At 37.3% G+C, this 144,179-nt stretch overlaps 5 protein-coding genes across 8 annotated transcripts; 3 read left to right on the top strand and 2 right to left on the bottom strand.

Moving 5' to 3' along the window:
- Positions 1 to 359: 359 nt before the first annotated feature.
- On the bottom strand, positions 360 to 4,339 carry arpc3 (actin related protein 2/3 complex, subunit 3). The gene is made up of 7 exons (XM_014987933.2): positions 4,213 to 4,339; positions 3,758 to 3,857; positions 3,348 to 3,424; positions 2,297 to 2,365; positions 1,937 to 2,063; positions 1,624 to 1,718; positions 360 to 582 (listed from the first exon to the last, which is right to left on the bottom strand). The coding sequence occupies exons 1-7, from the start codon at positions 4,216 to 4,218 to the stop codon at positions 520 to 522; spliced, it is 537 nt and encodes a 178-aa protein (XP_014843419.1). The 5' UTR covers positions 4,219 to 4,339; the 3' UTR covers positions 360 to 519.
- On the top strand, positions 3,757 to 12,150 carry rnf170 (ring finger protein 170). 2 transcript variants are annotated; one of them, XM_088011020.1, is made up of 7 exons: positions 3,757 to 3,894; positions 8,775 to 8,930; positions 9,242 to 9,317; positions 9,465 to 9,579; positions 9,751 to 9,824; positions 10,176 to 10,307; positions 11,123 to 12,150. In XM_088011020.1, the coding sequence occupies exons 2-7, from the start codon at positions 8,791 to 8,793 to the stop codon at positions 11,390 to 11,392; spliced, it is 807 nt and encodes a 268-aa protein (XP_087867146.1). In that variant the 5' UTR covers positions 3,757 to 3,894; positions 8,775 to 8,790; the 3' UTR covers positions 11,393 to 12,150. The 2 variants fall into 2 exon arrangements, with proteins under 2 accessions (XP_087867146.1, XP_014843418.1); XM_014987932.2 differs by lacking the exon at positions 3,757 to 3,894 and adding an exon at positions 7,804 to 7,979.
- Positions 4,444 to 7,521, bottom strand: gpn3 (GPN-loop GTPase 3). The gene is made up of 8 exons (XM_014987931.2): positions 7,380 to 7,521; positions 7,129 to 7,237; positions 6,820 to 6,987; positions 6,051 to 6,175; positions 5,798 to 5,913; positions 5,564 to 5,660; positions 5,355 to 5,483; positions 4,444 to 4,793 (listed from the first exon to the last, which is right to left on the bottom strand). Exons 1-8 carry the CDS (start codon positions 7,425 to 7,427, stop codon positions 4,728 to 4,730), a joined length of 858 nt encoding a protein of 285 aa, XP_014843417.2. The 5' UTR covers positions 7,428 to 7,521; the 3' UTR covers positions 4,444 to 4,727.
- Positions 12,151 to 14,528: 2,378 nt separating the features above from the next.
- Positions 14,529 to 35,151, top strand: hook3 (hook microtubule-tethering protein 3). Of its 3 annotated transcripts, none has more exons than XM_088011021.1 (24): positions 14,529 to 14,976; positions 19,373 to 19,458; positions 19,574 to 19,646; positions 19,732 to 19,782; positions 19,889 to 20,021; positions 20,127 to 20,194; positions 20,312 to 20,377; positions 21,218 to 21,301; positions 23,243 to 23,406; positions 23,496 to 23,636; positions 24,485 to 24,572; positions 24,681 to 24,794; positions 24,940 to 25,050; positions 25,148 to 25,232; positions 25,328 to 25,397; positions 27,523 to 27,663; positions 27,902 to 27,989; positions 28,208 to 28,242; positions 28,379 to 28,461; positions 28,808 to 28,908; positions 29,028 to 29,132; positions 29,227 to 29,298; positions 30,029 to 30,165; positions 30,342 to 35,151. In XM_088011021.1, the coding sequence occupies exons 1-24, from the start codon at positions 14,920 to 14,922 to the stop codon at positions 30,352 to 30,354; spliced, it is 2,166 nt and encodes a 721-aa protein (XP_087867147.1). In that variant the 5' UTR covers positions 14,529 to 14,919; the 3' UTR covers positions 30,355 to 35,151. The 3 variants fall into 3 exon arrangements, with proteins under 3 accessions (XP_087867147.1, XP_014843415.2, XP_014843416.2); XM_014987929.2 differs by having other exon boundaries at positions 31,987 to 35,151; XM_014987930.2 differs by having other exon boundaries at positions 30,029 to 35,151.
- Positions 35,152 to 49,658: 14,507 nt separating this feature from the next.
- Positions 49,659 to 100,022, top strand: trabd2a (TraB domain containing 2A). Its single transcript, XM_014987925.2, has 7 exons — positions 49,659 to 50,798; positions 52,345 to 52,905; positions 77,284 to 77,430; positions 77,650 to 77,824; positions 94,615 to 94,705; positions 96,977 to 97,249; positions 98,748 to 100,022. Exons 1-7 carry the CDS (start codon positions 50,694 to 50,696, stop codon positions 98,950 to 98,952), a joined length of 1,557 nt encoding a protein of 518 aa, XP_014843411.1. The 5' UTR covers positions 49,659 to 50,693; the 3' UTR covers positions 98,953 to 100,022.
- Positions 100,023 to 144,179: the final 44,157 nt, after the last annotated feature.

The raw sequence follows: 144,179 nt of genomic DNA on the forward strand, positions 1-144,179 counted from the left end.
GGTATGTATTTCTTTAACCTATGTCTGGTATGTATTAGTTATATCATAAGTTGAGAATTTGCAGGAATCAGGACACCTCTGATAAGAAGAGCATACATATTGGATATACAGTCTAATATACAGGTATGAGCGATTGTGAGTAGATTGATGTATTTTAACAACTACACTTATTTTCAGTTACAGTAATATTAAAATTAGATGGGAAATATATGCAACGTACAAAGAATTTTTTTTTTCTCCCCAATGTGTCTTCAAGTGTTTCAACCTGACAGCAGTGAGACATGGTATGATAGCAGGATTCCTGTAAAGCTTATTTTTGTAATGTATAAAAATGTGTAAGAACAAAACAAAAAACAACATTACCAATCTCTCAAACTTATTTATTGTATTACACACCAGCCCAATATGATCAACATCCAGACAAGTGAACATATAATTTTATTTTTTTAAGTCAAACAGTATAAAATTTTAACAGAAAATCAAAACTTGCTTTATTGCAGTCTCTGTGTCCCTTCTGGTTCACTGTCCAGGAGCAGAGAGACTTTTGTTCATGAACTGCTTCTTCACAAAGCACAGCCACCACTGAAAAAAACATAAACACAGATTAGGACAAACACTGGCATTTTTAAATTGTAGTATTTTATTGATGGACTAAAAGTCTACACGGTCTTTCAACAGAAATAGGAAACAAAGAGCTGTTTAACATGACTACGTAAAGGTCTCAATGTATGGACAAAGCTGGCAAAATTATTTTATCGTACTAATTTTAATTAACAATGGCATTAAAATTTTGCTTTCAAAACTGCATTACAGATTTCAAACAGAGCTGTTTAACATAAAAAGACATCTATAAAAATATGGCATCCTCTCAAGTAATCCAGTAACACAAAATTTGAGTTCTCATGATATAAAGCTCTTTACTTTTATTACAGAAAGAAAACAGCAGTATATATAAAAACTCAAAAGGGGAAGTATATTGGTTCGTAAGCAGGAAAGCGGCACCATTTAAAATATCTGCTTTAGTCATTTCATCTTATGACATCATGAATTTAGAGCCAGAATAACCAGCCTCTCTTCTCCACTTTGTCTATTTTCAGGCTGACCTACAGAAAGCGACCACATTCTAACCTGTGCTGAAAGCTCAATCACACAAGAAACTGCAGGGCACCAAAACACAGAGAGCCTGCCTAGCTTTGCAACAAAATGGATATTTGCTTAGCAGCATGCCTCATGTCCACAGAACATAAAGTCTTATGGAAGCATTCCCATTTTTTTCCCCCTGTATTCCAAATTGCAGCACCGCTGGAAAAAATTAATACATGTCTACTCTTTTTTTTTTTTGGTCTTTGGCCCATCTCATTTAGGGTATTTTTTCCTACCTGAGTCTATCTCTGCTAATAATGTAATACATGAGCTGAACAACTAGCCGCTCATCTTGTAAAAAAATCAGAAAAAGATGTTAATGAGAGGTCAATAGAAGCACTAAAACACCTTTTTTTGGCATCTGGAGAATTTAACTATTTTCACAGCCACTGCAGCAGCAGCAGATTGAATCACACATTTAATAAGGTAATCTTTGACATCAGAAAGAAAATTCTAATAAATCAAAAGTATGAGACTTACCTTGCTGGGTTTGTCTGTTTGCGGGTCAAACACACGATCACATAGCCTTAAACCGGTCTCCTGGCGAAGCTGCTGCAGGTACGCCCTCATCGTCTCTGAGATGGAAGAATACATTCATTTAGAGTTCAAAACTATCATTTGCAGTGCTAACTTAGATTTTTGTGCTATTGTTTAGACTCTTAACACAGAAACTTTTAAACTAATCGAGGTGTATGCTCCCTGCCTTCAAACAGCAGCAGAACATCTCCACCACTGTTAAAACCTCAACACAGACAAGCTAACCGCTTGTCACAATATTAAAGCTCTCTCTCACCGTCCTCCTGCTTGTTTCCGGGCTTGGCATACATAGCATTAAGAGGGAAGCCAGGTTCTCCAGGAATGGGAAAGTTTGTGATGCCCAGAGTGTACATCTCCTTTTCTCCTTGGCTCCTAGAGCTGCACTGCAAGATTTATACATAATCCCAAATCATCAATTTTAAGGTGTCCAAATTCATTTAAATCAGCTACTTCCTCCTTAAAGTGTGCAAGAATATAAAATAAAAATAAAATAAAAAAAACAAAGGCTTGTCATGTTCTGTTCAAGGCACAACTACTTTAATGGAAATATTAAGTGCTACTATACATTTTGAAATCAAGCTCCAAGAACTGGTCATGCTGCACAGTAAAAAATTACCTTCTGTAGCTTCTTAAGGCATTCAGAGATGTAGAGTGTGACATAGATCAGTGTCCTGTCAGCCTCATTCTGGAAAACAAATTCACATAACTTATTAAAAACTAACGATGTAGACCTGCACAATATATTGTATCGCAATAGCAGTGTGTGTGCAATACTACAACTGCAATGAAGAGCTTGGAGGCAGGTTTTAATATCACCTCAAACTCTTCTTGCTAATAATATATTTGGTCAGTAGGAAGGATTTTCATTTCCTTTTATACAAGCATTCAACATAGATCCTGCCAACCAAGATGCTCAAGCTTAAGAGCATCTCGGTTGGCAGGTGGTGATGGACAATAAAAAGTGAAGAATCATGTATAAACACCACAATATTTAAGGGCTGCACGAGATTTATTTTCTATCTCATGCAGCCCAACAATTTTCCATGCCAAATGCATCCCACAGAAAAATTTCTTTGTAAAAGAGTTAAACCCTCAGAGGCAAAAGTCAGACAGATGCACACCAAGTTGCAAGACAACAGCTTCTTAAGTTTGGTTTTGTAAAAGAGTTAAACCCTCAGAAATAAAACATTTTCTTATATGTAGAATAATAAAACTTGCAGAACAAGTGCATAAATCGGTAATATAAAGTAGGCTATATTTGGGCTTCAGGATTCCGTTTTTGTACTCAAGGGTGACAAGAACGACAGAAAAGGTTCAATGATGATACATGCCCTTAAAAATCCAAAGCAACTCCTACAGGACTGTGCTGTTAAAAAGGTACGAGATGAAACAAGCCAGGGCATGTGGAGAAACATGAAATCCTCAGCTGCTTCAAGACACAGATTACTGAGGCACAAGCTGTATGCGTCACTATTGAGCTCCATGGTTACAATTTCCAAAATTATCTCAAGCGTTTTTGGGATATAGAGCTTTTTGTCTGTGTGTCTTTTAAAGTCCCCAACTTGATTGCATAGTTTTAAGGAAACAGAGTTAATCAGCAATATTACAGTGTCAGGAGTACATAAAGGTTCATAATTCAACTTTGTTGTGATTTCTTGATCTCTTACCTTGATTTCATAATTCTTAAAGAAAACATTGGCCTTGAAGTAATAGATTGCTTCATCTATGATGTCAGAATCTACGCCTGGAATAATAAAAAACAAATGTTTTCATTAGACATTATCCCATTTCTTACACAAATCTTTATTGTTTTAGTACTGACCACCATTGAATCGTTAGAAAATGTCTCAATTACGTATACAGATGTCACAACTGCACAAGTAAGAGACGTATAAATCAAAAAGCAGAAGTTAGAGGAAAGGTGCCACTTTAGTTTGCATTGCTCAGACCATATAAGGAAGTGAAGCTCAGTCATGAATCAGGAACTCAATGCATGCAACAACAACGCACATCTCTGCAGAACGCCCAAGATTATGTAGATACGTTTTTTGAAAAACAAAGATGAAGGAACCCTCACCGTCCCCTCTGGCTGGTCCCTTGAACTGTGTTTTGACGGGAAGCAGGGCCATGTTTCCCACCAGCCTGGTTTCAGGGACCATCAAGCTCGAGTGATAAGCCTGAAGAAAAAAAGACAAGTCCTGTCATTTTTGTCGAGTAAGTTTGTTAATTTATAGTCACCGGAATGAAAGCGGCCTTTCATCGGTGGTACTAAGCGTTTTATATAGGTGTATATAACATGCTAAACTCATTAAAAACAGTACAATGACAGAAATGAATTTGTGTACTGTCGCGAGTCAGCCACTAGCAGCTATGGAGCGAATGCTAAAGTAGCTAGCCTACTGTGCTAGATTTGTCTCGAGAGCTAATGTTAAAAGCAGATTCAACATCTAGTTGCGTATTTCTAGAGATTCTTGGCTCCTAACAGTGAGCTGAAAGCTTATATTTGTCGTTTATCGCACAGGATATACTCACCGGCATATTGAATGAAATATAAATCCAACTGCTCAGCAGGAAAAACGTACAGGCACCCCCGAAGCCTCTGCTTCCGCTTGTTCCACCCTTCAGCTTTACAGGAAGTGGCCACGTGTCGTGTTGCGTTGCAGCCACGTGGTGGCGCGCACAAGCTCTTTTTTTTCCCCCCACCCCACATGAACTATTCATGTTTATGTTTTTTCCCCCCCACATTTAAAAAACACGGGCAAGTTGTCTGGTGTATGCAATATTTTATTTTAAAAATATATATTTTGTTTTTAAATCTATAATAAATCAACCAAAAGTCAAAGATTTACACGTGTACATCACTCTAAAATAACAAAATATGAAACTGAGGTTCCTTTAAATTTTATAAGTTATTTAAAAGAAGAAACAAAATAATTTTATGCAAGTCCAGTCCGTTTTTCAGAAATATTCATGCAATGAATATCAAACATTAAAGTTGAACTTCATTTATGGCAAGTCATTTTTCCACTTCAGGGTTCAATTAGTCCTCAGCTGCTGACTTTATCTTGAAAGATCTCGTCATAATTTAGGTTGGACTGCTCTTCGTCAACTTCCTGTCAATAGGGAAAGCATAAAAGTCATGATTATATAGAAATATAAACCCACACACACAATGCCTTGCATGATTATTCATACGCCCTTTCACATTTTATTGCATTACAACCATAAACTTGAATGTAATTTACTCAACTTTTTGTTTTTAAGTATGGTAACTGCAAACCTGCGTGTCCACATGAGCTGACAGTTAACCAAGCACCACTTCTTTCAGAGAACCAGCTAAAATGTATTCGGGAACACCAAGACCCCCAATTTGAACTGTCTCGCCTAAATGCAAAATACCATGTTTGAAGGGAAACATGGAAATACAGGGCAAACCTTTAAGAAAACACAACACTTGAAAGTTTCAGAAGCATGCATTCTTTTTTTTGTTCCAAATTAATATACTACTTTGCCTTGGTCTACTGCCTTTGGAAACAAATGTGAAAAGCTCAAAGGCTGTGAATTTTACATTGTTCTGCACAGTGACATCGGTTCCAAAGCTCTACTGCAAGGAACTGTGTAACAATAATTATTCATTTTCAGTACGTGCCCAATGTTTTGTTTTGTCGTTTTACCTTGGGCTCTTTAACCTCCAGGTCCTCTCCATACTGTATGGAGAAGTCAATGTGCTGCAGAACTATGTTTATCCCCTCCTCATCTGTACGGTCAAAAGGCAGGAATCTTACCATGCTGTAGTCATCTATCTGGAGACATAAACAATCTTAGTTTTCTCAATATAAACTACAAGAATATCATTAAACACCAAAACTAGGACTCTACTTACCAAACCACAAATTGCTTTAGTAAGCTTTTTGAACTTTTTGCTTCTGAAAGTGTCAGAGTTATCTTCCATCATGGAGTACATGTCTGGATCCAAGTACCTTTTAAATATACATCAAAATATTTTAAAACTCAGTATGAAGAGAAGGATCAGCAAGGTTTATAACAAAATCTGACAAATAAAATGCAGCCTCATCGAAGTTGGCAAGCATTCAGTGTTTTATTCTTACTAACTTACTTTTCAATTTCCTTCTTAGCCTTTGGAGCAAGCAGGTCCATTTTTGTCATGACATTTACTTGAGGAATTTCTAACGACACCATTGCACTGAGGGCAGCCATAACTCCAGAGATGAACTTTAGTGCAAGACAACAGAAACATCAGTGAATATTAAAAGTAAAGTAGGTTCATTTGAATAATGCTTCAACAAAAAAAAAAAGAACAAGAAAAAAAACAAAAACAAAAACAAAAAAAAAAACAAAGAGAAAGTTACCTTAAAAGACTCGACCATAAACTGTGAGTCTACCAAAAAGACCCCGCAAACCCGAAACTCCCACTGCTGGAGCTGCTCCACCAGCTGCCTCATCACAGGGAGGTGTGTGTAAAGCTCAATCTGACCTGGAAAAGTGTGAGAAGAGCTGCATCAGTCATGCACAGCTGACACTTTTCCATAAATAACATCTAGGGTGGATCTAAGAGCTGCACAGACTCTTATTAAGATGACATGTTTTCAGTATATACACCAAGATATATACTGGTAAACTTTTTCCAACTTTAATGTTACACATATCCTGTAAAAATTCAAATGAAATATAAATAAATTTAAAATTTCAGTTTTAAAAAAAACTACCACCACCATGTTTTATTGTACTTTTATTCTAAACATACTTTTTAAATGGCTAAATGGTTCAAGCAAGGTCTGATTACAACATAACATATTCTCCTACAGGTTTTGGGCAGATTTAAGAGAGACTTGGATAGTTTCTTTGGAAGAAAAGGATTGAGTCTCGCAGCTGTATTGCTGATATACAGGGAATATAAAACATTGCTGTTACTCCTACATTGCTGTTACTTGCAAGAAATTCCAGCAGCTAGCTCAGTGTTGCTGCTTTCCTTGTCAGTTTCCATCTTTTCTTCCCATTTCACATGAACACTGACTTTAAAAACACTGTGCTTTGAAATTAAATCAGTTATTTAAATAAACTCTAACCTAATAAAGTTTACACCTTCATTAAAACTTGGATCCAACGCAGAACATTTACCTGGGCAATCAAACAATATGTAGTCATCTTCTACGTGGCCCAGGCTTTCTTCCAGCCAATCAAAGTTGTTGGCAAAGTACTCCATACAGAAGACCAGGCCTCCATTAGGGCCAAATCTCAGAGAGTTATCCTCCATTACGTCATCTACCTGAATGAGTTCACGGATGTCTGAGAAAACAGAAACAGAATATAGCATACAAAGAGGTGTGTTAAATGTATTATGGCTCTAACATTTTCCTATTTTAATTTAATTCGTATTTCCTTGGTAATGTGTATTCCTATTACACATCCATCCAAAGTAAAACTTACCTGCCATAACAGGGTAATTAAAATACTCTGCAGCAGGATCCAGGTTCACCACCTGGACTGAGCGGTTTAACGACTCTGCGTGCTGAACCATGGTGGAGCAGTAGGTACTCTGAAATAATAATAATAAAAAATGTATTTAACAGACTAACACGTTTTACTTTTGCGTAGAAGACAAGGCAGCCTCACGCCGCATCACAACATGTTAGCCGAACAACATAGCACAACCTCTCACCACAGACCAGGAAAGTTACCTTGCCGCTTCCAGCTGGGCCCATAACTAACTGTGCATAACGAGGCATTTTCTACCTCTGGAGAAGTCCGCTCAAAAGAAGTTCAACCTTTTCTAATAATCCACGATAGCTTAGTACAGTTAGGTACTACTGTATTAGTGTGACTACTTCTTCGTTAGAGGACACCACGCTGTAGGCACCGCTATTGCCACCTAGTGCTTAGACTGTGAATAATCACTCTCTGAAAAAGCAAGTATTTCAAGGTTCACTTTTAATGTTACGTTTAACTGGGTAACAATAACTTGATAAAAAAATGTGCATGTTATTAAGTATATATTTATAAGGCAGAATTAAGACTGCACTCACATTCCATCGGTGATCTGTCGTCAAAAACCACAGATCACTCCAACACACTAGGCGGCGGTAATAAATTCTAACAATAAGAATGTAACAAAGAGAAAGGGAATCGAGTGAGCTGCTATCAGCTGTCCATGCAATGATATGCGATATGGTCACTTGGCTAACTTACAAAAACACATAACAAAATGCCTGAACGGGGTGAATGGACTTGACAGGTTACGGTTGCAGAGGGATATTTGGGTAAAAGTAGGCTTCTTATTGGTAAGTACCCTTCTCGTTGTAAGTTCAGCTTGTAATTTATATTTTAACGTTTTGAGTTATGTTGCTTAAGTAAAACTTTGTAGTTATTTGACTCTTTCACAGCTACTGTGTAGAAATGCTTAGATAGTTAAAATAATAATAATAATAACAACCTAGTTTCCTCCTTCCTTGGTGTTTAAACTCCTCAGCTTATGAAAACGAAACGTTCAAGGCTAAACAAGCATCTCCCCTATTCTCAAGCGTTACATGGCTTTTTGCTAACGAGCCAACCCCGGTCCACTTATTTTAGTTTCGAAAAATATAAGCTCGGCCTTGGTGTTCATTGAGCCTGCCCATGACGCAACCACCAAAATACTACTTAACAATCTAGCCCCCATTTTGTTTTGACGTGAAACTCAGTATGCGATTAAAGTGTTATTCCTGAAATTACACTAAAAAGTATTGTCGTTATATTACGACAATACCATTTGGGTTAACTCTGCTTACAATGTAAGCAACCCTTCCAGTTCGTCCTCTGAAAAAAAAAGTAAATAAAATGTATGCATTCCAACAAGAATTCATTAAAATGTCTACCTTGAGTTTGATACAGAGGTGGCTAAATGTTTTATGAAGCCATGATAATTTGGAGCCCCGCCTTTTTTGCTTTCTGCATTTTACATTCTAGCAATCGTTGTTGCGAAAATGTAATTTTTCTGCTTGTTTCAAATGTGATATGATTCCTCGATCTTAATAAAAGTGTCAAAGAAAAGCGTGAAGACGGCAACCTACACTTTCCTCTTGTGTTCATTGTTGCAGGCTATGAGTGTGGATAATGGAGGATGGTCAAGGTGGGGACTTGGACTACCTGATCCAAGATGAGGACACCATCATAGAGGGTGTTAGCAACCAGGTTTTGTTTGTAGTGGTTGTCAGTTTCACCTTCCTTGCAGGCATCTTCACTTTGCTCTGCAGGTAAACCACTAAGTCAGGCTGGTTAATTTAAATTGTTTTGAGAATTTTGTTAATAAAATAACAAGTGTACAATAAGTGGTCACAGAAGTATCATTTTTAATATCAAAATCCAGCTATGTATTTCTTTCTTACTGATTTAAATTTCACAGAGTTCTTTGAAACCAACACATGCATATGTGTTACAAACCAGTTGCCAACAAAACAATCCCAGCTGCAGTCTCCTCATGCAGTCGGAGAAATCACCTTCAATCTTCCTGTGATCTTGTTTGAAACCTGTGTAGCTAAAAAAAACTTCCTTTTGTCCTTTACAGACAGGAAGAGCAAAATATCCATCCTGAAAATCAGGAGCATGTTCGAGCTGTCCGACAGCAGCTCCAAACTGAGCAGGTAAAACTAATAACTTTTAGGCATGGCTTTGTTGAAATGCCATGATTACTGTCATTTGAATTACATCTATATAATTTGTATAAAGTGCAAATGACTGAGTCATTGCAGATATTTTGCGTGTGTCATTTCTACTTTTCTTCTCCTTAGGATGAAAATCCGCAGGCAGAGGCTAGACAGCAGTATTACACAGACATGTCTTGCCCTGTGTGTTTACAACAGGCTGTGCTGCCTGTGGAGACCAACTGTGGACACCTTTTTTGTGGTAATTACATGGACAGTTTTACAAATTCACGTGTTTCTGGCGTGGTTAGTATAGTAAGAAACAGAGGAAACGACGACTTGGTACAATCATTAATGTAAAAAAAATTTTTTCTTCAAATTTTTACAACATTGGTGTTCTCAATATTGCTGTTTTATGTGTTTTTTTGCATAGGCTCCTGCCTTATAGCTTATTGGAGGTACGGCACCTGGCTGGGTGCGATCAACTGCCCAATCTGCAGACAAATGGTGAGTGATACAATGCCACATCATTACCATATTGCAATCATGCCATTGTTATGGTTTAATGCCTCTAAAGTTTGTGAGGAAAAACAAATCTTGTGGGTTTTATAGTTAAAACCAGAGGTGCAGTGGCTGCTTCTTATGAAGACTAAGCTTTCCTTTTCCTGCACAATTCTTCTGAGTTTGCCTGAAAAGCTTGTATACCATTGTGAAATTAAACTACTAATTATAAAAGATCTGTTACACTTGATCAAAACAGTTTGTTTAATTTCAGTGATTCTTAGAAATGTTTTGTGAGATTGTGTTTGTGGATTATGTCGTTTGTCTCAGACATGTATTTTGTTTGTGTTTTTCTAGGTAACACTTCTGTTCCCGTTATTTCACGAGCACGCCGCTCCTCAGAGGGTTCAGGATGGCGAGGCCGAACCTCAGCTTATATTACGAGACATCAGCGATTACAATCGAAGATTTTCTGGTCAGCCAAGATCTGTGAGTCTTTTTTTTTTTTTTTTCTTATACAGGTTGCATTTACATAAGTCGTCTTGTAAATATCTTTGGAGATCTTTAAAGATTTTTTTTATTATATAAAAAGAATATACTATTATATTCTTTTAGAATAGCATACAGTGTCTGTCATGTTCACTTGTGCAACCGTAAGGAAATCTATACTTTTTTGGAGGAGCATAATCTCAATTGAAATTTTTATTTTTTAAAAATTCACCTTTTTCTTTGACTGTATGTGTTTCTTTTTATTCTTCATTATGAAGATAAACTCAACACTGTAATGGACAACTTTAAGATACAACTTTAATAACTTTATAGAGCCTAAGTTAATGTTAGTTGGCATGTTGGTGTAAGCTAACATAATAATTGCATTTATGCTAACGTCATCTTTTTAGCTAATGTTAGCTATGATCTTACACTTTAGGTCAGTGAGCAGCATGTTCCACAACATTTTTTTAAAACTGATTACCTGAGTTTTAGCATCGACTTAAAGTTGTTATCCATTTTAGTCAGACAGTTTTGCTGTGCAAGATTCGCAGACTGTTTTACTTTTTGTCTGCTGCTTCTGCTTATTTTTGTCAACTGTTCTGGGTTTGACTTCAAGTAGTTTTGCTGTTTTCAGCAGTGGCATTCAGTTTACATCATTCACACTTCATTTTTGCAGGAAATGCACATTTTCTAGTTTCAGAGCCGTTTTTCTTTTGCTCATATGTGCAGTGGACGCCGGTGAACGTGGCCCGCCCTGAGTTTAGAAGACGCCTTTTCATAACTCTACATCTTGTCTGTTTTCCTTCTGTCAGCTTATGGACAGGCTGCGGGATGTCCCCACCCTGCTCCGTCATGCCTTCAGGGAGATGTTTTCTGTGGGCGGACTCTTCTGGATGTTCCGGATTCGAATTCTTCTCTGTCTCGTCGGTGCCGTCACCTACCTGGTCTCGCCACTCGACATTCTCCCGGAAGCTCTTTTCGGCCTTCTGGGCTTTATGGACGACTTCTTTGTGATCCTCCTCCTGTTTGTGTACATCTCCATCATGTACAGAGAAGTGGTTACGCAGAGGCTTAACGGCTAGGCCCACACACAGAAACGGGGACAAAAGAGAGATGAATATCTGAGAAGAGTTTGTTAGAAAATATTGGGTTTTCTCAGAGGGGCTTCACTTTAATTGAATGGACCCTGAGCGTCTGGCTGGACAGAGGTTAGCAAAACATTGTGAACATCAGATTTTGTTACAAAGGTTCTCATTGAAATTTACAAGGCAAAGGATTGCAGGCAAACAAGTCACAATCAAATGAACATGTATGAACAATGTACTGCTTCAAGATTTACCCATTTAAATAAAAAATCTATTAAGTAATGTGATTATCAACATAATATGGACAACTGTGCAATACAATGACGTCTTGAAAGTCTTGTATTTATGGGTTTATATGTAATGATTCCATCTTAATTTTCACTTCAAAGAACAAGTGTCGAATGGTAAAAGAGTTCCTGTTTGAGCTTGTTGTCATTACAATAACGTGTAACTATGCATATTTTATGATAACTTGGGAAAGCAGAGCTTGTTGAACCGGTTGGAAACATTTTCTGAATAATCTTTTTAAGCAACAATTTAAATTCAATAATCAAAACCTGCTTCCCTGCATGCATACACGGAACGCTTAACACCTTCTTACACAAACGTTTTCTTAACAAGCCATTCTGAAAATATAAACGGATAATCCTGGACAATTTTGAATGTAAATCGTCTAAAAATGAATGTGAAGTCATTTCTGTTCAGTTTACTTTGACATTCTGTTGTGAAAAGTAAATTTGGTTTGAGCTATGGAATCAGATGGTCAATTCTTCAACAGTTTGCGTCCTTTTGTATTCAGTACACTGTTGGCATTAGCATGTACAATGCAGATCTTTTATTATTATTATTTGTAAATAGTTTTATCACTGGTATTATCTTCAGACGATGAAATGAAAGGTGCCACGTCTGTGTGCTACTGAAGAGCACTGGCTTGCACCGTCTCAGTTTAAATCCACACAGTTTTGCTTTCAAAAGTCACATGAATTGGCACCGTTTGCAGAAGATCTTAAAATCATATTTTATTACCATATGATGAATATTAGAACAATTCTGAACTTTCAATTCAAGTACATTTACTGAGTAGGGAAAAAAAATATGTATTTCAAGAATGAATTGCTTTTAACAATGTAATAATACTTTGCACAGCCTTCCCTTACCTGTTAATACATTTACTCCAATTAAACTTATAATATTTCACACTGTTGGAAAATCTCCAAATAGTAACTAGAATCTGGGGTCCTGTTTTATGCCCTCATCAGCTTTTCCATATGATTAAGGTCTGTGGAACGACATGGCTGGTGTTATCTGCTTACTGAATACTGGATGGATTTTTGCATCACCTCGTTGAAAAAAGCTCACGGAATCGCAGATCCTTCACCGTATTTATTTGTGTTGGCATCATTTTCAAACAACGAATGTGCATGTAGACAATATTATACAGTTTTAGTCTTGACTTAAATGTTGCCTTTTGCAGGTGTTGACTAGCATTAAGCCTTCATCATTTTTTCCCTCCTTTTTAGTCACTGTTCATGCCGTCAAAATGAATATGTGTCCTCATCCTGCATACAGGCCAGAGGTGTAGAGGGTACACATAATTGAGGGGCTGGGTAATTCAGAAAAAAAATCTTAATTTTTATCCAGACAGAAAATACCCTCCCATTATCAAAGGGTATGTTTGTTTTTTTTACTTTGTGTGTGTGAGATTATGCTACTACAATAAAATATTTAGTCTATTCACACACTCCTTCCACATGCCAGTACTTGCATCTGATTCTATTATTTACACAAAATCGGTTTTTCTAACATTGCTTAATGTAACTCCTTTTAACCGGTGTTTCCACTTGGAAGAAAAATCCTTCCATAACATTTTACGAGAAAGTCAGCTGCTGTGTAAATGTCGAGTTCTGTTTACAATTTTGGCATTAACTTTAAATCTCTTTCAATCCAATAAATATGTTGCACATGCCAAAATGTGGCAAACCCTTTTTTTTTTTTTTTTTTAATTGACTGGCAGCTCATCTACTGTGTCTCAGTGGTGTTTCGGCAACTTCCACCTCCGTTTCAACACCAAGAACAAAGATGCTTAAGGTATTATCACACCTAATTTTCTAGACCTCAGAACTGGTTTGGAGAGAAATTTATACCTTCACACCTCTGAGGAATCAGTTCTCGCCCTGGAATTTCATGTAGGTGATTAAAAAATGCTGGATGTTAGTTTTTCTACCAAAGGTGTAGTCAGTCTTAACTGAAAAATACACACATCTGTATTTTTCAGTGTATTTTGATAGACTTTATAAACTTTTACCTTTATAACACAGCAGGTCATGTAACACAGTAACTACTTGTACACTTTGTCAAAAATAAGATTTTCCCACAATAGCAAAGTCTGTAAATTATTTTTAAATTAATCCAGTGGCTCTCTGCCACGTATTTCACAATTACTTTATAGCCATGGTGCTTGTCATAGCAATGGAATGATTATATTGGTGTGTCGATGACAAATCAGTGCGGGTTTCATTATGGGCCTGGATGGGAGAAGCAGGGAGTCAGAGGTTGTTTATGAGGTTTGTTGTCCGTCAGAGATCAGATGAAATGGTTTGATCAAAACATTAATTGGCTTGATGGCAATTTCAAAAAACAGAAGCAACTCTTCTACATTTTATCACATTGAAACAACAAACCTAAAATACGATTTTGAAGGAAAATGAAAAATAAAATTGTTGGTGTACTGCTACTGAAAACTGCTTTCCTTAGTGATTAATACATTTTTATTTAATCTAAACCTGTGGAATCGCATAGACCATTTTCTAGAGTTAGAACATTTACAGTTGAAGTCAAGAACTAAATCCTTAGTAAGACTTGAAAATGGATCTTAATTCTCTTTATCTGAGCTGATTAAGCTTGAAGTAAAAGGAGGTGCTGCAAAGTACTGACTCATAAGAGCTGGATACAAATGCAGCCTTTCCACGCCTTTGTATCGTTTAAATAAAGTAGTTTTAATTTTAAAACCACTTTTGAAAAACTAAGCTTTTTTTCCCATTTGACGATTATTCATAACTTCGAGTTGTTTTAAACTCCAATAACAAACTGTAAGTTGAAACAAAAAGCTCAATGAATATGAAGTGTTTTAGAAAGTACTGTGTTGACCTAACTATCTATGTCTAGGGTATAATTCCAGGTGTAATATTTTACAGTTGAAAAGTAAAAATAAGCGAAACATGAATTTCATTTAACAAATGCTCCTATAATTGGTAATGATTTTGTTTGCTAAACAATCCGTCTGAGACACATATTACATACTCTATAATAAGAAAAAATAAGAAAAAAAACTAAGTTCCGCTGACTCTGCCCGCCCACAGCGCCTCCGAAAGGCGCCGGCTTGGGCAAAGCAGCGAACCCTATCACTGGCCGACGTATCGGTGAGACACCGAAAAAGCAGCAGAGACCTCTGGAGTGTATGAAGCTCGCTGTTAAGTTCGGGCTCCCTTCGCCACGCAGACTCAGCCAGCCTACGTGAACTAACCATGAGCACATCAGAGTCCTTGGATCGAATGGAACTCTGCGAAAGTCTCTTGACATGGGTAAATACTTAAATCAGAGTGTTTTTATAGTGACAGACAGCTCTCCGGCGCCGGGGCGATGCTAGCTAGCATAGAAGAGCTAGCGATAGCTCCTGGAGCTAACAGAGGAAACGTTAGCTGGCTAAAGGAAAATGACACTTTGGTTACGTATGCAGGCCAGCTGTTTGCTGTGTTCAGCCACCATCTACCATCGTGTGACCAGAATGTCGATTACAGCACAAATCAGATTTGCTGTTACTTAATGTTAGCTCAACTTTCTGGTTCTTGAATCTCAGCTGTATGTAAAAACAGTAGATCCAGACAACATCGGTGTTAGATAGGCTTTAGTTTAGCATTTCTTTGGCGAAGCTCCCTCCCACCCCATAGATCGTTTAACGTGTCAGCTCTGAGGCTGAATTCCTGTCATTCTTGTCAATGTAGCATGATGGTCACTCGTCCTTCTTCATTCTTTCTACTGAGCCAGCTGTCAGATACACGACGCTTCCCTCATCATTTATTTGCACCCTCTCAAAATCCAGCCAAACTCGGAATTACAGGGCTGAAAAGCTGTCAGACCCCAAAGTCACGTGGTTTCCTGTCGTTCATGTTTACACTGTTGGAGAAAATCTCCCAGCTCTCTTTAGTCAGAGATGTAATACTTCCGATGATGCTCACCCTGTTTGGTAAATTAGAAATGTAATGTTTGTTGTTGTACATTTGATCAGTGTTGTCAGAAAACATATCAAAATTGCTCTGGTCACATGTTTACATCTCAGGAAAGTGTATATCTTTACATGACAGATCCATTTATCTGAATTGGCTGATTGTCCCTCTATCACCCAGGTTTAATTTTTTTTTTCTTTTGAAATTTTCACCACTGAAACTGCCTTTTACTGATTATGAACCAATGAAAGGAAAACAATCAGATTCTGAACTTTTTACTGATTGACTGGCACATGTCTGCTGTAAAACTAACATTTATTAAAGAACCTGCAGCATTTTGTCTCCTGTTTATATGTTAGGGTACTTGGAAAAAAACCAACATAAATCGGTATCAACCTGGAAGTGGTTGATTGGTGCATCTATTCTTTACAAATATATTTATTTTCACTGCAAAGGTATATCTGTTTATGCAACTTAGAACTTTGCATTGTTAAATGTTTTTGATTTATTTAGACGACACTGATTATGGATTGTCAGATATGTCTTGTTATGGAAACTTGCCATAAGGAACATGTTGTCCCACAAACCGCCTGCATAGGTTAGGAGCCTGTTTAACAAAGACAGGTACTGATTGAAGAGCTTGATACATTCTTGCTGTGTTGTATCTGTATTCCTCAGCATTGTCTAGTGCGTCATGCTGTCTGGATGCAAACTGAAGAACACATCTGATTACTGTCTGTTACTTAACCTGCAGCGTTTTGTTTTAATTCCCTTTCCGATGGCCGAACGTTTCATTTTCCCAGCCGTTTCCGCCAACCTATAGGTGTGGATTTCCTCTATGACCTCACTCGACCCTTCAGTTTTGTGTTTACTTCAGTTTGAACATTTGTGGGCCCGGTTTCAGTTTCAGCAGTCCATCGTAAACCTGCTGGATTTGGTATCCTTGCTTTGACTTGGCCTGTGCTGGCTGTGGTCGATAATTTCCACTGTGAATTAGTTGATATAATTAAAGCCTCTTCTAGCTTTCCATTTGAGCCCGTTTACCCTGCAGTGCTGGGCAGCGAGCGCGACGCAAACTGGATGTAATCTGAAACAAGTGCGAATGTTGAGCCTTTTGAATGTCTCACATTGCATGATGGTTAGGTTCCAGATTAATTAAACCGATTCAGCATGTCAGTTTACGCTATTATATCACCAAGAGGCAATTTAATGAGCTGTAAATTATAAACAGTAAACATTTACATGTTGTCTTTTATGAGACTGACATCTGTTGCTTAGTAACACGTTAGCTGTCAGTAACAGATTGGGGTTATAGTGGATCCAGTACCAGAGAAATGTCCAGACAGACCATTTGAAAGTGTGTGTGCACCGGCTCTAACTGCACAGAAAGCTTTATAAAGCAACATGAGGCCCAATTCACAGATACACAATGTGTAAAGCAAGCCGCCTGAATCGCTCTCTCTCTCTCTGCTACTTCTGTACGGTTGGTTCCACATGAGCATCAAATCGCTTAAATCCGTTATCTGGTTGTTATGATCACTGTTTTTTAGTGTGTTAAACGTAGGAAAACTGGTAATTTTGTATGTATTTTTTCTTTAAAAAAAAAAAAAAAAAAAAAAGTAAGCGTCTGGTTTCAAATTGTCTGAATATGTTTAAATCTGCAACAACAGATGTTGCTGAAAGTTTCCAAGACTGTCAAACAGGTTATTCCCTGTGTGAAAATGTTTTCATCCTTTTCGTTTCCCCGCATCCCATTTGTGTTTTAAGTGGGTAGTTCACCCCGTGTTTTTCTTTCCTTCCTCGTCTGACCTGCAAAAAAAAAAAATAAAAAAAAGGAAATGATGCAGAGCAAATGTTGTGGCTCAAAACATTTAGAACAATGTTTCTTCCCGCTGCCTGCTTTATGGCCGTGCTTCAGTTCTCTCCCCAGAATGAATATGGAACTGAACGTCGTTTTGAGATGCGCCGTTTCGCACTATTTACCATCTGTGATCTCAGTCTGCAATATCTGTTTCTCCTCATCGTACCTCAAACTGGAGAAAAGTGAGTAGCGTAGACATTAGAGAAGGTAATGCGTACGCTTAAATCAGCAGAGGTTCTTACCTTCAGTAGTTAGACGGATCGATGAGGGAAGTGTAACTGTGTCTTTTAAAGTAAATGATAAGAAACTAAGAATATATATATATATGTTTTTTTTACATAAACATAAAATTATGGAACATAAGCTCCCTGTAAGCATGATGGTAGTTTTCAAGTGTTTTTCACCAAGTTTGCTGTCTATTTCCTTATGTTGCTTCTTAAATGATACATTTAAAGAGAATATTTTAACATTAGAAGTTTAGTTAGTTACTACAGAGAGTGTTATAATACATCAAGCTCGAGATGATGCACAAAACTGCATTTACAAGCTGAGCTGAGGATTTACATTTATTATGAGGAAGAAAGGGGTTTCAGAGTTTCAGCTCTGTTATAAGCAAAGGTTCTTTCAGCCAGCTGAGCAGCAGTGTGCAGCATCAAGTGAAAGGTGTCGGGGGTTCAGAAGTGGGCGACTCTGACATTTCATTTCATTTCATTGACAGAGCTTTAACTATAGGGAAATATGATGGACTTTATATATATATATATATATATATATATATATATATATATATATATATATATATATATATATATATATATATATATATATATATATATATAGAAGTGTTAGTTCTGTGCCTCATTTGAAATTTGGAAATCTAGCTCTTCAAGTACTCTAATGCCAGTTAGAGCTAGAAAATGAAAAGTTCTGCCAAAAGCTGAAAAGACCCATTCATAAAAATGGATCCTGAAGCTGAAAAGTGAAATAAAACAGAGGCAAATGGACGCCAGGTTGTATGTTCTTAGAGCTCTCAGAGCTGCTTTTTAAATTTCCTCCCAGTATGGAAAAATGAGGCTACCTAACACTCACACTTCAAAAACCTCGTCTGTTTTCTTGCGTTTTGAATTCCAGCATTCCTGCAACAAGTTTCCCTCCTCCTTTGGCGCATGTTTCACTGGCATCTACACTGAAGAATATAATATCCGTTACAGCTGCATACTTTCTGCCTGTGCTAGCAGGAGAAAACTGCAACTACGGGGAAAAGACAGTGGTGACATGGCATGTGAGGTAGTGTGGAAAGAAGAATAGGATCCGAAAATTACTGAGGCGATGGAACAGGAAGTAAGTGGTGAGGAGAAGCAAAGTGGACTTGGACAGTGCGTGTAAATACTCAGGTTGTACTTTCAGTAAATTCTTTCTGAAATATCTACTTCTACTGGCAAATAAACATCCGGTTTAGCTTGTGTTTCCTGGCACAAAAACATGTCTTTAAATTCTCTGACGACAGATATGTTCCGCCTGTTTCCCTGCTGCTGTTAGGAGCTTAGCACTCGGTGTCATGCTGCAGATATTTCGGACACAGTTCTGAAAATGCATGAAGACGATTTCCACCCAAATTCACAGTGATTTTATCAGACCTGTTAATGGCGACGGTGTTTTATGAACCACTAGGGGGCACGATAAACTTTAAAAACAAGTTTAAATTCACAACCTTATTCTAAAACAAGAACTGTGTTTCATTCTCTTTTTAGTTTGCATACTACAAAGTAATCAAAATGTTGACATTCCACTGTGTTAAACAGTAACACTGGTTAAACTGATCGCAGCTTACCCTAAAAATGTGTGTGTATGCGTGTGTGTGCGTGCGTGTGTGTTTGCCTACCGCTTCCACAGATCCAAACATTTGGAGTGGAAGCACCATGTAAGACAGTTGAAGATTTGACCAGTGGGGTCGTAATGGCCCAAGTCCTGCAGAAAATGTGAGTTTTTATTTATTTATTTTTTCCATTTATTTGTTTATTTCACTCACTGTTTTTGTCTTGACACATTTATGCTACTAATATTTTCTTTGATTTTTTTATTATTTTTTTTTAGAGACATATCATATTTTAATGATGCTTGGATTACCAGAATCAAGCCAGAGGCCGGGGACAACTGGAGGTTAAAGGTCAGCGCTGTCTTTTCTCAGGAGTAAATGTATGGAGTTGCATGGTAGTAATGAATGAAATTCAACCAAGTTTGTGTTTCGACAGGTCAGCAATCTAAAGAAAATCTTGAAAGGCATTCTGGACTATTACCAGGAGGTAAGAACATGAAGCTGTGCAAGTTTTGATTTAGTCTGTCTCAGGTTTAGATGATTTTTGTTTTGTTATTATAAATATAATAAGTATTTAACATTTTCCTTTTCAGGTCTTAGGTCAACAGATCAATGATTTCACACTACCAGATGTAAATTTGATAGGAGAGCACGCTGATGCTGCAGAACTCGGGAGAATGTTACAACTCATCCTGGGCTGCGCCGTTAACTGCGAACAGAAACAAGGTGCTTATTTCACCCTCTGATAATAAAGCTGGTATAAATGATCAGCAGATGAACTGTGTCTATGATGGTCTGATTGATTTTTGTTTGCTGTTTTGCGTTGCATAGAATACATCCAGACCATAATGGTGATGGAGGAATCAGTACAGCATGTTGTCATGACCGCCATCCAGGAGGTGGGCATTTTGTTCTCACATTGATATTATTTTGACTCATCCTTTGTGTTTTTAATTTGTTATAAACAATCACTGTTTTTCTTTTTTTTTTTTTTTTTTTTTTTTGTCCCTCTGCAGCTGATGAGTAAAGAGACTGCTGTCACCCCTGGAGGAAATGACTCGTATGCAGATCTGGACAGAGAGGTGTGGAAAGTTTTATTATTCACAAGATCAATTCTGTTTTGCTGGATGCCAGAAGAATGACGGCTTCTTTTATGAGGGACTGAGATCAGCAGTGTACTAAGGGATGTTGTCAGTTTGGAAGTCCAATCTGTTCTTTTCACATGATACGATCTATATTGTGAAGCGGATCTGTCCCTTCTGGAGTAAACCTTCCTTACAACATGACGGGACATGTTCTAATTGAGCCGTGGTCTTTAAAAGCAAAGATCTTTATCACATAGTGCATTTGCAGTCTGTTATTTGACTTTTTTAGTTTGCTTGTTTGACCTGATTAAAAGCACAATAATTTAAGACTGCATAAACATCTACATTTGCAATTAATAGAAAACTTAAATCAAGAAAATCTAATTATTCTTCCAAATAGAAATAATGTTTATCCTATCAGAGAGTATCTGATCTAAAGAAGAAGTTTTTGTCTGTTTTTATGCCAGTGCGCAACAAATGGTCATGTCTTTAACACTATATATATATATATATATATATATATATATATATATATATATATATATATATATATATATATATATATATATATATGTACAGTTACGTTATCAGGTCTTCCATTGATTATTTAGGTTCCTTTTCATGTATGACCTGCAGATCTCCCAAAGAAAACATTGGTGACTCATTTTGGATTTTCTGCTTCTAAACCCAAAAGAGTGCAGATTATTGACAGTTCATTTGAAAGCCGTGTACATATGAGAGGATTTTGATTGTGACCCAGCCATCTGTCATCAGTTTAATCAGACAAATTGGTGCAATTTTAATGTGTTGTTCCCCCCCGCCCCCCCTTGTTTTTAGCTTAAGAAGACAATTGAGGAGCTGAATGATGCTTTGGCAACCAAGGAAGAGATTGCTCAGCGGTGTCGTGAGCTTGACTTGCAGGTCAGTTTATAATGATAATAATGATAAAAAAAAAATTATAACAATGCATTTTTTTAACTACTAGAAGTCCAAATTGTTATTGTGCAATTCTTTTGAATAAAAATAAAATATAAAAAAAAAACCTGATGAATTAACCACGTATAAACAACAACTTTTATAAAATATTCAACACCGGGAGAACATGTCTCATGTTTTCTTATATATTTTGTAAATTATTTAATATGCACTGATTGTGTTATGCTTCCTAATTTAACAAATGTTATTCAGCATATTTAGGAAAAAAAAAATCAGCTCTCTCTTTTTTTGTTTCTTCGCTACTTTTTATTTCATGTCATTAAAACTGATGAATTTTCCTCGCGAGGAGCAAACCTATGGTGATTTTTTTTTTCTTTTTTTAGCCTCATTGTTGAAGTCTGATCTGGAAAACTTAAAAAAACAGCTGTGGATCTAAAATTGTTGTTGTTGTTCTTTGTCTTTTAAGTCGTTTCCCATTTCTTTCCCGTCTGTTTCAACACTGTGGCTTGTTTTAAAGGCCCTCCATGCCCAAGAGGAGCGTGATAGACTGAGGTTAGACTTTAATGAGCTAGAAGAGAGGGTAAATCCAAACTTCATTTTCTCTCTTGTCTGCCTTCCATCCACACTGAGTGCCGTGTTAAGTAGTCCTGCCGTTGTTTTCAGCCTGCTTGCACCAGATTTTCCTTCTCCAAACTGTGTGAGCATGTGCGAACGTGTACACGTTTGTGCACAAACGCTTGTGCACACATCTACACGTGGTGCTTTTGGAGCACACACACCGTCTAGAGCTGCAGTTTTGTCTTGAGTGTGTCAGGTGGTGTCCTGCACTAATGATCCTGAGCGTTTCTCACCTCAGTTGTGTTTCATCCTTTTTAGTAGCAGCAGTAAGACGGCAAGAGGAAGAGGTTGAAATGAAAGTGGGGGGAAAAAACCCAACATTTACAGCAAAACCTTTTTTTTTTTCCCCCTTAAGACTTTATTTTTTGTATCTTGGGACTTTTGGTCTTTTGCATTTTGGGACTTTTGGTCTTTCATAGGGATTGCGCTCTTCAAAAACATTTTTCTTATTTTGAATATAGACATTTGTGTTATTTCTGGCTTTTTTTCTATCCATCCACACCTTAGTTGGAGTATTTTCTTGTTGCAATCTTGGAATTTTCACAGCAATGCAACTTGTCCTAGAGCTCGTTATCATAAGCCATTTATGGACACATCTCAGTATATTAAAATATCACCAAGAAATTAACTTATTTTGAAAACCTCATTAAAATAAGTTCACTTTGAGGTCTAATGAACTTACAGTGAAACTATAAGTTAGGGTTAAATCGTCAACGCTGGACGGTTTAAAGACGATCAGTGACCGTTTTCCTGTCGTTTCTGATGATCGTTGCGTGTAGCTCTGAGTTTTTTAAGGATTACGTTGATCTTTGTCAAATATGGGAACTGAAAAATGATTTTAAAAAATGGCACGATGGGTAATTTTGCCTTTGAACATATCAAAATATTTTCCTTCCTTAAAAAAACGTATGGTGAGTTCTTGCTTTTGCTGTTTGAAAAGGACGACAACCAGCAGCTTCTGCTTTGCTTCGTGTGGAGTTTGATTCCTTGGTTATCAAACTGAAAAGAAAACATGTCCCCATACGCAACCCTCCCGCTGTGTTGGAATTTGTTTATTTGCCTCATTGATGTGTGTTTGGTGTGTACTTACCAGAGTAATACGTTGATGCAGTGATTGAGAAACTAATTGACAAAATTCTGTGAAAACTAAAGTGTAATCTATGTATTTTAAGTAATCTCAAGTTGCAAAACTTTAACTGCTTTTTATGTCATTGCCTTGTTCACCTCTCTGGATTCCCCTGCGTTTTCCTCCTTTCGTCCCACACTTCCTGTTCTCTGCCTGCATCGGCAACACCTCCACCGTCTCAGGTGGCGGCTCTGCAAGAGGAGAAGAGCAGCCTGCTGGCCGAAAACCAGGTCCTGATGGAGAGACTTAACCAGTCTGACTCTATCGAGGACATAAACAGCCCTGCTGGACGTAGACATCTCCAGCTGCAGACACAGCTGGAGCAGCTGCAAGAAGAAACCTTCCGGTGGGAACTAGCTTCACAAACTAGTAGCTGAATAGACCGAAGTTGACGTTTTCTTTACAAGACGTGTTGATTTTCATGCTTTCTGTTAGGCTGGAGGCGGCAAAAGACGACTACCGGATCCGTTGCGAGGAGCTCGAGAAAGAGCTCCTAGATGTGAAGTCCCAGAATGAAGAGCTCACGTCTTTGGCAGATGAAGCCCAATCTCTGAAGGACGAGATGGATGTGCTTAGGTAGGACTGGGAGGTGCATGGACGTTATCTTAGTAAAACAAGCAAAGCTTGTAAGAATTAAAGAAAGTCATCACAGTACAACCAAAAACTTCATTGTAACTTATTAGGATATTATGTGATTGACCAGCTAAGGAAGATTATAAGAGAAAGGGTTTATTGTTTTCGGTTTCTTTTTTCTTTCTTTTCACAAATAAATATGTAAAAAGAGTGACATAGGTTTTGTATTTACCCCCTTTTCTCACACACCATTCATTTTCACAAATGCGCCTTTATTGCAGAACAATGAATGCGTGGAACTATCTGTCTTTAGCTCTCATAAAAGCTGAACAGAAGCCGGCTTTCAAAGCTTTTGACGAGCAACGTTAATCTGAAATGGTTAATTATCCTGTATTTTATCAGTTTCTCAACACTTTGAATGAAATGTGATTCATTTTATTGCTAGGTATATCAAATCTTTCATCGGCTCTATGTACGTATGATGTGTGTTTTTAAAGATTGACCCCAGGAAGAGTGAGCTGTATGTAAAGCCTAGCTAACGTGGATCCTAAAAGATAAACGATAAACTACTAAATACAATTCACGACAACCAAATGCTCTCAAAGGTCAACTAGGCATAGCATACGAGTCCACCTTCCTGTAATTTAATGCTGTCACTTAATGGGGAGGGAAAAGTTAGCCAAAAAACTGATATATGGATTAGGTTTATAAGTTACACTTTCAAGAATATTTAGTTTGGTTTGCCTTGCACTGTCTCATAAAATCTCAATAAAAACCACATTTACATGGAAGGAGTACAAATACTTTGAGAAACTAAGTCGAAAATTTAGGACTTCCTGTTTTCTTCTTAGACATTCATCTGACAAGGTTTCCAAACTGGAGGGTACCGTGGAGCACTACAAGAAAAAACTGGAGGATATGGGGCTACTCAGGAGACAGGTACAGAAACACACTGACAAATGTCTTTTATTGCCTGCTTGTCAGCCTAAAAAGTTACCTGCAAAGCAGAAGTGATAGATATGGCTAATATTGCTCTCTGTGCTCCAGATTAAGCTTCTGGAGGAGAAGAACACAGTGTTAATGCAGACTAACGTCAGCTTGGAGGAGGAGCTTCGAAAGGCCAATGCTGCCAAGGGCCAACTGGAGACCTACAAGAGACAGGTAGGTCCCTGACCAGCTGGGGTTTTACTGACGGGGGAGCGTAGCCAAGCTCTCTTGCATTTGCAGTCGTGGTGCTCCTGCAAGTTTTTAAGAAATTATGACGGGTGTTTTCTTTTTTCTGGGGAACTCCCTCGTCTCTCCTCAGGTGGTCGAACTTCAGAACAGACTTTCGGAAGAGTCTAAAAAGGCCGACAAGATGGAGTTTGAGTACAAACGCCTCAAAGAGAAAGTGGACTCTCTACAGAAAGAAAAAGACGTATGTAATGTCTTTTGAATTTAGAGGGAAATGAAGCTCCCCAAAGTACACTTTCTGTTTGATGTAGTATTGTATCCCCTGTTCTGTCCCTAAACAGCGCATGAGGACAGAGAGAGACTCTCTTAAGGAAACTATTGAGGAACTCCACTGCGTTCAGGCTCAAGAGGGACAGCTTACATCAAGTACCGGAAAGCCTTTGTGATCAAGTATTAACAAACGGAATCCATTATTCTACGTTTGTTTTACAAAATGAACTGCTGTTGTCCGTTTTTATCAGGTTTGTTCCCACTAGGGGGCAGCGAAGGCTCAGATTCCCTGGCTGCTGAGATCACCACTCCAGAAATCCGGTAAGTAAATTAGACTTTTTAGTCCTGTGTCTTATTGTTTTGTCAGCAGTCTCTGGTCACTTTGTAGCAGTCGAGTGTTTTCTGATCCAACTTTAACTCTCCTGCTTTGGCCCACCATCCACTGTGCAGTCACGTCAGTCATTTACTTATATGTCAAACTATATTCAGTGCATTTTATTAAATTTAGCAAACCTGTTTGGTTCACCTGAGCGATAACCATGTGCCCCTAGATAACAAAAGCCTTTTCGCCTGTTTTTTGAAAATATTTCTTTTACCTCACCTGTTCTAAGCTGGAAATCCATAAACTACGGTCTTCTTCATAGGAACAAATTGGCGTTGTTAAAATGGGACTTGATTACCTCTCTGAGATTGAAAATGTGACAGCTCAACAGTATGTAGCTAAATGTGACCCCCTTTTTTAAAAATGTTAGTACCTGCCCCTTTAAAGTTCTTTACATGTCCCTGGTGATGCGCACTAAAACGTCTTAGCCGTACTACTCGGACCATTGTTTAATCATCCGAGTAATACTAAAAGGCTTTCTTTACGACTATTGCTAAGTATTTATTTATTTTTTTTTTTTAATTAAGGTTTTAAATTGAATCTTTTCAATTTTAGTTCTATAATAGGGGATGAGTAGGTCAATATTTCCCACGCAGAATCTTAACCTCTTACCTGACATGATGACATCTATTTTCCTCATGGGCCCATTGACTTACACGGACAGCTAAGGGGTTTTAAATGACCTTTCAGTTAGCTCTTAAAGTTTTACATTTATTTGTTGCTTTATTTCACACTTCATTCATTCTGTCTGCTGCTGTTCTGGTTGAGGCATTATTAGACTTCTGTGTGAATCTTCCAGAGGCCCTCAGCTGTTCAGTCGGTGTTCTGACTTGTCAGAGCTGTTTTGGCAGCAAAGCTATCTAATTATTATCAGGCAGCAGGTAGTTAATCACAATGTTATGGTTGCTCAACAGAATCATCCACGGTACTGTATGTGTTTCGCCTCGTCCTCAACGAGCCTTTTCTTCTGTTACAGTTTCTCGTTTTGGGTTAATGAGATGTTTCGCTTTAAAGCTTTGTGCAACACCTTTGTACGAGTTGCATCAGCTCGCTAACAGCTTTCCCAGGGAGGTTCTTGCTGTGCCTGGGTTTATGTTCTGTATTTTTTTTTTTTTTTTTTTTTTTTTTTTACAGCACTTATGAACCTAAAACAATTGGCCGTTATGCAGAAAATCCAGAAATTATAATCGTTGAAAAGCTGCTTAACCCAAATTCAGACAACTCTAGCAATTAGACAGAATCTACTGAAAGGAGAATTCTCTGAGGATGTCTCGTCTTGGAGGCTTTTGAAATGGAAAAAGATTCCCAAGTCAAAATTTTTCATCATCTGTTGAGAATCTTTTAAAACGTCTGGAGTTTTAGGTGTTTATAAATGCATTTCTTTGAATGTGAGTTCATTAAAACCATATACCAGAGATGGACTGATCAGCTTTGACCTGCTGACTCTGATTTGTGAAGTAGGAAATTATTAGAAGAGCATTGCAGATGTGTTTTCAGCAGCCCTGCTGTGAGCTGTTAACACTTTAGGAGCAGAGTTGACGTCACGTTGTGTGCATGAAAAAGCAGTTTATGTTTTAAACTCTTAAGCATCTTAAGAGTTTAAAAGTCTGTGTATTCCCTGGTGAATGCAGACCCTCACCATCCAGTATGTTCCAGAGATTAAAAGCTCAGAAGTGATAAAATAGAATAACTTTGTTGAACTGTGTTCTTCTGTCCTCTTATCGGCTGTAAGTCTCTTCCTTACGCTGCATGAATTATGTATAAACGGGCCCTGAAATGTTGTAGAAAATGTGTTTTCCTTTTACCTGGGTTTTAAAACCTTCTGTGTTTTTTTTTTTCTTCTTTTTTTTCTGACTACATTGCTAAACATCTCGCTGATGCTGAAAAGGTGTTCTTATTTTCTTGACCCTTGCAAACTTTGCCGTATTAATACACGCCATCGCTTTTGAGTTTGGTTGTTTTTGTTTCTACATGTATCCCCAATTCAGTGCCCTAAGTTAATTAGAGATTATTGCCAGCAATTCTGATTCTGACCTAACTGGTCCTCGCGGCGCGTTTCCACAGGGAACATCTGATTCGCCTTCAGCACGAAAACAAAATGCTGAAGCTGGCCCAGGAGGGATCGGACAACGAGAAGATCGCTTTGCTGCAGAGCCTGCTGGAAGATGCCAACAGAAGAAAAAGTGAACTGGAGACAGAAAACAGGTTTGCGCAGAAAACTGTCCAGAAAACAAAAACTTTGTTTCCCACAGTTTAAAGTTTATCTAAATTCAAGATGGACTAGGCATCAGTTGGCTCTCATTTTGATCTGTTGATCTCAGGAGACCTGCATATTTTGTAAGACCTGTAATATTTTATGTACTCCTGTTGTAGTTTTCAGTATTCTCATTCCAGTGTTAAAAAACCTTGTTGTCATATTAGTTTTCCATTTCTTTTCATCTAGATTAATCAATCAGCGGTTGATGGAGGAGCAGAGTCAGGTGGAAGAGCTCCAAAAGACGGTGCAGGAACAGGGCTCAAAAGCAGACGATGTAAGTGAACCGAATGCTCTTTTATGTTTTCATTTCGACTTTTACTGACGATAAATAACCACATACCTCTAACTTCTGAGTCCTAATAAAAATAAAAGTTTTAAAACATTCACTCTTGACTCGTTTATTGTGCACGTCGGTTTAAATGAGTGACTGTGTATTAATGATTGATTTAATTCCGTTTGTTGTAAAGCATTTTTCATTTGTTTCTGTTTCAGTCATCAGTTCTGAAGAAGAAATATGACGAACATGTGTAAGTTACATTAAAATAAAGCAGTCATGTATAACTCAGATTGTTTTAAGGGCTTCCTACAAAACCGTCTGACCTAATTTGGCCAAAATCTCACTTTTTATGAATCTTTTTTTTTTTTTTCCTGTTGTCGTTTTAGGGAGAAGTTACAAGAAGTGAACAACGAGTTACTGAAGAAAAACGCTATCATCGATGAAATGGAGCCTAAATACAATGCCAGCTGTGAGTTTGGACTAACTGCTGACATGTTTGAAGCCTTCTTTTCACTTTCATTTCCCTGCCAAGGCAAGAGCTGTGGAGGAGGAATGCGATCGCTGCCGTTTGTCAGCAGAAATTCAAAAAAAAAAAAAAAATCGCCGCAAAGCAAAATTTCATGAAACGTTGGAAAACTGTAGCATTAGCAGAAACAAAAGATCTGCAGCTCAGATTGGGATCTTTGTCATTAAAGATGATCCAAAACACGGCACTGGCCTTGGCAGACGTGTCTTCCACCCTGGTGTGTTTATGTAAAGAACTGTATTACTTTATGTGGGATATGTGGAAAACTTAAAAGATATTTTCATACTAGCCCAACGAGTGGATGAGCTTGAAGAAGCTCTGAAGAAAAAAGATGACGAGATGAAACAGATGGAGGAGAGATACAAGAAATATCTTGAAAAAGCAAAAAGTGTGAGTGAAGTTTCAGTAAAAAAAAAAAAAAAAAACCTCGCCATATTTCTATATTTACACACATCAACCATCTGTAGTCAGACGCATCCAGACACGGGTTCTGATTTTTACTCTGGCAGGTTATTCGGACGCTGGACCCGAAACAGAACCAAGGCTCCGGTCCGGAGGTTCAGGCCCTGAAAAACCAGCTCCAGGAGAAGGAGAGGATGTTGATCTCGCTAGAGGTAAATGAGCCCCACACTTAGGGGTTACATAAACACCATCTATTAAATGACTTTATTAAATGTAACTTTAACGTTTTGTGCTCATTTTAAACAGAAAGAAATGGACAAGACAAAAAGCCAGCGGGATCACGAGGAGAAGCTGATTGTTTCAGCCTGGTACAACATGGTAAGAGATGAAGTCACGTTGACTTGTTGATTTGGCTGTACATCATAAAAACATGATGTAGGTCATCAATTATGAAACAAGAAATAAGCGTTACATTTTGTCAAACGCCGTCAAGCAAATGTTGATCAGCGTTTCAGTTGCTGTAAATCAAAGGCGACGTCGGGGTTTCAGCTGTTTCGCAGTTTTCTGGAAGATTTTTTTTTTTTTTTATGTTGCGTTATAGTGGCACAGACCTTCATTTTAAAAAAATAATAATTTAATGAAAAGTAACAGTAGAGGGCAGCAAAACTGTGCTTTAGAAACACTGTAGAAACAGGTGAGCACTGGTGTGATAGCATGAGCTTCGTTTAAGGGAAGTATCCTGTCTACTCTATGTCTGAGTCCACATTTATGTGATGCTATAACACATTATTAAATGAGCTCCATTATTCTATTAAAACTTAATTGCTGTTTCTTGTGTGTCGATTACCTTTTTTCACACTTTGTCATGTTCCTACCACGACCTTCAGCGTAATTTTGTAGGGATTTAATATGCCTGTGTTTACTCACTCTTTGTAAAACAGCTGAAGCTCTGATTACATTTAGGACGGTGCATTAAGCGTGATGTTTTCTACCGTACCTATGTAATGCAATTGAAGATTGCTCTTGTAACGTGCCAAAATGTGCATCAACCTCAAAGAGCACAGTTTGGCCCTCCCGGAATCAAGTCGTCTTCTCTGTGTCCTACCAGGGCATGTCTCTGCAGAAGAAGGCGGCTGAAGACCGACTCGCCAACACCGGCTCCGGTCAATCCTTCCTGGCCAGACAGAGACAAGCCACCAGCACGCGTCGCTCCTACCCAGGCCACGTCCAGCCAGCTACCGCAAGGTAGACGGCCCCAGGGCACTAAAAGATAGCTGCTTTTTAAATTCTCTGAACTTGCTTTTAACTGGCAAAACCTGCTTTGAGGCACAACATTTCCATTTATCTCTAATGGATTCTGCCTTTGATTTTCTGTTTTGATTTTTTTTTTTTTCCCTTTTCTTTTTTTTCTTCTCAATCAGATCCATGAGGTAAAGATTCAGGGGGCAAGGAGGCCCAAATCTTGCACCCTTTTTTATTTTTCTTCTTCCTGCCAAATCCTATTTTGACCTTGACTCCCATCCAGTGATGCAAGACTTCTACCTTATTTGAACCCCAGCATATATATTTTTTTTTAATATTGACTAACCACTCCAAACGCCCTTCCAACTGACCTCTTGTTGAACTTGTTCTGTGTGACAAACTTTACCACCCAGGCGCTCAGAAGAGTTGCATCTTTTTGAGAAGTTATTGTCTTTTTTTGATGAGGAGGAACAGATCTACCTTTTCATGCAGTATTTATGCACTTCTCTACCTGTGACACTGACTTCCGTAGGAGAACGACTGTCCCTGCTGAAGATCGAATGTTTAAATTTTATTTCATATACCTTTTTACGGTTGGTCTTAATTAACTGATTCATAGGAAGATTTGTGTTGTTGTCTTTATTTTTCCTGTAAATGTCTGAATACGGTGACAGTGGTTTTTAGAATAACTAGGTTACAGTTGGGAAAACGAAAGCAATAATTGGGAAATTTTCTCTCTCTCTCTTTTTTTTTTTTTTTCTTTCCCCAAAAAGGAATCAACTTCGACGGGGAAGGTGCAATCCATAATTAGCTACAGTGCTGGTCAGAAGTTTTATCGTCAACAAGAATTTATTTCATTTGCGGCTCCTAGTTTGTTTGAAATGTTTCTCTTTTTTTGCAAGGAGTATTTAAAAAGCAAAAAAAAAAAAAAAAAGTTATTTTTTCAACAGGAGTGTACAACTTTGAATATTTTGTCCTATTCATATCAGGTTAAAATATAGTTGGATATATTTGAGAATTGGACAAATTGCAGTGGTGCAGCTAACTGACATTTTTCATGAAGCTTTTCCTTCTTCATTAAACGATGCCCCCACCACACATGAGCGTCAGCATTTCAGCTGCTACAAATGCGGTTTAAATGTAGTCATGGGAGTTAGACCGCTTTCAGGTGTCCAAATATACAAGTAATAGAAAAGCCAAATGCTTGAAATTACTAAATATCGGCGGTTTTTTTTTTACAGTCACAATGTTGCACACATGTAATTGCAATGATAGTCTCTCATCATCCCGACAATGAACACAATGCAAACTTCTGACCTGCACTGTAGATTGTTAAATGTTCATGCGCGTCAGGATTTAGCTTGTTTAGTAAATAACAGGATTCTGGAGCAGAACCACTGGATCTGGTTTTTAGCTTTACCAGCACGTTCTGGTTTGTGTTGATCAGCGTTTGTGCGCCATAGATTTTTATTTATTTATTTTTTTTAACCGTCTGTTCCTCTCAACGAACCATTTTGCAGGACTTTCCTCCAAGATAAAATACTTCACGGGCTTTTGGCCGTGCCATTGTTTGAGAGTTTACGTTGTTCTGACGAACAATTGAAGAAGATGATCTATGTTTCCATATAGGGATTTTAGATGCTCCTTTACCAGGAGTTGCACAAATTGTTGTGCGTCAGTTTTCTTTTCCATCTTCTCTTTAACCCAAATGTTTCACGACCGACAGATCTTCTATTAACTTTAATTTTAAACTGACACGGTGCTTTTTTTATGCTAACCAGCTCTCCCATCTGACCATAACATCTCTCTCTCCTCCTCCTACAGCAATATCACTGCATGACTGGTATGCCAGTGAGCTGCTCCTAGCCTTGTGCGGCCGGGCCCGGCCTTGTCCCCCCCACCCCCCGTGGCCTGCCCTGACCCCCGGGGCCAGGCTAGGCTGAGGCACCTGATGCATGAACCTGCCTGTCTACTGTTTGCATGACCCCTCTGTGTTATTTCAAGCCTTCAAAATAACCCGTCCCTCTGTCGGCCGCAGCAGCATGAGCACTAACAACCCTTCCGCATTGTTATGCATCATAATCTCCAGGCAAGTCTGATGAGGGGTTTTGGGATCTGAAAAGAAAAGAAAATTCTCCGGTTAATTCCCTTTTCCACCTTCCGTGCCAGTAGTCTGATGTTAACATCCCTGTCCTCCCTCCTTCATACCTTCTAACTCCGCTGTTACACCTGATGGACACATCCACTTGTGCTTTCACGTGCAGCAAGTCTGTTACAACGCAGTGCGCGTTTCAAACATCCCAGAAGGGATCAGAGTACAGCAGTATTTCCTGTCCGTCAACCTGTTTCGTATTTATGAAGATCTCGTCTCCGGCTGGCCGCGTCAGGACACCTCAGTGACATATTTCCTCAGATCCATTTCAGTCTACATGACTGAGAGGATTAACATGTTATTTAAGAGGTGGAGCCTGCAAATTGGTCTTGTTTAGAGGTTTCTCCCCTTAAAACTGTCGCGTCACGTCTGACCTCTTATTTGGTGGATTGGATCTTAAAAATGTTTTTTTTTTATTATTATTATTTTAATTTAATCCAGGTGTTGATTACAGCAAGTTTTGAACAAAGTAAAAAGCTTTCGGGGACTTTCCTCCGTTGCCTTGTTTTTATGAGCTGACGATGGTAAATAACGTGTGCTATATTAACAGTCTTGTTACAGATTAGTTTTTATTTGAGTTAAAAGTCCTCATTAAGCCTAATCATGCCTTTTTCCAGCCCTTTTTCTGCATTAGAATTTTTTTTTCATCTTATTTAATTTATTTTTTGAGTGTAGGCCACAATTTAAGAGATGATTGTAATTATACCAAAAAGCTTATCTCTTTTTTTTTTCTTTAATGATTCACAATTTTAAATTACGATATTAGATTAAAAGTGCATTTGCATTCATAAGCCAATGGGCAGTCTGTTCACTTTAGGCCCTGACGTAAACCTCATGTTTGGGCTGAGTAGTAATCAGTGAAATGATGTGGAAAAGGCAGAAAAAGGTTGCATTAATTATAACTTCCTCTAAGGAAAACGTCAAACCAGCAAAAAGCAGGAGAATTTCATGTCTGGTTTTCAGTGTTATCAGAGCTAAAAGTCTTGCAGTATCAAAGTATGTTGGCATTTTTTTTTTTGATCATGGAATAAGATGCAGTTCATTCACTTTTAGGCAAATTTAGATGTTTCTGTCAGCTATATGTATGGATGTTTTCCAGTTTTGTTTTAGTAAATGTTTTATTTAACTTTTATTTTCCAGAGTTCATTAAAAATCTTATCCAGAAACTGACAGCATGGACGAGTTGCAAGTGTTAAACCCTAGACGTGATGGTTTAACCCTCCAGCCGAGTGCCTTTTGTTTCTGATGCTATCAAAAGGTTTTTAGGTTTGGATTCAATATGTTACAAGGTTTATTGAGTATTTACGGCAAACAAAAACCTCAGTTTGTCTTTATCTCGACAATAACTTAACTCTAAGTTTGGCTTAATGAGAGCTTTTCTCCCCAACGTTTTACTCATACTTCTTCTGTTGTGTAATCTTAGTTTAATCCATGCAATGCATTTTATCCTAATGGCTTATTTATTATTATTTTTTGCTTGTACAGCAGTGTTAACATTTGTTTTTATTTAGTAGTATTATTATATTACCATTTATACTGTTACAATGGATGTAATTGAGATCAAAATACTGTTAAATAACATATGCAACTAAAGGAGAAGGTTTCTAGTATTAAAGCATTTAACTCCAAGTATAAACTGGAGAACCGTGAAAGTTACGGTTCTTGTACCGACAGTGTTTACAGGAAAAAAAATCTTTTTTTTTTTTCTTTTTTTTTTAAACACTGCACAAATAAATTAGCATTTGTAATTGAGTACGATGCTTTTCTCTGGAACAAAACAAGCAAAACCACATTTTAATTCTCGCATCAGCAAGATTTTCAGTACTCGCACAGTCTATGGAGATGAGATTGACATGATGGTAGCAAAAATGATCATCAAATAAAACTATTTTTCAAAAAAAAAAAAAAAAAAAGTGTTGAAATAACATTTAAGAACATGGACGACTAAAGTTTCCAGGATTTCTTTTTTTTTTCTAAATGAATCATATTTTTGTAAATTATGCGACATTAACCATTTTTTTCCTGTTTGTACTTCAAGTAACGTTACACAGACCTCTTTTAACCGTCCATCCTCAGAACATGGCTTGTATATATGACAACGCATCCACATTGTGGTTGACCCGTTGACATTTATGTCAGGGATTTGGGCAAACCTGCATTATGAACACTCATCTAAAAAGAAAAGAAAAACACAGGCTTTCTGGTTTCCTCCTTGCATCCCTATCAAACCACCCACTGTAATTTTGTGTTCGCATACCTCCATTACCTGATTACAGGTGGGGCCAATTTGTTGTCCTTTTCAATGCACATTTCTTGGCAATAAAGAAGGGGTTAAAAACCCGGTGTGCTGCTCTAACGAAAACTTTGAAACTCACTTCAGTGTTCTAAGAACAAATATTTTATGCTGAAACCCATTGAAAACTATCATGTCTGTGTATTTTTACATGCCTGGTATTCCCTAGAGTTTTTTTTTAAATTTTTTTTTAATTTGGCTATTAATATCACTAAGGCTCTGTCAAATGAATTAGAAAGCTGAAATGAACAACAAAAGGGGCCTTGTCTGGTTATTGTTCCATGAATCGCAAAGTAGCAAATGATGTCCTATTTGCCAATATTTTATATTGCTTGTATAGAAAGACAAATTGTACATAACATTTGTGGTCGTGTCGTAGGGCTGTTTTAAAAATATATGCGATTCAGGAAATCAGGAGATCATGTCTAGTTAGGTGGATTTCATCTCACATTTATCCAACAAGGATTAATTACGCTGATGAAAATGTGCTTCCGACACCATGAAACCTAGAAACCACGTTGTAAATAAAACTTGTATAAAAACATGTTGTTTTGTCCCATTTATTCAGATTTTTTTTTCACACAGTACATTGTTTGATCAAAATATATGAGCAGTAATACTTGATAATGACATGCAACTATTGTACGTACAACTAACACCCTTAGATGCCAAAAACTACAAAATACAACTCGGTGTTTGTAAAATAAAGCAGTATTTGCAAACGGAGTGTTTTAAAACCGGCCCCGTCGTTCTTGAACGTATCCTCAGCTCAGAATTGGAGCGGGGCTGTACAGTGTTATATTTACCCTACCTTTCCCAACCTAGCATTCCATCTCTAATCTTACAAATAATTCCGCTGTCTTGTTATGTTATTCTCTGTAAGCAATGGAAAAAATCTGTTAGTCCAGACTTTGAACTGCTCCTCTTCTCTGCTGACACAAACTGGGCTCTGCCTGGGAAATGGAGCCTGAACGCCCCCCGAGGCTGCGGACACCGGAACATCCCTGTATCAGTGTCCTATTCTTCATTCCGGAGAGCTCCTTTTTCTCCTCTCTCACTAACCTCAGCCTCTGGGTGCTTCCTGACACAAGTCCCAGCAGAGGTCCACAGTCAATATAAATACACTTCTCTGGTTACCCCCCCTAACTTCTGTCTTTGACATTCTAAGTCAAAAGAGGGGAACTGATGGTTACAGTTCAATGTGGCAATATCAAATTCCATTTCAGGATGAAATAAAAGACTTTTAATGTGGTTAGGTCTGAAAAACACAGAGATGTTCTTGTTCTCTGGAAGTACATTTAGTGTTTAATCAAATGCTGTATGTCTCTTGCTCTCTGCTAATACAACAATCATACAGGTACTGGTCAAAAGTGAAAAATTATACCTCAAATACTTTTCAATTGCAGTTCTTCCCCCAGTTTTAAGTCCAGGTTTTTGTTTTGCTGAGAATTGTTTGTTTTTGTGGTAGCCACTTGACCTGTGGCTCATTCAAGCATAAAAAGGCTCCTAGCCTCAAAAGATGAGCCAAAACGATGTCAACACGTAACAGAAAACCAATTTTAAATTGGATCTTTTTACCTTTTCTACTCATTTCTGTCATTGAACCTTTGAAAAATATCACAACATGGACTGACGAGTAATATTTTGCAACAAAAGTTTCATTCCCATGGATTGATTAGCTGAGAAAAACTGCTATACAGCATTGTGAAATGTGTTTGCTTCTTTATGGACTTTTAAAAATTCTTATATTGTTGGTGTAATGGATTCAAAAACATAAAAAAAAGGTGCAGTTATTTTTTTAAAGGTATATGGCAGACAACATGAAGCAGGCAAACATAGGAGATCGGGTAAAGAACAGCAACTCATTACCCGATTTAAGAAATTCAAGAGCAGCTTTGAAACAAACTATTCACATCTATATATCTGTCTAAGTGTCTAAACCATTGTTTAGACACTGGGTTCTAGTGAATCACAGTGAGAACCAATAACTGAAAATTAACAAACATCAAACACTACTGAACCTTCCCAGTGATTTTGTGACTAGCCTAACAAAATCCCTTTGAGAGTTCAAAAACAACATATAATTCACTGCAGGCCTCTTTTGGCTCTGTTAAGATTAGTGTTTGTTCTTCAGAAAGGGGCTTTGCAAAAACTGCATCCCTTGGAGTTTTCTCAAGTTGAAAACTACTGCTGAGCAAGAAGAGCAGAAACACAAACGCTGGTTTCAAAACTGCCTAAAACCATCAGTATGACTTTTAGGAGATTATTCCAAATCTTACATTATTTTAAATGATTTTCATTCAACCTAAAACTTTGTTTCTGATGGGATATGAAACAGTCTTCTCATGACATAAAATAAAGGAGCCTAAACTTTGACAAAAAGTATTTTTATTTGCAGCTTAATTAAAAAATACATCTTAAAAAAACAGGATGGGTGCTTTCGTTTTTTATAGCAATACATTCAGCTTTTCCTTTAAAAGTGGAAGACATCTGTCAATGTGAGCACTGGAAAGTTTTGTTTTGTTTGTTTGTTTAGAACCATTACTCTTAACGTTGTAAAAGAAAGAATATCGTCTTAAAAACCAAAATAAAAGAAAACGAAACTCATCTGTCCCAGATGTGTGCTGTTGTTTTTTTTTTTTTACTTTTGCTTTGTCTGACTTTTTCCTCTACATTGAAATAATCATGGAAACATTCCACTGAGAATAACATCCTTCTGTGCCAGACTTGTCATCTCTCTAATGAAAGAACCTTTTATTATTTCTTCATTTCTAAGTGCTTGGTGCGCAACTTGGACTTTACGACACTTTCGGTTTACAGGTACGGCCTTCAAGTGGGCATTTTCTAAGACAAACAGACGAACTGGTGCTCCGATAGAGGCCTCAACCCGACATGCGATTCTGACATATTCCTGAACACTAAACATATCAACGAACACCTGCTGATGCTGTAAGCTAGAAGGCAACATCTCCGTTTTTAAATGATCATTTTTGGCATGACTTCAAGTCAGAATTACACTCAGCAGTCCAAGTGTTTAGTCTGTTGACCCGATTACAGATTGAAAGTGCTACAGAGTGGCTGTAGAGTCTACGGACTCCAGCTGAGCAAGTAGACAAAAGCAGAGCAGATAGACAGCTTCTGTGTGTGGGCAGTTAACAGAAGACACAAGTTGGGATCTTTTAAAAACAAAGTTTTTATTTGCGTAAAGACATATCTGTGTTTTTCTTAGACTTTTACCACCTCTGACAAAGTGATAGATTTCAAGACTAGCATATTAACTCCATAAAATGTCACAATCCTTTGAGGTTTTAGTGGTTCTTACTTGGAAGACAAAACAATTTGTCTAGAGCTTTTCTGTGTTTCTTGTTCGCTGAAAATAAAATGTAGCTCAAGCTCAAATCAGCATGTAGTTCAAAAATAGCACTTAGGTCACGGAGGCAAAAGATTCACAAACCAATTCAAGACTCAGCACAGAGGAGGATTTGCTTTCCAAACAGACTTAAAGCTCCACTCATGTGAAAATATGTGCTACACCCTGCAATAGCCTGTGTTCAACATATTTAGACATACAGTGGAGTTCAACAATGCACTGCAGCTATGAGGGGTGCAGGGATGAAGTGGCCGAGGGAAAATGACTAGTAGACATTTGAACTCTGGATTAAGAGAAACTGAATAAACAAAGGAAAAACATCAACAAAAACTATAGATTATTTAAAAAAAATAGATTACCCAAGATAGGCAAGAAATCAAATTTTTCAAACTCTTTTTGCTGAAGAAGAGAGATTTAACTTTTTTTTTTTTTTTTTAAAGAACGGATGTTATCAAAGACTGGGGTTTCTGTCATAAATCTATTCATGTTAATTTGAATTCATAAAACACACAAAAATGTTTTGTTATCTAATTAGAATCCATTATTATTAATGGTGTACCACACGGTTCACCATTATGGTACATGACGGTGTACCATAATGCTTTTCTTCATATGTAAAAAGCCAGGTGTTGTGCGCCAGCAAAATGCTGGTAGGCACCTTCAACATGTGCTGATCATATTGCCTTCACTGTATTTTATATTGTTCCTTAGACGAAACATGGTAAGATATATTTTTTTTAATGTACATTTAAGATGTGCCAATTTGTTCAATTTAGGTTTGCGGGACATTTCCGCACTTCTGAGGGCGGACATACTAAAGGAGAAAATAGGAAACTGCTGTGTCCTTCCATTGCCATTTTTCATTTCGTCTAGTGTGTTATATTCAATTTTCCTATGAAGAGCAGATGGTCTCAAGAAACATGACACTTGGATGATAAAAAGGCAGAAAATTAGATCCGATTCGCTGTTATTTATTGCATCGTTTTTGTTTCATCTCCTTTTCCATGCGATTTCAGTTTATTCCTTCTTTTAAAAAAAGAGGGTTTTTTTAAACTCTGTAAATAAATTAAGACGGACACATCTCTGTCATTTCTCCCTCATACAAAAAAAAAAAGGGGCAAGCAGAGACCTGATCATTGCTGGACCAGAGGGATGAATGTTGAGGTGATCTCCTGTGTGTTTGAGCCACAGTGAATCACGCCGGGCAGTGTGACCACGAAATCAAAGAGCTGTTTGAACAGCTGCATTCCTTCACACCTCTTCATCCATTTCCCCCGTCTGCTCTGTAAAGCTAACTCTGGCTATCGTTGTGACCCCCCTCCGCCCCTCCAGATTCTGTCATTGTGGCTAAAGCTTAATTTAAAATAAAATAAAGACATGAAAAAGTGAGTTAATTTGTTCTTTGTCCATGGCCAGGTGAGTGCAAAAATTAAACTGAGAAATTTGAAAGAAGCTTCATAGGAGCAACTGCTGGTGATTAATGGGCTCATGCCTACTTGAGTGAGTCATTATTTAGCTTCTGTTTCTTTTCATATTTCCAACTCAGCCGCCTGCATTGCTTGGCCGTAAAAGTCTGCCAGTGACAACCATGGAAATTCCAGCTGTTTCGAAAAACAACACCAGTGAAAGACTCCATGTTGTTTACTGAACATGCAGTGACGATAATGTGAAATTGCAAATCTAACAAAAACCTATTTTATATATGCCGGTGTGCATGACGGGTTGCTGGTCTGTTCACGATAGCCATCGGTCAGTTTAGAATAAATATTTGCAGATTTTGAGGACCAGTGTGAATCTTTGTTAAAATCAATTATTTCAAAAACGTAGTATGTTTAAAGTGTAGTTTTAAAAAAAAAACAACTACCATATACATTTCATCAGTATTAGTATGCCACCTGTGATATTCTTCACACTCCACTAGCTGGTTTTCTGTAGAGTGAAGTTTTTTTGCAGAACAACTTTTAGTTTCTATGCGTATATTTGACTCCTCACAGTTTTCAATAAACTCACTCCTTGATTGTGTTGATGTTTTTATGCAGAGCTACTGTATCTGATAAAGTGTTTGTATAGGTTAACACAAGCATTGCTTACTCTGTGTTTTATGACTCATTTTGATGATTTGGTTTGTAACAAATTTAAACACAATTCCAGTTGATAATATACAGTCAAACTTTTACGACTTTATAAACTTTTGATCAAACTTTGGTTCAGCTGCTTTATACTTAGCTTGTCCTAGGACATCTGGTCTCATGACTTTGACAGTAAATGAGCATATTTGTAAATGACGAAAAACACCTCATTTGTGATATTTTTAGATCTACAAAATTATGCATATGGTCTTCAATTCAGCTTTGCACTGCCAATAATTTAAAAAATATATTTTTTCTTATTGGCAGTGCAAATTGTTTATTGGCATTGATTAAATTGCACTACGCTGATGCATGCACACAAAGAATGAGTTGGCCATTTCTAAGACAATTTTTCTGCTTAACCTACAAGTGAACCCGGAGGTAAAAGTGTTACTTTTGGCAAAAACCTAAAGATTGATTGCTGGAAGAATTGAAGCTTGACTGTCTCTCCAATAAAATGTTGTCTTGTAACTCATTTTTAAAGTGGGAATAATTATTCTTGTGACATACAACAGAAAAAAAAAAGTGGCAGGGGAGTGTAATTTTCCTTACAAAGAAATATGAGTTTTAAATGATTCAGCACATTTCCATGGCTTTCAAACTGAGCCAAGAAAAGTTCTGCAAATCTCTGCGTTTGACATTCCTCTATTCTGACAGCGTCCTTTTTTGAATATCTGCTGGTGCAATCCCCAGGGAAGCTGTTGGAGTTCAGATGTAGCTTTTCATCAAGTCGTTACTGAAGAAAGATCTTACACCTGAGGGAAAACACTCTGGCAGAAGTGTCCATTGCAGCACTAATGCTAAACAGATGAGGTCCATCAACTACCATCCTGGATTTTACTCCAGTTTCACATATGCAATTACATTATTACACTGGATCTGTGCAGTGATCCAAAAATAATGAGACAAATAATAGTAATTCAGTCTTGGGAATACACGCAGCAGTAAATTTGGGAATCAAAATGACTGAGACAGTTGAAATAGTTTCCAACGATTTGCTTTGCTTTTACTTGGTAAATTGAAAATAAATGTTGGTTTTAAGAAAGGTCCAATCCTTCAGCAGCAGCAGGCAGCATTTCGTGCATCCTCACTGAAGCGACTTATGTGAAGACAAGTATGCTAAGCATCTTGAACTCTGTTAATAACTGAGGGTGGAGCTGGGATTACGATTCGCGGGAAAGTAATTATCTTTTTTTATTGTCAACTTTTGACCTCATTTAAACGTTTATATCTCTGTGTGCGTTGCATATTTTCCCCACTTTTAGTGCAGGCTACATAACAAACACATAAATAAATAAACTAAAAATAATAATAAAAAAAAACAAGTTAAAATTAGCAAAGGGTTGGAATCAGAAGAAATTTGTAACAATACAGACTTGATTGGCGCCCGACAACAGGCATAGCTCCTGTGGTATGTTTAACTCTGCAGTGGTCAAACCAAACATTGTCCTGTAGTAATCATGACCTCCTATTATTTCATTGCAGGAGCAATTAAAGGGGGGAAAAAAAGAGGTGTTAGCTTGTTTTGACACACACATGCTGGTGGAATGCAACCACTTTAGTAGACTTTTTTTTTTTTGCATCATCACATATTTTTCAATAAAACAAGAAGTTATCTGAAGAAATGTAGAGTATTTTAAAGCTGTAAAAATTTTTTTAACACTTTCATTGTGCTTTCTCAATGCTATCTGTAGATGGCAGGCCAGCGGGTTCATATTTTTATGTTGGTGTGTTCAAACTGGTAAACTACTGTATAACATGACAAATGCCTACCCCTTGAGTCACCGTCACCCCCAAAACTATGACATGCACGATGCATCTATATTTACATAAATTTTGATCCAGTCACGCTTTGAAATGTTTTCTGTTCTGCCTCTTGTAAGTAAAACTGGACCGGCAAGGTGGCAAACCGCGCTAGAACGCCCCCTGGTGGATATTTTGTTATGTTCGGTGACGCTAACAGAAAATAGATCCAAGATGGTGGAACGCGACACTGAACAGTTCGTGTAATTTGGCAATATTTGTTCGTAAGTATTGGTTAATTGTGAAAATAATAACTGTCTCTTTGTTTTGTGTAACGGTGGTGTAAATAATTTGTACGTTTAAGTCGTGTATCAAAATGTTTTTTTTATTTTTTATTTTTGTTTTAGCTCGAAGGATAATTTGCGATGTTCGTTAGCTAATACAGTTTACGATGACCAAAGTGAAGGCAGTGGTCAGAGGCCACTCTTCAATAAACAAGTAAAAAAATAAATAAGTTTGATTATTGGATCGTCGTCGTTTGGCTGTCTAGCTGCTGAAAAATCAAAAACTCAGGGCGAGGACAGCACACTTTCTATCAGGTTTGCACATCTAGTGATTGAAGGATTTACCATTACTTATTGCAAAATAGCTTAGGCTTGGTTATAACTGGGTGGAGAGCACTGTGAACAACAACTGTCATATTTTGCTACATATTCTTAATTGGATTTAGGTCTGGACTTTGATTTAGTCATTCTACAGTTTGATCCAATTCATTACAGTTCCGGCTTTAGGTTTAGGGTTGCAGTCCTGCAGGTATACAAACTTAAAGGTAAATATTTTCTTCCAGCATTGCAATGTGATCAGGTCAATTCATCCTCACTTGCTGCCTTGTCGTTCCTGAAGAAAAACATCCAAACAACATGATGCTACCACCATGTTTTACTGTCGTGATGAGGTTTTCAGTGTGATGCGTTTGGTTTGAACTTACTGGAGCAGCTTCTTCCACACTTGCTGTGTCCCTTACATTGTTAGTGGAAAACTTTAGCTGGGACTTTTGGATTTTTTTCCTGCTTCTCTCCCATAAAAGCAATACATAGGAAGTGCACGACAGATTGTTTCACCACATTCTTTCGTAGCCTAACCCCATTTGAACTCTTCATTCCTGATTTTTTTCCTGACATTTATTGTCAGGCAATATAATTATTAGATTTTTTAGTTAAATGGAAAATTATAATTATACCACTTTTTTTTTCCCTTTATTGCAAATGCCTTTAAATTCAACTTATAAACTGTTCAAATATATTCCTGGAGTCAGACAAGAATGGGAGGAAGGAAGGTAGTGGTGAACTAATTGAGGCCATAAACTTGGGATCAGAGCTTCAGATCATGGAATGCACGCTTGGCCACAGAGCCGCCAGGACACTCCGGATTCCAGTAAATGTTTTTCCCCCTGAACACCATTTGTGCTTTGATGCTGTGACTAATGCCTCTGTCACACAACCACTTCCATCATAACTACTCATGCAGGCACGTATTTTTTCTGCTCTGTGTGCCACTTCTCATTTATGTCATGTTTGGTTTGGAAATGCAAAACTGTGGATGTTTACAAGAACCAGATAATTCAATGTGTCGTGAATATCAGCAACAACAATCATGCGGTTTGTCTTCCTGCTAAAACCAGAAAGCCAGTGTGCAAATGATACTGGACCCGAGCCATATGGACATTTTCTTGCTCATGTTGGGTAGGCACAAATTACAAAAGGTGACAGTTACAGTAAGCAACATGAAAACAATTAAGTTATCTTTTCCCACAAGGAAAATAGACAGTTGCCTCAAAATGATGAAATCACAGAACAACGATGAACAGGCTTGTTTCCTGGATTAAAGTCAACCGGCTAAGCGTTTCTGACTGTTCTGATCAGATACACTCCTCATTGCTATAAAATGTTTAACTCCCAACTTAATTTAAAAACATTTAGGGAAATCGGCGTTTCCTGAAATTGCACAGATTAAGATGTGTACTGTGCACTCCAAACAAGGAAGTTCTGTGGAGTTTCCGTGGCCAGAATTATGTCTGAGTTACTGTTTTGATAGTGAGATCTTACTAAAGTTTCCTTCAGCTGGAAGCAACCTGATAAAAACCTCTGTATCCTGAAAGACGCCGGACACTGGGTGTGATTATTTTTTCTTTAATTTCCACTGGGCTTGAATTAGGAGTCAAACAAAAAGTTTACAGTGGATGCTAATGATTATATTCAGTATTATTTAATCAAAAAATATCTTAACATGTAATTTTCTCTATTTTTAAGTACAAAACTTGTTTGGCATTTAAGTGTACTGAACAAATATTGTTATTTTAAACCTGAAACATCCAGAATATGTGGAGATAAAGTTTGCAACTATATGTTCCACCCTAAGTGATGGAAATGGGGTATTTGGGAGCATTAACTTTACTTAATCAACCACGATGAAGATGGAGAAAGAAAGATGGACCAAATTAAAGCTTGGTGTCAGTGCTTCTCAACACCAAAAAAGTTTTTAATTATTCATTTATTTACTTGCCTCAAATAATGTCAAGCACAAATGTGACAATTTTCACCAATATTAATATACAGCTGTCATGGCAGTAGTTACTATTATTTTATGTTATCAAATTCTTTACTTGATTGTCAGAATAATCGTCAGATTACTGAAATGCTAGAAATAATCAGCCTTATATATATATATATATATATATATATATATATATATATATATATATATATATATATATATATATATATATAATAAAATATACAGGTATTATGCAGGCAAATAAACTAAACAGGCATTAGATGGGATAATTGCACCATTTGTGTTGCATAAAGACCAGAAGTGGTTTGAAATAAAAGTTAAATCAATTTTCTGCCTTTTTACCCATATTTCTTAGGGATGTCATTAACTATGGCCAGCCCTGCACAGCTAAGGCAGGTTTATAGCCAGTTGAAATTAGAGACCAATGTCCTCTTACTGAGCCAGGCAGCTTTTTTGGAGGGGATGAAGAGGTATTGTATTACTATATGATTTCTGAAAATCAAATCCCTTTTAGAGAGCCTTTTAATGTTTATATCTTGGTGAAAACTGCTGGATCCATGTAATCATAATCAGAGCACCAAAACCACATTAAGCTGTTCTGGTATTTTGCATGATATAAAACTGATCCGTCTGGTTTTGTAGCAATTGTCTGTATGCTGCAAGCCTGAATGCAACCTTGTTACAGATTTTTGTTCTGGTTTAGCTGTAATAAACCGGCTGTCGGAAAGCTGGATTTCTCGTATGACTCGGGTCAATAAGCAAGGGGGAAACAAATCTTCTTGAGAGAGAATTGATAAGTGAAAATTAGTCTATTAAATCGATATCTCCTTACAGATTTCTTGTCAATTTCAAGAAGGTTTAGGCAGAATTTTTAGATTTTTACAACTTCTGGCTGTGTTTTCTGAAAACTACAGTTAATCTGACCAAAATGGCAGGTAGAGCAAGTTGCCAATAGAGGAGTTATGTTGATTTCGAGGAAGTTCTGGTCAACTGTCCTTCGATTTCTACTGCGGTCAGTCTGAAAGGCCAACTGTTTAGCGTGACAGGATATTGTTTGGCGTCAGGAGGAGCCAGATGATAAATCAGGAAGACTGAAAAGACGTAACAAGAAGCATATGGAGCATGCTCAGGGAAAAGACAGAAGTATTGGCACCTCATATATGAATGTCAAATATGGCTAAGTGCTTCCAGTGATTTCACTGCCTGAATGGCTACTTTGGCTGTGTGCATTGGTGGAAGTAGTGTCGTCATATCAAACACACAACACAGCAAGGTGCAAACAGAATTGTGTATCCTCACCCAAATTTGATATTATTTTAATGTTCTTTTCAGAGATTATTTATCAAAATAATGTTAGGCAAAAAAAGGTTTTCAGTACGTTTCAACTGAGAGAATCAAATTTTATATATATTTTTTGTCCACTTTATTAAGCAGAAAACACAGTGAATTTACATTTTATATATATATATATATTTCCAAAACATGTAAGCTGTGATCAGTTTCTTATATTGCCATGCCCTTTAACAGGAACAGGGCCGCAGCATCTAATCTGCGGGAAATAAATGTTTCCCATTTATTGTGTTTCCCAATAAATGGGAAACACACTTTCCCATTTATTCATTGTTAATTTTGTTTTGTTTGGTGCAAAACTCTCCAGCATTGTTTATTGCCAAATAGCTCAATCTAAGTGTCATCTGACCAAGGCACACAGTTCTAGTTAAAGTCTTAGCAGAGTTCAGATACACTCACATATGCACGTTTTTGATGGTAGGACAGAAAGGCTCCCAGCATCACCACCAAAACCATCAGTTGGTATATAAATAGTATCTGTTTGTCATACGGACTTCGTGAGCCCGAGATCCCACTAATTTCTTTAACCTCACTTACAATCCTGCCCACAGTCTGTGGTGACAAAACACATCCAGCCTGTGGCTAGAAATAAGGGAATGTCTGATCTAGTTCAGGCAGTCAACTCACAAAGTGCTGCTGTTTCCCATGTTGATATTTCTCTAGCTATGCAGAACGTGTCAAGCATACCCTAATAAATTGAGCGATCTATAGTATTTAAGCTGCAAAGTATTCTGCTGTGCTCTGCGTATCATGTCTCTTCAGACCATGTATGGTCAGAAACCCTCTTCTCAAACGCTGACCAGCAGAAGAAGACAGGTTCATGGATGGAGATGCGCTCATCTGTGATATTTCAAGATACATAATTTATATTTATATGTGAGATATCCAACTAAAACATGCTGAGCTTTTTGTTGCATCATATTTACATTAGGGAATCCAATCTCCCATAAACTAATTGATTCTTTAATAATGTTCCTATAAACATTATTAATCCAGCAGTTGTTGTGTATGTTAGAAACAGACACAACAATCCCCCCCCGATTCTGTAAACTTAAACTAAAGGTTGGATTTTTCCAAATTTGTCATAGTTTATTTGTCCGACTGATAGATGATAAATGCATCTTAAAATCTTTAACATTAATGGCAAACATGCCAAACACAGTATGATTAAACAAATTTGGATATCTTCACTTTGTCACAAAAAAGGTTACAATTTTATTTATTTATTTTTTGTCACAGTATTATTTTCGGGGACAAATTGAAAAGACAGGAGTAGGAGTCACCTGACAGGATGACTCCTACCACACCACATAAGAGACATTCACCACACAGTGCCTATAGGATGATGGCTATGTCGTCATTTCCATATTGCAGAATCCTTTTGAATATTTCTCTAGTGAGGCAGAATCAGATATTTGCTAGGCAACACTTGAACCCCCTTCCTGCTTGATGTCTGCAAACAGGACTTTCTAATGTGAAAATATACAGCACTATGGAAAGCAGTTCTGACATAGGAAACAACTGCAGAGGCTTCATTTAAAATATTTTCTTTTAAATGTATTACAACAGTAAATAAATTCATGTGATTTTGCTGCCATTTTCTCAAAAATACAAAGTAGAATTTTGGTTTACTTGTTTTAACCAAGCCTAAATTTGATCACTAACAAGCATAAATGTACAGCTATCCTAGCGAGATAAGATCTTTTTTTTGATTATTCATCTGCCTTACAATAATCTAAGTTTAGTCTAAGATATAAAGATAGTCCATTGGGTTAAAGCTCACTAATAATTCCATTTTTCTTCTTAGATTTTTTTTTTGTCAAGGAATTATGAGCCGCAAACCAAACCCTGAGTGAAAAGTAAAGCATAAGGTTTTGCTTTCTCTGTAGTCCAGAATCATACATGATATTTGTGAATAAAACATCAGTCAGCAGGTCTTCCATCAGAGCGTATTGTCTGATTCTTAACAGAGCATGAGGAAGATGACAGAGCAGCCTGACAGAGGAGATGAAGACCAGGTGCGTGTTTGTAGCAGCAGATGCACAGATGGTCATCTTTTAATCCCAAACAGCAAAGGGGAAAAAAAAAGACCATCATCAACACACTCGTTCATTTTTGTAGCTCTGTTTTTTTTTGTTTTTTTTTGCGTGAGCTTCTAACAGCTGCTATGAATTAACTTGGCATGCAGTGTCTTCAAAAACTACAGACTACTATTTTGTTTTATGTCTTTCCACTTCTAATGTTTCAACAAGCCAAAAGGTATCTCTGCTGTGATGCTGGTCACTGTACACTTATTGGAAAAATTTGCAAAAGGCCTTAAATAAATGTATCATATAATTCTGCGACTCTCCCACAAATCGTCTTTATTACCTCTCCTACCATCCACCTCACTGTGTGCGTTGATGAGATAAACTTGGGTTCTTGTCCAGCCTTGTTAGATTAGATGAGAAGCCGCTTTTGTGATGTCATTTCCTGACACACATCTGTTTTTCTAAACTTTTGCGTTCTCTCGTTTTTTTTCCATTTTGAAGAATAGCTGGCAGAGACAGGCCTCTAAAATTGCTTCAGATAGATATATTTAGGATATGGCTTATTTAGCACCAATTATTTCATAAAAAAAAATAATAAATCAGTTACAAGTTGCATTTCTAGCTTTTTCTTAATGTGAGAATATGTTGCTGCACAAGAAGTAAATAAATGATTGTTGCATATCTTTACAAGGGCAACCTATAAATGTGGAGAGGGTAAACACAGAGAGTAAAGGTCCAATTTCTTAATAAAACAATTATATTTCCAATGTCTAAAAACCAACCCTTTTATTTTTAAATTGTATTTTTATCCATAAAGAAATGTCCAGAGTCCTTTTCTGGGCAAAACATTTAGATTTATAGTCCACAAACTGGTGTTAGATAATAACACTGCAGTAAAAGATACATTAATTTTAGGACTTTTTAAACAATTTATCAGGGGACCAACACAGTACATTTGAAAAGAATAACAACAGATTTTTTGTGAAGTATTATGTGATAAGGAAACAGGCAGAGGCATGTAATCGTTTCCCATTTTGAAGAGCTGCCACAAGAACAAGTATTTATATTCCAAGACGAGCACAAACATTTCACATGATGCTTGGGTAGTGGACCATATAGCACAAAACATTTAGTAAACACAACTTTCCTTTTCATCCCTCACCATATTTACTCCATTTTATTTTATGATGAATTTTTTCAGTCATATGTTGATTTAAATCTATGCTAGAGAAACGGTTCAACCCCAGAGTATTTGGACACTAGGTGGCGCTTTAACAGGTAAGATTCGTGTTCAAACACCAGTTCATGTAATCGGGTGTGCTCATTGTAATTGTTGTTTTTAATTTAATTATAAGGATAATTAAAAATAAATTAAAACATATAAGAGGGAGTCAGCTAGAGTATGCAAAAATTGAGAATAGACAAACATCGCTGGTAAGTTGATGGCATTCTAAAAGTCAAATTTTTTCCATAATTGGTCAAACTAACTTGGGTGTGGTGAGTAGTTTCACGTTAGGAACTCGTGTGTTTATTCATACGTCTGACGTCACTGCCCCTCAATGATCTAAGGCCATTTTTCAAATAAGAAACATATTGCTCATCTGGTTCTAATCCTATTTCATGAAATCCAAATTCTCAATCAGTGCTAAACCATTGATTTTAAAGCATATTCCCCACACACACACACACACACGCACACGCACACACACACACCCACACACACACACATATATTTATTTATTTATTCTTTTTTTTTGTTTAAACATCTCATGATTGTGTGCACTTGACTGGGTTTCAGCCATTGGAGATGTTGATGTTGATAATGATGATGATACATCTTTGTTTTTTGACAAAAAAAAAAGATGTCCAACATGACGAAGGAGCAGAGGCTATGCGGTCTGAAAAGGCGGGTCGTTGTCCTCAAACACCTAGAATAAAACATTGTCATTGCAGGTTTTCTCATGTTAATAACGCCTGTAGTTTGTAAGTAATCCCCGGGATTTTCTGTCGCCCATGATTGTCTTGGCCCTCCTGGGGGTCACAACAAGAGATCAGTCTAACTTGGAACAACTTGCCAATGTTGGTGTTGATTAAAGCAAAGGGTAAATGGAAAATATGTGGACAATGCAGTTGTGGTGTGTTTACGTGGTTCATATGAACGATGCGCACAAGGTGATGTTTAATCAGATTATTGCTTCTGAGAGTGTGCGTGTGTGTGAGAGAGGGTGGAATGGGGGTCGTGATGGTGGGATTATGCGGGTAAACTAAGGGGGTAGTGGAGCTGAGCTGCGTGCTCTCACACTGACACAGAGAAGCACAAACGCTGAGCAGCGAGCCTGCAGCGCAAACTGCAAAGAAGTTTGGTTTAAGAACTTCTCTCGCTTTCTGTGGGCTTGCAACCGAACAGCTGCAACACAGACTTTTAACTTTGTACATCTTTAACTTTGAATCGCGTGCTCAATTCGGACCTGTTGGATCAAACTCACTTGCAACTTCTGCCTGTGTTCAAATCATCTTTCAAAAGAAACATTACAGAGCTTTTTTTTTTTTTTTTTTTTTTTTCCCTAAGTGAAAAAAAAAAAATCTGCTCATAGCGGAGCGGTGAAAGGATGATCTGACCCTGCGTGAAGCCCCCCCGGAGGACATCTCTCTTCCCTCACCCAGAGCAACACGTGAAACGGCAACAGGAGCGGCAGCGTCCAGGAGACTTCAGTCAACATGACCATGTCCGGCGGTTTTGTCGGATACTTGTCAGCTCATTTTACGTGACCGCATGGTGCCGGGGCTGCGGAAATAAAGGACCGCTCTCCATGCGCGCTGGAGAAATAAACAGAGCTGTTGCAAACACGTTGTTGGAGCTGTCTTGGACAAGTTTGCTGAGAGCTGTACAATGCAGGGCACTTTGGGCGCATTCATTCAGTCCTGTCTCATCCTGCTGGTACGTGCAGACCAGTGGAGGCTGAAGGATTCCTCCAGCTGCGAGCTAAGTAGGAAGGTAAGTGTTTTATGACATGAATTAGTTGGTCTGCTTTGATTAAAATGTGTAATTTAATGAATCTGAAAGCGCCACCTGAACTCCTCCTTGACTATAATTATTCTTTTTTTTTATTCCGAATGTTGTTTTCATTGTATGAACTTTTAATATTTTATTTACTCGTCACATTAGACGTGCAAGAAAATTTGAGTGGCCTGAGAATAATTATAATAAAGACTGCTAAAGTGCAAATTCAGTGGCTTGTAAAACTTTTGCACATTTCACGTCACATCAATCAATGCGATTTTATGGGGATTTGATGTGATTGTCCAAGACAAAGTGGCTCATCTAGTGCAAAGATTATAATAAAACAAAAATAAAAAGTAGTGTGACATATGTATGCATATATTTAGCCTCCATTACTCTCTATAGTAACACAGCTAAACACTGTGGTTAAAAAGTTGCACTGCACATCATCCTAAGCACGCTATCTCCATAGTGAAACATGGTGTTGGCAGCATGATGCTGTGTGGTTGCTTATTTTCTCTGGGTGATGAGAAATTGGTAAGAGTTGATTTATTTGAGATTGTGCTTATGACATGTTAGATTTATCTCTGAGGAATAACACCTCTCAACTGAGTTGAGTAAGTTCTAGTTACAAGTGGGGAAAATATGGCAATTTGCTAATTGTTGTAGTGGTAACTTTCAGTAAAAGTCAAAAACTGCTTTTTTTCCCCCTTCTATTTTATATGTTCACAAAGTAAAGGAACATTTATGAAAGTTACATAGTGAATTTATTAAGCTACATGCTGTCAGAGTCACAAATATAGTCATCACATTTTACATGTGTGGCAGCCAACTTTCAAAGACAAACAGCCAGTGCAAAGGGACTGTAGATTTTATGGTTAGTGTGTCAGTTAAGATACTTAAATACATCATGCTTTAATTATTAGCCTAGAGGAAATAGGTTTCAAGTTAAGACGTCTTCTCTCTATTTCTAATTATTTTATCTGCTCTCTGCTGAGTACCCATTAGTCACTTTAACAGTACGTCTATTTTTGCACATTTTCGTTGACCTTTCAGGGGGTTTTATTCAGTGGCAACAGGAAGGCATAACATTCTGGGCAACAGCCCTTTAGTCAGACAATTACCCACATGTGTATTGTTTCTTTGGCACCCGGCTTCTAAGTGGCCTGTTAAAAAGTCATTATCAGTCTGTTAGCAGTCTAACAGGCAGACAAAGAGGTTCTAGGTGTCAGACAAGTTCGGTGTTGGTTGTAAAGTAATTGCAAATTCAAACCGCGCCTCTCTTATAGAATTTATGTGTTCCTAACTTGCCTTTGAGCACCTCGTAAATTAATTGGCCAATGCGAAATGGCATCAAGTTTAACGACCAGGAACTATTGAATCCAGTTTACATATATCTGGGGATTTATTTCTACACTGAATATTTTGAGTTTATTCCTGTGAAAAGGCGTGAAATAAATGGTGTGTCGCATTGCGTTCAAATTGAAAACATCAACATAGCATTGTTTTATTTTTGATTTTTTTGTCATTTTTCCCTCAGCAAGCAGACCTAAACTCCTTTCTGTGGACTATCAAACGGGATCCCCCTTCCTATTTTTACGGTACAATCCATGTTCCCTACACCCGTGTTTGGGACTTCATCCCTGAAAATTCCAAGCAAGCCTTCCAGGAGAGCAACATTGTTTACTTTGAGCTGGACCTGACTGACCCGTACACCATCTCGGCCCTGACCAGCTGTCAGCTGCTCCCCCACGGGGAAAACCTACAGGATGTCCTACCAAGAGACATCTACAAGAGACTTAAAAGACACCTCGAGTACGTGAAACTGATGATGCCCTCTTGGATGACCCCTGATCAAAGAGGGAAGGGACTCTACGCTGACTACCTCTTTAATGCCATAGCTGGGAATTGGGAGAGGAAGCGTCCCGTGTGGGTGATGCTGATGGTGAACTCATTAACTGAGGCGGACATCAAGACACGAGGGGTGCCGGTCCTGGACCTGTACTTGGCCCAGGAGGCGGAGAGGATGAGGAAGAGAACAGGAGCAGTGGAGAAGGTGGAGGAACAATGCCATCCGCTCAACGGTCTCAATTTCTCGCAGGTGAGTTTGATACTTTCTGAGCGTTGACTTTAAAGCTACTTCCCCTGAACATGCATGTCTTTAGCAGACCTTTAAGAGTTAAAAAAAAACTTAAGTGTAACTGAGCTGAATGTGTTTTGCTAATAAAACCACCTGGATAAAGTGTTTTTCTCTTCTTGAGTAGATGAGAAAAAAGGTGAAACTGACAGGGGAGAAAAAAACCACAGCTGAGTTGAAAGCTCAAAACAATAAAACTGCATAACTTTGCCATTACCTTCCTGTTATCTGCTGAGAGTTGATCTCTCAACCTAAATGAATCTGACACATGTAAAAAATATAATTTCTTCTTTAAATTTGCGTCTTTCATCCACACGTTCCATCTACGTTCATATTTCAACATCTCACTGATACAGAAAGCAGATAAGTTTAAGATTTCCTCCCTCAGCAACAACTTTCTCTTGTGAGCGTTTTTGTTGTAGCCACCTGCTAGCACTGATAAATGAGTCATTCACTGATGTGAACAAAATATATATATTTTTCCTTTCTCTTGAGCTCCTTATCCAAAAAGCCTCCAAAACAAATAATCGACTGATTCTGTTCACCAGGTGATGTCCGAATGTGTCGTCAAGCATGCTGAAACTCTAGTGACAATTAAGTATAAAGCACTGAACACATCAGCTTCATTAGTTTAACCTTAATTCAGTTTATGTATTTTTTTCGTCATAATTAATAAGCATACAGTGTGTTATATTCTTATTCATAGTAACACATTTGTAATTACAGGTCTTTCTCATTTCACTTAATTGTAACGATATTGTGCCTGTTCAAATGTAACCATTAAATCAATCTCTTGATCATATTGAAAAAAACAAACAATTGTTAAGTTTGAAAACTGATGCAGATCAGATGACAGTATAGATAGACGGATCCAACAGGTCCAACTGTTTTTCCAGATTATTAAAGTGGTAGAAGGTGTGCTGTTAATAATCAGCTGTGCAAACATTCAACAACTTTCTCAAAATGTTCTTTAGTATTAAGAAAAAATTGATCTTAACAACTCCAGTCAGAACCACAGAAAAGCAGCCTTGTTCCTCAGATGGCTACACTTAAGTACCCTTGACTGCGTGTCTGTCCGTCACTCGGTGCCCTTGTGACCTTCTCGGGCTTCATAAACATATTTCAGCGGTAGCCATCACTATGAAAGCATGTTCCATATTAGCGAGGAGTTACTGCTGGCCATTTAGCACAACACCTAAAAGCTTCAAGAAGGGTCATCTTAAAGTAACTCTTACTGGAGCCTCAACGGATAACTCAATAATTAGGAAGTATCTGCAGTGTCATCCTTCAGAGGTGAAATCAGAAATAGAGATCTTGTTCTAATTTTGCGCAGCTTTTTGAATGGTTATGATTTCTTCCAAATAGTCTTAGATGAAACGTTAGAAACATCCTCACTGACCTTTATCTAACAAGCTTTCTTAGATTAGTAATGTACAAAAAAATTAAAATGTCATTTATTCATTCATTTTTTTTTTTTATACCAATTTTCTTCAAAGGGTTTGCATGTTTCGTTGCGTTGACACATGAGACTGGCTATTAGAAGTATAACTCGGGTTAATAGAGATTGCCAACAGAAAAAAACAAACAAAAAAAAAAAACATACCTTGCATCATCATTGCTTTGCTTCAATAAGGCATACAAAGCTCCCGGGCTCAACGATGAAATTCACTACCACATAACAAACCCCTGTCCCAACGCTGCATAAAAACACGGCACAGCTTGAAACTTCACAATATTCACACTCAGTTTCCATCTTATTACCAGCAGTTCAGCAGACACCTTCACCCTGCTGTCTCTATATGCCAGTGAACCTCCATCTCCCACTTTCATATTGTAGTTGAAAGGGCCAGTTCCATTAAAAGCCTTTTGGTTTAACTCAACTGTAAAACGTCCATGCGGAGAGTGATGAGTGACAGACATGCTTGGTGAAAAGGTATTGCCCCATCGTCATTCTTGACTGAAAAACAATGTTTTATCAGGCTGCAAAGAAAGAGAGGGAACCCCATTTCTACATTTTTATAGCCTCTGATATGTTTTTACTGGCTAAAAATGAAAAATGAAAATATTTGACACTGTTTTTAAACACATGGGTGCGTTAAGGATATATCTAGAATTATATCATGACTGGTTACATAGCTGGGTTATGATGTGCAATTAAAAAAAAAATGGGGCCACTATTGAACCATAAATTGTTGTTTTTTTTGTAAAACATCAACAAAAATCTGCATAGTTGGTTAGATAATCACTTCATTAGCTGAGTTAGAGTTCCGCACTGGAAAGTTGTGGTAATTCCTTCCCATCTTCCTTTTGGGTTCTGAAATAAAGTTCTGACAAAGTTCTAGACAAGCTGGCCCTGTAGCTATGTTTCATTTTTATATTGTCATGTACAGCACCCACTCAATGTGAGCTTAAGATATGGAGAGTAAAGGGCATGTACCATAATTTTTGCAGTCGTCTTCAGGCTTATTTTAAAAAGCATGACAGGAAGGCAGCTGAGAACACAGCTTTTGTACTCACATTGCGTTTGGGACAAGGGTTTTCAAAGTGTGGGAGAGGTAGCCTTCCCTTCAGAAAGCAAATAAACAACTGAACAACTTAACCATAAATAACCATGGTCATACTTCCTTCATTTTTATTTTCCTTGGCCCGGACTCTGTCTCCTTACTTACCGAAGCTTTAGGTAGTTAAAATCTATCCGTTTTGTTTTTTGGCATTGGCGTGGCGAAGTTGGCTAAATGTTCGCAGTTACTTTTGGTACTTAATTTTTTTCCCCTCATGTCGCGCTCCTCCTGAAGTGCTCTGGCGCCCCTTAGGGGGTTTGGGGGTAACGCCCCACACTTTGAACAACCTTGGTTTATAACATCTAGTTTTGCACTATTATATAAAACTGCAGACACTAAAGACTAAATGGTGAAATCAATGTAAGCCACTAAGGCAAGAATTTCTATGGCAATGTATCTGTTGAAGAGCAGAAAGTGAGGAGAAATGAGGAATCGGCACCTCATCAGGGATTTGAAATTTCTCAGTTGTGACTCCAGTGTGCCTGCATTTCATCATTGTGATTAAGGGACGTCTGTGACAAAAACTCAGCTTTCAGATTAGATGTTGTAATTTCTGCCCTTGTTCTGACCATCGTTGTTACTCTGACATGCCTATGTGTCAGCACTCCAATTACTCGAAACAATTACACCACTAAAAAAAAGAAGCCTATTTCATTTTCTCAAACTATACAGTGTTTGTCAGAGTGTCACTTTTCTACACAAAGCCCTTTCCTTGTTTAGGTAAAGCTGCACTACAGTAGTCAAAATGTTATTCTGAACAGACCGTCTGTCACCACACTTGCGCTCTGTAATTCTTTCTACAGTTAGTCTCCCAGTAGTAAAAAGTCATTTGCAGCTAATTCTGTCCAGAGCTGGGTGGAAGAGAAGGAAAAATACTCAGACAGTATGCGTACATCAAATATGATAGAATAAAAAAACAGATTCTCCAAGTTAATTATTGTTGGGTAAACACACACGAGGATTCTTTGGAGCCAGGGGACATTTATTTGTTCAATCATGGAGTCTCCATACATCAACACACCTTTTGCGACGGCATAAAAATAAAAACCACGGAAAAAGCAATATTTTCTGGCATGAGAAACCTTTTCCTCACAAACAACACTCATAGTAGCTTTCGTTGTCCAGCTGCTAATTCCCTGCTCCAGTTATCGACCCCTGTTGCAGAACTAACTGTCAGAGTCTTGAGTTGGTCCTCTTCCTCCTTATTCAATAGTTTATTGTTTTATAATATTGAACCTTAGAAGCTATTTTTTTGAGGGCTTGGCGAAATCTGTCGTTTTCCCTTCTTGATCTCCACAAAGCTCACCAATGTTTCCTATGTAAACGATCTTAGCTTCAAAACCACTCACTGCATCCTTTTTTCCTGGATGACAAGTAACTGTTGGGACGTTCCTTCGATATATTCAAATATGAAACATCTTCTTTGTCAAGAAAACGGCTCATTATGTGACGCCAGTGTAAGACTTCTGGATGGCACTTTGACACTTTGTCATCATCTATATATAGAGGTGCAGATATGGTTCGATGGGCATGATTCAAAATGTTCAATTTCAAAAAACTGAGCTTTATAAATGACTTGCATTCACTGAAACCCTATGATTTCTGTTAATTTCAAGATTCTTCCGGCAGATGTACGTGATGCAAAACAATTCTCTTCCTTCATCAGTTGGCAACTTCATAGCGTTCAGGTTTTATCACTATTAATGTTTATGGTTTTGAGTCAGTTTTGCATATTACGTTCTATCAAAGGGACATGCAGGATTGCGTTTAGAAGCCTAATTTATTTTTTTCTTTCATAAAAACTGACTTAACTCATCACATTTCACTGTTTTGGATCATCTCTGTCCTAACAAAGTAAAAATGGCCCAAAATATTTTGATTTAGAGGTGAATTTTTAATCATGTCTTCAAACTAAATCATTTCATTGGTTTAAAAGTGAGCGGTTTTGCCTTCCAAGTGATTTGCTAATTTAAGCGTTTGCTTGTCAATACAAATTAAGCCCATTTAGCTCGTTATTACCAAAGCACAAAGATTTTTACTTTCTTTAGTCAGTTCTCTAATCTGGCCAAGCATGACTGCTCTTATTATTGGACGGTGCCCTCTGTCTTTTGAAGAGTGGGCTCAGCCTTGCCCATTACACTAAGTGAGCTTTTCCAGGACAACAATGGCTGCATGAAGGCCCGCTTTCTCTGTCACTGTTGTTGGAAACCCACGGGACATTCCACACCTCAGTGGCGCAGACCTGCTAATGAAAGTGTTGTTTCTTTCCTCCCATCACTGGGTGTATTGGTGCATGGAAACGTGATGAATGCAAGTCTCAGTGTAAGTTTGCGAGAGCAGAGAAGGAATGTTTGAAGCCCATTTAGTTCATTCATTACTGGGAGAACAAGGAGAGCTGAGATACCGACTGAGATCAGTAGATGAGGCATTAAAGGAGGAAGGCTTCCCCCCCATTAAAGGTATGATGACGTTGCCTCTGACATCCTTGAAACCCCTGCACTCCTTTTTTGACTTAAACTGACAGACGACAGGGCTTGTAATCTGCTTGGTCAAACAATGCAAGGTCTGATGAAACTCAAACAAAGCCACATTTACAGCATGCCGCTCTGAAAGAATGCAAAGTATCTGTTTTTGATGAAACAGCTGCAGGGGCATCTCAAGAAATTAGAATATTATGGAAAAAGTTCAGTATTTTTTTTTATTGCTCATTTCAGAAAGAGAAACGTTTCACATAGATTATGGGCGTCCAACTGTCCTCAAGGTCTAGATGCGTCTCTGCTCTAGTTGACTCAAATGGTCCAGTTACCTCCTCAGCATGTCAAAGTTGTGTGCAGAGGTCTGCTAATGAAAAATAATTAGATACAGGTGTGTTGAACCAGTGAGCACCTCCTTCACAGATGCAGAGAGTGAAATATTTAAAGTCTTTATTTCTTGGGATTTTGATGTATGCCACTTGTAGATAATGAAAACCCACATTTTATTGTCTGTTCAAATTCTCAATGTTCATTATATATAAAACATGTTCATCAAAATTACATGAAATAAACATTTGAAATATTTCACTCCATGTAGGACAAATTTATATACATGTTTTATTTTGTGAAACAAGTGATGAAAATGCTGAACGTTTTACGATTCAATTTTTATTTTATTTTTTTACATGTTCTTGGCATGGTATGTGCTGGTATGGCACTTAAATGCAGCAGGCTGAGACATTGAGTAGATGTTAAAGTTTTAATAAAGAATGAAAAAACAAAAAACTTACAAAAAAATGAAGAAAACATGGAAAAGGCAGGAAGACCAAGCAGAACATTAACAGTAAACAAGAAACAACAGGGACGAAACATGACTAGACAGGAGGAGGAACCAGGAGTGAGAAACTGGAAATGAGTTGTATATATACTGGGGAGGTTGATTACTGAACAAAGAACAGATGGCTGATTAGAAACGAGTTGCAGGTGTTATGAGAAAGAACAGAAGGTAGGGTGAGGAGAGAGAGAGAGAGAGAGAGAGATGTTTACATGGGCCATTGAGCTAACTAGTGGCTTCCTTAAAATATGAAAACAATGACTTTCACATGCAACTAGTTATGTGGAAGATTACTTTTAAAGGACAGCTGCTGCAAAAAATATTATTTCATAAGTTAGCTGCAAACCCTAATTTCAAATATTTAAATTTTTAATACGCTATCAATCATAACAGCCTTTCAAAAATAAACATTGTGCTACGCTGCTATTCAAACTTTTGCTGGATATTGGTGCAGCCGGGCTGTTTGCTACGGCTACATATTTACACAATGTGATTCAGAATATGTGAATTTTTGTTTTTCCATCCTCTTCTCCAGAAAACGGTGAACCATTCCTCAAAAATGCATTCCAACTTTGAACATTACTTTTGTTTGTGTACATGACTGAATGGGTAATTGAGTTTGTACAGGAAAGAACAGTATTACACTGTAATAAACAAGACTGACTCCGGAGAGAACTGTTGCCATCCAGACCCTTCATTCAGGCAAGAGTCAGAGCAAAATGCCTGCAGTGTTGAAATATGCAGGATACTTTAATGGCCGTGCGACCAAAGATTTGACTAAGGTAGCCATACATTGTGACCTGTGCTTGAATTTATTGTTCTTATTACAGTATTCTTCAGACGAAAGCTAAATAGACTGCCAAGTAATTGCTTTGGTATAAAAGATACACATTCCTTATTGGGACAAATTATGAATCATGTGGACATTTAAATAAGTAATGCCAAGAAAATGTCACCATGTGAGATATTAATAGAAAATGTGTATTTTTCAATACCCCGGAAAACAGATGTTTAGTGGATTAACGCAGTGATTTAAAAACAAAAATTGTACCATACACACCGAGGTTATGGCGATGACTCCTGGCACGGCTGTGTCGTCATTCTCAGAGGTGCGGTAGGAAATTATTTATCATCTTAGGTCTATATTTACTTCTCTTTTGTCTTAACTTTGGTTATGAGATAATTCATTTTGCATCACACGGCTTTTGAACAGCAGGAATAAACTTTCCATGTGTAATTACAGCGTGGAGCATATTTGTCCAGTGTGTACTGGCTCATGCAATTGCTGTTTAATATTGTTTGCATGTGTGTATGAATGTTTCCATGCATATGTGCGTCTCTCCGAGAGGTCATGCTTGCGTATGAATGAGGGCTTTCTGTGGTTATGCGTATTTTAATGAGCATATACAGCTCTATCATTGAATTTCCAACATGTTCTCACAACTCCCTTTCTCTGTTCTCATGTCACACCAAAGTGCTGTATTTCCTCTCCACTGTTGACCAAACAGTTGCGTATTCTATGTCTGGCATTTCCTTCAACATTATCTGTCCATCTGTCTGGATATGTGACACCGGAGAGAAAAACACGGAGTTCCTCCTGGTTTTACTTCGTACTTTTCCAAAAGGCTTCATACAAGCAGAAATAAAATCATTCCACGGTGGAATGAATTTCTCTTTTGTCAGCTAAATATGTACTTGCTACTTTTAAACTCAGTGCTTGCTTTTTCAAAATTTGACTGCCGTCTCTCCATCCATCCACTTTTGTCTTCAGAGCTTTAACTCTTTCTGGCATAGATTCATAGAAGTTAGACACATTCCTCCGAGATTTTGGTACGCAGTTTCCTAATTGCAACAGCAGCTGCACACCCATTATGCAGATATTTTGTTCCCCGCTGACAATGGACATCAGTAACAATAGGACTGTGGCATGATGGGGTTAGGGTATTATTTAGAATCAACTTTTTTTAGCGCAACCAAGAAGATAGTCAATGTAAATTCTAATAATTTAAGCTTTAAGTTTGACCGATGAACCAACCTCTGCAATCTCTTGTGTGAAACATTTGTAAGTTTATTAGTCTTCCATTTCTTTAAATATGTAGCTTCAGTTTCTGTTCAAACTGTTGGGTTTATTTAACCACAATACCCTCTTCTTTCCCACTGTCAATCCTACGATGATATATTGATGTCGCAAATTAGATTTTCCATTGCTATGCAGGACGCAGTTTGCGTCCCTTTGTTTTTCCAAGATGTTTGATTGAAGGTAGAATCTAATACCACTGGATGGTGCCAATTGTGCGCCAAGAAAAAGGTTTTAGATCCCCAAAAGTACACATAGCAAATGTCTCCCTTGGAGTAGAGAGTGCCTCAGGCTTTTCCTGGTTGTGTAATGCAAGCTCCTGCAGCTCAAAAGAGGATTGAATGGCTTGTTTCTCCGACTTAACACCAGGTCATGAAACTGTGTTCAAGCTCATAGAAGCAACATTGTACTCATACAAATGTTTCATGGTTTGAGTGACCCACTGAGCAATTAGGCTTTGTAAGACCTTGAATTGCAAAAATAAAAACCAAACTAAAATACTGATGATATACAATTGTTGTGTCACAAACAGGCTTTGAAATGTTTAAGCAAGAGAAAAAAAAAGTTTATTGTTATATACTTCTTCTGATACGATGTTTCTAAGCACAATCCAATCTTGAATCAAGACTTGCATAAAAATATACTACTACTACTACTACTACTACTAAGAACGTCAACGGACAATTCTATAAAAATGCAATTTTTCAAAAATATTCAAAATGTCGCTTTTTCATTTGCATCACTTCTTAACAAAATTTTATATTCAATCCAGAGATACAGATTCTGACTGTTTTTACTTTTTACTTTTAAAGTTTAAAGGTTTTGATGTTTTTATGTGATTTTAGCATGACAGCCAGTGACTAAATTATTGTGTTTTCCCTTTACATATTTTTTGAAGTCTGCATTCTTGGCGTGTCTGCTTAGTTAGTCTCTAAAGAGATCGAAATTCAGCTGCATTCCAGTTCTATCCAGTTTATGCTATAATATAAACTGTAAAAAAATGTGTAAGGAAGCCCAGTCAATGGGATTGAATCATTTACTATGAGTCAAATCCTTTTCAATACATGCTTGCGGCAGCATTCACTGAATTTCAACTGGCAACAGACAAATTTGATTCGCTATAAACTGATTAGAAAAGAAACTAAAACTTGGTAAACAGCTATGGTGAAAATAAAGTACACCCCCTGTAAATTATGGGATTTTATGTATTTGATGACATGCTTAAAAAGTTTCCATTTTGACTTAATCTTCGTTGTGAATTTTCTTTAGCACTATGGCAATATTATTCGGATCCTTATTTCCCGTCATCAAGCAGAAACATATGTGTAACTATCCATACATTTTTCTTGCTGATTTCTTTTTCAAATTACATTTAACTCTCTTTGGATATTTGAATTCAAAACCAAACATGTATATCATAAAATGACAAGTTTGCTTGAAAAGCGTAAACATATTGAGATGTCTTTACCTCTTGATGCCACATAGCACTGATTACATGGATATTACACAACATGCTGCATAGGTTGCAGACATACCAGTATAGAATATTTCTTTCACTAAGTCTAATTTTAAATAAATATTCATCTTCAGCTGTAAATATAAAACTCAGATTGTTAAACATGAGAATTTTTGCTGCATGCACGCTCTTTCCACTATTATTTCTAATCTTCCATTCGTCACCAAAATTATTGAAAAGCAATGTTTGAACAGTTAAATAGCTTTCTAACGATAACCGACCGCTTTGATGTCTTTCAGTCTGGTTTCCGTGCTCACCACAATACTTAGACTGGCCTCGTCAAAGTGTTTAATGACATCCACATAAATACAGACTGTGGAAGAACCGCATTGCTGGTTTTGTTGGACCTCAGCGCAGAATCTGACACTTTTGACCATGACATATTACTGAAACGACAGGGGAGGTTTCAGTAACCAACTGAAAGGTTCAGCTTTTCTTTATGAACAAGAATTTCTTTGTTTTGATAGGTAATTTCTCATGAAAGCGGACAGAAGTCACATGCGGGGGTCAATCCTCTGATTCGCTATCTATATGATCCTACTTGCTCAGGTTATAGCAGACGCAGATGATGCACAGCTCTACATTACCACGTCACCAGGTGACTCTGAACCCATCCAAACAATGAACAAATGCTTAGGATGTCTCAGCAAGAGCTAGGGAAAGTCATGCATGCATTTGTCATTAGTTGCATTGATTACTGTATCAGTGTTCTCACAGGTCTCCCTCGTAGCCTGGTCCGCATCCCCACAACCAGAACCGGAGATGGAGAAGCAGCATTCAGCTCCTATTCCTTCTCTTCATCTTCTACCCTTATACCATCGATCAGCTAATAAGCCAAAGGATGTAAAAGTATTTTAGAATTAGCACTCGCTCTTTCTGACTCAATTTCTGGTTTATCAGGTTTTTTTTCTACAAGGAAGAAAACAACTCAAGTGAAACCAACCCTGAATGTACTTGCAGATGAAATAGCAGATATCTTTGCCACTGCTTATTTTAGGAGGCAGTTTCCATCCACTTATCCAGCATCTGATTAGGAAACCTTGCTACGGATAAACAGCTCATGGAAAAACACTGAAAACACATTCTGCTGTTCAACTGTTGTAATTTAAGTAAAAAAAAAAGCTCAGCATCCACAGTGTACTAATTTATCTTCTCCTTTATAAAAATTTAAATCAATGTAAAATAAGTACAGCCTTTTGCTCTATTAATCTATCCCATTCTTTTTAAATATTTTGCTTTTCAGGCTCTTGAACAAAGTATTTCTGTTTTTAGGCTTTGCTTGCTTTAAATAACAGATAATTAGCCACATTTTACTTGTGTTACTCCAAGCCAAGACAATACTTTTGTCTTTTGAATCTATTGAAAAAAAAAAATAAATGAATGAAAAAGAAACATCTTCAGCAGTGCTTCAACTCTTGATGTCGCTGCATGCAGTCGCTGAAGGCGCCTTTGGGATGCATATTTCCGAATTGCAACTCATCAAAACCACAACCTCGAGGTTCTCTATTGCTCAGTGTCATTACAAATTAGATGATCAGAGCAATATGCTCACGTTCCTTCCCATATTAGCATCCTGCAATGGAGACGCATCCAACTTGGCTAGAACAGAAACAGACTAGCTAAAGTGACAATTGACAATGGAGAAAGGACTCTTGCTACCAAAGAGCAGTCTTTCTCTTATTGGCTAGAGCTTTGCCAAAGTTAAGTCAGTTAGCGAACAATCGCCGCGATGGCATATTATTGAAATTAAATGGACATTTTTTTGATACAATTTGACTGCTATGCCAATGTGAGGTTCCTAACTTCAATCCTTGTTAGCTACTACTCTGAAACTTTCCTTTTTCCAACACACCTGAATCAAATGGCTCACTACCAGATCTTTACAGAGCTTACTGACATACCGACAAGGGAATTCAACCATCTTATTAAGGTGTTTTGGAGCAGTGATGCATCCAAAGGGTGCAGAATAGTAGCTCTCAAAGGTTGGACATGGGGGACCCTGTGCTAATGCTTTCTTTATACTGGTGCAAGTTGTGGCAGATATGAATTCAATCCAGCACTTCTAGTAACTTGCCAAACCAGGCTGGACTTGGGCCGAGCAACTGAGTGCCAAACCTGTCCACAAGCTCTAGCACAGAGCATTAATAGTTTCTGCCTCCTTGTAAAGTGTTGAAGGGCTTTGTGCTGCCGCCAAATATGAATCTGGAAGGAATTATTATTGATTATTTGTCTTTTTTTTTTTTCCACAACGAGTTCTCTTTGTAGTTGATTTAAAATGTACAGCACATGGTTTAGATATCCTCCGTGGCCTATAAAACTTTTCCAAAAATGTTGTGAATGTAGCTTTTAAGCAGAGAAGGTGAAGCTAAAGTAGATTTCACACTGATGTTAGTTGAAGCTAATAAAATGTTTCAGTAAATTCATTTAATAGCCCAATAAAAAAGCAAGTTATGGTTTTGAACCAACATGACCATAAATCCACTTGTGTCTCTCTGGTTCCAGTCTGCATTTTTTGTGGCTTTAGTGGAATTTCACAGGTGGGCACCACACAGGAGGGTCTGTCAGGCTCTGCAGATGTTTTGACCAGAGTCGGAGTCAGACAGGCAAATGTCATGATGCTCTTACTTTCAACAAAAATCTGATGAATAGGTGCCCTGTACGTCAACAGGAAGTTTCATTCTACACTGCCAAGTGGTCATTGCTTACCTCTGAGACAGGAGTTACACTTTGGTGTTCTAGTCTTCAACTTGACTACATTTTGGCTTTAAATAAGGAGAAATTATGCATGTCCACAATTTGTTTTTGGTCACATTTATAGATGCATCAGTTCATGTGAATAAGAAGTGCAAAGATTTGCTGTTATGGATTTTCCTACTGAAACCACTTTTGTATCAGGCTACTGTTTATTTATAACAATGACATCTCAAACTCTGCAGGCCTCACTTGCTTTAATTAAAGAGAGTCTTCTTACTGTAATAATGAAACATAAACTGGGTAAAAATGCCATCAACGGCACAGTTCCAAGGCAAAAACTGTGATGCTCTGGAGTTGCTTTCTTGCTTTAGGACTTCGATGATTTTCAGTAGTTGATGGAAACATGAAGATAATTATATGGGCACATTGTGTGTGTAATTGTGCAGCTCTAATATTCAATATGCACTTACTTTCGATCTTATGATAAATTGCGCTATACAGAAAGTATTGTTAATGTGGATGTACAGTAGACAAACTGATTTTGTGGAAATTAGCAAAACATTCAAAATAATATATATATATTTCATATCCAAACTACTTTTCTCTTTGGCTGGCAGTGTGTGAGAGTTTATCTTACAGTAAACCAATGATTTAGTTTTTTAACATCTAAAATTATGCAAGTGATTCAGTCAAATATTAGTTTATGTGGTTGCATAAGGAACAACTTAGGGATCAAAAATGACACCTAAGTGTAAGGATTAGGGCTTGGCAATATGACTGAAAAACATATTACAATACTAGCATTTTATATAAGCTGATATCAATTATCATTGATTTGTTTTTTTTTGTTTTTTTTTGTTTTCAATATCCAAAATACAACTAACCTGGTAAGGTACCGTTTACACTTTTATCCACCGTTTCCTCTTCCATCTGTTGCACTTATTTTATCCTTTCACTCAACCTTGTTCTGTTTTATTTTTAAGCATTTTTAAGGGGCATGAGACCGAAACAAGAAACTGCTCCCACATAATAACGTAGGATGGTTATATTTTGTGGATGGCGGAGATTCTGCACAGACGGTCCGCAGACGCTTGAGATTTCATATTCGAGCATACAGATTGCATACGTTTCTCCCTGAGACTCGTTTCAGTGCAAAGTGGCACAGCATGCTAATTTTGATCTTAATTAGCGGTTTGCAATTTGAAGCTCTCATATGAGGCAATCTGATATTGTGTTTTCTTTCAGGAAAAATACTGAAAGAAAACACAATATTTTCTTAGGTGACTTGACTCTCCTAAGAAAATAGGCGTTTTTCTCCAATTAAAGCTTTAACACGATCTTTTGAAATAGGGAATTAGATTTTCAGTTAATCCACACGGTTTTTCGTCTTTATGTGGACGAAAAGACAATACCTTCATTGCCATTTTCAGCAGTCAGAAGTCGTACATTTTTGATAAGATCTTGTCAGTGAAAGACCCTCTGTGATTAATTCTTCTTGCCTTTTGGAAGTATGACAGATATTGTTCTAAACACAATGGGAAATGTGATGGTCTGCTGCTCTGAGTTGTTTGGAATTCATACAGGGAAGAGATGTTGCATAATCCTGTTGTGTGCATAGCATTGTATATGTCTGCATATGTGTATAGTATTTTTCTGTCTGTCACCAGATTACTGTTTGTGAGACTTATATCTGTGAAATTGTACCATCATGTCAAGAAATCAGACCATAACGATGGAGAACAGTAACAAATAACATGAGGTAAATATCAGGCAGAAACCAAAATGCATGTCGACTTGCCACGTGAAGGGTGTAGAAAGGAAATTAACTGTCGACTTAGCCAGAACAATTTGAAACAGATGAAAAAAAAAAAACACATTGAATAACAGGTAGAAGTCACACTTCTAATGTTTCGATTGTTTGGTTTGACTGTGCCACATAACTACCTTTTCCGTAACTACATACCTTGCTATTTTGAGTTGGCCAGTTCTTGAATTTACCAAGAGATAAATATTTTGAAAATTAAACTTTCTTTTAGCTTGCATCTCATATTTTGTCCATAATTTGGCCCTGATAAAGAAGCTATAAATCAGGCTTGCTTAAGCCATTTGAAATGGACAGTGTATGATAACGATATCCTCTGGTTCCCAAAAATGGTGGGAAAACATGGTGGAGCAAGAATAAGATTGATGTGCAATTACACTGCTGACCCCAATTACTCCCACCTTACAATAGCAAGTAACCCAATAAGAAAAAGTTAAGAAAAGAGGCTATTACCTTAAAACCATATGTGTACTTGCATTCAAGAACTGTGCTTCTAAAAAATTTGTATTTGCCTTATAACTATTAATGCAATCAAAATGCAGTTTTACCCCCTCATCCTTAAGTCTGTATAAGAGGTTTGCAGCTTGGTTTAACCAAAAATATAATACCTGCAATGCTGTTTTGAGGCACCGTTGGGAGACTTTTCTGTAACACAACACAGATTCCATGAGACCTGCATGTGCCTGCATGTCGGTGCTGAAGGTTGGTAATGTCTGCATCCTGAAACTGCCTCTTCACTGGTTTGAAACCATCCACAGTTGGTCATTAGGAAGAATGCAACAATGTTAGTAACATTTTTAAAAGAAAACTCACATTGTCCTTTTCCGACCCGCTCCATGTCTGACTAAGAGATAGGTTAAGAGGAATACACCCACTGGAGGTGAAGTCATGTAAAATCTTCAATAAATGTGACTTTATTCATGGTGAAATAGCCAGTTGTTTTTAGAGAATCTGCAAATCTTGTGTTCTCCTATGTTTTTGTTTGTCTCGCTGATTCTCTCTCCACTTCTTTTTCTTTTTTTAGTGAGCGGCTTTTTGTGTTGTGGCTCTGTCAGCTGTTGTTTTGGTCTTCACATGATACATTCTTGTTTAATCATGTGACGTCTTCATTGAATGCGAATTGTTGCATCTATAAAAACCGAGCAGCATACATGTTGACAAAGTTTGGGTGTTTTTCATACTTTTGTTGACTTTTTACGCGTCTGTGGTCAGGCAGCAGGCCGAACGAATGTCTTCACAGCCATAACCCCACCTTTCTCTTTCTTTTCTTAGTTTTCAGCTCATCAGCTGTTGTTTTTTTTTTTTTTTTTTTCATTTGCAGTCACGGTCTATGGTTTGGATACTTTATACTATTTTTCATTTCATGGAAAATATGATCTTAATATGTGTGCGTAGGTACTGCTTTTTGTACATGAAAGTATATTGTGTTTTCAGTGTTTTCATTCAGAACAATAGAAATGGTGCAAACGATCTCAAAGTGTTTACATGCAAATTACTATAAATGACTGCAGCTTTGTGCTTGTTTGCTTCAAGAATTTGTCTTTTCAGTCGGGGCAGTGGTTTGAACGAATTGCAGATCTTCAGAACCACCACTGCAGATTTTAGCTTCCCGTTGCATCTTCCTGATTTCAGCAGAGTCCAAAGTTGGACACATATTTTTGGAATTGGTTTCTGACAAAAACTCGCCTGAATGGAACTGCACTCATTTTCAGCTGGATTCTGGACTCCAAATGAAAAATGAGGGTTTAAATATAAAAACCTTCTTCAATTAAAACGAGAGATGGAAAACTTGCTTTTGGAGCATTAAATCAATTGGGCTGTAAACCATCTGGTTATATTTTTTTTTCAGTCCACAATATCTTTATCTGATTTATATAACAGGCAATGCTACCATAGATCTGTCATATTTCCTGGAAACACATTTGCATGTGCAGTTTAATTACGACAAGAGCAGCACTCGTTTTTGGGCTGAAGAAACAGATTAGTCCACTTACTTTATAAGAATTATTATGGATGTCTCAACCATGATATCTTGAAAGTGTAACAGACATGTACACATATGGTTGGTATATGTTTACTCAGTGGTTTGCTATATTTTTCTCTTGTGTTTTTTCGCCTAAATTCACAGTTTCTTCAGTCAACATCCAGCCATTACGGCGGTCAATTTCTCTTATGAGTCGCTGCATTTAGAAATTTAGAAATAAAGGAAACTGTGCTTTCAATCTTTGTGGTTTCCCACTCCTCTTACAAACACCTGTGTTTGGTCACAGTCACAGTAGGTTGTGAGGATCGGTGGAGTGTCACATACACCGTCACGCTGTCAATAGGTAGTTTAAAAATGATACTACTAAAATATCACCATGATTTTCTCAAGGTTCTTGGTAACCACCTGTTTTTATAGACTATTACACAGTACTTCATTTTGGCAGATATCTACAAGTCGGTCGGGGTATGTTCCCGGCTTGCTTAGGGTGTAGTGAAGCAGGAAAGTGTGAAAGGTTCAGAAGTTGGCATTTCAATCACCACAATCCCCACTATGCACACACAAAAACACCGCCTCAAACCATCGGCCTATTTGGTTTGAGACTGATTCCCTGTGACAGCCTAAATATTTGGCTGTGTCCAGGCACCAAGGTAAATGCACCCCACAAGAATGTTTTTATAGGGCACAAGGGGAAGACCAAAACGGGGAGGGAGAGAGGTAGGCTTAGGATAGACGCAAAGTGAGAGAAATGGAAGAGAAAAAAAAGAGGCGAAGAGAGCTTTTTAACTTGAATATAAATGCGGTATGAGCGATAGTTTGTGCTTTTAAAGATATCGGTGTGACTTAAAAGGGCCTGACATTAAATCAATTTATTTTAAAGTCGTCTTAGGATGAAACGACAGGATGCACTTTGACATGGATGTTTTAAAGAAAACAGTATATCAAACATATAATTTACATGTTCTAACATAAAACTTATGAAGTGAATATCTAAGGTTCAATTTTTAGAAGTTATTCCCCAGCCAACAAACTGTTAACAAAACCAACTCATTTTTTTTGCGACTCTTACCAGCTGATCAGAGTTCAGCAGATTAGATGCAGAAAAATGGAAAAGTTTCACCTGAATAGCTGAATAAGATGTGAGATGAGGACGGGGCGGTGGTGGGTGGCGGGTGGGGGGGGGGGGGTAGAGAGATGTGGGACACATCTAGGCTGGGTGCACCTGCTCGGATTGTGGAGCTGCCCCCCCAGTGCCCTCACCTGTTACCGTACATCAGAAGGGTCTTGAGGTGTGGGATGATGGACCTTGCAGGCATGGGGGGCCGGGAGAGCATCACACAGTGCCCTCCCCTTTACTGTGTTTGGCCACTAGAAACACATTAAGGGATTTTGGGTTTGGATGGTGGCGAGTTTTCTGTCAGCAAGCAGTGGGGTGTTATGCACCCAGCCACAATATGGGATGTCTTGCATCTCAGCCACAACCCCAATATTAATCAATTTTAGACATATATATCTTCATTCATAGTGCATTTCATATGGCCATAAACACGTCTCCAGTGCCTGAATTGGTGGTGTGGAGATGACCTAGCACTTTGCGGTACATTTAAGTAGATGGGAATGGCTGGATGGATAACTCGGTGGGTCAATGTAGTGATTGGAAAGACCGAAAAATGACTGTCTACTGACACGGTCCGTCCACTCTGACTTTGCTTCAGAAGATCCGTTGAAAATCATGGTAGAAACTAACCAAAAGCAGGTGTACCTAATTTGTAGAAACATACTCATGAAACATACCCAGAAAGATTTAAGACAAATCATTGAGCAAAGCCTGTTAATACTTATCATAAATATGTACTTTTTCGCCAACGTCAGTGTAGAGTTTGACATTTCTTAACACTTATTTTATTGAATATCTAAATTGTCACAGTAGTAAGCCATAAACCAATCAAGGGTTGCTGCTGTGCTATTGTAGAGTTGGAAATAAATTTCCTTTCCAGTCAATGTTGTTGTTTTTTTTGTCTTACATTTTTCTTAAAGAAAGAAACTTTGTGTGTGCACACAGACTTAAGAATTTTGCCTGCCGGAGAAAGTGGCTCCTGTCAACATTCATAGATTGAAATGTTGACGATCAAAAGGAATAGGATATATCAATTATGTCTAGGGATAGATTTCCCTTTCAAACTGAGGGGGAAACAATTTTTTGCCATCATTACTTTCAGAGCTGTGGGCCTGGGGAGTTTTCCCTATGTGGCTTGGCAGTTTCTCCGTTTCACTTTCCCTTTTTTCTCTCCTGTGGAGGAAATCGTGGCCCCATATTTCCTTTCTTTTGCATCGTATTGGAAAGTATTAATAAACTTATCTTCAAAGGGCGACTTTGAGCTCTGTGAAAGCTGCCATAATCTATGATGATGAAACATTTGAATATATCCTCACACATGAATGCACACACACACACACACACACACACACACACACACACACACACACACCCACACACACACACACACACACACGCGCACACACACACACACACACACACACACACACACACACACACACACACACCAGCATGCAAACGCACAGAGAAAAGACCTAATCTTGTACAGGTGTGTGCACACTTACATGCACGGAAACACAGAAATGCAGTGAGGAGGTCATTAGTGACCCGTGGAATGTAGAGGTCAAATCTTTAAAAGACCTGGTTGATAGAGGGGATGTGTAAGATCAAAGGAGAAGAAGAGGAGAGAGAGATGGATGGAAGGAGAAGCATAGGATAAATAGGATCAAAAGAGAGAGGGAGAGAGGAATAGGAGAAAGATGAGTTTGTTAATGAAAGCGGAGGTGTGGCGCAGAAGGAGGAAACGTAAAAAAGAAAGTGTTGAGGAAAGGTATAAAGACAGAAAGGAGGCTGAGGGTGGAGGTATGGAGTGCAGAAACAATACAGATAACTCAGTTTGACAGGTGTGTGTATTTGTGCTTAAATGGTAGGTTTTCAGCCTGAAAGTGAAAGCTTCTGCAGTGATGAGAGATTTATGCATGCGGTGCGTGTGTGTGTCTGTGTGTCTGCGGATGCCTGCTAAATAAGACCGAGTGCATTTCAGAAGCCACAAAACCCACAAGTTATTGGAGTCATTTCTTTCAAAATGTTGGAAAAAAAAAAAGAAAGTCATTTGGGTTTTCATATCTACAATAGGAAACGGATTTTTAACACATTTCACCACACCGAATCAGAGAAAAATACTAAAGCTCAATGAAACTTCTCCTCTTAGGATAGCACAACATTTGTTGGAAAAACTGCCTCATGAGTAAAATGCATTTTCTAATATCTCACTCACATTATTGTAGATATGACTTATGGTCCATTTTTATGGATGGATGATACGGTTTTTAGCAAAAATAACAATCCAACTTCGTCTTACTATGCATCTGACATAGTTAACACGTATAACACCAATGAGCCAATAGGCTCAGTTTTTCATGAGCCAATAGGCTAATAGACATCTTTGGACATGACAACAAAACATCTGTGAAAGCATCTTCACAACTCAGAGTTGGCGTCTTACATCCACCGCTGCTGCTGGGAGTCAGAGCAGCGATCCAAAAATAATATTTCTTAATCCCATTCTACCCTGTACAGACAATTTCCACTTTAAAAGTGCCTTACCAAGACATGTCGGTGTTATTTATAAAGCTAGAAAGGAGTAAAAACCAAAACAGTTTTTGCTCTCAAAAGTTATGAGTTAAGGTCATGGATCAGAATATAAAGAATTTTATACCTTAAAATATTTCTCTGAGTTAAGAATTTACTCCGTAGTTTCACCACACAAGGCTGTTAATAGACATAATTGATGATGATCTAATGCTCGCGGACTATTTCATGTTTGCCTGTACAAACATTAAATACAACATGCACATTGTTTGGATATGACATGTTTAACAAAGATTGATGCGCTCACTGCTGGGTTCACTGCTTTCTTTGTCTAGACAGATTTTATGCGTGAGCCACTGCAAGTTTGAAAGTCCTTAAAAGATCAAATGCATCGTTTTAGGTAGAGACAAACATGTTTGGAAGATAAATATTTGGCGTACATCAACTTGTGCACGACACAAATACGCAGAAGATTTAACATCCCGTCGTGTTGTCCTTGTGAAGCTTCGATGGTAACTAAAGGGGAGTCTTTCTCTTTTCCTTTTCCGTTACCCTTTTTATCGGTCTAATTGATTTGACTTTTTTTGCACTGCCGGTGGTTTCTGGTAGAAATCATTGGACTTCCCCTTTGCCTGAAACATCTTCATGCATGTGCAAGATGGAAGTAAGAGTTGTGTCACTGTGATAACATCACAAAGACAGAGCGATGTTCGGAAGACTTCATTTGTACTTGGGAGAAAGCCAAGGCTCATTGAATCGGCTGGAGTAGAGTGTGTGTGTGTGTGTGTGTGTGCGTGTGTGCGTGTGTGTGTGTGTGTGTGTGTGTGTGTGTGTGTGCGTGTGTGTACTTTGATACACTTGCTACAACACATGGTTTTCTACTCATACGCAGACACACTATCAGTCATAAGACAAAGAAAAACACCCACGCAGAAAGATGTGCTGCATGCAGGCACACACATGCTCCTCCTTAGAATCTCATTAAAACTGCATTGGAAATTAAGTTACTGGAGCGCTCTAAAGCCGATGCCAGCACTTACAATTAGAAAACCCCGAGCCAGCCAAAGGCCTTACCCATACAAGGAGCATATCATTATGTTTACATGTTGTTCACATTACAGCACACTCACTCAGTGACAGGAACCCTCACTCGCTTTTTATTTTCTGTACCTTTGGGTGCAGAGTAAATGCGTTGCCAACATTATTTAGCCTTAATATTGTTATCATATTGTTTCTTGTCGCGGCGCCATGCATTCTGATGTGTCCGAAAACTACATTTTCATGAGTTGAAGTGCGACATTATGAACATTTCCTGAAACATCAGGTTCTGTCGCTGAATGTTTGCAGGTTACTTGGGATGCATTTCAGCTCTGTACCGTGTGTATGTGTTGGGATAAAGGATGTATGATTCAGAATCTGCAGCTCGGGTATTTTATTTGTGAAGTCATATTCTATGATTCTACACTGTCACTCTGGGGATGAAAGCTTAACGCTCTTTACACAGTCACAGAGAGTTAGTTGAAATCATTTGGCATGCCACTGTGTGTGAATATTTATATTGTATAGCATAGAAAGAGACAAAGTAACCTTATCAAGTCACTGCTGCAGTGTTCATATACATTGTGCAGAAGAAGTGAATATGTGGTGGCACTCATGCCACAAACCTTTTTGACATGTCTGAGCAATCTGTGTATTTGCTTAGCTTAGATAACATTTTATATTAACAGACTTGTTGAAAGACATTGTTGCTATTTTACAAAAAGCACTGTATATATATTTGTGTCACATTTTAAAGTTTGCCAGAATTTTTTCATGTTTTACTCAGGAAACATCAACATCTGAAAGGTCCCCAAACCTAAACAGTGGCGCTGCCACACAAAGTCTTCTGACGGAGGCCGACGCATGCTGTGCTTGGACTCTTCTGAGGGTCTTCATCTTATAAAATCAGTCACACGCTGATACTGCACCGTTTCACATGGACATGGACGTTTTTGACTTCTGTGCAGGCTGTGCATGGATAAACAGAGACAGATGCAAGTTGGTTTAAGAAATGGTGGTTTTTGCTAACAACAGAAAAAAAAAATTGATACGCAATGCAGAGTTTTTAAGAAGACGCAACCCTAAATATTTACTTACGGAAGTTTAAACAATGCGCTCAGTTTCTGGAAAATAGAGTCCAGTTTGTATTCAGGAATCACAACTTGAATGTAAATGATCAGACTAAGCTTACGGTTTTATTTCATGTAATGGTCAGTGAATAACAGCATATAGTGTTACATAAAATGCAAACCAGTTTTACAAGATCTGGATTAAAAAAATAAAAACGTTCATATGAAAACAGTGATGAAGACCTAAATGTAAAACAAAAAATGACTTTTTTGTTTGACCACCTTTGTGCTGCAAACATGCACACACAGTGATGTTGTAAAGCTCATAAGCTGCAAGTACAGAAACTCACATTAAAGACATTGTAGAAAATGATCAAAGTATTTCCAGGAAGACAGAAAAGTGACGTAATGGACTGACAGCAATTGTTTTTCATTTCTGTGTCTTAGAAAGGAGTACAGTTGGAAATCACATGATTGAGATGTTATTGCACATGTGTTTCAACTTTCCTCTTGCCTTTTCATTATTTCCCTTTGATTACCTGTCATTTGAAATGATCTGAGCAGAAGGTCTGCGATTGTTTATTTTACTTGATGGAAAAATGTTCCGTTGGCCAGTTGGCGTGTCAGCTTTTGTTACGCCAAAACAAGTTTCATCGTTGTCAGTGCATCGTGTTCGCTCCTCAGGCACTCAGCTGCGTTCAGGGCTTTTGTTGCCAAATCTGCATGAGATTTCAACAACAAAAAAAATTGTTACTATTTCTCTTCGTAATCGGTGATCCCAGTAAAATATTTTTCTAACCGTAATTGATGGAGTGTCTCTTTAAAGACACTCTACAAAGCTTTCTCCCCAGTCTTTTTTGGCAAATCCAACACTAAGCTAACACACTCCAGAGCGAGAGCTTTCAACTGAGCCGCTGAACACTCCAAATCTCCACATGTGGGAATCTAACTGTGATGATGTTTGCTCTAGACGCACACACCCACCCCACTCCGTTTCAACAAGAGGGGACATTTCCATGACAAAGGACAATTATTGACTTTCATTGGCTCCGCTCGCTTTGATATCAGCTAGGGGTGTGTCTGTGTTTCTCTCTGTGTGTGCAAGAGGGGCGGCGAGTTAGAGGACAGCAGCGGAGGAGAAGAAACGGGGGGCTGGAGGGGTGATGAAAGGAGCCGAGTGGGAAAATGCACCCACTGACCCTAAGTGCACTAACAGAACTGGGAGATAACAGAGAAAACACCAAACCAAATGGTCTTAAAGTTTGGTTTTCCTTCCTTTCCTTACATTTTTGCCATAGTTTTTAATCTAACCAATCATTTTGTTGGTTAGATTTTAAAATACAGAAATTTGACTGTTCCTCACCCCCACCACGTTGCCCTCCTCCTTCCCCTCCTCTCTGCTGCCATAATTTAAGGGGCTGAAAGGCATGGTGAGCGGAGAAAGAGAAGAGTAGAGAGCGGAGAAAAAGGGGAGACCCTGCAGATGAGGGCCTTCCTTCACGGACGTGGCACAGATGTGAGGGTGTTTTTTGTGAAACGAGCTCGGGGAGGGGCAGTGATAGGCTAATTTGTGTAGAATAAAGACAGGGTACTTTTCATATGCAGAGCACCACTTTGATGCGCGGCTGATGAAAGCTGGAAGGAGCGCAGAAGAGAGGGTGATGGAGGGCTTCTTTGTCCCGTAACAAGAAGGCATCTGCTCTCTGCTGCCCCGCTCTCTTTGGCAACATAGAGGGTCCCATAATGGGACGGCCCAATAAAAAAGTGTCTGCGGAGCACCTTAGAATACTGAACGCAGAAAAAAAAAAAAACTGTTGCTTTGGTCTGCCTTATTAGCATCCCCATTTTTGTATTAAGCCAACATGTATTTGACTGAAAATCTTACACAATACACCAAGAATACATACAGAGCACAAGTATGCACTAAATTAGAGAAATACATTGATGGATATATTTTACTAGTAATTCAAAGAAGTTTTTTTTTTTTCCTCATGGCCACTAGTAAAGTTATTAAGCTCAATCAAGATCAGTATTTAAACCACAAGCATTGAAAGTATTACAGTAAAAAAAAAATAATTGTGTTACATAGTTTTTCTTCTCAGTTTCAGAAAAGGACAAACTACACGCATGCCATTCAATTACAGCCATGCAATCTCAGGGCGACTGCAGGCATATCAATTTAAATGCAAGTCAATGCAAGTATAAGTTTAAAGTTGTAATGTTGGATATCACCTACTCTCACTACCGTCAAAACTTAAGATAAATCCAGCTTGTATTAACGTTACAGACCTTCTAGACATGTGTGCTGAAAAAGTAAAAAGCTTTTGCCTGAACTCCTTAAATTATTGTTTTTTTTTTGTCTATGTAACCAAAACATTTATTTTCTAAATGCCGTCTCAGTTTTAAAATGCTTGGTGCTAAAGAGAAAAGGTCATCGGGGTTTTCAGCTTGCCTGAAGCCAGGCCACTGTCCTTCTGCACTCCCATGATGGAACATTGAAGCTAAAGCATAACACAGTTAAACATCTGTGTGTTATTGTATATGTGAGAAGAAGGAAGACTTTGGGTGTAAGTTCGAATGGAAAAAAAATAAAAAAATCTATATTTGGTTCCTTTGCTCTAGGTGATCTTTGCCCTGAACCAGACATTACTGCAGCAGGAGTCACTGAGAGCAGGAAGCCTTCGGGTCCCGTACACAACCGAGGACCTAATCAGACACTACAACTGTGGGGATCTCAATTCCATCGTCTTCAATCACGACACATCGCAGGTCTGTCCAGTGAATCTCATATCTTTCCACTAATATCGCCCTGCTTAATACATTTAACATTTTCACCTTTCATCTTTTAGTTTATCCTCCTGACATGGCCATTATCCTTGCTTTCTTTACAGTTCAATTCAACGTTTTTGACGAGTAAAGCAAAAAAAAGAAAATATATACTTTTTTAACCATCATGAAATGAATGGAGTTCTTTATTCACTGTCAAAGGTGCCCAACTTCAACAATGTGACCCTGCCACCGAGCGAGCAGGTGACTGCCCAGGAAATCGATGCCTACTTCCGACAGGAGCTCATTTATAAGAGGAATGAGAGGATGGGCAAGAGGGTGAAAGCCCTGCTAGAGGAACACCCAGACAAGAGCTTCTTCTTTGCCTTTGGTGCAGGTTGGTCTTCAGTTATTATAAAAACTAACATGGAGTCAAAATGTGATCACACAAGTGAATGGGGCTGCAGTCATTCCAGATTTGCAATGGTTGCTTTTGAGACGTCGCTCGATATAAAATCAGACCTGTCCAACGTTAGAGGAGAAACGTGGGATTTATTTCACTTTTACTGCACTTTTAACATTCAGTGTCTCCAGGAAGTGCCAAGTCTGGACTTTTCCAATCGAGTGGGTTAGATGAAACTGATCAGTGATAAATGTGAACACTGTCTACATTAAGCACCTGATCACAATCGTTGGAATTGGCAAAAAAAGTCTAAAGTTTTTACTGACATTGATTTTTGTAAACCTCCCTTCAGACGCATCTTCTAATATACGTTAGTGAATATAGTGGAAAGATTTCGCAGTAGAGCTGTAGATGTTATAACGGCAAAGGGCGGGTCCAACACCATGCTAAACCCCACAGATTAGGAATACAAAGCCAGGTGTGTGAAGGTAAGTCAGCCAGTGGCTTTAGCAATATAAATTATGTCAAACATGTCCCATCTCATCTATTTCTGTATCAGTTTAAATATTTAAAATATATCGGATATGTTTCTGTAAAAACGGAACAATCCAGAGCTTTTGTCACTTCAGCATACAAATTTTGCACATAGACGCTACTTTCACTCTACATCCTCATAAAAAGATTTGTTTTAGCTTCATGTGTTACTATAAAAAGAAATCAAGCATATAGCTTGTTCCTGCTTGAAATAAGTAAAAAAAGAGAAAAGTTCAGTTATTATACGGATAGTTGACAAGTGTCGTTATTACAAAAACAAAAAAAAAATATCTTGGTATAACGTAATGCTAACTTAGTTCTGGACAAAACATTTTTGTTAAATTTAATCTTTTTTTTTAAAGAGAATTATATTTATATAAGTCATGATAAAAAGTGGCTAGGAATAAAGGTTTGGATCCTGATCTTTTTCATTTTTTTTATCCACATACTTTAATCAGATCATTTCTTATCATTTTTAAAACCTAATTTAATTTAAGAAATGAGAAAAATATTTAAGTTTTGTCAATTAGAAATTCCAGCAGAATTCTTTAAATTCTTCTGTTAGTATGTTAGCCTGTAGCAGCCTCAGATATTTAAGTTAAGTCACTAAAATATGTGGTATAGTTTTCCTCTAAATCACAGCTGTGTGTGTGTCGTTGCGTACCCTCAGTGGATTCTATTCATTCTCTCTGGTTAGAAACGTTATACCTTTGGCAGGCAGTCTTTTTTCCTAGTGGCTTTGTGTGAGACCTTTGACTGACTAATTAAAGCACCCATCCCACCAAACACAGCAATCAGGCATAGGAACTTGACAATGACTTACTATTAATTATCGAAATTTGTATTTATTCTACAAAATATGTAACAGTTATAAATATATATATATATATATCTTTCCCCTGTGGAATAATTGTGTTCAAAAGTTGGATTATCAGGCATACCACTGAATGGGGAGACAAGTGTTTGCAGAGTACATCTCATGTGAACTGCACAGAATAGCTAATGGTTTTTGCAGCATCTGCTATTTTAGAAGACGGTATCACGTTCTAGTGGCAGAAAAACAAAATTCAAATTTTCCTGCAATGATATCATTACAGTTATTATCTTTTCCAAGCAGAAAATCAATGGGATTTTTGCAGAAAGAGAGACCTTCACAGTCTGCTGCTCTCTGAACTGGCAGGAAGCAGCTGAAGAAAAGCAGGCACACACACACACACACACAGAGACACGCACGCACACACAAGTCCTAACAAGGAGTATATTTCACAGTGTGTCCCTAAGGAGGTGCCTTTACAAGGGTTTGGTCTCTATAGGTGTGTGGTTTGGTGTGTGTGTGTGTGTGTGTGTGTGTGTGAGAGAGAGCTGCTGAGTGAAACTGATACGGCCAATCAGCCCAGAAGCACTAGCCGTAGACATACAGGGGGCAGGTTAGGTCGACATGTACAAGCAATGGGATGGGGCACATTAGGGTACTCACACACACACTGAGAGCACACACACACACATACACATATACTTACACACAGAAACCCCAGCCAGAAGTCATTTCCAAAACCAACCTGGCTAAAATGTGTCCTTAATTATATCTAGAAGGGTCAAAGGACACACACATACATGCACATAATACAATGGAGCCCATTATGTCAGCATACTCACTTCTCTGTTGCCATCAGCTGTGAAACGTATCAGTCACCATCTCTTGTTCGGTTGAATTAGTGCAAAAGGATGTCTCAACAGATTAAAGGTTTGGCCACCCTCTACAATGCGTTTTCTGAAGTGTCGGCATAACATGCCACAGTAACCAGCCTCTGGGAAAGAAGGGGACTTATCGTCCCTAAACTGTGTTCCATCAAGCTTATGCTAATCCATAATTAGCTGAAATGTACTCAGCATTGGACTCCACATTAGATTCAGTGGAATTTGGAGTTGTGTTGCTTAAGGACCAGCGGCATATGGAGCATATTTCTCTCCCCAAGTAATGGTCCAGTCAGTGTGCAGAAGCTGCCAAAGCGTATTGACTGATGCGCCGTGGAAAATAACTGTGGGCTTTCGTTTTTGCCTGCAGTAAGCCTTATTGCCACAACAACTCTACAAAACAGTTTATAAATGATAATTTACTTCTCGACAAAGCAACAAAGTTTCATACTGACCAGACTTTGCCAAAGAAAACAAAATATATAAATAGGTCTGGGTGTCCTGCTTATCTGTGTTTATGGAACCTGACCCCAATGCCTGCAGTGTTTATGCTATAGTAATTTCTGTTTTCTTTTCATATATTTTCATTATATGCCACTACCAAAAAAAAAAAAAAAAAAGAAAGAGTCCCACTGAACACATAAAACAAGTTATCTACTGTTAGCCAGCTGTGCTATGCTCTCTTTTGATCAAAATTTCAGGCTTTGCTATTTGACGACAAAAGCGTTGCAACATGTTTTTTTGGGGAAAAAAATAGACTACAACACTTGCCTTTGATATTATTTGTGTATTTATGTTTATTGAGCCTGTATTTAACCAGATAAAAATCCATTGAGATCCAGATTTCTTTTACAAGGTTTTCCTGGCCAAAAAGGGACACAGCACACATCATAATAGACAAGACAAATAGACAATAACAAACATAGACCATATAAATATATGGAGTACAAACAAGTTGACAACAAAATCCAGCCCTTATTATTACAGTAACAATTTAAAATTCCAAATACAACACAGTTAAAAGTATCTCTGTCGTTTTTGTTTTCTTAAAATGAAGCTGATATTGGAAAAAAAAAAACAACCTGACATTTAGGTTCGGAAACTACCGTAATCAGTTCAGTTAAATCTAAACTTGGCAACTTTTTCTTTTTCAACCGTAATAAATGTGATATTCAATTTACCTGTTATGACTCAAATTTTGGGTGTCCGCCCCCCTCTGCTGCTGCTGCATCGTTGTGGAAAACCTGGAGCTGCAGAGAAATCTGAGGCTTATATGTGTATGTTTACTGGTTTTATAGTCCGGTGCGGCTTATAGTTCAGAAAATACAGACTATAACCCAGAGAGGGTTATTTGGTTATTATTTATTTCATTAATAGTGTTATTATTTATTTCCTGACTTTATTTCTGTGAAGAACCCAGAGAGAGTTACTTGATTGTCCTTTCTAGAAAACAATACATTTTTACATTTATGCACTCCTGTAATCGTCACACTTTTTCTGTTACAAACTGACTCTGGCCCCCCACCAGAGAAGGGAAAAGTTATGTGGCCCTCACAGGAAAAAGTTTGGGGACCCCTGCTCTAGACAAATATCTTTACTCATTCTTTCATGCAAAATATGATAAGTAAACACGAACTAGTTCATATTGGATCTCGGTTTTAAGGTGAACTACCAACATGAATTATTTAATTTCCTCCCAGGGGAATTTGAATTATGATGTAGTTCTTGTCAATGGTCCACAGATGCAATACTGGACAAGGACAAAACACAGAAAACTGATCAAATTCTCTGTATCATGTTAGAACCGTTATTGCTAACCTGTACTGTGATTCAATCCATTGTGTTATAATCACATTCTCTTCTATACCCTGTGACTGTGGAGTAGAGAATGAGTGTGTTTACATATTGGTGAAGTTGATTTTTTATATTTTTTTTTTTCATCCACTTTAAAAGTGTGAATGCATTCATGTTTTGACTGAATATGCTTAGCACACCATGCTTCTCCTAAAAACTCTGATCCAAAACCACAAATTTAAATGTTTGTGGCAGCGTAATTGCCAGTGTGGCTGACATGCTGTAACAGTTACTATGCACTGAAATGTTTGACTCGTTTCACAGACAATTAGGGTTTGCCTTTGGATCTATCACTATTTAGCTTGGTTGGAGCTCTCTAAAGTGAATACCTCTTGGTTGGTGAGCTGTTTAGTGCTTCGGGTAGACTGTAGCAGATGGATGTCTTGGACTTTGACCTGGCTCTAGGCAGAAGATGACATGAAATTTCCCAGAGCTCTCTGACTTCTGGTGTGTAACTCTGCACTGGAGAGTGGGGAAATACTTACCTAAAATGTGAAACGTCAAACCACATGGGCATGAGCATAATCAAAATAAAAGCTATGGTACAAGTGAAAAAAATAAAACTGGATGGGGTTTGGAACTAGTGTTTAGACCTAAAAAATAATGCTTGCCAGAAGAAAAAAAAGAAAAGAAATCAAATCATGTGTTTTGTAACAGTCCTTCAGAGGAATTTGTTTGGAAAAGCACCATAAAGTGAAACATGGAAATTAAAAGTGTTGGCCCTAGCCATGTACATTTTTCTAATACTATGTTGGATAACTACATTAAAATGCAAGTACTGTGTGTTTTTATTTATTTTTAAGATATGTTTAAATTCCCCTTTTTGTCTTTGGTAATTAAATAAGTAATACATCCCACTCTAAATTATTCTTTTGGCGTAAAAACATTCAGTCACACTGAAAATGTGCCACTGTTCTCTCTGGAGAAGTGAGGCTTTTTTTGATGACTAGAATACTTTTCTTTTCTAAACATTGTTAATTATTGGAGTATATATGGGAAGGTTTAGGTGAGTAGCTATTTTCTTGCGAGTATTTAATAACAAGACAAAATATGAAGAAAGTTATGAAGATACTTTATTTTGTTTGTGTTGAGATAAACACATGAGAATGATTGATAAACACATGAGAATGATTTTTCACTTGCTTTATTTCCACCAGTGCAACAGCTATATGTTTCTCTTAATCTATGCAATATGAGTGGATCATCAATCTTAGGATAAGAAAAATAGAGTCCAGAGTTAAATATGTATACAGAGCAATGCAAAAACCAACACCGGCATAGAAACTTCTGGAAACAACTTTTTAGAACCCCTTAAAGTCACTTTTTATTTGTTTTTATTTAAATCGGCTTGAAATAAATGTACATCTGCAGATTTCAGTTACTTTAAATCGTAAAATATTCAGTCACAAATTGAATTATTTTAAATAATTTAAGTCTTTCTGTTGCTCTGGTCATTAGTCTGTAGGATTTGCAAGACTTTGAGGATATCATGCAGCATTTTGAATATTCGTGAACAGTTGGTCCAGAGTCAGTTTCTTAGACCAGTCAACATACATATTTAAAATAAACAAAACTATGATGCATTAGCTTCTGTCTTCATTGAATGCGAGACAAGTCATAATTTAATAGACATTCTTAATTAAATTTCCAAGCGTAATTTCCAGTCTGAATTTGCTTCGTTCCTGGGCCCAATCCCTCCTGTTTGTAGCTGCTGTGCTCCGTCTCTCGCCTGTTTTTTTTTTTTTCGTTCCCAGATGGTGTGAAACTCAAAAAAGTGCTGTTTTTCTGCAGCACCTCACCCTCATAAACAGCCAGTTTACAACTGTTTGGGGTAGTCGCTGACATGAGTACACACATGTCATCCAGCTCCATTAAAATGCAGACCAGACCCACCACACACACATACACACTGGGTGGGGAAACAGCGACAGGCAGGGACTGAAGCGTCTGCCAAAGCTGGATTGCCTCCCAGATTTAAGTTTGAATGACACCTTTATGTTGGAATGTTTTATTTCAAAAGACTTATTTAACTTTTATTACTGTAGCAATTTTGTTGTTACTCTACTTTTTTTTTTAATCTGTTTTTGTGCCGCCTAATGGCAAATCGTAAATTCAATTGGCTATTCAAGAATTGAATTCATATCTTGCAAAACAGACCAGTCAATCAAGTTTTTCCACATTCAAACCATTCTGATAGAATCCTCTCTATAATAGTGTCTTACAAAATTATCCATACCGGTTATACTTAAAAAAAACAAAAAACATTTTATCCTGTTACAACCACAAACTTTAAGATGTTTTATTGGAATTTTTGTTGTAGGCCAATATAGAGCTCCGCATGCACATCTGTAAGTTGGAAAACTATTTAAAAATAAATGTCTGCATAAGTATAATTAAACCCCTTTTAATTTGACACACCAAATAAAAGTCAGTACAACAACCAACTGCCCTAAAAAGTCAGCTGTTAGCTACCAGAGGGCAGCAGTGTGAAATTTAATGTCACTGTTGTGTGAAGGCCTCTGAGGTTGGTTAGACAACATTAGTGAACAAACAGCATCTTGAAGACCAAGTAACAAACTAGACAGGTCAGGGAGATAAAGTTGTGCGAAGGTTTAAGGCATCCAGAGTTCATTTATCAAACAACATCCTGAGCTTTGAAGATTTCTTAGTCACTGTTCAGTCAATCATCAGTAATTTGAAAGACGTTAACAAAACTGCAAACATACTAAGACGTGGCCATTCACGTTAACCGTCCATCCGGGCAAGGAAAGTGTTAATCCCAGGACCCCTCCGCCCCCCAAGAACTCTGGTGGAGCTGCAGAAATCCACAACTCAAGTGAAAGAATCTACAGTCAAAGCAAAAGTGCAATAGTCTAGATGAAAGACCTTGTCCAATCCGTTTCCAGACCTAAACCCCATTAATTTTGAGATTTGAAAAATGTGTTTTCAAGAAACTCTTTGAATGATGTGTAAAGCTAGTGAAAACATAACCTACAAGACTTGCACTGTTTGGACAACTACTGACCCAAGGTGTCTGAATCCAAAAGCATGCCTCAGTTTCCAGTTTTCTATTTGTGGAAATGTCCTTCCACTTTACAATTATGATCATCTACTTTGTGTTGGTCTATCACATAAAATTACAACAAAGGATATGCCACATAGCATAGTATTTATCACTACATCTCTTGGTGAGCTGAACGCTCACCAACCAAGAAGTATTCACTTTAGAGAGCTCCAGCCAAATAAAGGAAATTTCAAAAATAACACAAGAACAGTATACGTAATTCACTGCAACAAGCAAAGCAGAGATGTTTTCCTTCTGGAGTCTTTAATCTTCGTTTTAGTCATATTCACAATGCCAAATGCAGCTCAGATAAAGCTGAAAAGCATTTGACCAGACAGATAAGAAGTCAGGAGCATCTGTAATGTGTCATCAGCCTGCCCCTCCTCCCTTAAAGAGGGATAAAAGGAAGATAAACCTGTCAGCCACTTTGGATAACTAACTGCCTGTAAAGCTGCTGAGTGAAAAGCTCCTAAATATATACATTTCTCTGCTCTCATATGGTTTGAGGCCCCAGTGCCTGTTCTCAAAAGACATATTTCATACAGCCCACACTTCTTCTCTCAGTTGTCACAACATCTTGCTGTGATTTATTGAAAGAGTTGAACTCCTCACCCCTGACCCTATTCAAACCCAGCAGTATTTCCTCATCCACCTGGAACATGCTCTTTATGTGCCTGCCCAGAGGCCAAACTTTCATTTGGACCAGAAATACCAAACTACTATATGAAAGGGAAAAGGAGAAGGGAAATTATATATTAAGCAGGAGAGCAGCCGTCCATCTATTGATGATTTGAAATGGGACTTGTTATGAAGAGGTTGTCCTCTTTCATTTTGAGGATGAAACATAAAGCGGACTGATGTTCTGCCCAGAGGGGAAGGAAATATGAAGAAACATATTATCCCTTAGTCCTCTGATACTTAAGTATTTGTGCTTTTATGGAGGTTTGTTCACATATCAAACTTTATTGTTTCATAAAGTATTATGTTTATTTTTTATGAGTTGCATTCATTTTGTTTTTCAAATTTTTAAAATCAAATCATTAAGTCAAACTCAGTCCAAGGTATAATGTGATGCAATAAAGTTCAACTGATCATTTCTTGTCTTTTTGTGAAAACAGGAGGGACTGCTGGCTGAGTTGTGGACTTTGGAGAAGTCCCTCTTCATTAACATGTTTGTGATGTCAATGGAGAGGAACAACTCGTTTTCAACAGGAATAAACCTATTTGGCAATCAGGCTGTATGAGCTGCAACCTGACACGGCCAGCTGAAGATTGGGAGAATAGAAAATACACAGATAAAGTACAAGAGGACTGAGACAGGGCTACCTTCTATCAGAACTAAAAGAATTAGTCCACAAACGAAATGGCAGCAATTGCTTTTTTTTTTTTTTGATGGTTTTGTTCAGAAAAGACACAACTAAACTCTGAAACATCGAGTCAGGAGTTATGTTGTTTTTTTTTAACAGAAACAAACCCAATGTCAGCTGTAGCTACAATAATGGCTTCATGTAAGAGTACATAACAATAACTCTATGAATGAATCCTTCTAAGAAAGAGGCTTCCAAACCCAAAAAATAGGACAAGTGTACCTTCTGCTGTATGGAAAGACTATTGTTGCACTGTAAATGGTTATGTAAACCTCCTAAAACTCCACATATTACTCTCCCCACCCATGAACAATGAGTTTGATTTCATTGACTGCTTGGACACAACACAAAAACTATCTGGCTTTAACTCCATTTTCATTCCATCTCAGATTACTGCCGCGAGATTTTAAACTCATTTGCAGTTATATCGTGCCTGCATAGTGTAGGCAATTAGACGTTTTATTACTCTGGTAAACATCTGGACTCAGAAGTCAAACTTTGGGAGTGTACAGTCAAATCACTGAAATAACCCCTGAAGTTGGAAATCCGTAGTAATTGGTGTAAAGCAAAGTGATGGCTGCATAATGTCTCATTTGACTTCTGATGATTTGCTGCAGTGTTTTGCACTTGCTGGTAGGTAATGATTTGGTTCGGTGTGGCATCATGATGAAATTATGAACGTTTTTTTTAGATGGTTGCAACACGTCATTAAAGCAATGCAGCTTTCTCTTCTTTAAAGCTTTTTCAGATACTTAGGTCGTTTAGAAATGACCACTTTCCACCATGATATTAATATATTTGCACCAAGGAGTAAGTTGGATGGATTTGTTTAGTTGGCAAATAAAGAGAAGTGATGAGAAACGAAGTCGGGATAACACATGGTTAACTGACAAAGGTAGTTGTCTAGCAGCAAAATCTGCCTGGTGAATAAGAAAATCATTGACAGAACACTAAATAGGGGTAGATTGACCATCAAAAACAGAGCCTGTGGGAATTTACAAGACTCCTTTGTAAGGATCTGCTTTTACTTATGACCTAGACCTAAAACACAGATGATATCCAGGCCTTCTGGGACGACAACAAGATTGCTTGCAGATTAATCAAACTAAACAGGCACAAAATTGCTCTCTGAGCCACATGTTTTAGATGGAAGCGCCGCGTGGAATGCTTTTTAAAAGAAGTGAGAGGGCATCCGACTCCCGTTGCTATCCTTTTTTTCTGGACGGAGACAGTTGACAGGCTGAGGAGGAACTCGCAGCAGGACGTGAGGCCTGCAGAGATATGCGTGTCATTTTTGCGGCTACAGTATTAAACTGCAGAAATGTCATATATAAAGAAAGAAAACAAAACAAGAGTCGTCATCGTCAAGAAGTTTGCAACTGACAGCCTAATCCTAATCTAAATGACGCCAAAAATTGAGTTTGGTCAAAATTAGTGAAGGATTATTTATTTGCCTCAGAATAACCCTCATTTGTATCCCTGCCCTGTCTGTGTTGTGTTTGCTACCCAGACCCATTTGACAAATTGATATCTTGGCTCGTGACCCCTTTAAACATTGCTGTGCCGGCTTGTTGGGCTACGTTGTGTCTGTGTTGCGTCGCCAGCTCAAACAAATATTCAAGCTGTTTTATTTGGGTTTAAAGATGTGAGATTAGCCAGCAGACACAAGCAAAGATAAGAAACAGCATTTGAAAAGCCAAAAATAATGACGTGCACCAGAAATGTGTTATTCTACATTTCTCCCGGCGTTAATCATCCTAGAGCCAACCACCATCACTTCTGCTCATGTGTATAGATGGTTAATCGCCTATTGACAGGGTAATCCTGATGTTATAACTGTACTTACTGAAGGTATAAGGACATGGCCTTTGTTTGTAGAGCATAACTTGCTCAGTATTACGCCTGCTATATAGCAACACAAGAGTCAAGATTTATTTTTCTTTGGCATGAGCACATGGGATATTGTGAACTTAATCAAACTTTGGTGCAAGTTACAAACCTTGTTGCCAATGGAATCCATGCCTACAGGCATAATTCATCCGTGCCAGTTTATTTTTGTATTTTAAATCATTCTGAATGTGAATTTGATCTACATGAAGAATGAATATCATCTGATTGAGCTTGTTCTCCATTAGTGCTTTTACTTGTGTGTTTTGAAGCACTCAGCGAAGACATGCAAGGCAATCCATCACATCAAACTGTGCATTGCTGTGGAAAGTTTTTCTTTTTTTTGCCTCTCTAGGTATTTCCTCTGTTTAATTTTCTCAACAAAGATAGGTATATGATTTTACCCCAGTAAATACTCTTCTTTTTAAAACTGTAAAGATCCATTTCAGTACATCAGCTCGGCTCACGTGCAGCAGTCATGTCTCAGCTGCTGTGTGCGCAGTCACAGTGATTTGCTTTTAACAAAGGGGGAGAAAAAAAATGAAGACCGCACTGACAGAGAGCGCAGAGACTACTTTAGGCTGGCAGATGTAATCCCTAACACGGCTCCAAAGTGCTGTGAGCCACCGCAAATTTTCCGTGTGAACTTATTTAAAAACAAAGCTCGTACCACAGACCTCTCATGCTCCTTGTTTCTCGTTTTTTCCAAACAATAATTTTAAAGCACTTTCTTCAGCACACTTTCTCACTTTCTCTGCCATCTCATCAAAATGACAAACAGCTGAGTGGCTCAGCGTAAAGTTTGTTAGCTTGGGAAGTAACTCGTCAATCATTTTGGTGTGATTTTAAGGAATATTTTGGCAATGCTTGATGATTAAAGTTTAGAAACTTTAAATTATCTGCCTTTGCCCGTAATGCATTGTGTTAAAGAGTATAGTTTAGCTTGATTCTGTTTTGCAAGGGAAAAAAGTTGGTAATGTACGCTCCCTGAATCCATAATATATTTCAAAAAGATAGATTTTAAAAATACATTGGTCTGGAAGCTTTGTTTACATTCTCAGCTTTATATAAATTGCAAATAAAAAAAAGGGTAAGATGAAAGACTTTATAGTTGCAGATGCTACGCCACAAAAATGTATTTTAACAATGAGTTGTTGATGTACTCCTTATTTTTGGGATTTATAATTCATGTAGCAAAGAAATCTGTTTGTTAAAATTATTGTAAGAACTACAAGTTAACAATACAACCTTATTTAAGCTGGATGGCACCCGGAAAACATGGTAAATAATCTTAACTGTTCATTTTTAAAGCTGAAGACAAGATGCTCTTATCCTGCGCTATCAAAGTTTGTCATCTGAGAACTTAGCGTTCCTTTGCTTGTTTTGCTTTTCCCGATTGTCTCCACTTCTGTGTTTTTCCTGTCTTGAGTTTAGAAATCTGTGCTCGTCTTATCCCGTCTGTGTTTATGGGTTTATCTTTATTCTGTCTGCTGCTCTTTTCACCCTCTTGCCTGCCTTCCTGGTGCTTCTCAGATTTTCCATCTGCTTTCTGTTCAGCAAATGGAGATCGGTATCGATATTACAAAAAAAAACCAATACCCTACTGAGTGTGGCTGGTTTCTGAGTCTCGGTCTGCTTCAGAGAAATATAATGAAAGATAGTTTTGGTGTTGGTTGAAATATTATCATTCTTCAGAATAAAGAATCCTTATTTTGTGGAACTGAGGCATAGGTTTTGTGTGCTTCTCATAATCGGCACAGCTTATCTTTTAAACTCTCACAGTCATGTCAAAGCCATATTTTATCGGGACCTGCTCTTATCATTGGCATCTTACTTTCAAAACTATGTCCTGTTTATGTTGGTGTTTCAAAAACAGTTTTTACTGAAGCTGGTTGGGTTGAACCTCTGCATCCTTATACATATATTAAGTGAATTTAGAATGCTGAGGACTCTGAAATAAAGACCAAAATGACAACAAGTCATCATAAATGGGTTCAAGGCAAATCCTTTTTACTTTCTACAAGACTTGTTCATATTCTGTGTAGTTGTAAAGGTTGTTGGTGCCTGTAATAGCAAACATGTGCTACCTTTTTTTGCAGTCTGTAGACCACAAGTTGACATTTTTACACAAATGGAGGACAAATGCAAGATGAAACGACTCTACGTATCCTTGAGCAGTGATTGAATTGTGGCTTTTGCGTCTTATTATGAAGAACTTGCTTGTTGGCTCCTTTTCAATCTGTCTTGATCATTGGTTATGCGAAACATTAGGCTACACATACGTTTGTGTGTGTGAGTGTGTGTGTGAGTTTTGGTCTAGTCTGAATTAGCTCAAAAACTATTTCATGTGGTATCGCATTGTTTTGAAAATACATTTGTATTGAGGTTGAATCCAGGTGCAACGCTGTGTCCTGTGAGTTCAATCAAAAGAGATTAGTCTCAGAAATCGAAAACCTGCATGTTTTCCTCTGCTTACTGCAAGTCATTAAGCAGCTTTTAAATGTCTGGCACAACAACTATTGTAAAAAAAAAAAAAAAAAACAATAAACTCTTCGAGACACTGCTTACAAATTTCCCTCCTCCTCCTCCTCTTCATGCAGGGCTTCTCGTTTACATTCATCACATACATACCTTTATTTGCAAGGGATGGCCATGGCATTGTTTTTATTAGCGGCATTATTGTAGATAGTTTGTCACAGTTGCTTGTGTAGAAATACCAAGAGCATAACGTTTGATACGTTTGTAATAAATAGCTCTCTTGACATGTGGTCAGTCTTACCAGGCTGATGACCAAGCCACGTCTGTGTGTTTAGTGTCGCTCTACATGGATAAGCTCCAAATACAAACTATTTGTAAGATATATAAAGTGGAGTTGTACTTAAATATATCACCCTTATGGGTAGGCCCCCCCCACTATCCCACAAGTCTTTAATCTTTCACACGGTTTCTTGCGGGTTTGTGTTCTTGTCAAACAAGCTCCAAAATGATTATTGATGATGGTTATGTTTATTGTTTGAAGGAATTCTGTGCCCATCAAGTACAAATAACGTTATAAGTAAATCATGGATAATTGACAAAAAAAAAAAAAAAAGAGTCATATTATCAAAGCCTGTATTTCTAGACAGAGCTGGCCTTGTTTGATAAACACAAGGAAAGCTGTGTTGTTTTTGTGCCAGTGAATAACCAGTAATTTTCCTCATATTTGTCTTTGTCACGACTGTCACGTTTATGGATGGTTGACGCTCTCTGACAGTTGAACACCCTGAGGTTTTACTTGGCTGTTACAAACCAGTGTTGGGGTTTTCCAGAGAAAGGAAAAAAAAAATGCTTCATTACATCATTTCTGAAACATTGGATCACAAATGTCTCAGTCCTTTTTTTTTTTTTTTTTAATTTTTTTTAGCTTTGACAATAGTTTACATAGGCTTAATTTGTCTTTTTATGCTCCACAGCGTGGTGACACCTTATGGTTATCTACCTCAATAAAAGGTTTCTTTTTGTGCACAGAGGCGATGACTGCAGGCTGCTGAAGTCTACTGACTAGCAGAACATAATGTGTACATAAACAGCAAGAAAAGTCTGTATGGGGTGGAAAGGCCTCAGTACTGACTATAGCGTTTGTTTATCCAGCGCGCTGTAATGTTATGAGAACTGCTGCTTTGGCCTTGGTTTCAAGCTGTAGTGTAAATATTGAAGACTATGGAAAAGGAAGACTATTTAAGGCTTTCCATATGTTCTAATAATCCGAGCCTCTGATTGCAGCAATTCCACATCTTCCTGACAAGAAGAGCCTCAGTGGCTCTCGTCTTGCACAGCTCTAAGTACAGGTGTGAGGAGGAGTAAAACATAGTTTGCTGAATTTAAAGGCAGACGAGGTGTGTTTGACTTTACTCTTGAGCCTGTACCATCCACAGTGCAATCTCAGGTAATTGGAAGTGAGATTGTTTCTAGGCATATAAGTTTTTTTTTTTTTTTTTTATATGTTCTCCAACATCATCATTTTTGTTAAATGTCCTTTAAGTCTTAATGGCGTTCCTCTTTTTAGGTTTTGAGTTGAAACAATTATCTTGGCGGAGCATGTAATACCACGCTGTCTAAAAATAAATCATAATATTGGACCTTTAATATTTTCAGCTTTTGTTAGTCCTGATAATATATTTCTTTCTTGCGCTGCTAAATTGCCTTGCTTATTCATGACTAATCCACACTTATAGATCTTTTCTAAAAAACAACAGTTGCCTCTAAAATATATTTAACTTAATCATTGATTGTCTTTCAATATTAGAGGCAATGAGTTCAAAGGTTTTCTCAAACCGTAGTGTTTTGGTGTAAAACTATTTATAGCTTTTTCCTTTTTTTTTTTATTGGCCTGCTTTCAAAGCTGTCGCGTTTCAGGAAATTGGACCAAACATTATTAAAATGATCTAATCTGTGCCTCTCTTACTAAGTGGTCCATTTCATGTTTCTGCATGTAAGAGAGTCCACGGTGAATGAAGGCTTTCAGGTCTCTCTCGTATCTTTATCTCCACCATCTCCCTTCTCTTGGTGCAACATAAAAGGCGTACAGTGGACATATTGTGCGTTGGTGCAAATATCCCTGGCCAATTTCATCGATTTAAGATGTATGAAATAAGCCTAAGTAAATAATCAGTGGAAATACATGTCAGATGTTGCTCCAGATTACTCCAGATGTGGACGCCCAAAACTGTGCGGGGCTGTAAATTGCAGGGCTGCAGGTCTGTTTCCAGTGAGAGGCTGTAAATAAATATCAAGTGCAAGTTATGCCGTGAGCCCAAAGCAGGGCCAGAGAAACACGTTTTTTAGCTTAAGGTGGAAAATTCCTGTAACTAATGCATTAAACTTCATATAAAAAAAAGAACAGCTTTGTGATTTCACATTAGATAATATTCAATGTTGCAATTTTTCTTTTTTTTTTTTCTTTTTTATCTGCTGTCTGTTTGATGCCGTGAATTAATGAGTCTAAAAATGGCTCTGTAATGAAGCCATATGTTGAAACCAGCAGGGCACAATTTCATTTAGCCACAAATTAGGAGCAAGGCACTGAAAACATTACATAACCTCTGTGAGAAAGACATCTTGCATTAAAATAAATGCAGATCACCTGTTTGAGAAAGTATTGTTAAATTCTAAATTTAGTATATGCAATGAATCAGACTCATACTTGGACTTTTAACAATTCACCAGTTTCTGTGAATCTAAAAAAATACTTGAAGACTACAGCTATATAACTCTTTCTGTAACATCTTTTAGTTTTAAATTACCATCTAGTGTCTTTTGCTTGCTTTTGTGATGTCTTGGGCACATAAAACCCTCCCACTATTTTGAAATTATACTTTACATTCATCTATTCTCCTCTAAAGAAACACTTATTTTTGCCGTTGTACCTAATTTGCATATGTATATGTATATTGATGTAGGCATGTTGTTGTGTGTATATTAACGAGTCTCTGAAGTTTTGAAGTCCACAGACCTTTCCTTTCCCTTTTCCTTTCCTATATATATATATATATATATATATATATATATATATATATATATATATATATATATATATATATATATATATATATATACACACACACACATTTTAAACACTAATTCCAACTGTTGCGTATTTAAACATTACATATTCATTCATTTTTCCCCAAGTCATGGTGGCAGCAACATGGCAGCCATAGTGCATCCAGGCTGGCCTGTTTCTGTCGGTGGCTCTGGCCCAGATTAAAGTGCTGGGGTTCATTGTTTACACAGCTCCCCGGTGCCACGGCTGAGCAGGCCTAAACAATAGGCCACTGCTCCCTTTTGTCAGAATGAGAGGAAGAATGGAGACCTCTTGACATGGCAACCTGAAGCCTCAATGGCCCCACTTCACCTAGCTGAGAGGGTCACAGCGAGAAAGAGAGGACAGGCAAGTAGAGGGGATGGAAAAGATTAGTATGGTCGTGAATGGAGAGATCAGAATGGTTGGCGAAGGAACGAAGAATCGTCGGAGGGGGATGGATGGAGAACGTTCAGAGACGGAGTCGAGATGAGGACTTTAGCCCACTGAAGCTTCTTGTTTTATCATTTTCAAAGTAACAGAGACATTGACATTAAGAATCATGCCCTTTATTTTGAACTTATTGTGTTTACATTTGATATTATTACTGTTGCATGACTGTAACCTCTCCTCCACCTCAGTCCTTCCTGTCTCCTTCCATGTTACATTCTTGCAGTCTTGAGTCTTCCAGACCTAATTGCTTTATTCCTCCTCTACTGTATTCTGGAGACATTCATATCAAACGTCCTGCTTCTGTTAGCTTCGATGCATCACCATTGGCTTCGGAAAAGGGGGAGTCACGCGTTTCATTTCTTGATTGCAGGTCACTTTCTTGGCAACAACACAGTTATCGATGTGCTTCGCCTCCAGGGATATGAGGTGGAACACACGCCTGCTGGACAGCCCATAAGGAGGTAATGGCAGCAAGCTAAACACAACCACACACTGCAAAGTGTCTCACAGAGATTTTATATGATAGACCGACAGAAAGTTTTAAGTTGCATTCAGGTCAGTACTTGGACTGGGCCATTGTAATGAATGAATATGTTATGTAGCAAACTCTATATTGTATGTTTAGGGTAACTCTCTGACATTTCCAGTCTGTGGCATTCCCTAATAGGTCTATGCCTTCTATTTTGGCCCATTAATTTTCCCATCAACGTTTATGAGTTTGACTTATCCCGTTTTTTTAGTATAATTGTGCCAGGACATTGTTTCCTATATAAAAACAATAACTAAGGGCATCATAATAACTAATAACATTTCCATAACTGAGTGATTGACTTTTTAAAGTCATAGTTGCCTCTGGTATCAAAGTAGACAAGATGAAAAATGAAAAATGAACTGAATATACAGATAACTAACTTGAATTGACTAGTAAAAAATGAATAATTTTGTGTTTTGTCTTTTGCATAAAATCATAAACTGTTGAATTGTTTGGAGAAAATAGTTAGGCTCTTTTTTTTTTTTTGCCACGATTTGTTCAAGACTAGAATGCTGCATCCATTAAATGTAGCAATCAGACCTTTTCTCCCGAGCTGGTTATTGTTTTTATGTTTAATTTTAACTAAAAAAAGATGTGTCTGTTCAGTTGTCTGCAACTATACAACTAGATTTTGCTGCAGTAGCTAATATATATTGTGATGCACTTTCTTCACACCCCAAAGTCATCAGAGTGACACATGTGGGTAAAGGTCGTCCCTTAATCGGACTGCATGATATTGTAGATGCAATGTTTACATTTCACTGTTTCACCAGAAATAATTCTCATTGACAGCTCTCATTCTTTAAGGGATTTTGCAAGCTTCTGTGTTTTGGATCGTGCAGCTGATAAGTCTGACAAATTCCCCAGCGGCCCACCAATGAAGCATTGTTGAAAAGTTCGGCTCGTAGCTCCTCCTGCGAAGCATGTGGTGCAGCCAGTCGAGCGTGGAGCGCTGCGGGTGGCTATCTCACCTTCAATCTGCGTTCTTGTTCCTGTGTGTGTTCGAATGAATGAGTGAATCTACTTTCACACACAAGAGCCTGTGTTTGATATGGGATTATGAGCCTGAAATGAACCAGCATCCGACCCGCTTCGCTGGGTTAACGCAAAAAACCTTTACTGCCCTTGTTTTCTTGTATGTGTAATAATGCAGCTAAAATGAAACTGAGCAATTTATTATGTAGACTGAAAAAAAATAAAAAAAGCTTGTAGGTGACAAGGTTCGAGGAGAGTAGTTGAAGATAAATGCTTTCCGTGCTTCACTTTTTAAAGGGGACTTTAAAACTTTTTTGTCTTTTGCAAAACGTTTCGCTCGTAACACATTAACTACTGCCTGTGGATGACACCCCTGCAGCACTTTAAGGCTAATTTACAGCGAGGACATCGTTTGTAATATGTGCAGAATGTGTTTCTGCTGAAGCAAATGGGCTCTTCTTGAGAAAGACAACATCTGGAGGGCAGAACACACTGCTCTAAAGTATGTGTATATCATTCAGTGTTAAAGACGTGTCCACAGATGTGGTAGTTATCATTGCTTATGTTACAATGCTTCAGCAGGTCAAACATTTAGAAAGCAATGAGACATGTCCACAACTTGGCAGATGTTTAACCTGACAAAGATCCACGTGGAGCCGAAAAGCCGTCAATAAATGTTATGAAGATCAAGTGTTGTAGGCTTCACTACACCCATGTACGCTGTACAAAATGCTTTTAATTTGTGTTTGCATACGCGCGCGCACACATAGGCACATGTATTTTCTATCAAACGTCATCTTGTTTACTGTATTATCTCCTCACCCTTTTTCAATACTTCTGAAATTCATCTCTCCCCTCTTCAGTCTTACTTTTCTCCTTCATCTTCATTTTGTCATGGCTGACTAAAATCGGAGAAAAGAAAAACTTCCTCCCAGGATGGGTGTGTCAACGTTTCAAAAGGTCCACGTGTTCCCGGGAGGAAAAAAAATAAATAAATAAAAAAAGAATATGTCCCTGATTTTTGTTTGCTAGTGTTTGCAGTCTTTAACTGCAAAGATGTGAAGTGTAATTCAATATTTGTGAACCTTTTCAAAGCTGATGGGTCACAAAGTGAGTCAAAGCAAACAGAGAGGAATCAAAGTGTATTAGGAGCATCTTCATAAAAGGCTTAAAACACATTTCCCATTTCTGTTCTTCAACTTATTAATGTGTTTGTGTCGTTTAGGAGATCGTCGTCAAAACCCGCTTCCCCAGCACTGGAGGATCATCAGGATGACTTTACTCTTCTGGAACCCTTCCTCCATGATATCCCACACAAGGAGGAGGACCAGGGAGTTCTCCAGGAAGAGGACCCACTGCCCCACATGCTCCTTCCTGCAGACAGCCTGGATCTTCTAGAGAAAGCAGAGAAGAAGATGCTAAAGAAAAAGAGGCGAAACAAGCAAAAGAAACAACAAAATCGACATTTCAATGACCTCTGGGTACGCATAGAAGAGAGGTAAGGAGACAGAAAGCCCAAAGATAACATGACTACTTTATTTTGGACTTTTAATAACTGACTTAAAGTGTTTTTGTTTGTTTTTTAAAAGGGTGAGAAAATGTACAGCATTTAGCTTGTGTGGTTTTTCAATTCAACGATCGCTTTGAATTCATTATAAAACAAGGTCAAACTTGTACATGAAAGCTAGCGTCACAGTCCACAAAAAAGCAAGTTTTATGCGTCCGTCCATCCATCTTTTACTTTTAAAAACCTTTAAAGTTGTTTATTCATCTCCTCCTTAAAATAGAATAATCCAAAAACTTGTACTAACATGACATTTATGCACATGACAACTGTATATCAACTTCCGATCAAACCAGTCTGGTATACAATTGTAATAGTTGGAAATAGTTGTTAAAGAAAACATTGCAAACGAATGAAGATAAACACGTTACTTCATTAAGCATGTGAGAAGACTGTGGGGAACTTCCTGACGTGATGCTGGGGGCTCAAACAGCCACCGTATCACCAAACAGTCAACATATCAATTCACCATCCTCTTCTTTTAGTTACAGAACACAAACATTAGATCCACGCTTCTCTGGAGCAGGTATCAGTGTCTTACATGTAAAAATAGCAACTTGACAATTAAACCCGACTTGGTTCTCACCATCGCTCTAGGCAGGGACTAACCGCAGAACAAAACAAGCTCACCTTTTTGACAAAAAGTAGCTGTCTGCTGTGTGGAAAAAAAACGTATGTGTGTTTTGTCACAGCGAGATTTTGCTTTCATTTTAGTTGTCAAAAAAGGGTAGGACTCTGTTCTTCCATTTCCTATAGTCATTCATCAGGAAGAACCATTTGTTCAGTGTCTCCATTTCCAGTCATTTGTCATGGGGTCAACCAATACAGTCCACAATAAATAGCACTTACGGGCCATTTAGAGTTTCCAGTTTCGTCTGACATACACAAAGCTGGACTGTGTGAATTACAGTAAATACGACAACCCAAAGAGAAAACAAATACATGCAGAGGATGAAAACGTCATATAAAGTGCTCTTTACATTATGCCAGTGGAAATTATTTTTTCTCTCTTTATGCAAGGCTCTGAATTTTAAATGGGAAAAGGAACAGACTGTTTGCTTATGCTTGCTACAAAGTGCACTCCGTATGCATGTCTGTGTATTTTAATGTCTGAAAAGGAGAAACGGTCAGAGTATCAGATGCAGTCGTTGCATAGTTATGTAGTAAAGAACCTGGTTGCTTTAGTCTGCACAGACTTGCTTTCTATAGCTAGGTTTTGCTGGAAACCCTCTCCCAACATTTTTCAGAAGTGTGACATGATTTTCATTTCAAACATGCGAGATTAGGCTTTACAATTACTGTTTGTTGGTGTTTAAACCATAAACCCAATTAGGACAAATCCATTTAACCAACGTTGGTAAGAAAATGAGCGGGAAAACTAGGATTGTTACGTTATATATTTATCTTGTTGTCTTGTTATTTCCACCTGCAGCTCTATGGTCCAGTCTCCGCCTCCTCCTTTGGTCCGTATCATCAATGGTTACATCACAGTGGAGCCGCCAAACAGAGTCTACAGCCAGCACAACTACCATCACTTACAGTCTTCATCACCCGTCACCTCCTTTCCCTACGTTTTACTTATTTTGCTCTTCACACTTATAGCTTTGGTATTTCAGAGAGGGTCTGCAGTCCTCTAGAAGGACATCAATTATTTTAGTAATAAAAACATTGAAGAGTTTAAATTCAGTTCCAAATGAGGTCTAATCAGGACCTGAGGCCCACCAGAAAATATCTGTCAGGCTTGAGCATCCTGAGTTGGAACCGATGTCAATGGACTGATGTTCTGATAAAATAAATAAATATAATAAAACATTTTACATGTTTTCTTGGAACAATACAGTTTTTTTATTTTTATTTTGAGATAACACTTTGCACAAAGAATGAAAGAAATGAAATCTGAAATATTTTCTCATGCCTCATTTGCGTTTTTGCCAGATGTTAGCTACCCATTAGCCCCTTCAACAGGCATACCGTTCAGAGCATTCTTCAACATTAAACATTCTTCATAGACACAACTTGAACCATTTGTATTTAGTGTGCTTGTATGAGTTAGCGTGTTTATGCTGTGTTTGCTTGTGAGAGTGAGTTTGTCAGCTCTTATATGCCTTGTGTTTGCAGCCAGAAGTGTTCTTCATAACTTAATTTATTCTTTCATTTACAATCTCTTTGATGTTGTCAAATGTATTGGTTGGGGAAAATTGTACATAGTTTTTTTTATGCTACAGTTGTATTTTAGGGCTATAAAAAAATGATGAGAAACATAGTTTTTATATGAATTGATGAATAAATGAGCAGCATATTTCTTAAAGGACATCAGGAACTAACCACCACAGCCCATGTCATGTTTCACACTGAAATGAAAGTTGTGATATGGACAGATGATTGTATTGTATCTAATCTATCAGTGTTATTTCTTGCTTTGTTTGTGTTTGTTGAAAGAACTAATTTTTGTTTATTATTAGGTTTAAATTATTTAACTACATTAGCTTTCCTGTAAAGCATACAGAACATTTTCAGACTTTTTATAAATATTTTTGTTACTACAGTATCCAAATGTGCTTTCTGTATTTTCAAGAAATGACAGTTATAATAAAGCCTGTCCACACATGTAGAGCATGTACAGTGTAGTATTTTAGGACAGTCACGTGTCATCTATGGAATAAGATAATTGTAATAGTATCAACAATAAAATATTTATTTAGACACACTCTTTTGTTTATTGTCATTTTTTGACTGTAATTAAAATTAAAGAAAGTCAGTACTGTTGTTATTTTTTTATATGTAGAACAACAGAAGTCAGAATTCTGTGATTAAAATATTTTGTTTTAAGGCTGCGTTCACACTACAGCCTGAAGTGGCTCAATTCCGATATTTTCCGTAATGCGACCTGTATCCGATCTTTTCATGACAGTCTGAACAGCAGATGTCGGATTCTTTCAACAAATCTCACTATTCTGTGAGATTTGCATATGTTTGCAGTGTGAACGGCCCGGCAAAACAATCCGGTCTGACAAAAAAAAAAAAAAGAATCAGAATTGTGTCACTTCAGGCTGCAGTGTGAACGCAGCCTAATCCATAACAAATAAATTGAGGCAATAAGGAAGGGAGAAACCACAAGAGACAACTAGTTGATCTAAAGATGACTGAGAGAAAACCTGGGGTGATGATTACTAGAAAACAACCGTGAGGGAACAAAACCAAGACGTGAGGAAAACTGGTTGGAAACTAAACATTATTTAGCACTAGCTACATGCAAGTAAAAACCAAGATAACTGTAAAAGTCCAATAGTTTTTGTTCAGGTAAAAGATATAATTTATGCTATTATAACAACTGGATAGCTTTTTGACATGCCGGACAATGTTTATTTTTATGTCTGTAATTCAATTACGCAGCAAAGTTTGACATTTAAATTCTGCGATGTTTATTGTCAGAAATCTCTTGGTCTATCAAAATTAAAAGTGTTAGATTTTGAATAGCAGAAATATGATGAAACTACTTTTAAATGTTGTACCATTTCCATTATAGACTCATTCAAACCTGTAAATGGGATTGTAAACATTGCTGCCATTGTTCTACTATTGATAATTCATGGCATGTTAACCAGCTGTTCACATATTCTCTAATAAACGCTGTTATTATAAGTTGTTTAAGATCTGAGACAAGCTAAACAAACTAAAGACGCTGTAGCAGCAAGGGAACAAACTGGAGCAAACAGGAAACTGGGGCAGCAAGGGATCTTTTCAACGTACAGGAAATGGAAGTTAATAGATTTGTTCTGTCAACAGGAAAAGATAGCTAATTGACTGTTTAGCTTGCACTTTCATTTAAGGTGGAGCTGCGCTTTGGGCGGGCTTATCTACTTTCTTGAATTACATTACTGAACATTTTTGCTATTTTCATCACAGAGATAAATGCTGCCATGAGCCCCATATTAAAATAAAAAATATTTCACTGACCAATTAGCAGCTGGGCCATCATAGTCTGGTTATATCTGACACTAATGAAAAATTCATATTCAACATACAAATGACAGGTAAAACTTTTCATATTTTTTTGTATCTTCTGATTAATGACAGACATTTGCCAAACTGAGATCAAATACTGGAGCATTTCATAGATTGTGAAGGGTAAAAATGCACTTTAGTTGTATCGCTTAAGTCACTTCAGTAAGTCAGTCTTATGGCTCCGAGGCATCAAACTTACATCATGTTAAAGGCAGCATGCAATTCTAAATGACGGTGTCGATCCGTTCCATGTAACTCTAAACGTCTTAAAAACAACAAACCGCGTAAGTCACTCAGTCATTCCGTAAAAGAGCAAACAAACAAAGTTGCAGGTCACTCCCCTAATTGCCTCCTGTTGAGTGCTCTTGCTGACAGATGTTGTAGCTCATTTACTATTTGAAACACAGCTTGAAGAACAGCGGGAATGTCAGGAGTCAAGCCACAATAGTTACCTGCAGTCGAGAATAAAAAAATAATAATCCTTTAAAACTTAAACCTAAGTCTTACCTTCAAACAGGAAAATTAATCATCAGCTGACCTCTTGAGTGATGGATTCTTCAATTCTTTGACATATTTTCACTTTGAGGCTTTTGCAATTAACAAACAACGATGGTTAAAATATTCAATTCAATGCCATGGGAAACTAATGCCTTTCTGAAAGTCGAGAGCTCAGTGGACACTAATATGATGGAAGTAAACTAGATGGAGGAAATTATGTTTACTGTATTCACCTTAAATGCTATCCGACGTATAGCGTAATGCACATTGAGTCACCTCACAACCACATTGAAGTCAGGCAAACAGACAACACATGGAATATATTTTTTTTTTTACCACCAGACCTTCATTAACTTGTCCAAATTACATAAAATATTTAAACATATATAATTATTTCCCTTTTTGCGTAAATCTATTCAGAAAGTCGGTTCCTACAGAAGCACGCCACATCGGACTGGAGGTTGGGTGGCCAACTGAACCTGGAGAAATTAAAAGCAGATGTCTCTGCAGACTCCTGTTTCCTGTAAAACATGAAACTATAGACTAAAATAAAGACATGCCATCAGCCCTGGTCATAAAATCTACCAATCTTACTGTAGATTTTTGCTGCACAAGGTCAACTTATTATTATTATTTTTTTTTTACAAAAAAATTCTTCAGTGTGTTTCTGTTTAACTTCTATGTCTCTGGTCCTGTACATCTACAGTGTGTTTCAGAAATGTCTTACTGGTAACTGCATTCACCTAAAGCAACGGCAATCTAAAAGTCAATGACTTGTGATAAAACAAAAAAATCACAATAAATTACTGTTGGCTGAATTTTATTCAGTCAAGTTTTTATAACAACAGAGTTTAAAACTTTTAACAGAGCTCAGACTTGTGACTAGCCAATAGAAAAGTAGTAAAAAGCAAAATAATCCAAAACATTGCATACTGATAAACTATGAGTATTGATTAAAAAGAATACATTTCATATCTGTTTACTTTTAAAAATAACAAAAAAAACTTGAAAATCAGTCTGATGAGTTTGTTTATTGTCAAAACTAAAAGGATGCAACCAGGGAAGGATTCTGTTACCTCAAAAAATCTTGTCTTTTCACAGTCGAAAGACTTTTTTTTTTTTTTTTTTTTTTTAAAGTAGGCTCAAAGGAAAACCTTATAGAGAATAACTAAAATCAAGATTTCTTTCTGTAATCAAATATTGGACGTCTTTCTTGCAGAAAAAAATAACAGTACTTACCCAAAAGAGATGTCATTCATGCACAGTTAAAACATTCATTTTTTTTTATTTTGTTGGGGTTTCAGAACAAAACCATGTTTTGTGTCTCTCAGTGCTTCTCAAGGTCGGCCTGCCTTTGATTGTCAGTTTATAAACAAATGAGCCGTTTTTGTGCTGGCACGGCACCACAGGGTGTCACTCAGTTCCAGCTCGGGTCAATGGATCCCATTCATGAGAATGATATATATATTTTTTTTTCTGAGGAGTGCTATGAAGAGAAGAAAGCCCACACTTCAAGCTCAAACTCAAGAAATGTACAATCATAGACGATTATAAATGCACTGTTAGTCCAGAAAGCCAAGCACACACTCTCACGTCATACTAGAAGTGAGTCTCTGGGCTCCTAACGCATGCAATCTAAAGCCACCAATTTTTCACGCATAGGTTGACATTTTTATTTGCAGTTTTGCTATTTTTTTACTCTACCTTATATAGACTAAAAACTGCTTCCCTTAAAGTTTCTTAAAGTTAACTTCATACCCAGTATCTGAATAGAGGAGAAAACACTTGTAGTTAAAAAGTTAGGATTTTGGAAGAACATTCTGAACATATTGCTTTGCTCATAACTTTACATGTTTTCCACTGTCATTTATCCATCTCTATAAAGAAATGTGCCTGGTAGCAAACATCAGTCAAACTGTGTCAAATGCCTCCCTCTGGCTGCAAAGTCAGGAACTGTCATTCAGCCAAATCAGCCACTCTGAGAAAGTTTTGGCTCCCCACAAGGATCTAACTTGTAAGATGACGCTACATTTGATGTGCATGCAGTATTCACCTTCACAATTTGCATGTGATTTGGGGGAGCTTGTAGGGGTGGACTGCAGTTTTTTATTTTTTTATTTTATTTTGATTCTCTTCTTTTCCTCTTTCGCCAAGTTAGGCAGGTAATTTACTATCATTTGATTTGTTTGATTGAAGATCTGATGTTGCTGTATACTCAGCTCCCTTTTAGAAGTAAAATCGACAACATAAAAAATAGCATTTAAAAAGTTACATACTAGTACTAGTTATTTTCAGTTTGTTTTTTATTTAGATTGAGGTTCTTTAGTGTTCCTTGTTTAACTTTTTTTTTTTAGTTACAGGTTATATGTTCTCTCTCTCAGCTGTGACCTTTGCCCCTTTCACTTTTCCTCAGCTTACCAGTGTACCTCCCTTTCCAGCTGTTCCTCATATCCTAATTGTTTCACAATGCAATGCATTCTTCTCCTTGCATTGCTATGGCAGGCCCTCATAAAATAACAAAATGCACGACACCTTGAGGAATTTCACCTCTTTGTTTTCATGTCTAAGAATTTGTAGCCACTTGAACTCCAGGAAAGAAAAAAAAAAGATTTTTTTGAAGAGGTACAGAAGTGATGTCAAGGTTTGTCCTACCCTCATATTAATCTTGTATCTGCCTTCTGTGTTTTCTTTTATTAGCTCATTTTGTTCCTCCTATCATTAGAGGCAATAACTCGGCATTCCCCATAAACACTCATACAACGGTATGTACACCTCGTGATCCTAATACCTGTCATCCCCCCATGCACGGACGGCTGAGCGATATTATAAACTGATAACTATTAAAATGCCATTAGAAGAAGCAAGGAATGATGTTGTGCCTGCAAGGAGTTTATCAGAAAGTAAATGTAAGCTCCCACATGTGGAACACCTCATTAACCCTGCAGTTATTTACACCCATGTGGCATCGAGGCAAGGACAAAGATTGAGGCCTCCTTCATCTTAATAGCACCTGAGCTATTAAGAGTTCTTCACCATTTTATACTTGTGCTTTTAATGTAATTTATTCCACCTCTAATGACCTGCTGATTTCTGCAAGCAGGTTGTTTTTCGCTTCAACGACAATTGGGGGAAAAAAAAAAAAAAAAAAAAAAAGAGGCTCTGCTGGAATTCTGCAGATATAAGTTGTGTAGATTTCAGCATTTTGGTTAAGGTAGTATGCAAAACTAAAGAAAGTTATAAAAGGAGAATTAAAACACCCAGAAAAGAGATTATGTAAATACAAACTCTGCTGTTAAAGTAGAATAATCTAGTCTGTATCCTATTTTAAAAGTTTTGGCGTGGTTAGTGCCTTTTGCTAATACGATGTGCCACTTTGATCACGGGTACTGCTGCTTAGGCCTGCGTGTTAACTGTTTTGAAAATGCGGCATTTGAATTGACAAATGCATGAAAAACCTAACAAACCAGTGCCTGCTTTCAAAATGGAATAAACAAGTAGAAAACAAGGAGTAGTCATAGCTTATGTTGGAAAACATTAACATATAGATGAAGTGTTTAATAAGTTGCAGATTAAGGTTTAATGAAACTAGTGTTGGTAACCTGCAAAATAATCTTTAAATCAACTTAATACTTTATTTTGTTTTGTTTTTGCTTATAATATCAATATTGATGGTGATACAAGACATCAATGTATCTGGCACAGTTTTGTCCATTCTATTATATGTGAGGTATGTTTAATTAGTATTTTTCACTCAAGGAAAATATCTCTGAACAGGGAGGGAAGCATAATTTCATTCCTTCCGCATCACTCAGGTCAAATTATCATAATGCACACAACATTTAAATAAAGCAATTGTCTGGAAAGTGTTTGGTAAGCTTGCCCTTCATAGTCATTTAAAAGAATATAACTCATTAAGGTGTCTTCAAATCCTTGCAATGTCACTTATACTCTGAAGTAGGAAGTACCAGATGTCAGAAAATAATACTAACCATTCTAAAATGTCATATTAAACCACTTTTCTTTTGGTTGGACTAGCAGCACGATCTTTTACAAAACGAAAAAAAAAGAAATAACCCTTCCTCCCTTCAACTCCCCATGTCTCCTTGTTCCCCGTCTCTTCACCTCCGCGTCTGTGTGAGCAAGTCGAGATAACCCAGTTGAATATGAAGGAAAAAATGGGAGTGACTCTTCAGCCAGCTAGGAGCAAATCTCAGTGAGAGGTTGTAAAAAAAAAGGCGATAAATGCTCAAGGGTTGAACAGATAAAATCCCATGGTATCCCGTCCAAAGTTTAAATAGTGGTTTTGCTTCTGCAAAATTCTCAGAGTGCAATTTGTTGAAGAGGTTTAAAAGGCATCCTGTGGTGAAATGTTCTCTAAACCAAAGCGTTGCTAAATATGTGCCAAAATCTATCTTGTAAAGAAATGATCTGTGTTAGCATGCCCATCAGACGTCACACCTTTGAGACAGTGATTCAGATGAAGCCTATTCTGACTCTTTCCCACTTCTTCTTCTTCTTCTTCTTTTGAAAGTGACACACTCTAGATGAATGAAAGCCTACAACAGCATTCATCTTATTATCTTGCTGCAAATGAGATAAATGCCAGCTCCTGTTTTTCGGTCTGAAGTGTTTTTCAGCTCCCAAATCGTGGCCACAATACGGTGCAGTTTCTTGACATGTGCTGTGAGATGAAAACTAATGTCTTTGATGTGACACTGTCATATCTAAAGTATTGAAATTAATCTTATCTCTTTCAAGAGAAAGTGCCTCTTTTTTAATTAAATGATATCAGGCCTCAATCAAGTCGTATGAAAAAAGAGCGACTGCCTTGGACATTCGGGCCAACAGAGGGAGCCCAAGAGCCCTCACATTCTTAGACAATGTAAATCAGGTGCTTATTATCAAGCACCTTTGAAGGTTTATTCATGTACCGAATGGAATCATCCACCGGCCACACACCCACTTTGACAACCATTGATTTTAAGTCATCTTCTATGTGGTATTTGCTTGTAAAGAAGGGATGTGATTCCAATAAATCCACCACCAGAGTGTCGCCTAGGTTTAGTTTTGACTTGATCACAGGTCACAAATAGCCTAAATGGGATCAACAACTGAGTGTTTAAAAATAAAATAAAATTGGCAAAATCTACAATGAGGGCTGCACAGTGGTGCAGTTGGTAGAGCAAGAAGGTTCTGGGTTCAATTCCCGGCCCTGGTCTTTCTGCATGGAGTTTGCATGTTCTTCCCATGCATGCGTGGGTTTTCTCCGGGTACTCCGGTTTCCTCCCACAGTCCAAAAACATGTCAGGTTAATTGGCCTCTCCAAATTGCCCCTAGGTGTGAGTGTGTGTATGCATGGTTGTTTGTCTCTGTGTTGCCCTGCGACGGACTGGCGACCTGTCCAGGGTGTACCCTGCCTCTCGGCCAGAACGTTAACTGGAGATAGGCACCAGCAACCCTCCTAACCCCACTAAGGGACAAGGGTGTAAAGAAAATGGATGGATCGATGGAAAATCTACAATGAAATGAAACTGAGAGATTTACGTAATATTGGTCTTGCTTACACACTAATATTTAAGGTATTATGAAGACAATCGTTTGGAGAAACTGGAGGGCTGATTCCTGTAAGTGTCATGTTAACAATGCTGGTCAGAATTGGAACAGAAATTTGCACATGTATTCTGAGTACAGCCTAAACTTTAATGGTTTGAATTATAGATCTTATGTCAAGAGGTCATTCATCACTATTATGAATTACACATATACTTGGCTCACTACTGAGTGCTTTTAAACCCACAGGTAGGATGCCAGTTTGTTGAGTCTTGAAGTTGTAGCTCTCAGACATTTCATCACTGAATAAATCAACATACAAATAGATATTTTTCTGCTACACTTTCTGTCTCTTATTCTGTATGAAAATATTGTGCTGCGCATGACTGCAAGAACAAAGCACAACATTGGAGAAATAACCCAATCTGTACACTTTTATTTGCAGCACAAGGGCCTCTATGTAAAATGTAATGTAAACTGACATACAGACAACGCAAATAAATCAGTATCAGCTCACTATTTAACTCTAAGACATATTGTCTTGTGCAAACAATTAAGCAGGTTGCCACTGTGGTGACTGATGGAAGATCTTATCTGCAAGATGGTTCCCAAATCAAATTCTGTCCGGTGCCCCATTCAACCTTGGGCCAGCTCTGAATGTTATCTGGAGAGTTTTTTTTTTTTTTCCTTTTCTTTTATATCTTTTATCGACTTTTACTGTTTCAGAGAATAGTAGAAAAAAAATTCATTGCAGTACTATTGTCCAAATGGAGTGAAAAGATTAAAATATAATATTGGGAAGAAGATTCCATTTTAATCCATTGTGATAATTTGTGAGTGAAGGACAGAGCGTACAATGCTGCAAATGGAGAAATGAAGAGAGATAACCTGTTGTGACCGGACCAGATTGGCATCCAGAGCAGCTGAAATGGAAAGAAAAATGGCTTTTTGGCACAGTGGATGTTCCTAAATGATGTGTTTCTGTCATCTGCACAGGAATGGCATTTTCTTTGCTCTGTTACAACAACCAATAAGGTTCATATCTAGAATATGAGACTGCATTTTAATTTCCAAAATCCAGAAAAGCGTTTAAGATTTTGAGAACATGTTAACCATAATTTATCAAATTCTCATGTCTGAAGATATGTTCAATTAATTTCACGGAGGATTCTGACCTGTTAACCTCAAAGTGATATACTCCATGGGAATCTGAACAGTGAAGTAGAGAAGAAAATATTTCCATTTTATTTCTGAACTAAAAGTATCACACGCAGTACATTATTCCAAAAATAAATTAGTTAGAAAGAAAAAGAAAATGTCACTCTCCTAATAGTTTAATCATTTTCTCCTCATGCACACTAAGATTCACTTTTAAACAAGATTGATTCTTTATTTAGAGCTTCCACGGCAATGCGCGTGATTAAGCCGCCTGCTCCGGGCTTTTCTGGTTTTCTAGACTGAGGTTGGGATAACTGACACTGACAAGGAAAAGCTGCAGCAGATGAAGCTCATTGACTCCCCAAAGAGACGCTGATCAAAACCATTGCAGAGCTGGAGAGGGGTGGAGGAGCCCTGACAGAGGGCATTTGGAAATGCATGTCAGAACTGATAGGATGTGCAAATCAGGTAGGACTACTACCTCTGCCCAGAATTTATTATTACTTTACGACCTGACCTGTGTGATTTATGACAGCTTGATTTATGTCAACAAGGCAAAGGGGAGAAGAACGATCTCTTAATATAAAGAAAGGCTTCGGTGGTTTTTACTTGTGGCGGGACTTGAATGCTAGGGGGGACTTTGACTTTATGTTTCTGGTGGAAACTTCAGACCTGAAATTACTTTCCCAGCTGCCATGGTAATTGCTGTTGTTTGGTGATGCTGATTGGGATAATACCGCCGTCTAAATGATCACCGAGCCTTGATTGACGTAACCCACAATTGATTTTAGGTTCTCTCCCTGGGATGTAAACATTGCCTCAGTTAGTGAATGCAAATGATGAAAGCACAGAGTAATAATGCAGATGTATACTTTCAACCTAAAAACTGTTGGAAACAGTGTGAGGTTAGTTTACTCCAGTTAAATAAAAACACCCCATTGCTTTCATCTTTTACTTTAATGGTTTTTTTGCAGATTGTAATGCAAAGCAAGACAATTTAGTCATCAACAGAGCAATTCAAAGTGTTTACAAGATTAAATATAAAATTGCCTGATTTTGCAGTTTCACTGTTACGTTTTCTCTGAACGGCTACAAAGGCCCTCATCATCCCTCTAAGAGTGTTCCTAAAAGTGTTGTTGAGAACTCAGACTTCTTAAGGTTTATCTGTACATATCTAAGATTTCCTTTGGGGAAAGTTCATTTGTGATTAAACGCTGCTCTGGGCAAATCAATTTTCTTGTGTTTCCAAATGTTGTGGTGTGACTGGTGAGAAATTTTAAGGGGTCACTACTGGTTACTACGATGATGGATGCTGCAGTGGGACTGACCTGTGAGGAGTTGCAAGGACTTCTGCTCAAGTTAATGTAAAGTATGAAATACCCCGACAAAAGCACTTTGTTTTTTCTTTGCCTCCTCAATAGCAATAACTAATTTCTTTATTTTTGGACATGTGTACCAACCTTTAAGCTTTCTGACTGTATTCAGCCACATTGGACTACTCCAGGGCAGCTCCTTATCACCCATCTTGTTTTTGGTGTTCACAAACCTGATTGTCAAACTTATGGAGAGGAGGGCGCCAGGTTTGGCAGCCTTTTTGCACATCATGTGGTTCTTTTAGCTTCTTCAAGTCCTGACCACCTGTACTGAGGGGGACATAATTTACATATCTCTTCTGGCCTAGAAATATTTTGGGATATGTTTGAGTAAACTGTGTAGAGTTGTTGGGGGTGAGGAATGTCTTGGTTTAGTCTCTTAACCTCGTGAATCAATCTTCCCATTGTTAGATAAGCAGAAATAAACAAGGGTATTCACAAAGACTTGCGTTTCTTACGATGTACTTTAGATTTAGTGTAGCAAAAGTACACCCTTGCAATATCTCTGTAGATATTACAAAAAGTTATAATGCATTTACTGTATATTGCCACCAGTGAGTGTCTTAGGATGCAAGTTTTATATACTTTTTCTTTCGCTCTGTTTCCAGGCAACACAAGCTTTCACAATAACATGTCAAATAAAATTCGATTTGATTTTATCATTGCATAGCATCCTATAAATCCAAGCATTAAAGCTGCGTTATCAGTTAAATCTAAGAGGACTCATGAACACATCTGCCTCTCGGAGTGCTAGTAAAGATCTATAACCTTGATTTGTTATGCATTTTGGATTCAAAACAACAGATTAAAAGATCTACACTGAGGTACTGCCTCAGTTATGCAACAGACCCTTTAGAGAAACACTCAAAAGCAACGCAATCGGCTGAGCTGAGCTGTGAAAATTAAAAACACTTTGAGAACAGGGTAACCTTTAATACACTTTCATTGTAAACCCACAGGTTTGATAATAGAAGCTGTAAATGGGACATCAATATGGAAAAATTGGAGGGACGGCTGTGTATACAAAATAACCTGTTCTTCCTTGAAGCAGTCAAGTGGAACCATTTCATTTCAGTAAGGAATGGTTACATTTCCAGATATTTCAAGTTTCAGCCTCTCATCGACTGTCCCCTCATGTTTGCCACTCACTGAATAGCTCTTTATGTTTCTGGCCAACAGTTACACAATTTATTTAAGTCTGCTTAAAATCAATGCAGGGAGTGTGACAAAAAGAAAATACTGATATATTTTTAAAATCCAATGAGGAGTTGCAATTATTGCGGAGATTCAAGAACAATCTGCTCCGTACAATTGAAGATAGCAATTTAATTTTATTTCTACTTTTTTGTTTGTTCAAAATTACATGTATTTCCATTCAAGCTAAAAAATATACAGCCATTTTTTAAGAGGGTTGTTCATCTTTTTTTTTCTTCTATTCTTGCACTAATTAAAAGTCGATCTCCTTAAAATATGAGTATCCAATATTGATCTGAGTTATTTATGCTACAAAAGTGAGATGTACAATTTTACTGTTCTTAATATCTCTGTATAAATTATGTTTGCCCTCTTCTCTTGTCATGATCACCACATACTTCAATGTGCTTATACATATATAAGAAACAAATAGAAAAGCAAATAATATGTGTACAGTAAAATGTTTTGGCAAAATGCTACAATGTGAGGAAAAAAAACAAAACAAAAAAAACATTGGTAACCCTTTTGTCGATATTTTGCACTCAAGGTTAGAGTAAATAAATTAAGGGAGTAATTAACCATTACTTTTTGCACAATGTCTTCAGCACACACTAAAGGTTTTCTCTCGCTTTTATGACGAAAGGAGTTCATTTTGACTTTTTGGTAAATCGCTGCAGAGTGAAAGTATGCTTTAAGTCATTTCGCTGGTGAAAGCTCTGCTAAACACCTATTTCAGTTAACTGTCAGATGCTGCTGAATTTTAATTGAAAATGTGATGTTGAACTGTTTGATGTTTCAAACTGTTTATGATGCAATATTCTCTAACAAGTTTCCCTGGATCTTTGGAAAAGAAACAGAACACCCTGGCGCTTTTTCTACATATCTCTTCTTTTTTGTTTTGTTTTACACCTGATCCTGATTGGGTGATGAAAAGTTAATTTTCATCTCATCTGACACAGTCACATAGCTTAATGGAAAACTCCTGTAGTGTTTGGTAAATTCTTTCCGCAAATTGTGTTTTGCTGGGACAGAAAATTACACTGTTAGTGTCATTATCTGTAGTTTACTTAGTTTTTTTTTATTTTGTGTTATCTGACTACTTTTGGTTTTGGCATGCCTGGTGTTCAATACTGAGCTCATTTATTTATGACTTCTGAAATTCCAAGTGTTTTCTGGTGTTCTGTTCTTTAATATTTCACATATTAAAATTCTGATTTGTATTGTAATGTTTAGCTTCTCTTTGACTAGCTCATTTCGTGCTCTGTTTAGTGTTCCTGTACTGATCGCCTTCGGCTCTACAGTTTGTATCCCCACTCAGCAGCAATTCATTTAGTTAACTAGAGTTTCCTTCTTCCATTTTAACTGAGTCTTTTATTAGCTACTGACTTTTATTTGGCCCTTACATTGCCTCACTACTTTGAGTTCTAACAACAAATCGTGACATCTTTCGTCACACAAACGCAATTCGTTAGCATGTTGGTACAGTCAGATAGTAGGTGCAGACCCGAATCAACCTGAGGTTTCGGGGTCCAAGTCCACCACATTACAAAAAAATTGTCAGCTAGTAAGTGAAACATAATATTGTGTGTTTATTAATTTTAACATTCCTTATTCAGCTTTTTTATGCATTTCATTGTGCAAATATCAGCCACACTTGTCAGTAAGATCACATATATGAATAATCTGAGATGCACTCAACAGTATTGATTAGTCTTCCTCCATTCATTCATTGGTCCATAAAAGTGGTACATTTAATGAGCTACTCTACAAAGTCAATAAAAAGTGACCATGAGGAAAAAATAACATGGACCTGTATTTAATTAACTCATTTGCTGTGATGTGATTAATGAATTTGGATGAGGAGCCAAGATGGCCACAAAAAAGTCTGACTAATCTGTTTACAAGCATTTGTTTTGTACTAATAAGCAACTCCATATTTTTCCCAGCTCAGTGACTATCTTACAGCAAATTTCAAACAATAATATTTTGTCTGTATACATATTATAACTAATGCATTTGACAATCCATATTGTGTGAAATAAATTTTTCTTGGGGGTGTCCAGACCAGGGGCGCCACCAGGAATCTTGGGCCCCCTGACAAAAAATTTGTTTGGGCCCCCCCATACTGTTACAATTTTTTGAGTTTATCTGACCCATAAAAAGCGTTACAATTTTAAAGGCTTGCATCTGCTTTGCTTTCTTTGGTTCAATACTGATAACTAGCACAATATTTACTGCTCATGATTTTAATATCCAACAGTCCACATCCAGTATGCACGTAGGTTGCTTAATTTTTTTCTATTAGTTTTAGATACTGAAATGTCTCCCTCCATGAGCAACAGTCAAAAACAACGTGCAACTACACATAAAGCAATCCAGACTTCTAAAAATGCTACGTAGTTGCATTTTAATCAAGATGCAGTACATAACTTTAATAAAAAATATGTTTTCTCCATATTTGTTAAAGCTGTCACAATGTCGTAGCAGTATATGAGACACATAATCTGTGAAAACAATCAATCTCCTCCATCTCCTTCCTGAATTACTATTACTGGTTAAAGTAATGCACTGTTCTGACCAAAACAACCAGTCAGAACCAGTAGGACGCTCTTAGCTCTGTCAATTAGCTTCATTCACTCACTGCTAAATGTGCTTATGGTGGAGAAACAACTTATCATGACAAGAAACCGTTTATCTGCCGTCATTGGTAGCTATGCTAACTAAACTGAGCATTCACAGTTTGAATCTGCACAGCTCTGTGCTATGCTAGCTGCAGCACGGCACAAATTGAAGGGGAGGAAGGATGAGCAGCACCACATGAGATTGTGATTGACAGCACTAAAACTCTCCTGCCACTGATTGGTTGTTTCTAGCACTGGGAGAAGGCAGAGGAAATAGATTTTTCACAGATTACCTCTCATACCATACTGTCACAACATAATGACAGATTAAAAAAAAACATGTGAAAAAAATATTTATATAAAAGTGACATAATGCAGCTTTAATTTCACTCAGGAGAGGACTGGTCAGGAGGGAAGTGGTAACAGATATCTGTAATTAAAATGCAAGCCAAGGTAAAACTGTGTGGACTGGCTGCAGTCCAGACAGATTCCCTGGAATGATGCTAACTAGCTTGTTATTGAACACAGTGTTGCTCACCTTTTTCACTGAGACAGGGGAGGAAGAGGGTTTATGCTGGTGTGGTAGTTAGAGCTGCTGCTGACTGACTCATCTGTTGTTAAGTGGTAAAAGGTACAAGGAACAAGTTAAATATATGAATATGTTGGTATTTTTTTCCTTAATTCATTAAATGCTAGTGAAAAGGAGGCAATCAGTAGTCTGTAGCTAAGCTAATTATGCTAAATGGTTGATAATCTCACACAGTCTACTCACCTCTCTTGGAGAAAAGCTGGGTTATAAATTAACACTCTTGCCTTTTTCTCTTTCCCTCTCTATTTTTTGAAAACCTGATTTTATAACTTTTCTTAGCAGTGTAGTAACTGCCACAATCGTTCTTGTTTCCTACTGACTGCTGCTCTGAAGCCTCCAAGCAGGAACGAACCATTTAACTCAGGTAGGGGGGTTCAGGGCAAATATGGATGTGTGTTTTTTTTTTATCTGGGAGTGGGAACATTACATATTTACTGCTAAAAACAATCTTTGAAAATACAATGTGATTAATTTTGTAATTAACAATGCCCCGATTTTTTGCATTTGTTTCTATGAACAAAAAATAAATGATTAAATTGTGGAATGCCCCCTGTTGGTCAGGGCCCCTAGAATTGTTATCACTTTCCCCCCCTATACCGCCCCTGGTCCAGACAATCGAGGACCATAAACCTGCCAAAGAGTCTGCAAGTACCTCTGGCTGTTCCTGTTCCCAAAGGGTGAACACACACACACACACACACACACACACCCCCCCACACACACACACACACACACCCACACACACACACACACACTATGTGCTGCAGTTTTCCCAACAGTGAGCTTTGAACATCTTTTTTTTTAGGTCCTTTGCCATCCTGCTCACTGTGTGTGTGGCAAGATAAATATGGATTCTCAATCAGCCAGGTGACCAGTGGCAAAAGGAAATGTGTCTTCGTGTCACATGAAAAAGTACTAAACTCCCAGGGCAGGATCCACACGCAACCTGTCAGAGGTTTAACAGTTTTAAAAGGAAGAATGCAGGAAAGCTGCAGTGTGTAAACATCCAAGCCTGATTAAGACCTTTCTACTCAGGCTCTATGCTGAGTAAAGTGAATCTACTAAACTCTGACTTGAAGTGGTGAATATTTATGCATTTATTTATTTTATCATAAACATTGATATTTAATTGTTATTTTGTTAAAATCAGTTTCCACTTTGATATTTAAGCTTTTTTTTTTGTATTTTTTTGTTTATTTTGTTTTGCTTTGTAAAGGGTAAAACATCCAAGGGGCTGCATATTTTTTATAGACTATACATGTCATGCACCCAGAACATTGGTAACTACTAAATGGAAGTACAAAAAGTATTAAGAAGCACATTTTATAATAATATAAATTGAAAATGCTTCACTTTGGATTTAAAATGAATTAAAAAGTGTGTCAATTTTAAAAAAAAACGTTAATTGTAGAATAAAAAGGACACCTAATTCTCACAAAATATGTCAAATGCAAGATTACACAGTTGGAAATGTTTATATATATATATATATATATATATGTATAAAACAAATAAAGAAATTCAGGTTGAACAGAATGAGATGTTTAGCAAGAGGAAGAAGAAACGCTTCTGTGTTGTGACCTGTTGGTGGCAGTGTTGAAGCTTCCAGCTCCGGTGAGAAGCTGCGCTCTGTCGAACTTCTACCACACACGTGTCCGCTCTGATAAATGATAAGGACAAAACAGTACTGCCCAAGGCTGAATGGGGGGCTTTAAGCTGAATTGATTCAGGGGTGCGGAAACCTTTTTATTTCATGGTGGTGAATCCAGAACTTGCGAGATCAATTTGTCACTCTAATGCACAATAAAGCAGGGGAATAAAGAACATCTAATGCAACTAAGTGCATTGTTTACTTGATGTGCTGCTGATCAAATCCCCAAGTCATTGATTCAGTTTTGAGTATCAATCACTTGCTGTAATAGGAGTTATTAAGGAACCAAATCGACTTCTACAATATCCTTGCTCATGTGTGTCAGTGTGAGATGGGCCAGGGTCGATCACCCTGTGTGTCCCCCAGCATGTTTAGCAACACTAATAAAACAAAGATTCAGTTATACTTGTGTATTTTCGGAAAAAAATAAAAAATTAACTGTATAGGAAAGTTTTTGATATTGGTTGAATATTCCCATCACCAACTTCTCTACAGTTCATGTCATCTGTTAGCTTATTAGGCAACAGCAGTAATCTGCATTTCCGTTTGCAAACAGAACATTCAGAACTAGCCTCTCATGTTGAAAGTCAATTTTTCACACATTCATATTCTTCAATAAAATCAGACAATGTGGGTCATAATATTAAATTATTTTAATTCTTCTGCTTTCAGCTTCTGTGTAGGCCGAGGGAATAATGTTCTTCTCAAAATCATTTTTAGAGCCTGAGTCAGTAATGTGGCAATACTTATGGTTCACTTGCCCCTCAGTGTTCTGAGATCACAGTAACACTCTGGCATTAGGAGGACCTGCTCAGAGTCCAAGGATGTAAGATATGTGGAAAACCCAGACTGGGATACAACAGTGGTAACATGTACACACTCACACTCAAAAAATGTCCAAGTAGTAAAAAAAAAAAAAAAAGGTAACATAAAAATAAATTAAAGATAAAACACTAAACTAAATCAAAAGGAAAGTTTTGAAACCAAATTCTATAAATAGTCTTTTGGTTAAATGATTATATTTGAAGATCTATAAAATCAAAATTGCCAAAACGTGTCATGCAAAAGCCATTTTACTAATGTTTATGTAGAAAACAGAGATTATTATTATTATTATTATTATTATTATTATTATTATTATTATTATTATTTGGGAGCCCTGGTAGGAAGTGGTATGCTAAAAATGAGCTTTGAGATTTATGGACACAAACGGATTACCATAAAACTAAATGAGCCTCCTGAAATTTTCTGAGGCTTGAAAGTCACAAATATGTACAGGAACTATTGTTTATTCCCCCTCTGTCTTCTCTGGTACTAATACAAACATGCATGTCATGATTTCCTTGTTCCTGCCATGTTTCATGCTGCTCCTGTGCTCTGGCTAATCCAGCTCCTTCTAGCAGCTGATTGCTCTCACCTGTGCTGCTGCCTATATAAACTCCTGCTCTGCACTTACTCAGGGTGAGATTGTCTGTAGTCTTCCCTGTCACAGCCTTCAAGAGGCCCATGAGTTCCTGATCATTTACCTGACCTGTCTTCTACCTCCTGACCGTTGCCTCTAAACCTTGCTCCATGTTACCTGAACTCTCATTATAGCCTTGCAAATTTTAGTTCTCTTCTGACTTCCCAAATCTTGTCTGCCATCATATGTAGTGTTATACTCCATGCAGTCCTGCAGGTGAAACAATCCCAGATAAAATTTAATTTTTCAGTATTCTACAGCTACATCTGTGAGGATTCAAGTTTCTCTTTCAAAAGGGAACAGTTCTTCCTGTTTACCATTCGCTCATCTTCCTGTCATTTGTCTGACCAGAAAGTCAATTCTAGAAAAGACCTGCCATCCAACGGTACATTTCGCACATTCTAATTTTAGTCAGTGAAACTTGCTTAACCTTTTTCAGGCTTGTGGTTCTGTTTCATACATTACCCTTATCAACATAGACATACTTTATGTGCATAAAGTTAAGTATTTCACAGTTTCCATCAAGCAAAATGACATTTTGAAAAAAAAATAAAAAATGTCCGGATGATATCTTCAGAATAGCGTTTAAAACAAGTACGAGTGTACTTGTTTTAGACACTGAAACAAATTAAATTTGGCATTAAATTTGCAAGTAAACACAAATTCAATGCTAAATCGTTGGCTAGTGACCACCTCCAAATCTACAATGCTTTTGTCATCATATTTGTTGTTGAACACAGATGAAAAGGCCTTGCTATACATTTACAGTTGCTCAGTTTTATTGTGTTTTTTTATTTTTATTTTTTCTTCTCTCAAGCTGTGTTTTTGCACTTCAAGAGGAGCCTAAAGGCAAGGCTTAAACGTCAGCACAACAGGAAATCAGACTTCAAAGCAGGCAAGCTCTGGCTTTTTCTATTCAATAACATGTCTGGATCCAAGTACTCAACATTATAAAATAAGCTGACAGAAAAAAAATCAGCCCGATATACAAGCTTAGGATTGCATATTGAGGGTAAACACAGAAACACACATCACTGATATTCTGCTTATTTTCCGTGATGCCTCTGGGAACTGATTTCATTATTAAACTATTGCTGTTATTGACAAGCTCCGTCTCACCAAACTATTTATTTTATACATTTACAAATTAATTCAAATCATCAGGTACTTATTGTACAGCCATCTCTCCCACTTCACACCATATTATTTACAGTTGACATCGGATGTTAACATTAAAAACAGAATCATTTTTATGGTCATTTTCTGACACTAAAAAGGAGTAAATGTGTCCCGTTTTAGGGGACTTGGTGAGATCTATTTCTATTTGCAAGGAGTAACGAGAATTTATTTTTTGAGAATTTTTGGTCAGTGCTTTGAAAGTCAGAAATTTACACAGATTTGTATTGTTATTACTTAAAAAAAAAAAAACTTTGGTAAACCCAACTAATGTCATGAAATAGTTAAATTTCCTAAAATAATTACACTTTTAATGCAAAGTTGCTCTAAAAGTTGCATTAAAAGTCCATTAAAAGTGCAAACTCTGCATGATTTTGTAAATAATGACAATTTAATGCTACATCGGCACTTTTAATGGACTTTCAATGCAACTTTTAGAGCCACTTTGCATTAAAAGTGTCATTATTTACCAACTGACACTTCATGACAACAGTCATAGACATTCATAAGGACTCGTTCGTGCTCATGACAGGTGTTATGTCATGTTTATGACAGTGTCATGTCAGTCTTATGCACACCCCTTCAAATAAAGTATTACTGGTACAATTGTAGATGTATTTTAAAGTAACATTGTAAGAATAGTTAACAAGCCTGAGAACACTGGAGTAATCTTCTCTTGTAAATGAGAGAATTAATCTAAAGAGATTTTATTCCTGGATAAATAAATGATTATATTTAATGCGACTTTTGCTGGATAGTCAAAACGGTTATTACATGAGCTATGACTGTTTAAATTAAATAGATTAACTAAAACCTTTTAGATTCAAACTTATCTCACTCCATTTCTCTTCTAATCTACAATGTCCTGTTGAGGAAAGAAATTACCCATCCATCCATCCAAGCTTCAAACAACTGTTTGTTTTCTTCCCCTCCCTTTTCAGTACAAAAAAGTAATTGGCATTCTCCAGGAGTTCAATCCGAGGAGACCCCTGCAATCACCAAGTAAAGTGTTGGGTCATATCCATCAAATCAAGGTAAGCTTATGGTTTGTTTAGTCATTGGGGTCCTGTTCTGTGCAACACTCTCCCACACAAGTTCATTTGTTGTGTTTATGTTTCCCCCCCATCCTTTTAGCTAGATTTATAAATGTCCTTTTTTTTTAGAGTTGTCTATTTCAATGAGCTCCATTTGTTGTTTTTAACCATCTGTTCTTTTTGTTATTTTTAAACACGTTGAGCATATAATTGGCACATCAAATGTACAGACTTGATTAGGCAAAAAAAAAAAAAAAATGTTACAATCAAGTCTTTTTCTACAACCATAAACTTCACAAACGGAAAGCAATATTCATCATCAAACTTTCCCATGCAGCAGCTGGCAGATTAGCTTTGCAGTATGAAGTCTTGTCACAACCTTATTTTTCTCCCACTTTCAGTCATGAATCTTTAATCAGATTGAAAGCAGAGGTGTTTTCTGCCCATGTAATTAAACTAATATTTCTTCCTTGATGAAAAGTTTTCACACTCGGTGATCTGTCGCGCAATGTGTTACCATCCCAAAATACCACTTCATCATCCACCGATGTGTTTTTGATTGATGAAATGACAACAGCGTCCAAGTGTTCAATGAACAGCTGCAAATTTATTGGAAAAATAATGAGCTCTGTCTTCTCTGATCCTGGATATACAACTGCACATCATCAATCAATCACTGTAAAAAATATGCTTGCTTTCTTAAGGATGTCAGCTTTAGGCATTTTTTTTTAGACTTTCTCAAAATAACTGTCTCATCTCTTTGCTAAATGGATATTTATGTTTCACCTTGTAAGACTTTCACACAGCCATCCAAAATCTATGACTTCATCTTTTCAGATCATTGTAACCTTGTTTTTTTTTTTTTTTGTTTGTTTTTTTTTTGTTCAGCATTAATGGATTTTGAGTAGATTTTAATAACGTGAATCTTTGCTTAGCAGAGACTGGAATCACACTGTCACTTCTAACTTGTGTTCATAGAATTAAAAAAAGAAAATATCTTTTGTCAACAGTAGAAAAGCAAACTTTTTCCTTTTACTGTAAATAAAGAAAACACTTTTTTCTCCCCTTTTGAGTTTTAGTGTTAATTATTAAGACTGTCCTGAACTGTATCTGACTTGTCTTAATAAATAATATGCTTCCCTCTATTGTGGGACCAAGCAGATTCAGTTAACCTCCAGTGCCTTCATAACCTCAACTGTATGTTTTACGATGCCGTAATACGTCTTCATATAAAGCAGTTGTGCTCTTTAATTTTGTTCTTAAAAATGAAACATTTGCGTACACTTCCTCTAATAGATGCAAATGACAGACAGCTCATTTTATTGCCTTTACCAAAGCCCTAAATCCATTTTATTTTATGCCATATAACATTGTTTGATTTTTGATCCTTAGTTTTGTTTAATTGATGTTGATACATTATTCTGGAACTGAAGTTTAATAATTGTTAACCTTTGATCACAGTCACACTTTCCTAGCGGATCCAGTGGTCATATGCTTATTGTGTTGGCCCTGCAATAGATGAGCCGTCTGTATCATGGGGAAAGTATCTGCTTATAGTCTGGAAATTATTGTATGTACCGTCATAATGCGAATGTTCTACTTTAACAACAATATTTTAATCCTGATCACATTAAGAAAAGTTTTCTCTTTCTCCTTGTTAGAAATTAGCTTACCATCTTTTCTCATCCAGCATTCTCTCTCAAAATACACATTCAGTTTTAATTTGTGTTCACTTCTTTCTGCATCTGTGATACATAGTCTCTTATGTGCAGTTTACCATTTCTTTCCACAAGTCGCACTTTAAAGTAGGTGGCTACTGTCAAGACTTCTCAGAAAAAAGAAAATACCAAGAAGAGCTTTTACAACATGGAAGTCAAGAGAACAATAAAAAACTAGGTCTCTTTCTTTGAAGGAAGTGTTTGTTTAGTAGGGCTTTTTATAGGACTGAAGAAATGTCACCAAATGAAACTAAAAGTAATGCATAATCCAAACATTTTTCAATATGTTATCACTGACCATTTTTCTGAAAAACCTCACATTTCCTATTGCAGATTACACCACAGGGCTGCATCAAGTTGATAAATCATTACAGCGGTTGTAAAGCTGCCTCACTTGTCTCTTCAGAAGCCCTGAATCTCTTTCAAGTTCCCCTAGCATGTAAGACTCAGCTCAGTGTAGCTCTGCCTCCATCTGGGTCTCTGTAAAAATAAAACCTTGGTAATATGCAGAGATTTCTCAGCAGCCCTAAAAAGTAAAGTAGAAGAAACTTTGTTTCTCTGGTGTCTTGCCTTCATTATGGCAGGAATTATTTTCATATTTCATTCTCTAGATGGAAATGTATATGTGGCACTGTGCATTGCTCATGAAAAACTCTGACCTTTCATCTACTTTAACTATTTGTTTTCTTCCACATCCTTTTAAATAGCCAAAGTAAACCTATTTTTCAACACAGGGATTATCATAGAAGCTTCAATAATATTTATACTTTTATGACCCTGACAGCCATTCTCAAATGCTCTTTCAGGATATGTCAGCATTTCTTGAGGATCAACTGTCTTGTGGATCCATCTCTCCTAAACGGAAGGGCAGACTTTTTGCTCAATGGGTAGAGAAATAATTATTTCAGTTTTTAATATATTTTGCGAGTTTGATTGATTTTAATTTAACAGTTTATTCATTCAACATATCATGGAGAATATCGGGGGGGGGGGGGGGGTTGTTGCCAGTCTACAGTAAGTGAACTGCTAAAAGCTTTTCTGACATTGAACTACACCACTTCAAATGCCCTTCCCAGAGTAACTGGCCGTGTTGCAGCCACCACATATTCTAAAATTACACTTCGCATACGGTCACAAATAAGATGGCTTTAAACCTATTAACATACTTGACAGGAGAATAAAAATTCAGTGTGTTTTCTTGGCCAGCTGTCTGGATGACACTGACTACTAACCTTTCAGTCCTCTGCAGGAAACAATAAGCCACAAGTGCAGCGGATGGCAATTCAATTCACACTGTAAGGGGAGCATAATCACACTATTTTTTTTTCTCAAATTCACACTTATTTTCCTTCCTGTGTCTCTTTTTGTATCAAAAATACATCCACAGGGATGGCGAGTGTATTTGTTTCTATCAGCTGCTGAGTTGCAGGTACCAATGCAACTGTAAAACAGAAGAATTGACGAGTTGAGAGAACCGCTGAGCACCTTATGTGATGAAAAAGAACACGTGGAAGATTGCATGTTGCAGTATAGAAGGGAGAAACTAAAAAAAATAATTTCCTAATAGATTATTGCTGACAGAGAACAAGAGCAGACAAATGACCCTGGATTTCAGCCAGACACAGACTGCTAATGGATTAATGGTTTGTCATTAGCCTTATGTCTTTACCAAGTCTGCTTTAATTACTTTACAGGGTGAGTAAAAACAATGTACTAAAGGACCACTTTATATTTACTGTAGCAAACAGCCGAATTAAAATCATTACGATCCTCTCTTTTCTGTTTGGTCTTATTTTATGGAGACAGTTTAAACCTTAAGACTAGCTAGTATAACCTCATTGACAATATTACATTTTACTTCTGTTTTCAAACATCAAGTAAAAACTATTTCACAATATATTTGCCTTATAATTGGGATTCAAAAGAGGACTTAACTGTTGGACCTATTGCACAAAGGACACCAGCAGTCTTTCAGTCTAATTTAAATCTGACCTTTGAGGTGCTGCTGAATAGTGAGTTGGACCTTGATATTGGATTATTATTAGTATTATTTTTTAAAAGTAGACTTCAGGAGAATATTCTCACAATAAAAGCATGTTTGCTTTATTAACTGTGTTGACGTTTCCTGATTCTAAACTGATCCAGCGCAAAGCTGGCTGGAGTTTTAGTCACAATATTTAATAATCATTCTCAAGTAATTCTATACTAAAAATAAAGTTTAAAGTCTGTTTTACACCCAGCTTTTACTCTATAGCCAAATTTGGTTTGGCTTGATTGGCTTTGTCAATGTTAGCTAAAAGTACCTGCTGAATCTAGATTGATTCTCTGGGTTACAAAAGCAATGTTTTTTTTTTTTTTAGAAGTTGTCAATTTTTTCAACTGAATTAGAACTATTTTGCATCTCTGAATCTAAAAAAATTATATCCGTTTTTATCAATCAGGTCAGGTTTTTATTCTAATTTGACTTAGAGAAACCTGATCTTCTGACTAAATTGATTACATTTTTCTTTCTTCTGAAATGAAAAAAAAAAAAAAAAAAAAAAAAAGTTTTCCAACAGAGTGTATTGACTAAATGTTACAAACTCAGATTTCTGTAAATTGAATAATAAACCCTGATTAGGGGTAAGTACATGTAAATTGAAATACTTCATCTCTTTTGTGTCCTGATGGAATCTCTCTCCCTCTGCTCATCGCTCATTGATCCCAGATTCTCAGGAAACCGATCCACATGCGAGAACAAGTAAAGCATTCTGATGCTCATGTTGCAGCCGCAATTCAGAAAGTTGAACTTGATTGAGCAAAACCAATGTGATTGGTTTTGCTCAATCACATTGGTTTTGCAGAGATACTTTATAACACAGTGGGCAGAGATACTTTATAACTTCTGTTTTACACAAAGCAGTTCATTATCCAGTGTGTATAACCTATTCTAACCTTTGTCGGTTCGGTTTTGGCATCCCTGTTCTCAATTTTTTATCCGTTTGTTTGCTTCATTCCCTATATTGCTGTTTCATACATCTTGCAAACAATAGCTGTGATTGCAGCCTTGGTTTTCTGTGTGCTGCAGACGTACGGTCCACGCTCACTGTTTCTGATGATGTCGCTTCCTCAGCCTTCTCGGTACTTTATTTAGAGATGAAGAAATTCTTACTGCTTTGTTACAGGCTGCTTCTTCTAGTCACAGAGCTCGGCAGCATGCACAGACATGCAGAAAAAATAAAAATAAAAAACACATTTTGATAAGCCCAATATCTTATATGCAATCCTTCACTTCTTGAAGTTAACATGGTGAAAACCTAAAAAGCCAAAATTTCTTGGAATATTATGTATGGTTCAGTCTAAAAGAAAAAAAAAAAAGTCCAGCCATCAACTTTAAAACTGCCTTTAGAAACTTACCAAAAATATAAGCAATATTTTAGAACAGCAGCAACTATAGGAATTTATTCATAAATACATAAAATTATTCATTCACCAAGTAAAATGCTTAAACTTAATTTCCAAGGATTATGCCATGACTCCATCACTCTGGTCGTCTGCATATTATTATCAACTAGCTGAGCTTAAAAAGTGCAGAAGACAATTCAGATTCCTTTCATGTGTCGTTCAAAGCGCTACAAGAAAAAAAGGTGTCCCTGTTTACTTTCAAGAAATTCTTGATGACCCAGCTTTTCATGGTCTCACTCCTACCATAGTGTCTACCCAGTACTTCCTTGCCTCCTTTACTGAACTTCATCCATGTCAACCATGAACCTGACGAAAGGTTTTACTTCTAAGTAGCCTATAGTGTTGATATTACCTGCACTGCTTTGTCCTCATTTGCATTTGTTTTGACTAAGCCATATGCCAAATGCATAACCATAAAACTTGAGAAAGAGAAAAAGTCTAAGGGATTTTATTCCAACAGCATGCAGATAATTCTGAAAAACTGTGGTTCCCCATGAAAATAAAATAAAACAAAAAGAAATATGAATATGCAGGGGACTTTCCCTATGCAACTCAAATTACTCGGTAAATTCTCTCTCCTACATTTCCAAGAACTCTCAGAATAGATTAGTGACAATAATTAGTTTAATGATTGAAAATGCCTTCACAGAGAATCAGCCACTTATCTTAAAATTTCACGGTAACACTTTATTTGAAGGGGGTTGAATAAGACTGACATGACACTGTCATAAACACCTGTCATAAACATGACATAACACCTGTCATGAACATGAATAAGCCTTCATGAATATTTATGACTGTTGTCATAAAGCGTCATTCGGTAAATTATGACACTTTTAATACAAAGTTGACATTATTCAAAATGTCTTTGTTATGACAACTTGACATTAACCAAGAAATCATTGCTGATATAAATTTGTTATAAAAGTATTACTGATTGCACTTTAAAAATTAGGTAACTTTATGTTATTAAAGATAAAGTTTAAACAGCAATGATTTCTTGGTTAATGTCAAGTTGTCATAACAAAGACATTTTGAATAATGTCAACTTTGTATTAAAAGTGTCATAATTTACCGAATGACGCTTTATGACAACAGTCATAAATATTCATGAAGGCTCATTCATGTTCATGACAGGTGTTATGTCATGTTTATGACAGTGTCATGACAGTCTTATTCACCCCCCTTCAAATAAAGTGTTACCAATTCCGCTCTCTCTTCTCAGATTAAAGTCCTTTTATTCTTGTTTTATTTTGAGGAAATAACAGAAACACTTTTCACCTTTTATCTCTTGAAAAGTGTAAATGTGGCCCAGCTCATTGTTCGTTCTTGTGTGCCAGTTACAGAATTTCAGTTTCTCTCTTTAAGATGTCCCTTCTTGAGTAGCTTTGTCTGCTTGTTCTGATTTGAATATTAACTGTAACTAACCACTTAACTGTTACAACATTTAGCTATTTAAATATGCATGACCTGACTTAGCAATGGGTCAGGTCATAGTTACCAATCTGAGCTCTCTGATATAGAGTACAGTTTCATTAAGGTTGGAATTTCTGATTTAAACTCATAAAAAAGAAGAAAATGCACCCAAGGAGGAAATGTATTTGAAAAAGAAGAACATGTACTCTTTTCAAAATTCTTTAGTCACTTTGTGACTCAATGAATAGTCACAAATACCAGCTCTACTGCTAACATGTCAAATGTGAAAATTCCTATTTAGAATACTAGTTTAAATGCTAAAGGAAAAAAAAAATCTGTACTATAGGGAACAATGAATTTAGGATTAAGGCTTTGGTCAATACTGGAAGTTCGCAGAGATGTTATTAATACTGGATGTCAGTGAAATCTGCAGACGCTTATAGAATTGAGTTCAACATAAATTCAGTGCAACGGAAGGAAAACAAAGAGCCTTATCTAATTGACTCCATAAGATCAGAATATTCTATGCAATTCTAGCACAACAGCAGTGACACAACTATCTGAAGGCAGCTTGATTAGAAACGTGTGTGCTGGTGGCGATCTGTTCAGGCTCTGGAGCACCTGAGGCCACTCCTGCCAGCAAAGCACAAAGCCAAAAAATAAAGAAGTGAAATGGATGGAAGCTGGAGAGAAATACATGCAGAAGTGGAGGATATGACAAACAAAGTTCTTATGTTTGTCATACCACAGTAGTGTTCTTGGTATGCACTGAAATGCATGGAGTAGAAATCATCCTGTAATTGACCAGAAAAGGCTCTTTAGCCTTTTCGTAACATGTTCTAGCAGTGGTGTTGTTTTTGTGCCATCCTCTTTACACAGGGTTGCACAGGGACCAGGGCCTTGGCGCAACTGATGCACTCATTCAGAGTCAAGAAGCATAAAAAAAAATAAATTAAAAACAATCCATACTCAGTAAAGCATTCATTGAAACCAGCTATTCATGTGCCCCCAAAAAGATATCTCAAAGCTCTTTCCTCATCGAATAACAGATTACTCCCCATTCACGCAGTGACAGAAAATATATTTAAGCTTCATCTTGTTAGAGTACATTGTTGTAAAGAAGAAGGGCCGTGGATGGCCATTATTTTAACTTATCTTATTGAAAACACAAATGTTTTGGGCCATGAGCAGATATTTACTTTGTCCTCAACTTCGTAACTCCAAACAAAACATTCACAAAGTAGCTTGGTGTCGTTTTCTTACCATATGAATAATTTTTCATTTATCTGTTGAAAATACAGCGATTTAAGATGAATACTAAGAAAGAGTTTTGTTTATTGAAAGATGTCACAATGACGTTCTGAGGAAAAAGTGAGGACAATCTGACTTCTAATTGGTACTTCTAACCCTCCTGACTGAAATAACTTTGGTCGGATGCTTCTTGGAGTCATGTACTTTCTCTACTATCAGTCTGCTTGTTCAAAGCGACTTGCAGCTGTAATTGGTGCAAACAATAGTTCTTCAAAGTACTGAATTCAGAATTTAGGGGGGTGAGTAGTTGTGCACACTTTCTGTCATTTCTTTTTGTCTGTTCTTTGTTGCACAATAAATGGAAATGGAAAAACTACTCGAATTGGCAGCATGATCACACACTTTGGGTTTATTTGTACTTTTTTAGAAAGCAGACATATCAAATTGATACTTATGTGGGGCTTTTGATCAAATCGAATCATCTGTAAAGTTAATTACTGTGCCTTGACACCTCAACTAATCTGAAATGACAGCGTCGTCTCTCAATTTGTCACACGTCTGTGCTCATCCGCACACACCTATAAACAACCCCCGGTGAATTGTTAATGCCAAAGCTTTTTTTTTCTTTTTTCATCTGTTTGCTACGATGTGTTTAATAATTAACAAACAAGATTGTATAAACTCAAAACGTTGTTTGTTTGGTCATTTCAGATAAGGTGTGGCTTATTTAAAGCTTAAGCCTTCTTAATCTTTCCAGCCCGTCTAAATCTGCGAATTGAAGCGGATTGAGAGTTTTAAGCAGCTGCATGTGTGTGCTCAAAGTATTTCACCTTTTTCTTAGTTTTTCATGGTGCATCCAGCTAAAAAAAACATTATTGACATAAGAAGGTTTATGAAATGGATACTATATGCAAAGAAAAAAAAAGAAAAGAAAGCAAACTGAAAGCTGATCTCAGTTTTTCTATACACAGACAAATTTACCAAAATATATTTCCTTATCTTTTGGTAAGGATATATCAAAAGACTTAAATAAATTTCTTTACAGTAACATTTTTCCATTTTATGTCTTTCTTGATAATCATTAGATAATGTATCAATAACAATCTCACGCTCATGGGATTATCATGGCATTTTGGCCACAAACATAACACTTTCGTTTAGTTTGAGATGTTAATGTCACTTAAAAACAGTTTAAAATTGACTGAAAACAGAAGATAATATATTTTTTTGTTTCACTTTCTCTTCGGAGCTCAACCACAACAAATTTGGGAGCTTCATTAGTGTCTCTGTCACTTATTTTTGCAAGGTTCTTCTATCCCAAGTCTGGCTAATATATTCATAGTTAGGTTTTAGTACAATTTTATTTTTCTTTGGATGCCTTTGACCAATTAAAGCTTTGATATAGTAATTCCTCTTAGTTGTTGATTGGTTCTATAATTTTGTGGCTCCCTCCAACTTATACAGTGACCAAGAGTGTTTCTTAACAAATTGCATGAGTTAATCTAATTTACTGCAAGAGGCTTTAAGTAGAGGCATAGAAACAACTCAAAGTTAAATAGTAATTGCCAAGCTTAATTCCAAATGGCTTAAGACAAACAATCACAGAAGCTTCATGTTTCAGTGTTTGTTTAAATAAAGTTTTCAGTCTTTTGTTACTGTGAGACGTTGCACAGGCTGATTCATGGCAGCTCAAATACACAAAGTCTGTTGAGCTGTGAAATAGATTTCAAATTGCACATAATTACTGCATGATGAGCCTGATACGTCCAACATGAGGCCCCTTCAGTTGCATTGGATTAATTAAAAATGTAATCATTAAATCACCATGGGGTATTAGAATATTAAACAGGGTTAATAACATTTATTCTTTTCTGTTTCAGAACTTATTTAGCTTTAGATATCATTTAACTAATTTTCTTTGAATTTTTATATTTTGTAAAAATATGCTTACGATTCCAATAAAATGTAAAATGTATGTAAAATAAAATAAAAAAAAATAAAAAGATGGCAACTAACAACTAAATATGATATAATTCACGTAAAGCAACTACAGCCCTTCAATTTTAGTTGGGTAAAATCATGATTAGCATTGGCACCTTCGTGTTGTTCAAGCATAAAATAATAAAACGGCAACTAAAACTTGAACATATAAAACAATATCTGTAAACATTTGCCATCTTGTGCCCAGAACATTGGTGTTTTTCTTCATATTAAGGCATTTAGACCTACAGAGTTGGCAAAATTTGAATGGAGACAAAACCTTACAGAATACCACAAGTATTTTTCACTTTTTGATGTTTCATAGTTCTTTATGCTTGTTGGGAGTGACAACAGGGGCACAGTGATATAGGCTAAAGAGACATTTCAGGGCATGCTCAACTTGCATGATCCTCTGGGATAGACTCCAAGCCTGCAAAAGAGATTATTTATCTTACTTGGTTCAGAAAAACTGAAGGATTTCCCTGCCGGAGTTGGAGAAAAACAGTTTCAAAGAACAGTTTTCTTTTTACCACAACCCAGTTCTGAATTTTCGACAGAAAATGGATTGGCTAATGGATGTGAAATCGCAAGGTGCAAGCTTAAGGTCAAGGGACTGGGTGATTAGAGGAAACAAACAAGCCTGGCCATGTGTGAGCAGCAGAATGAAATCTGTAATGTTACTGGCTAAGAAAGGATCTTGGAGTCACAAGAGGGCTTGAACCTGTTTGCTGGTAATGGAAACCAGATCAACATTTGTGATGTGATGCAACACAACATGACAGTCCGGGAGTAGAGCTGTATTGAGGCTGTAACACATTATAGCAAGTCATCTGCTATAAAACCTGAGAAAACCACAGAGTTTAGTCACCTAATAGTTTAACCTGTCACTCTAGACTGACAGGTTAAACACAGGAATGTCTTTGAAACCGATACTTAACATGTGGATGATTACCAAGGGCAATTTTAATAATAATTTGATCTTGTAGTCATCATTCCTTCAGCCTTATCATTTACCTAAGGTGGCGTGTTTACCTTTGACCCATCAGGGTGACATTGGTGTTATTCACCACCACACACTGAATTTCTTAATATCAAGGCTAAAACTCCACCAGTTTAGGTTTGTTTTTGGCTCATAATAAGTGGCACCAGGTCACCTGTGTCCAGATCCAAACCTTCACCTATGACAGGATCAACCACCAAACGAGCCAAAGACTACACAGTCAACTAACCCCACACCCGGAGTCTTCCTCTCCTTCATATTGAACTACAGCATGTGATGACAGTCATGAAACATCAGCCTTCAGTCAGAAGCTCCTTCCTAGCCTAAAATCTATTTAAAAATGTCCAAAAGAGTGGGTCAAGCTGCAGTCAGTATTTTAAATTCAGTAGAAACATCCCCCTCGTCTTCCACGTATTAGTGAGCATGTCACCGAAATAATGAACATGGTTTCTTTTTTGTTGATGATGGTTGTTCTCTTGGGACACTTTAATTTTATGTACAACATGATATTTCTATAAGAAGCATACGATCTGTCATTTGTATTAAGCCATGTCAGTTTTGCATCGGCAAATGAATGAATTTCAAAGATAAATAATAATAAAAAAAAAAGCTCTACAAGATGCCACTTCTGAGGCAGACCACAACGTGCATCAGTCAACGGCTGACACAGTGGTAACGTGACGGAAATGAAGTGCTTGGTTTTTACATTCTCTGATATGCTGTGTGGTCTGAAGGCACAATAAATCCCCTTTGCTTAAAATTCTATCGCAGCTTTGCAGAAGCATTAGAAAAATCAAAGACACGCTGTGATGCATTGTCTCCCTGTGTGTACTTACAAGACCCCTTGTGAACATTAAAGATGAAGTTTTAGTCTGAACATCCATAAGAAAGAGTTATGCATCCACTACAAAAAAATCAATAACTCATGCTCTGGATAAAATTGAATGTATCACTGGGAGGTGTTGTAAGTCTTTAAGGCTGTACTCTGCAGTGATTAACTGAGGCAGCTCAGCCGCTGCAGGCTGACTGGTGAGAAGTTCTCTTAACAATGCCACACATGCACATGTTTTTAGTATATATGTATATGTGCGCATTAATCTGTAGGAGCAGTATTTTTGCTGTAGGTAAAGTTGTTATTCCTGTTATTCAGAAACAGACAGTGAGTGTCTTGAAGGGTCATATGGGAGCTGCAGAGACTTTCCTGTTTCTTCATGTAAACCGGATAGCAGTACTTAATTGGCTGTTTTATGTCATATTCATCAACTTTTTAGTAGTTTACTGGGGTTTCGTACCTTAATAAACCACCACAAAGAAGAAATGTCATTTTTACAAAAAAAATAAAATAAAAAAATAAATCAGTTATTTTGAATTAATTATTCAAAATAACTTTAATAGTTAATATCGAAGGAATGTCACCCATTAAAAACAAAAATACAATCTTTGTCAGGATTTAATTTAAACTCTGAATCAATGAAGTTGAATGTTTCACTGACCACTGTTCAATCCAGCATCTGAAAATGAAAACAGTTTGGGACAACCACCTGCTAGCTAAGCTGGACATGGCTGTCCACAAAAGTAACTGACCAAGCAAGATGATCAGTGTTAGGAGAAACGCCCACAAAGCCCAGTGGCAGAGGAGCTGGAGAGATCCAAAACTCGGGTGGAGAAATCTTTTGACAGGATAGCTATTGATTTTACATTCCACCAATCTGACCCTTATGGAAGAGCAAAAGGACATCAGTAATTGCTAAAAGAAAGCTTTAACGTTTAACACAAATGGGAGACAGAGAGAGAGCTGAAGTGTATCTCTGGAAAGATATATGCCCTGTCCCTAACTTTCCCCTTTTACCCTTTTGATATATGAAAAAAAGATATATTGGATATTTTTAATCTGGAACAAACTTCTAGAAAACCACAAAACAACCAAAATACTGAATTTCTTTATATCAAGGCTAAAACTCCATCAGTTTAGGTTTGTCTTTGACTCATAATAACTGGCACACTGATCAATACATTTGATTTGATTTTGATGATGGCACAAAATGTAATGTTTTTTGATTGTTTCATAATTTGTTAATGCATTATGTTTTAATGGTGTAAAGTATTTGAATTGTCTTGTTGCTGAAATGCGATATTCAGATTAACTTGACTCCTTTTCATTCAAAAGTCTAAGTGAAATTGACACTGTGAATATTATGCTAAACAGAGCATGAAGAAGTATTAGTTTTGGTGAAAAGAAGCTTGACCTTGCCAAGATATTTAACTTCCTGATTAAATTGTGCTAAATAAAGCATACGACTTATTTTACTGCTCTGTCATAAGATATATATCGCCAATTTACAAGTGTCATCTTAAGGCACTTTACAAAATAAATAAATGAAAAACAATCAAACCAAGTCATGTAAACAATGATTTCTTGTTCATTTTGCAATCGGTTCACATATGTTCCATCTGGACACCCAGCTGACAGCAGTGAGTGATCGACTTGCAGAGCTGACACCTCCTGGATGAGCATGTTTGCTTCACAAACAGCGATCGTACAACTATATCAAGAAATACCATTAGCTGACACACAAGTTACCTGAGGTCATGCATGCAAACTGCCATGTAAATAAAGAGACAAAACTAGGTACTGTTCTTGCTGAAGTTTTAAGAAGACTCATAAAAGCTGACTTTGTCACATCCCGACGAGTATAAAAACAGCTTTGCCCTCCAGTGGGTGAAAGATATCCACTGCTTTGCCGGAAATTAGATTGCACTGCTGCCAACTGCCGACTTCTTTATTTGTGTTCAGCGTAGCCTTCAGTGCTTCAGGTTAGTGCCAGCAATAGTAAACAGAGGAGTTGTTGGGAAGCATTTCTGTTAATGATGTGGCTATTTACCTAAAAGCCTTTTTGACATCAGCAGCTCTTTGGTTATACTCGACAAGAAAAAAAGAAAAAAAAAAAAGTTTATGTGTGATTGGTTAGCTCGGATTCTCACAATGAATCTGAAGCAGCGGTAAGAACAAAAATAGTTGGTTGTGTGTGTTTTGTTTTTCAGTGCACATTTTTGCACATCTATTACTGTCTGCCACATAACCCGGGGCTGAATATATATCTGTTTTTATCCAAGGACAAATTCAACATCAAGTAGTTCAGACTCAGAGACAAAAACTCCCTTGCACAGTACTGTTTTGAAGTTAATAAAAGCCAAAGTGCCTTATTTCAAGGCAACAAATTAAGGACATATTGGTTTTTGATACAGCTACACTGAGGCTGGAAAAAGTCGACCTAAACTGTTCTGATTCACAGACATGTAACACTATTTGACATCCCGTTCCTATAACAGATATCAATCAGCTCATCACTTTTTTTAATGGAAAAATTTAACTGAGAAAATTTTACTCCGGATCCTTGCAATTAATTTTCTTTAAATCACAACCTATTTTCTTGTGCAAGACCTGCAAAGCTGTACGGCGTTCGATTGTTGAGCAGCAACTCATTCCTCTGAGCCACAGCCTCCCTTACGTGTCCTATTCTGCTTTTCAAGTTGCAAACTTCAAAAGTTTGCACAAATAAAGAAGTCTGCAAATAAAGAATTAGGGCCACTGGTGGGCCAGAATCCCAACAGCACCCATTTGCCAAAGGCGATGTCCAGGTGTTTTTATGGTTGCTCAGCTCCTCTGCAGCTTTACTGACATTCTTTCTATACTGCGAGTAAAAAATACTTGGCTCATCTTGGTTCATGGCTCTTCTTGCAACTGGAGTCATGAATGTTAAAAACAAAATGTATCCTTGCCGGAAAATGGAAACCATGGAGAAGAACTGAACCATTCTCCTACACATAACAAGTACTGGAAAACATGTATACAGGACAAATGACTAAGTAGTAGAATATTTACTGCTTTTGCTCAATGGACCCGGCCTCATTTTCATAGACCATAAAACCACGACTGCTTGTTGTTTAGAGATAAATGAATCCTCAGGCAGGCATAAAGATGGACAGAGCTTCATACTTCACACATCTAAACACTTAATGCACAATGTAAAACATTGTTCATAACAACTAAGGCTTCATAAATATTGAATGATGCAGGAAGGAATGTTCAGCATATCATAAATCTGAATCTACGAGAGAAATACTTTTGATTCAAATCAAACACAGACTTTGTAATGTGAATGTTCTTCTGCTCGGCTCTGCTTTGAAGTTTGAACGGATAAGAAGATGTACATATTTTATGTTTGTTTCTTAAAAATTCATCCTATCTGCTCTGAACTCAGTCGAGCATAATCCAACAGAATTTACATGACTGGAGAAGATTACCTCCTCAACTTTGCTCCTTTAATGGTCAAAGATCCCAGGCTCATTTAATACTCTGTGGAATAAAGCAGCAAACATCAGCAGGATGCCATCTAAGCTTTTGTTAATAACGATGCACTCTGCAATGTCAAGATGGAGTACTCTGCAGGAGGCAGGATGGCTCAGTGGTTACCTCACAGCAAGATGCTCTTATGCCTCAACCCAATGATGATTTGAAATTTGCATGTTCCTCTTCTCTTTGTGACATTTTGCCACCAAAGATTATCCAGGGCTGGATGCTGGGAAAATATTTGTAGGAACTTTATGTGTACGTGCTAATAAGAGTGTTTTTTTTCTTTCTTTCTTTCTTCGTATTAACATTAACGATTTAAAGAGAGCACGACATAATTATGCCACTCTTTTAGAGTATTTAGCTTGGCAATCCTCAGGACAATAGGATTGCAAAAACATTTATACTTTTACTAAAATAATGTGCTTCCCAGTGATGTTTTGAAAATAACAACCTTTAAGAAGATAGTGAACATACTATAGTGCACCCCCAGTATTTCCAGGGATTCAGGACCACAGATGGAAATCTACAAATACCCGAGACTCCTTAAAATACTTAGAACTGCCTATTTCTGTGGTTCAGGCACCAAATATATCCACAGTGACAACCATCTAAATATTACCTCCGTTTTAAAAAATATATATATATTTTAGATATGTTCCATGAAAAATCTGAAAATGGCATTTGCAGATTTTGATTTGCATATATAAGCATTCATTTAAAATAAAACAAAGCATGTATGGGGAGCACAGTTAATTTATTTCAATTTGGTTCGTTTTTAACTTTTTAATTGGTTAAAAAAAAGTTTTCTCGAGAATGGGTTCATCAACTGGGGGGTAATTAAGAGTATAAATAGGAATATAATAAGAAATAGAAATATCCAAAGAGCAATAAAGAGCTCTACTTAACAAAAAGACAAACAGAGAAGAAATAAATAAAGCCTACCACTGAGCGTCTATGTGACAGTGATTGTGAGCCAGTGGGACATCTGATGTGTTGTGACATACGCCTATCATGTCAGCAGTGACGTGACTGCTGTGAATGAACACTGTGATGCCAATCATTCTGAAACGATGTCTGACAGCATAACAATCCAAAGACTATTTCTGACTGAAAAAAGGTCAGGAAAAAGCCAGTGGAATGAACAAATCTTTAACCCTAAAAAAAAAAAAAAAGCACAAAGCATTTTCACCTGCAAAAAGCCGCAAATGCATTTCTAACACAAGCTTCAGCTGAACTGTGGGTTTTATGCTTGCATCAGAGGTAACTAATAAGTTTCAATTAGTTCTTTTCTCAAATGACAAAACCAGAGGGAAGCTGAAGAAAAGCACAATCTGCTGTATGGATGGAAATAAAGACTCATTACGGGGAACATTTCCATGTGGAAAATTACTTTTCTGTGGGTCTGTCTATTCCCGGAAAAATAGGGAATTGAAAACAGACACAGAAACCTGCATTTCTGATAAGATCTCACCATTACTAATGAAGAAGGGATTAAACTGTGCACTTCTTCAAAGGTTTATTGTGTTCATGCAAATATGACTATTTAAATAGTAAAATACTTTTTTTTACACCCAAAACAAAATTTGAAAAGCAAAAATTATTAAAAAAAAACAACAAAAAAACAATCCTATTTGGTGTTACCAATGCTTTTAAAACACTTATCCAACACAAAAAGAGCATTTGGAGTCATTTTTCTCCAAAAACATACCTATAAGATGAAGTGTCTTCTGAAACTGAGGAAAACAAAGAAACGATAAAAATATTAAAAAAAAAAAAAAAAAAAAAAAGCTTTGAAATGGGAAAATGTTGAGTGGATGTGTGACCACCACTGTAGGACAACAGGGAAATGAAACGGTCAAAATGAGAATTTGCTTTCTCGAAAGAAATAATTATGTAAATTTATACTTACCCAGTTTTTTATGCAATTTGTTTGTTTTCTCTTTGTATGCACAGACTCTCTCTGGGTGCACCAATGTCCTCCAAGTATTAATTGGTGAATTGCTCTTAGCTCTGAGTATTTGTGTGCATTCTTTATTGCTATTTGCCTCCATACGGCTGTGTAATTGGGCTGACAGTATATCCAGCTTGTATTCCACCTCTTGCTCAATATCAGACCCCTACAACCTTGCACAAATTAGGGAGCTACAGATGATGGATGTTGACGCTGTTGACAATCACAGGTAAAGTGAACTTGCCGCAGCCCATCATGTCCCTCAGACAACATTTCTTTCAGCTCACTTGTCTCACATCTCAGCTGGAAATTTGACTACTTTTTTCTTCGCTGTTCTGTTGTACATTGATGCTCAGGTTTGATGTTTCCAATCGAATGCCTGTGAGCTGTGCTGAGCTAGGAACACATTTTCTGTCACACATTTTTCAATTGTAGACGTGGAAATAAATACAACTATAATACACTTAAAGCTTGAAAACTGGAAATGAAAGGTTATAAAAATGATGAAAAATGCCCTTTAAAGTGCAACTTTAGCATGGCTAAAAATACATTTAGGTGATGAATGACCTTATGAACAAGTTAAGCAGAGCATGGTGATTAATAATTTTTATCCACTTTGACCTTTCCATTTCGCTTTGTATTACATTAGATGACCCTCCTGCTGTGGCAGGGACTATCGTCTCGCTATAGCCTGGACAAATATACAACGTGATTTTATATGAATTAAAGCCACTCTTATCAAAAATTCTTTTAGTGCAAGGCCGTGCATTATTGACATCATCTGATTGGCTGATTCATAGGATCTACTTCCACCTGACTGAGTTTCTTATAACTGCACATCCTCAGATCACATTTCAAATTCTCTTTATTTTCATCTCGAATCAGGTTTACCAGGACAACTCCCTTCTGGATCACGGCATTTAATTACACTCAATTACTGAGCTCTGGGGCATGAAATATGTTTTTGCCACACTATTATAAACTCTTGACTTTTGACTGACCCTTCAGCTTCTGTTACATCCTTAACTCAGCTTATACATTTACAGATTCTGCCATTGTAACTGTACTTGAAATCAATTGTTCTGGTGGAAACCTGGATGCTGTAGTTCCCTGACAGTGAGCTTTAGGAATTTTTTATTTTATTTTATTTTTTACCTTCCCTACCATAATCCTCACTGTGCATGCTGACAAGATGAACGAGTCCTTGTCTAACCCTGGTTGTCAGTCTGATCTGTTATAATAATAAATGAGTTAATTACTAAACAAAAGCTCCTAGACATTATGAATAAGGGATATGGACTTACAATTGTGTGTCATGTTTTGTAGCATTCATTGTGGCAATAATAAACTTGTGCATAAAAATTAAAAGCCACCTTCAGAGCATTACAAAAAAAATCTAAATAAAACTTATCTGTTATGAAAAGAGTTTCATTTAATTGAGTTAGTAAACGGTAAACATCAAATGTGTTCAGTGATATTTTGAAACATAATCAGTTTGTCAGGATGTTGTGTATTTTTTCAGAATGCCACCAGTGGGAGCAGTGGAGCAGTATTCTCTGCTCCACCTGAGGGCAGGAGTCCTGCTGCACACCTGTAATCTATCTACCTCGTTATCTGGGAGATAAGAGGAGCTAGTTGCCTGAGGGTTTACCATTGTGGTGACTCTGAGCCGTCCAGTGTTTGGATGCCTGAGGGTTTACCATTGTGGTGACTCTGAGCTGTCCAGTGTTTGTTCCTGATCTAACTGCTGCCTGTGTTCTTCTTTAAAAGTGACCCTTTTGTTGTTCCTTGGCTCCATTTTCTGGTCTTTGATTCCAAAATCAAGTCTAGAACAACTGCTGGTTCGGTTACCCTCTGCTGGAATCCCTCTTCGTCTCCTCGTCGCTGCCTACTTGTGTTCATGTGACATTGTTTAAGGAAACAATTATGACTTAATAAACGTAGTGAAGTTATGGGGGCAAAAGAACATTTAGGTCTACCTTGAATGTGGAGCATGTTGTTGTTGGCTGGTCTGAATGTTTCATGATCTGCTGATCTGAGATATTTACACACAACCATCTCTTGAATTTACTGGAAAGGGTCCAAAAAATTGAAAATATCCAGTGAATAGGAGTTTCAAGAAAGAAAATGCTGCTTTTGATGGTAAGGGAACAATTGCTCAAATAATCACTCGTTACAACCAATGTATGCAGAATACCATTTGTGGAAAGCACATGTCAAACCTTGAAGTTAATGGGCCATAGCAGCAGAAGACAACATTGGGTGATGATCTTGTCAGCTAGAACAATACCTGAGGCTACAGTTTGCACAGCCTCACCAAAACCAGATGATAAACGATCTGGAAAACATTGTCTGGTCTGATGAGCATCTACTATTGTTGTGGCATTCAGAAAATAGGAATCCACCCTGCATTGTAACAACTGTTCAAGTTGCTGCTGGTGGTGTAACAGTATGTGTGGCATTTTTCTTCACACATCTTTAGGCCTTTTAGTGCCTTATTCTACCTAAGTGCCATTGCTTACCATGTATAACTGGGTTATGGCTTCTTCTAGCAGAATAATACACCACGTTTCAAAGCTGAAAGTCACTCGAAGAGCCTGCCTTGAACATGAAAGCAAATTCACTTTGCCCTGATAGTTTCCACAGTCACCAAATTATCAATCACCTGCTTCGATTGATTCACTGATTGCTTTATTTTGAGCTATGTAAAAAGAAAAGAAAACATGTTATACATACAGTGCACGTTAAACTTCACACTTTTCCAGCTTAGAGATGTGGTGGAACAGGAGGTTCACTTCATGGGTGTGCAAAAAAAAAAAAAAAAAAAAAATCTGCTTCAATAAATGATAATGTTATGTCAATATGGACCAAAATCCCTGAAGAAATAAGATATTTTCATCACCGGATTAGCAAGGTGGTCCTAATGAAGTGGCTAGAGTAGCTACATACAACTGGACAGAAAGAAATTACATACTATCACAACTTTGAAAATACCAAAGAATGGACTACATAATCTAGAAAAATGGTTGAGATTTTTGTTTGACAATACTTATGAAGGTGCTTTGAGATATATAAATATCTGATTCACTTTCCATGATAATGATGATGAAACGTCATCGTTCCAAAGCTCATCTTTGTCAGCAGCCTTGAATAAAATGCCAGTGTTATTTCAGGTCGCTATCTAAAATAACTGAGACAGCTGCATCTTTGATGCATATAGTTTGAGGTAGATCACACAACTGTTTGTTTGAGTTACTTCAATCTTGACAGATGCATTTCTGGCAATTCATCTGAAGCTCTCCAAACAAAGATGGTTTCATTTTAAAGGTATTTTCAGTCTAGGTTGGTTGGTTAGTAGAACCACAGAAAACTCGCTAATATGCTTCTCTATGTTAGACATATAAACATTCACTATTGCAACAGGGTCAGTGGGGGGGGGATAAGTATTTTCTTCTTTTTATGCTTTGTTAGACTTTGTTATACTCTTCCCCTTACCAAAAATTTATTTTTCATTGTGCATCCTATAAAGAAACCTTCTCTAAGACCTTGCCTTTTGTCCAAATGTACCACAAACTAAATTATTCACAGATACTATAAATGCACAGTTGGCAGACTTTACTTGTATTGTTTGAAACCTTGCTCCAAAAACAGAAATACCACAGGGAAACAGGAACAAGGAGTTCATTGTTGCCAGAGCCGACCTGCTCTAAAGTATCTCGGCTTCCAGTTCTTCCGTGCTCCACCTTCCAACATCAGTACTTCAAGTTTAAAGTACAAAATATAGACAAAAGGAACAGTTTCTCCCACTGAGCTCTATTACGTCCTGTGTACAAAGGACACAAATAAAGGCGCATTTGCATGAAGGCACCCGGATGAACCTGCACTACATTTCTGTAAAATTTGTCAAATATTTCTCTTTTCCGTCCACTGTAGAACTTAATGTGAGGTTTTAACACCCACTTTAGGTGAACCCAGAAAAACAACATCCTGTAAAATGGAAAACCAACAACGATGGGAAAGAAAAGCAGAAAAGGAAAGAGTCCGAACACAGTGACAGGCTGACGAGGCAAACTTGTTACATGATGTGGGGGTGGGGGGGATACCCAACAGGGACAAATTGTCTCTCGTGTCCATGATAGATGAGAATGAAATGCAGAAAGGGCGGGTGGAATCCTGCTGAGTGTTTAAGAAGCGACAAGAAGGAGGACGCAGAGTGAGAATAAATATTCTATCCCTCGTATCGCTCTGTCTTGCTGCGCCGTCTTTTCTCTGTCGTGTGGGTGTGAGCAGAGGCGGATGAAGAGGTCGCCTGTGGTGTGCAGTAGAGGGATGGTTGGGGGTATGTTTGTCACTGTGTGCCCAAACCAAAATGTGCCTAGAGATGTGCCAATGTACAATCACGAGAGGTATTTGGATCTTGATGCACGCTTATTTGTATGCTTCTAAAATGTTGTTTTTTTTTTGGATGCCTGTCCATTCCTGTGACCCCTAGTACAAAATAAACAAATATATAAAAACAGCAAAACAACAAAAAAAAACCCTCTATGTGGTAGAAGAGGGAGCAGATCCATATAGTTCCCTGCAAAGTGAATCTGAAGTGGAAGCTGGCCGACTGAGATATTTGTAATACTCTTCAAGGAAGTCATTGACATTGAAATTCTCAAGACACAACAAAAAACGATTTAACTGTAGTTTAATCCTTTTTTTTGTTTTGTTTAAATTGTAAGCCAACAAAGAAAGTTCAGGGTCATAAACAAATACCTTATCTTTTCATGCACTAATTATTAGAGCAAAACCACAAGTGCATGATGTTTCTATACAAAAGATAAATACGCAGTAGAGTTACTGAGGTGGTTATGCCCTCTTGGGTAGGAAGTGGGGGTCTGAAGGCTGGGGGTACTTGCCAATACCCGCTAGTGTCTGGGTTCCTGGCTGGTTTCTTGATTCTGGGCTGTCTTGCTGCCAGGTACTTGTGTGGCCCCCTGGCCACAACAAAACTTTAACTGTATTTAATCGCAATTAACTGCAAGAATTTTATCATTTTTTTGAAATTCTAAAAAGTACAGTGTTATCTTTGCCAACCACTCACTGGGATGTTGTCAAAAGAAGCACACACATGCACATAATTGTTCATACGTACAGCTTGCTGTGACTCCCACCCACAAGGAAGTACAAATGTTAACTCACCACACTTAAAATGTGAAAATCTAGCAAGAAAAATGAGCTTGTGCTGATAGTTACAAATTTAGTTGCAACAAAACCATGTTGACTCAAACTAATGGGAGTTTTGGGAAAAAAAAACAAAACAAAAAAACATGACGGGTTACATGTAATGATCTCGGATGCATCCACGAAATTCTGCATAATTCTTTTAGCTGTTTGATTTATGAGACAAGCCTAAATGATGATATGTTATGCAAATGATTTAACAGCTTTGAGGAACTAAAAGCAAACATTGTGGTTTCTACAATCACAATAAGGACAATGTGCCCACAGAAGTAGCTAAATTAACTCGAATGCACTAAAAACGAAATGGACAACAAATGCTTCATAAAACTTTCTATGCTGTGCTAAAGGACATAAGTTGGCATGAAGTAGTTTTTAATTTTAATGAAGAAAATTAACACTGATTTGAAAAACCTCAAACTAAATCTGTCTAAAAATATTTCTTTTTATTTGTACGCTTGTAATGTTAAATGTTATATTCTGGGAAATAGCTTTATTTAAATTGTGTCTTGTGAGATATTTTGTTTAATGGTAGATTAAAATCTCATCATTTGCAGCATTTTGATGATCATCATAACGAAAAATAAATTTACTGACAGATGCTGAGTAGCTAATTGCTTTTATCAAGCTCTTTTTAGTAAATACCTTGCTGACATGAGAAATTTAGAAAAGGATATCAGAGGCTGAACGAATCAGTCCACATCAGCTAATTTATTTAAGAGTGTTGAAAGGTGTTTAGGTCAGACTTTCCTGAGACTAAGGAGTTTAATCCTGAACTAAAAACTGCGGATTAGATCATATTCCTTCAGTTAAAGAAGTTTAGTCATCCAGTCCACATTATCATTATTATTCGTTTCTATTTTTGGAAGAAGATTGTTAAGTTGTAAGCATTGCACGGTAATATGTTGTTCTTCTATTGATTGTACCTTGCAGGACTACAGATGAAAAACTAGCCTTTATGACTAACTCTGGCAAAATATGTAATTTGAATTGTCCCTTTTGAAATAAATACACAACAACATATTGTAGAAGGTGTTTCGCAGCTCCGCCCAAGTCAAACTTTTTTCCCAGTGAGGACAATGTCTGGGTCCTTGATCCTATTTATAGAGTTCTTACTCCAGACCTCAAGATGTAGATTTTGAAAGGAGGTTGTCTGGATTGGAAACCTCAAGATTTCGTCTTTTCTTTTTTTCTTTTTTATTTTTTTTTTACAAATGAATTCCCTTGGTTTGGTTTTTCATAGATGGACGGAAACCCAAAATCATACTGCAAAAGTGTCAGTATGCCTGTATGATAATGTTTAATGACTGTGTGGGTGGATTCCCTGTCTAGAGAAGGAAGTGATTGTTCACAACTGTCTGCTTATTGTCCTGGCAAAGCTTAATAGTCTCTGAGATGGTTATTCTCCCTCTCTGTGTGGGTGGGAGTGTGTTTGTGCCCGTAATTATTACAGGAGACGAGACAGGGGTACATATGTGTGTGCATTTAGGTGCAAGCCCGTCTTTGTGGGAGCTTCTTCTCGGCATCACCTGGGTCTGTCTCTGGGGATTAATGAGTTGTGTTTATCTGCCTCCGTTTGCAACATGCCGAAGCTCTGGCTTTACTTAATCAAACTGCAGGTATGTTTTCTCTGCAGGGAAGTTGAATGCTGGGAAGGTCTGATCGCAATGCCACAGAAATGCAAAGTTTTCAGAGCAAACATCATCTGTTTAGCTAAAAAACAAACAAACAAACAAAAAAAACTCACGTTATCAGCAGGTGCAAATTGCTTGTTTACTCCAAGCATCCCTTAAAATAGCTTCACTTGGCAAACATGTTAGTGCAGGAAATAATTATCATGTGTGGGATACACGCCCCTGTTGAATCATTTTCACTGTTGAACTTATCTTGAATAGGGCAATATTTTCAATATCACATTTACATGAATATTATTATGAATATGAGGTTCTAGCCTTGCTAAGAGATTTAGTCATGCTTGTCTTGGATGGGACCTTTTATATGTACAATCAAAACATCTTCCTCACATATGGATTGGTTTTTGTTTGTTTTTTTTGGGGGGGGGGTAGTCTGGTGTCTTGTTACATTTGACTGCTTTGCAACTTTAAACTCGTCTGAGTTTTAAATGTGCATGTGTGATTTTTTTATCCAGACAATCACAATGTTGTTTGAGGTGTCAGCCCAGGAAGGGGTTGTTTTGGAATTGAAAGAGAAAT

The sequence above is a fragment of the Poecilia mexicana genome, unplaced genomic scaffold (assembly GCF_051168715.1).
Source record: "Poecilia mexicana isolate PSO_F unplaced genomic scaffold, ASM5116871v1 scaffold_12, whole genome shotgun sequence".
NCBI classification, from domain to species: domain Eukaryota; kingdom Metazoa; phylum Chordata; class Actinopteri; order Cyprinodontiformes; family Poeciliidae; genus Poecilia; species Poecilia mexicana.

What these genes read in the sequence shown, in the direction of transcription:
- hook3 (XM_014987929.2), top strand. Translation starts at nt 14,920, where the DNA reads ATGAGCACATCAGAGTCCTTGGATCGAATGGAACTCTGCGAAAGTCTC. An exon ending in TAACTGCGAACAGAAACAAG is followed by an intron (nt 20,022 to 20,126) that starts GTGCTTATTTCA and finishes TGCGTTGCATAG; the next exon opens with AATACATCCAGACCATAATG. An exon ending in GTCGTGAGCTTGACTTGCAG is followed by an intron (nt 21,302 to 23,242) that starts GTCAGTTTATAA and finishes CCACCGTCTCAG; the next exon opens with GTGGCGGCTCTGCAAGAGGA.
- trabd2a (XM_014987925.2), top strand. Translation starts at nt 50,694, where the DNA reads ATGCAGGGCACTTTGGGCGCATTCATTCAGTCCTGTCTCATCCTGCTG. An exon ending in ACGGTCTCAATTTCTCGCAG is followed by an intron (nt 52,906 to 77,283) that starts GTGAGTTTGATA and finishes CCTTTGCTCTAG; the next exon opens with GTGATCTTTGCCCTGAACCA. An exon ending in CTTCTTTGCCTTTGGTGCAG is followed by an intron (nt 77,825 to 94,614) that starts GTTGGTCTTCAG and finishes TCTTGATTGCAG; the next exon opens with GTCACTTTCTTGGCAACAAC.
- rnf170 (XM_088011020.1), top strand. Translation starts at nt 8,791, where the DNA reads ATGGAGGATGGTCAAGGTGGGGACTTGGACTACCTGATCCAAGATGAG. An exon ending in ATCTTCACTTTGCTCTGCAG is followed by an intron (nt 8,931 to 9,241) that starts GTAAACCACTAA and finishes TGTCCTTTACAG; the next exon opens with ACAGGAAGAGCAAAATATCC. An exon ending in AGCAGCTCCAAACTGAGCAG is followed by an intron (nt 9,318 to 9,464) that starts GTAAAACTAATA and finishes TCTTCTCCTTAG; the next exon opens with GATGAAAATCCGCAGGCAGA.
- arpc3 (XM_014987933.2), bottom strand. An exon ending in GCCTTAAGAAGCTACAGAAG is followed by an intron (nt 2,064 to 2,296) that starts GTAATTTTTTAC and finishes TAAATCTTGCAG; the next exon opens with TGCAGCTCTAGGAGCCAAGG. An exon ending in CGGAAACAAGCAGGAGGACG is followed by an intron (nt 1,719 to 1,936) that starts GTGAGAGAGAGC and finishes CTTCCATCTCAG; the next exon opens with AGACGATGAGGGCGTACCTG.
- gpn3 (XM_014987931.2), bottom strand. Translation starts at nt 7,427, where the DNA reads ATGCCTCGTTATGCACAGTTAGTTATGGGCCCAGCTGGAAGCGGCAAG. An exon ending in GCCCAGCTGGAAGCGGCAAG is followed by an intron (nt 7,238 to 7,379) that starts GTAACTTTCCTG and finishes TTATTATTTCAG; the next exon opens with AGTACCTACTGCTCCACCAT. An exon ending in CTAAAGCAATTTGTGGTTTG is followed by an intron (nt 5,484 to 5,563) that starts GTAAGTAGAGTC and finishes TTATGTCTCCAG; the next exon opens with ATAGATGACTACAGCATGGT.